This window comes from Aotus nancymaae, unplaced genomic scaffold, assembly GCF_030222135.1.
Source record: "Aotus nancymaae isolate 86718 unplaced genomic scaffold, 86718_ANA_hifiasm-v0.15.2.pri h1tg000057l, whole genome shotgun sequence".
NCBI classification, from domain to species: Eukaryota; Metazoa; Chordata; class Mammalia; order Primates; family Aotidae; genus Aotus; species Aotus nancymaae.
This window is the reverse complement of record NW_026988471.1, coordinates 18,647,972-18,792,150: the sequence shown is the minus strand read 5'-3', so window position 1 is coordinate 18,792,150 and position 144,179 is coordinate 18,647,972. Positions and strand designations below refer to the sequence as shown.

At 38.7% G+C, this 144,179-nt stretch overlaps 3 protein-coding genes and 1 pseudogene across 5 annotated transcripts; 3 read left to right on the top strand and 1 right to left on the bottom strand.

The window, feature by feature from the left end:
• Nucleotides 1–25,726: 25,726 nt before the first annotated feature.
• MATN3 (matrilin 3) lies at nucleotides 25,727–46,825 on the top strand. The gene is made up of 9 exons (XM_064363873.1): nucleotides 25,727–25,952; nucleotides 31,596–32,162; nucleotides 34,586–34,711; nucleotides 35,783–35,908; nucleotides 37,291–37,416; nucleotides 38,366–38,491; nucleotides 41,429–41,554; nucleotides 44,542–44,652; nucleotides 45,776–46,825. Exons 1-9 carry the CDS (start codon nucleotides 25,727–25,729, stop codon nucleotides 45,829–45,831), a joined length of 1,590 nt encoding a protein of 529 aa, XP_064219943.1. The 3' UTR covers nucleotides 45,832–46,825.
• A 1,978-nt stretch (nucleotides 46,826–48,803) lies between these two features.
• WDR35 (WD repeat domain 35) lies at nucleotides 48,804–114,259 on the top strand. Of its 2 annotated transcripts, XM_012475096.2 has the most exons (28): nucleotides 48,804–48,909; nucleotides 49,612–49,729; nucleotides 56,303–56,374; nucleotides 58,066–58,158; nucleotides 59,972–60,100; nucleotides 63,165–63,298; nucleotides 64,187–64,352; nucleotides 65,088–65,233; nucleotides 69,089–69,214; nucleotides 72,122–72,307; nucleotides 76,030–76,062; nucleotides 77,996–78,056; nucleotides 84,114–84,258; nucleotides 86,433–86,502; nucleotides 89,507–89,560; nucleotides 91,114–91,223; nucleotides 91,694–91,904; nucleotides 96,737–96,817; nucleotides 100,486–100,622; nucleotides 100,937–101,140; nucleotides 102,510–102,656; nucleotides 103,062–103,194; nucleotides 105,102–105,212; nucleotides 106,177–106,341; nucleotides 107,195–107,335; nucleotides 108,050–108,206; nucleotides 112,716–112,959; nucleotides 113,282–114,259. In XM_012475096.2, the coding sequence occupies exons 1-28, from the start codon at nucleotides 48,886–48,888 to the stop codon at nucleotides 113,430–113,432; spliced, it is 3,549 nt and encodes a 1,182-aa protein (XP_012330519.2). In that variant the 5' UTR covers nucleotides 48,804–48,885; the 3' UTR covers nucleotides 113,433–114,259. The 2 variants fall into 2 exon arrangements, with proteins under 2 accessions (XP_012330519.2, XP_012330520.2); XM_012475097.3 differs by lacking the exon at nucleotides 76,030–76,062.
• A 5,658-nt stretch (nucleotides 114,260–119,917) lies between these two features.
• LOC105710570 (SRA stem-loop-interacting RNA-binding protein, mitochondrial-like) lies at nucleotides 119,918–126,178 on the bottom strand (annotated as a pseudogene).
• A 211-nt stretch (nucleotides 126,179–126,389) lies between these two features.
• TTC32 (tetratricopeptide repeat domain 32) lies at nucleotides 126,390–130,531 on the top strand. 2 transcript variants are annotated; one of them, XM_064364257.1, is made up of 3 exons: nucleotides 126,390–126,670; nucleotides 129,283–129,449; nucleotides 130,186–130,531. In XM_064364257.1, the coding sequence occupies exons 1-3, from the start codon at nucleotides 126,519–126,521 to the stop codon at nucleotides 130,320–130,322; spliced, it is 456 nt and encodes a 151-aa protein (XP_064220327.1). In that variant the 5' UTR covers nucleotides 126,390–126,518; the 3' UTR covers nucleotides 130,323–130,531. The 2 variants fall into 2 exon arrangements, with proteins under 2 accessions (XP_064220327.1, XP_064220328.1); XM_064364258.1 differs by lacking the exon at nucleotides 126,390–126,670 and adding an exon at nucleotides 126,926–127,343.
• The last annotated feature ends 13,648 nt before the right edge of the window (nucleotides 130,532–144,179 follow it).

Here is a 144,179-nt window from a genome sequence, read left to right as displayed (position 1 = left end):
AGCAGGGTTTCACCATGTTGTCCAGGATGGTCTTGATCTCTTGACCTCGTGATCTGCCCGCCTCTGCCTCCCAAAGTGCTGGAGTTACAGGCGTGAGCCACCGCACCTGGCATTTTCCTAATCCATTAATGCAAACTATTTAAGTTTATGGGGAAGATACTTCTTGAATCACAGGACAGAAATTAATATTGGTGGTTTGAAAAATGAATGCTGTAGCAATTTTTTTTATGTCTTTTTTTTTTCCTTTCCAACTTTTTAGGTTCAGAGGGTACATGTGCACGTTTGTTACATGGGAAAATTGTGTATTGCAGGGATTTTGTCTGTGTTTTGTCATCCAGGTCATGAGCACAGTACCTGAGAGCTAGTTTTTTGATCCTCACCCTCTACTCTCAGATAGGCCCTGGTGTCTATTGCTGCCTTCTTTGTGTCCATGTGTACATAATGTTTAGTTCCCACTTATAAGTGAGAACATGTGGTATTTGGATTTCTGTTCCTACATGAATTCGCTTAGGATAATGACCTCCAGCTCCATCCATGCCCCTGCAGAGGACATGATCTTGTTCTTTTTTATGACTGTGTAGTTTTCCATAGTGTATGTGTACCACATTTTCTTTATCCAGTCCACCATTGATGAGTAGGTTGGTTCCCTGCCTTTGCTATTGTGAATAGTGCTGTGATGAACATATGTATATGTATGCATGTGTCTTTATGGGAGAATGGTTTATATTCCTTTAGGTATATACCTGGTAATGGAATTGCTGGGTTAAATGGTAGAATGGTAGTTCTGTTTTAAGTTTGAGAAGTCCCTATGCTGCTTTCTACAGTGGTCAAACTAATTTACATGCCCACCAACAGTGTCTAAGTGTTCCCTTTTCTCTGCAACCTTGTCAGCATCTATTTCTTTTTAATAATAGCTGTTCTGACTGGGATGAGATGCATTTCTCTGATGATTTGCATTTCTCTAATGGTTAGTGATGTTGAACGTTTTTCATTTGCTTGTTGGCACTGTGTATGTCTTTTGAGAAATGTCTGCTCATGTCCTTTGCCATTTTTTTTTTTTTTTTTTTTTTTGAGATAGGGTCTCACTCTCTTGCCCAGGCTGGAGTGCAGTGGCGTGATCTCAGCTCATTGCAACCTCTGCCTCCTGAGTTCAAAGGATTTTCATACCTCAGGCTCCCAAGTAGCTGGGACTACGGGTGCGTGCCACCACGCCTGGCTAATTTTCATATTTTTAGTAGAAAGAGGGGTTTACTGTGTTGGCCCGGCTGGTCTCAAACTCCTGACCTCAGGTTATCCACCCACCTAAGCCTCCCAAAGTGCTGGGATTACAGGTGTGAGCCACCATGCCTGGCCTCCTTTGCCCACTTTTAATGTTTTTGTTGTTTTATTCTTTCTTTAAGTTCCTTGTGGATTCTGAATATTAGACCTTTGCCAAATGCATAGTTTGCAAATGTTTTATCCCATTCTACAGGTTGTCTGGTTACTCTGTTGATAGTTTCTTTTGTTGAGCAGAGAAGCAGTTTAATTAGGTCCTGTTTGTCAATTTTTGTTTTTGTTGCAGTTGCTTTTGGTGTCTTCCTCATGAAATCTTTCTCAGGGCCTACATCCAAAATGGTATTTCTTAGGTGTCCTTCTAGGGGTTGTTTGTGTTTTGATTTTTAGTTTTAGGTTTTACATGTAAGTCTTAATATGGTTTGGATTTGTATCCCCGCCTGAATCTCATGTTGAATTGTAATCCCCGACGTTGGAGGTGGTGCCTGACGGGAAGTGATCGGATCATGGGGGCAGTTTCTCGCGGTTTAACACCATCCATCTTGGTGCTGTTCTTGTGATAGTGAGTGAGTTATTTCAAGAGCTGTGTATGTAGCACCTCCCCCTTCTCTCTCGCTTCTGCTCCTGCGGTGTAGGTAGGCTGTCTGGCTCTCCCTTTGCCTTCTGCCACGATTGAAAGCTCCCTGATGCCTCCCCAGAAGCTGATGCTGCCATGCTTCCTATACAGCCTATGGAGTGTGAGCCAATTAATACTCTCTTCTTTATAAATTATTCAGTTTCAGCTATTTTTTATAGCAGTATGAGAACAGACTAATATTAAGTCTTTAATCCATCTTGAATTATTTTTATATATGGTGAAGGTGTCCAGTTCTAATCTGCATTTAGCTAGCCAGTTATCCCAACACTATATATATATTGAATAGAGAGTCCTTTCCCCATTACTTGTGTTTGCCAACTTTATTGCAGATCAGATGGCTGTAGGTATGCAGTTTTATTTCTGGGCTAGTTTTATCCATCTGTCTGTTTTTGTACCAGTACCATGCTGTTTTGATTACTGTAGTCTTACAGTTTAACTTGAAGTTGGATAGCATGATGCCTCCAGCTTTGTTCTTGCTTAGGATTTCCTTGGCTATCTGGGCTCTTTGTTGGTTCCATATGAATTTTAAAATAGTTTTTTCTAATTCTGTGAAAATGTCATTGGTAGTTTAATAGGAATAACATTGAATCTGTAAATTGCTTTGGGCAGCATGGCCATTTTGACAATAATTGATTCTTCCTATCTGTGAGCATGGAATATTTTTCCATTTGTTTATGTTGTCTCTGATTTCTGTCAGCCGCGTTTTGCAATTCTCATTATAGAGATCTTTCACCTTCCTGGATAGCTGTATTCCTAGCTATTTAAGTCTTTTGTGACTATTGTGAATGGGATTGCTTGCTTGATTTGACTCTCAGCTTCGATGTTATTGTTGTATAGAAATGCTACTGATTTTTGTATATTGATTTTATATCCTGCGACTGCTGAAGTTTATCAGATCTAGGAGCCCTGAGGCAGAGACTATGGGGTTTTCTAGGTTTAGAACCACATTTTCTGTGAAAAGAAATAATTTGACCATTTCTAGGTTTAGAACCACATTTTCTGTGAAAAGAAATAATTTGACTATTTGGATGCTTTTATTTTTTTCTCTTGCCTGATTGTTCTCACTTGGACTGCCAGTACTGTGTTGAGTAGAAGTGATGATAGTCAGCATCCTTGTCTTGTTCTAGTTCTTAAGCAGAATGCTTCCAGCTTTTGCCAATTCAGTGTGATGTTGGCTGTGGATTTGTCATAGATAATTCTTACTGTTTTCAAGTATGTTTCTTTGATGCCTCATGGTGTTTTAAGGGTTTTTGCCATGAAGTGATGTTGAATTTTATTGAAAACCTTTTCTGTGTCTATTGAGATGATCATATGTTTTTGTTTTTAGTTCTCTTTACTTGATGAATCACATGTACTGATTTCTGTATATTGAACAAACCTCACATCCCAGGAATAAAGCCTAATTGATTGACTTTTTGATGTGCTGCTGGGTTTGGTTTGCTAGTTGAGAGCTTTTGCATTTATGTTCATCAGGGATGTCTGTCTGAAATTTTCTTTTTTTGTTGTGTCTCTGCCAGGTTTTGGTATGAGAATGATGCTGGCATGATAGGATGAGTTAGGGAGGAATTCCCAAGTTTTTGGAATAGTTTATGTAGGATTGGTACCATCTCTCTATGACTAGTAGAATTTCGCCATGAATCTGTCTGGGACTTTTTCTGGTTGGTAGGGTTTTTATTATTATTACTGATTCAATTTCAGAACTCACGCTGGATGTAGTGGCTCACACCTGTAATCTCAGCACTTTGGGAGGCCAAGGCGGATGGGTCGCTTGAGGCTAGGAGTTCAAGACCTGCCTGGACAATATGGCAAAACCCCATCACTACCAAAAATACAAAAATTAGCTGGGTGTGGTGGTGCAAGTCTGTAATTACTTGGGAGGCTGAGGCATGAGAATTGTTTGAACCTGGAGGTGGAGGTTGCAGTGAGCCAAGATTGTGCCACTGACTCCAGCCTGAGTGGCAGAGTGAGACTCTTATCTCAAAAACAAAACCTCATTTTTGTTTTTTCCATGGTTTCAGTTTCTTCAATTTTGGGAGATTGTATATTTCCAGTAATTTATCCATTTCTTTTTCTTTCTTTCTTTTTTTTTTTTTTTTTTTAGATGGAGTCTTGCTCTATTGCCCATGCTGGAGTGCAGTGGTGCAATCTTAGCTCACTGCAACCTCCACCTCCTGGGTTCAAGTGATTCTCCTGCCTCAGCCTCCCGAGTAGCTAGGATTACAGGCGTGTGCCACCACACCCAGCTAATTTTTATTTTTATTTTTAGTAGAAATGGGGTTTCACCATGTTGGCCAGGCTGGTCTTGAGATCCTGACCTCAGGTGATCCTCCTACCTCAGCCACCCAGAGTGCTGGGATTACAGGCGTGAGCCACTGCGCCTGGCCTATCTATTTCTTCTAGGTTCTAGTTTGTGTGCATTGGGGTGTTCGTAACAGTCTTTGAGGATTTTTGTATTTCTGTGGGATCAGTTGTAATGTTCCCTTTGTTATTTTTTATTGTGTTTACTTGGATCTTCTCTCTCTTTCTTTATTAGTCTAGCTAGTGGCCTATTGATCGTATGCTTTCAAAGAATCAACTTTTGATTTTATTTATTTTTACTTACTTTTTTTAGAGACAGGTCTTGCAATGTTGCCCAGGCTGGTCTCAAACTCCTGGGCTCAAGGGATTCTCCTGCCTTGGTGTCTCAAAGTGTTGGAATTACAGTCGTGAGCCACTGTGCCTGGCCTTGTTGCTCTTTTGTGTGGTTTCTCACATCTCAGTTTTGTTCAACTCAGTTTTGATTTTATTTCTTCTGTTAGCTTGGGTTGGTTTGCTCTTATTTTTGTAGTTCCTCTAGGTGATGTTGGGTTGTTAACTTGAGACCTTTCCAACTTTTTGAAGTGGGCGTTTAGCACTGTAAACTTTCCTCTTTTTTTTTTTTTTTTTTTTTTTTTTGAGACGGAGTTTCACTCTTGTGAAACTGGAGGCTGGAGTGCAATGGCGCGATCTCGGCTCACCGCCACCTCCGCCTCCTGGGTTCAGGCAATTCTTCTGCCTCAGCCTCCTGAGTAGCTGGGATTACAGGCACGCACCACCATGCCCAGCTAATTTTTTGTATTTTTAGTAGAGACGGGGTTTCACCATGTTGACCAGGATGGTCTCGATCTCTTGACCTCGTGATCCACCCACCTCAGCCTCCCAAAGTGCTGCGATTACAGGCGTGAGCCACCGCGCCCGGCTAACTTTTCTCTTGATACTGCTTTAGCTGTGTCTCAGAAACTCTGGTATGTTATATCTTTGTTTTCATTAGTTTCAAAGAATTTCTTGATTTCTGCCTTAATTTCATTGCTTATCCAAATGTCATTCAAGAGCAGGTTTTTTAATTTCCCTGAAACTCTATGGTTTTGATAGACCGTCTTAGTATTGATTTCAATTATTTTTGTGCTGTGGCACAAGAGTGTCATTGGTATGATTTCATTATTTTTTAATTTGTTGAGAATTGCTTATGGCCTAGCATGTGGTCAATATTAAAATATGTTCCATGTTCAGATGAGAAAAATGTGTATTCTGTTGCTGGTTGCAGTGTTCTGAGGATATCTGTTAGCTTCATTTTAAGTGTCAAACATAGGTCCTGAATATCTGTTAGTTTTCTGCCTTGATCCGTCTAATACTGTCAATGGGGGTGCTGGAATCTCTCACTATTGTTGTATAGTTATCTGAGTCTTCACAGGCTTCTAAGAACTTGTTTTATGCATCTAGGCGCTACAGTCAGTGTTGGATGCATATGTATTCAGGATAATTAAATCTTCTTGTTGAATTGAACCCTTTATCATTATGTAATAGCCTTCTTTGTTCTTTTTCATCATTGTTGGTTTAAAATCTGTTTTGTCTGAAATTAGAATACCAACCCTTGCTTTTTTGTGTTTTCTATTTGCTTTGCAGATTTTTCTCTATCTCTTTACTTTGAGCCTATGGGTATCACTGCATGTGAAATGGGTCTGTTGACAACAGCATACAATTGGGTCTTATTTCTTCATCCAACTTGCCACTCTGTGCCTTTTAAGTGGGGTGTTTAGCCTGTTCCAGCTTAATACCGATATTTGCATGCTGTCATGTTGTTAGCTGGTTGTTATGTAGATGCGATTGTATAGTTACTTTATAGTGTCAATGATCTATGTACTTAAGTGTGTTTTTGTGGTGGCTGGTAACGGTCTTTCATTTCAATGTTTAGCACTGTCCTAAGGACTTCTTGTAAGAGTTTGGGGACAGCAAATTCCTTTAGCATTTGCTTGTCTGAAAAGGATTTTATTTCTTTTTTGATTATGAAGCTTAGTTTGGCTGGATAAGAAATTCTTGGTTGGAATTTCTTTTCTTTAAGAATGCCGAATATAGGTCCCCAGTCTCTTCTGGCTTGTAGGATTTATGCTGAAAGGTCTGCTGTTAACCTGATGCAGCTAACCTGCCCCTTCTCTCTAGTTGCCTTTAATTTTTTTTTGTTTTTTAGACAGAGTTTTGCTTTTGTTGCCCAGGCTGGAGTGTAATGATGTGATCTTGGCTCACTGCAACCTCCACCTCCTGGGTTCAAGTGGTTCTCCTGCCTCAGCCTCCTGGGTAGCTGGAAATACAGGTGACTGCCACCACACCAGTCTAATCTAATTTTTGTATTTTTAGTAGAGATGGGGTTTCACTATGTTGGTCAGGCTGGTCTCAAACTCCTGATGTTGTTATCTGCCCGCTGCAGCCTCCCAAAGTGTTGGGATTACAGGTGTGAGCCATGGCGCCTGGCTACTATTTTATCTTTCACATTGTCCTTGGAGAATCTGCTGACTAGGTATTTTGGGGATGGTTGTCTTGTATATATCTCACAGGGGTTCTCTGAATTTCCTGAATTTGAATGTCAACCTCTCTAGCAAAGTTGGGAAATTTTTTTGAACAGTATCCTCAAATATGTTTTCCAAGTTACTTGCACTCTCCTTCTCTTTCAGGGATGCCAGTGAGGCATAGGTTTGGTCTCCTTACATAATTCCATATTTCTCAAAGGTCTTGTTTATTCTTTTTTCTTTTTTGTCTTACTGAGTTGATTCACAGAACTAGTCTCATGCTCTGATATTCTTTCCTCAGCTTGGTCTATTATGCTGTTACTACCATTGTATTGTGAAATTCTTGTAAGTTTTTCATCTCTTTGATATCATATCAGATCACTTTGGTTCTTTTTTTTCATATCAGATCACTTTGGTTCTTTCTTACAATGGCTATTTTGTCTCTCAGTTCTTATATCATTTTACTGTTAGATTCCTTGGATTGGGTTTTCAACTTTCTCCCTGAATCTTGATCTTCATTGCCATTCAGATTCTGGATTCTATGTGTGCTGTTTCAGCCATTTCAGTTGGTTAAGAACCATTGGTGGAGAGCTAGTGCAGTTGTCTGTAGGTAAGAAGACACTCTGGCTTTTTGAGTTATCAGAGTTCTTGTGCTAGTTTTTTCTCATCTGTTTAGGCTGTTTCTTTAATCTTTGAAATTGCTGTCCTTTGGATAAGACTTTTTGGTTTTATATTCTTTCATCACCTTGAGGGTTTTACTGTGGATACATTGGGTTCAGGTGACTAGCTTTATTCTGGAAGACTTTAGGAGGTCAGGGCTCAGCTCAGCCCTCCTGGGCTGCATGCTCTAACCTTGTGGGGCTGGGACCAGGACCTGGCCTCTTGAGGTTAAGCACCTGCTATGCTGTAGATGCTGAGGTGATCCCGACCTGCTGGCAGTAACACTTATGGGAGATGCTGGCACAAGTGCGCTGTCGAGGTGGTGGCAGGGGCCCACTCGTGTGCACACTGGTAAAGCAGTGTGGGGAGGCTGTGGGCAGAGGCACACTGTCACACTGGTAGGGGGAGGCTGCAGGTGAGTGTGCACCAGCAGGGGCCGTCCACAGAAAGTCTTCAACAGTTAGACAGGGTCTGTCAGCAAAGGAGCTATTGCAGCGGCCACTGGGAATGCCCTGGTTGGGCATCTGGGGCTGTGCTGCAAGTGGTCACAGCCACATAGGAACTCCAGGAGAGGCCAGAAGATGGGGCATTCAGACTGACCCCATCCCATGGGCAAGACAGCCCTGTTGTGTCTGGGTCTGATAGTCAATAAAGGTCAAAGTCATCTAGAGATGTGTGGCAAGACTTGGGGCATGGGCATCCCTGGCTGTGCTCCACTGCAGCCGTTCTCATGCTGAACCCTCTGGGCTCCACTCAGGCTGGAGTCCTGTCCCTGCCATCTCTCCAAGCAGCTCTCCCTGCCAGCTCAAATGTCTGTGGGGTTCATGGGGTCTCCTGCAGCTAGGATTCCAGAGGTCAGTGGTGAGAGTGGGTCACACCTTGCCTATTTAACACATTGTCCCCAGGAGCCTCTAGAGGCCAGGAACAAGTGCTGGTGCTTGGCAACCCCATGCAGGCTTCCCAGCTTCCTCCCTGTTTCAGCCCAGGGTCTGCATTCTGCCTCCATCCACTCTCAGTGCTTTACTTCAGAAGATCTGCTTAAGTGTGCCGGTCTTCTTGATGGTCTTGTCTCTTGGTGGGACATGCTCTTCCTGACTGCGTCTAGTTGGACATCTTCACTCTTCTCTGCAAGCTATGTTTATATGTTGTGATCATTAGGTAATGAGCTCATCAAGGATAATTCACAGGAGGATTGCTTGAGCCCAGGAGTTTGAGGCTACAGTTAGCTGCAGCCTGGGTGACAGAGTGAAACCCTGTCTCTAAAAACAAATAATTAAAATTGTATCAGTTGATGTCAAGAGAAAAGGCAAATAAGCAGAGGTCTAGTGAATAAGCCTAGAGATCTGATGTACAGCATAAATCTATAGATAAAATTATATACTGAAAATTTGCTGAAAGTAGATTAGGTACTCTTACCACCAAAAATGGTAAATATTAATAGATTAATTTGCTTAACTATAATCATTTGACCAAGTATATGTGTATCAAAACAGTATTTTGTATACCTTAAATATATAGAATTTTAAAAGACGGAAAAGGGGGCAAAAAGAAAGCAGAAGCAAACTACAGCTTGTAGGCATCGCAATTTCAATTTTGTCCTGAAAATATTCTGCCTTGCATCTTGCTAAGAATGGCTGTGGTGGCTTTATACACACCCTGAAAGCACATGGATATACTTTATACATCTTTCAAAGGGTGAGCAGAATTGTTTGGGTGCAAACTCACCTTGTGGACACCTACCACCTCCACCACCACCAAAATAAGGAAGAGTAAGCTTTATGTTTAGAAAATAAGTGTAATTATATCTGGGAGTACATTCAGTTTCCAGTAGTGGAAGATGTTTTACTTCGAAATATTTTAGAACATTTCAGAATCAAGGATGATTTATCTGGGCTAGGTGTCGCTTTTTTCTTTATTTAAAAAAAAAGAAAAGTCTCAGATCCATCCAGTTTTCTTTGTTATTGTTTATTCTATTTTTTTTCTGTTAAAGACCATGCTACACCATATTTAGAATTAACCAAACCTGCTATTAGTTCTTTGGTAGTGGTGAGATTACATAAAATATTTGAATACAGCAGGACCATAGCTTAATTAGCCCAATGTTAGGCCATCATGGCCTCTAATCACTACTTCATTTGAAGCAGTCTTTTTTTTTTTTTTTTTTTTTAGATGGAGTCTTGGTCTGTCACCCAGGCTGGAGTGTAGTGGTGTGATCTCGGCTCACTGTAACCTCTGCCTCCTGGGTTCAAGCAACTCTTCTGCCTCAGCCTCCCAAGTAGCTGGGACTACAGGCATGTGCCACCACACCTGGCTAATTTTTTGTATTTCTAGTACAGATGAGGCTTCACCATGTTGGCCATGCTGGTCTTGAACTCCTGATCTCAGGTGATCCACTCTCCTCAGCCTACCAAAGTGCTGGGATTACATGTGTGAGCCACCATGCCCAGCCTAAAGCAGTCTTTTCTTTTGGAAAAGGACACAGCTTGATATAGTTTGCCTGTGTCCCCACCCAAATCTCATCTTGAATTGTAGTTTGTGTAACCCCACATGCTGTGGGAGAGACCTGGTGGGAGGTAATTGAATCATGGGGCAGTTCATGCTATTCTCATGATAGTGAGTTCTCATGAGATCTGATAGTTTTATAAGGGGCTTTCCCCCTTTTGTGCTCATTCTTCTCCTTCCTGCTGCCATATGAAGAAGGACATGTTTGCTTCCTCTTCCACCATGATTGTAAGTTTCCTGAGGCCTCCCCAGCCATGCTGAACTGTGAGTCACTTCTTTCTTTTATAAATTACCCAGTCTCAGGTGTGTCTCTATTAGAAGTGTGAGAATAAAGTAATAGAGGAAATTGGTACCAGAACTAAATTGGTACTAGGAGTGGGGTTGTACCCTGTAAAGTCACAGGGGTAGAGCTGCCCAAGGCTGTGGGAGCCAACCTCTTGGATTAGCATAACCTGGATGTGAGACATTTTGGATCTTTAAGGTTTAAGTGCTTTACTGGATTTTGGACTGGCATGGGGCCTGTAGCCCCTTCATTTTGGCCAATTGCTCCCATTTGGAATGGGTGTATTTACCAAATGTTTGTACCCCCATTGTGTCTAGGAAGTAACTGACTTGCTTTTGACTTTACAGGCTCCTAGGCAGAAAGGACTTGTCTCAGATGAGACTTTGGACTGTGGATTTTTGAGTTAATTCTGAGATGAGTTAAGGCTTTGGGGGCTGTTGAGAAGGCATGATTGGTTTTGAAATATGAGGACATAAGATTTAGGAGGGTTCATTGGTGGAATGATAGGGTTTGGCTGTGTCCCCACCCAAATCTCATCTTGAATTCTAGCTCCTATAATCCTCACGTGTTGTGGGAGGGACCCAGTGGAAGATAATTGAATCATGAGTGGTTTTTTTTTCCCCTTGTTGTTGTTGTGATTGTGAATAAGTCTCACAAGATCTGATGGTTTCATAAATGGAAGTTCCCCTGCACACACTCTCTTATGTGTTACCCAGTTCCAAAGTCAATTCCACATTTTCAGGTCTCCTTAAAGCAGTGCCCCATTCCCAGTATCAATTTACTGTATTAGTTCATTTTCATACTGCTGGGAAGAAATACCTGAGACTGGGCAATTTATAAAGAAAAAGAGGTTTAATGGATTCACAGTTCCACATGGCTGGGGAAGCCTCACAATCATGGCAGAAGACAAAGGAGGAGCAAAGGCATGTCTTACATGGTGGCAGGCAAGACAATGTGTAAGGTGCCTAGCACAATGGCAGATGTAGTAAGTACTCCAACAAAAAATTTATATACATTGAAATATTTAAGAAACACATTACTTAAAATCAGTTTTTAGTAAATTAGATAAATTCTGTAAATTGGCCATTGTCTCCTTTGGCAGATGGGCTTTCAATGAGTTACTTTTTGGAGAATGATTTTTCTTTTTTTTTTTTTTTTCCAAGACAAGATCCTGCTCTATCATTTAGGCTGGAGTGCAGCGGCATGATCTTAGCTCAGTGCAAAACCTCCACCTCCTGGGCTCAAGGGATCTTCCTGCTTCAGTGCCCTGAATAGCTGGGACAATAGGCGTATGCCACCACACCTGGCTAATTTTTATGTATTTTTTGTAGAGATGGGGTTTCACCGTGTTGCGCATGCTGGTCTTGAACTCCTGGCCTTAAGTGATCTGCCTGCCTTGGCTTCCCAAAGTGCTGGGAATACAGGTATGAGCCACAGCACCCAGCCTGGAGAATGATTTTTTTTTTTTAATGCATTGGCCTGCTTCCTCTCCTCTCCACTCCTCTAGTACCTAGGATGCAACTCTACTACAGCTCGTGTGTTCCTGTGTCCCTGTTAAGGAACAAGTTGGAGATGAGGACCTCTTACTCTTATTTCCATCTACATTTGGCACAGTGACCCACAAAAAGCTGAGGGGAAGGGAAATAAATGTTTTCTAAATGAAATAATTTGTTGGCCAGGCATGGTGGCTCACACCTGTAATCTCAGCACTTTGGGAGACAGAGGTGGGTGGATCACCTGAGGTCAGGAGTTCGAGACCAGCCTGGCCAACATGGCGAAACCCCCATCATCTGTACTGAAAATACAAAAGTTAGCCAGGTGTTGTGGTGCACACCAGTAATCTGAGCTGCTTTGGAGGCTGAGGCAGGAGAATTGCTTGAACCCGAGAGGCAGAGGCTGCGGTGAGCTGAAATCTTGCCATTGCACTCCAGCCCAGGCAAAAGAGTGGGATTGTAACTCAAAAAAAAAAAAAAAAAAAAAAGAATTTGTCTCCACCCCACAAATTTTACACTGCTAATAGATCATTTTCAATATAATTGGGAATATACCAGTACACATACTACACTTAACATTTAAAGTTTCTTGCAATAGGAAACCAAGAGATCTTTCACTGGTAAATTGTACGTTTTCTTCTCTGTTTGGTGATGTGCTACTCCCTCTGTTTTTCTGTCTGTGACTAATTTGTTCACAGTTGTTGTGGAATTAGCTTTGTTCTGAGCCTAATTGTTCCACTATCCCTTAATAGGCAAAGGATAGATGTGCTATTTTCAGGACTCCTGCTTTCAAAGAAGGAATGTGTTATAAATAAGCCCAAGAGTTGACTGAAAGAAAAAGCTGTACCTTTGCTTTTCTGAGGTTGCTTTGTTTTTCTGTAAATGCCATGACTTTAGGTATGAGAAAATAATTTAGAAACAAGATGAGTGTTGCCAAATAATCTGGAATTCCAAGCACACAGAGAGGCAACACTGGGATGGCAGAATGAGCACAGGGTTTGGCATCAGAAAGCTGAAATTCAATTCCTGTCTTCACCCAGCTATTACATTCTGACCCTGGGAAACTTAACGAGGATCTGAGCTTCAGTTTTTATAAAATCAGAAAGATGCAAATAACTGACTTCTGTACTTCTTGGAGTTGTCCTTAGGATCAAGTGAGGTAACAGACCTGGAAGGGTTGACAGACCATAAATCACTGTGCAAATATTATCATGAGGGTGTGTGAGAGCAAGGAATGGCTGGAGGAAGGGCTGGAGAGGGAGAAGAAAAGTATTTGACCTGGAAACCAGAAAAAGAGTAACTTTGTTTCTTGTCTGTTAGAAAGGAGCTTTGTACAGTAGTCCCCCCTTATCTATGGGGGATATACTCTAAGAACCCCAGTGGATGCCCAAAACCATGGATAGCACAGAACCCTCTATATACTGTGTTTTTTTCCTATCCATACATGCCTATGATAAAGTTTAATTTATAGAGATGAAAAGCAATAGCTAATAAGAAAATACAATTACAACAATTTAATAAAAGTTATGTGACTGTGTTTTCTCTCCCTCTCTCTCTCAAAACATCTTATCTTACTGTACTCACCTTTCTTCTTCTGATCTGTCAATCTGATCACCAAGATGACTACGAAGTGCCCAACAGGCAGGTAACACATGCAGTGTGGACGCACTGGAAAAAGGAATGAGTCACCTCCAGGCCAGTACAGAGCAGAACAGTGTAAGAGTTATCATGCTATTAAGAATGGCATACATTTTAAAACTTATTAATTTTTTTTTAACCTATGAATTATTTACTTCTGGAATTTTCCATGTAGTGTTTTTGGACTGTAGTCACCCACAGATGACTGAAACCTTGGAAAGCAAAACCACAGATAAGCAGGGACTAGTGTATCTGTCATCATTTGATTAGGTTGCATCAGGGAACTTGATTTATATTCCTGGCCCTCCCACCAATTATGTGAATTCAGTAAGTAATTCAGATTGCAAATGAGATTGCAGATTCCTTCTTCCTCTGACCTTCTGTGACTCTCACTTTTGGTTAAACAGCTAACTATCTTTTATTAATCATTATCATTATTATTATTTTTTAGAGACAGGGTCTTGGTCTGTCACCCAGAGCACTGAAGTGCAGTGGTGCAATTATAGCTCACTGTAGCCTCACTTTCTTGGCCTCAAGAATTCTCCCTTCTTGGTCTCCCAAAGTGCTGAGATTACAGGTGTGAGCCACCACATCCAGCTGGTTAATGATCTTTTAAAGATAAAATTAGAAAGACAATTTTAAAAACTGCATAGGTACCCTCTTAGCATTTTTGGTGCTCTTCATTCCTTTCTGTAGATCCACATTTCCATCTGGTATAATTTTTCTTCTGCCAAAAAGGCTTTCTTTAATATTTTTTACAGTGTGATTCTGCTGATGATAAGTTATTTTGGGTTTTGTATATCTAAAAATATTTTTACCTTTGTTTTTTAAAAGCTATTTTCCCTGGATATAGAATTCTAAGTGGACAGGTTTTTTCTTTTTTTTTTTTTTTCCTTTCAGTACTTTAAAGATGTTGCTTCACTGTCTTCTTGAACACACTGTTTCTAATGAGAAATTTACTGTCATGCTAGACTCTTCCTCTATATGGAACATTTTTTTTCTTCGGGTAATGGAAAATTTCTCTTATAGCCCTGATATTGAACAATTTGTTTATGAAGTTCCTTGATGTTGGCTTTTTGTTTTTTTATGTTTCTTGTGTTTGAGGTTCATTGAGATTCTTAAATCTGTAGTTTATAGATTTCATCATGTTTGGAAAAATTTCAGTCATTATTTTTTCAAATATGTCCTCTGTTCTCTCTTCTCCCTCCTTTAGGAATTCTGGCTGGCTGGAAAAGGGAAGACAAGTTTCCTACAGTGAGCATATTTGAGATAGGCCTTAGAGTTGGATAGGACTTGAACTGGTTGAGATGTCAATCAAAGACTTGGCAACTTATTTAACATGAAAGGATCAAGAGAGGAAGGAGGTCATCAAGATTTCTTTCAGGCCTGTCTGGCGAGAATAGTGGAAGAAATGAGGAATAAAGGAGAGTGAGCTTTTTTAAAAAAGAGGAAGATGAGTTCATTCTTGGTAATGCTTGAGCTTGAGGTACTTTTGCGACCTTTGGATACAGGAATCCAAAAGCAGAGTTACAAATGTAGTTTTATTGCTCAGGAGTAGGGTTGGGACAAGAGACACAGATCTGGAAATTAGCAATGTAGAGGTAGAAGCTGAAACCACACTGCTAGTTGAGACTCCTAACATAGATGGTACACAGGTATCAAAGAAGACCTAGTCATTCAGCATTCCATTTCTAGTAATTTCTTCTAGGGAAATAATAGTAAGTCACAATGATTCACAAAAAGAGATTCAGTGAAGCACAGCTTGCAATTAAAAACAAGTAGAAACTAAATGTCTCACAGTGAGAAATTGGTTAAGTAGACGGAATATACAAGGAAATACAGTACAGCCATTAAAAATGATGTATTTGAGGAATATAACAGAAAAATGCTCACTATATGTTAAGTACAGAAAGCAAGTTATATATGCTACAACATATAGCATGGTCTCATTTTTAATAAAAATGTAAGAATATATAAGCAGAGACAAAAGGGATAATACCACATAGCTCATCTTTGGGTGCTAGTCTATGGATGGTCTTTCCATTCTTACTTTTGCTTATCTGCATTTTCTACATTCTATACAGTAAAGCATATATGACTTTTATCCTAAGATAAAAATTTACCTTTTTAAAAGCTGATTTAGAAAAAAGCCTGTGGACTTTCACACTGTGTAGAGCGTGGAAAGAAGTAAAGGAAGTGGCAAATGAGAGAGACAGTGTAGAATCAGGACTATGGGACAACCTGAGATGAAGGGGCTAACACTGGAGCTCCTGCCAAAAACAAGGTGGTCTAAACTCTACCAAGAGGCCTCTGGGCTTGGTGATCTGAGCCATTATGCGCCTAGGAGAGCACTTTCCCCAGGATGGTGCAGAGGAGGCAGGAAGAGCACTTTCCCCAGGATGGTACAGGGGAGGCAGGAATAAATGGGTTAGGAAGTGACAGCTGTTGAGAAGTGTGGTGTGGAGAGAAGGAGGAGGGGGGATAGTCACTCCCTGGCCCCAGATGTCTTGTGACCACAGATCCAGATGCTCAGCAAGTCCCATTTATAACAAAGACACAGCACCACTGAGCAGTTTCCTTGCTGGGTGGCCATTTCCTTGCACCTGCGCTTACTGCAGATACGGGCCCATTGCCAAGATATTTGAACCAGATACTGCAAACTGCAGGACACAAACTCCCTCAGCATGGCCGTTGCCTCTTGATACGGTTTGGCTGTGTCCCCACACAAATCTTACCTTAAACTGTAATATTCCCCACATGTCAAGGGCTGGCCAGGTGGAGATAACTGAATCATGGGAGCAGTTTCCCCCATACTGTTCTCATGGTAGTGAACAAATCTGATGAGATGTGATGGTTTTACAAATGGGAGTTCCCTTGCACAAGCTCTCTTGCCTGCTGCTATGTAAGATGTGTCTTTGTTTCTCCTTTGCCTTCCACCATGATTGTGAGGGTTCCCCAGCCATGTGGAACTGTGAGTCCATTAAATCTCTTTCCTTTATAAATTACCCAGTCTCAGATATGTCTTTATTAGCAGCATGAGAACAGACTAATACAGTAAATTGGTACTGGTAAATTGCTACTGGTATTGTTATTGGTAAATTGCTGCTCTAAAGATACCCAAAAATGTGGAAACAACTTTGGAACTGGGTAACAGGCAGAGGTTGGAACGGTTTGGATGACTCAGAGGAAGACAGAAAAATGTGGTAAAGTTTGGAACTTCCTAGAGACTTGTTGAATGGCTCTGACAAAAGTGCTCATAGTGATACGGACAATAAAGTCCAGGCTGAGGTGATCTCAGATGGAGATGAGGAACTTACTGGGAACTGTAGCTAAAGTGATTCTTGCTATGTTTTATCAGAGAGACTGGCAGCATTATGCCCCTGTCCTAGAGATTTTTGAAACTTCTAACTTGAAAGAGATGATTTAGGGCATCTGATGGAAGAAATTTCTAAGCAGCAAAGTGTCGAAGAGGTGACTCAGGTGCTGTTAAAAGTATTTCATTTTATGTATTCACAAAGATATGTTTTGGAATATGAACTTATGTTTAAAAGGTTAGCAGAGCATAAAAGTTCAGAAAATGTGCAGCCTGATGATGCAATACAAAAGAAAAACCCATTTTCTGAGGAGAAATTCAAGCCACTGCAGAAATTTGCATAAGTGATGAGGAGCCAAATGTTAATTGCCAATGGGAAAAATATATCCAAGGCATGTTGGAGATCTTCCTGGCAGCCCCTTACACCACAGGCCCAGAGGCCTAGGAGGAAAAGATGGTTTTGTGGGCCCAGCCCAGGGGGCTTCTTTGTGTAGTTTCAGTACTTGGTGCCCTGCATCCCAGCCACGGCTAAAACGGGCCAACATAGAGCTCAGGCCATTGCTTCAGAGGGTTCAAGACCCAAGCCTTGGTGGCTTCCATGTGGTGTTGAGCCTGCAAGTGCACAGAAATCAAGAATTGAGGTTTGGGAACCTCCACCTAGATTTCAGAGAATGTATGGAAATGCCTGGATGTCCAGACAAAAGTTGCTGCAGGGGCAGAGCCTCATGGAAAATTTCTTCTAGGGCAGCGTGGAAGGGAAATGTGGGGTAGGAGCCCCCACATAGAGTCCCCACTGGGGCACTGCCTAGTGGAGCTGTGAGAAGAGGGCCACTGTCCTCCAGACCCCAGAATGGTAGATCCACCAACAGCTTGTACTATGCACCTGGAAAAATTGCAGACGCTCAGTGCCAGCCTGTGAGAGCAGCCAAGAGGGGGGCTGTACACTGCAAAGCCACATGGGCAGAGCTGCTCAAGACCATGGGAACCCACCTCTGGCATCAGTGTGACCTGGAATGTGAAACACAGGGTGAAAGGAGATCATTTTGGAGCTTTCAGATTTGACTGCCCCCCCCACCAGGATTTCAGACTTGCACGGGGCCTATAGCCCCTTCATTTTGGTCTATTTCTCCCATTTGGCATGGGTGTATTTACCCATTGTCTTTACCACCCTTGTATCTAGGAAGTAACTAAGTTGCTTTTGATTTTACAGGCTCATAGGCTGAAGGGCCTTGCCTTATCTCAGATGAGACTTTGGACTATGGACTTTTGAGTTAATGCTAAAATTAGTTAAGACTTTAAGGGACTGTTGGGAAGGCATGATTGCTTTTAGAATGTGAGGACATGAGATTTGGGAAGGGCCAGGGGCAGAATGATATGGTTTGGCTGTGTCTCCACCCAAATCTCACCTTAAATTGTAATAACCCCCATGTGTCGAGGTTGGGGCAGGCAGAGATAGTTGAGTTATGGGGATGGTTTCCCTCATACTGTTCCTGTGATAGTGAATTAGTTTCATGAGATCTGATGGTTTTATAAATGGGAGTTTCCCTGCACAAGCTCTCTTGTCTGCCATAATGTAAGATGTGTCTTTGCTTCTCCTTTGCTTTCTGCCATGATTGTAAGGGCTCCCTAGCCATGTGGAACTGTGAGTCCATTAAACATCTTTCCTTTATAAGTTACCCAGTCTCAGGTATGTCTTTATTAGCAGCATGAGAACAAACTAATACACCTCTAGAAACTGGAAATTCCTGGGCCCAGAACCCAGCCATTTGAATCAGCACATAGAGGGTGGGGGCCCAGGAATCTATCTTTGATAAGGCCTCCCCGGTGATTCTGACAGTCCCGTTGCAGGACCTCTGCATCAGGGCATGGGCACTACGGGCCTCCTTCCCCTTTGTATCCTTTGCACCCAGGGGTGGAGTAGACCGAACCTGTGAGAGAGATGAAAAAGCTTCCATTGGAAGTTTCTGTAAGTTAGCACAACTGCATGTTTTGTCATAAATCAGTAAGTCCAGGATGTGGAAAAAATATACCTTGGGATCCATGGCCTTGCATGTATCCTGGGAGCTTTTAGAGCCAGGCTCTGCACAACCTGAAGTCAAGAAAGCATGACTCCTGGGAGTGACAATTTGTTGGAAGAGGATTTCAACCATGCTTCCCATCTGGCTGAGCTGAGAGCTAGCACAGTTTCCCTACTTGCTGGATACCAAGCGACAAGCCTCACTCCACCAAGTCCATCTACCTATGAAGCTGAAAAGCTGTTAGAAAGTGGTTAGGGCGTGAGTAGCCTCTTGAGGAGAAGTGAACCTGGAATCAGAGAGGAGGGGTTTATGTTGAATCTCCTAAGAGACGGGCCCTCTGAGGACACCCATCTATCCCCATCATAAGCAATGTCTAAAAAATTGTGCCAGATCCTGTTACAGTTTCCAAAGATTTGCTATTTCTCCATTAAAAAGTTAATATTTCCCAACCACTACCATCGGGCTTGGCCATGTGACTTGCTTCAGCCAATAACTGAAGTGAGTGAAATTGATTTGCCACCTTCTTGCAGATGCATGATTCCACCATCTTTTTTCCTTCCTTTGCCTCAAGACCAGCACGTACCAGATTGGGCCTGCTCCTATGTCTGGTGCCAGAATGAAGAAGACATGGAAGAGAGCTGCAGCCAACCTATGAAGGACATACAACAGAGCAAGAAACGAAGGTTCTTTGTCATAAGAACATGAGATGTGGGGCCATTGGTTACCATAGCATAACCTAGCCAAAGTTGACTAATAAATAGTTTTTTAGAATGATAAAAAACATTATAACAATATTAAAGTGATTTTTTTTTATAGAAAAGCAACTCTGAATTTACTTTCTAGCCTTGGTCAAATAGTTTAATTTTCACAGATGCTCACATGCCAATGTGCCGAAACAGACACTGCACTTTAGGCTGCATCTCTCCCGAACTCCTTCCCTAGAAGGAGCCTGGTGCTGGAGGAGGATCTCTCTTCACTGCTAGAGAAGGCCAAGGAAGAGATGGTCTGGGGAGCCAGTGCCCAGCACAGGGCAGTCTGTTGCCAGTCAGTGAAGTGAAACAGAGCAAAGCCTTTCCTCGCCATCACTTGATTCCTGGAAAAAGCAGTGCCAGGCTTTTTCTTTTCCTACAAACAGTCTATCATGCCTGTTGACTACCCTGCCAAGGAAAGGCTGAATATCAGCTCTGTTCTATGATCTCCTGTTTCCTGAAGTCTCAGTCCTAATGCAGGTTGTGAACCTGCATGTGGGAAGGTAGAATTTCGGGGAATTCAGTAGCGAACAATGCAAGCATTGCCTCTGCCCTCCTGGAGTCTAGTGGGGTCTGATAGAATAAATGCATTTAATGCATATTAAATAATTACAAAATGAGTAAGGCCCACTGAAGCAACAAACTGGACACAGTAATGGAGTGAAAGGGCAGAGGCAGTAGAAAATAATCTATTTAATACAGGGGTTTTCAAACATTAGTGAATCATGAATTCTATTTAGATGTTTTTAGCCAGATTTTTAAGAAAATGGAATAGAAATGAATGGAGTTGAATAAAATAGGAATCATTAGAGTGCATCACATGTGTTGTCAATATTGCTTTATAAAACTCATTTCTGTTGTATATATGTATTATATACTTGTGCAGTAACTGGCTCATAATGTAAAATGTAGTCATTATAGTGAATCATGGTAAAAATAAATTTGAAAAACCTAATTTACAATGCAGCCTCAGAGAAGACAATTCTGGGGATGACATAGTGAACTGACTGGTTTGAGATTTTATTTTTATTAACTAGTGAAACTTAATGCTCATGCTTCTAAAATGAAACAATAAAAATTAAAACCAATCTTTTATTAAGGGCAGCAAAAGTGTTATGAGTGGCTCTTTTTTTTTTTTGGAGTGGGAATTCTAGCAGAGTGGCTCTTTTCAAATATTGATTCCACTATTTTGAATAGAAACATGTCTTAAGTTGTAAATGTTAATGTTAGTTAATAATAGTAGATCATTAACAGTCCTCTTTAGAACTTCCTGGCAATGATGAAATGTACTTGCTATATTTCAGAAATAGTTCCTTTATTTTTATTTTTGTTTTTTTAGAGCAAGCCAAACTTTGCCTTCAACCTCATTTCATTTTGCAAGCTACTCTTATATAGCTAAGAATTTGGTATTAAAAATAGGCAGAGGCCTTAAAACACACAGTTTAGATTTACTTTCCATGTTTTCTTTCATGCGTATTCACAGAAATATTGACCGATTGATTGATTAGACACAGTCTCACTCTGTCGCCCAGAGTGAAATGCACTGGTGCAATCATGGCTTACTGTAGCCTCAACCTCCTGAGCTGAAGCAATCCTCCTACCTCAGTCTCCTGAGTAGAATTGGGACCACAGGTGTATGCCACCACACCCAGCTAATTTAACAACAAATTTTTTCGTAAAGACGGAGTCTCACTGTGTTGCCCAGGCTGGTCTTGAACTCCCTGGGCTCAAGCAATCCTCTCACCTCCCAAAGTGCTGGGATTACAGGCATGAGCTACCACACCTAGTCTAGAAATATGAATTTGATAAAATAAATATTAGTGGGTAGTACCAATCTATGATTTGTACTATCTTGATCCCTGTGGCAATTAAAAAACAAAGATGGCAATATGACTTGTAGGCCATTGAACACATTCATTTTTCATAATTACTTGGTTTTTTCAAGGGTTGGTTGCAAGAAACATAAGCAGGTAAAGAGTTCTATACTTTGGGAAAAGACTTCCAATTTGGGATTGAGAGGGTTTTGGAAACAAAACAAAGTTTTGCTCCAAGTACATGGTCTGTCATTTTCTTGATCAGATTTAAGAAGCCCTGGACATCTTTTGACAACATTTTCTCCAATGCATCCGTGGAATCAAAGACCTTTTCAATTTGTTTGGGGGTATATTTTTTGGTCTAAAGTTGGAAAATATGTCTTCTTTCAACAGAACAGTGGATGTCTGCACATGTATTTTTTTCAACGTTTATACCTACAAGTCTATGCACATTCAAGACATTGGCAACAGTGATGTCACCACAGTGGGGTACAGGTGGTTGGGACAGTTCCTTTACATTGTGCACCAGTAGCATATGCCACAGGTTAGCTGTCAACTCCCATTCCAATCCATGTTTTCTTTTGCCTTCTTCAGTGTGGATCAAAAAAGCTAAAAAATGTACCTTCCAAGACTCCCTTGTGGCCAGGCGTGGGCATGCGATGTTAACAGAAAATCTCTGTCCTTCGGTCTTTGGCCTTCCCCCTGCCCTTATCCTGGAATGCCAACGTGATACTTGGAGGTCCAGCAGCCTTGAGAACAAAATTCACACATTAAGGGCAGCAAAGCAGGAGAAAACTGGTTCCTCAAGTAGCTTTCAAGTTTTGTTTTACTTTGAAATCCTAGTTGTGAGAAAAATAATTCTCCCAACACATTGAATGTTTTTGCTTATAAGAAGTGATGCAAAGTTGAAAGTGATCCTAACATTTGGTTGGTTTTTTTTTTTTGCTTTTCAAAGTTTAGACCAAGTGCATGTATTACCTATTTTAAACATAATAACATTCTAAAAACAATGTAAAGTTTATATATAAATCTTTATTAATTGCATTTTTTTTAAGTTTTTGAATAGTTAAAAAAACCTTCGTTTGGCTCTTTTATGACCTAAATCTTTAGGTTATCAAAAAATTATTTTAATCTTTATCTTGACAAGGTAGTAGAAGATAATATGCAGTGGTAGAGAAATGTAGCTTTTACACCTGAAGCGAAGTTCCCACCTGGGCCAGCAGCCAGTTGAGTTGGTGACATGCAAGAAAGCCCTGCCGCCACCTGAATCCCTCTGTCAGAAGAGCCACCTTTGTTTTATAATCTTTGGGTGTCAGATGTAAGACAACCGCCCTGGAGTGTGAACTCTGGAGATACAAACTTATCAGACAATTTCTATGTCATTCAAGATGGCATAACTTTCATATACCAGCATCTGAAACTGTCTTGAGTTACTGACGAGTAATGTGTAGGAACATTCACTTGGGCGCTGAGATTTTTATTTTGAGCTGTTTGAAACAGTGCCCCCCAGTGGTATGCAATAGGAAAAAAATCATAAGACTAAATATCATTGTTAATTGCAAACAGAACCCATTCCTGCTAGAATGAGCCGAAAAAGAGGCTAAGCGTAGTGGCTCACATGTGTAATCCCAGCACTTTGGCAAGCTGAGGTGGGAGGATCGCTTGAGCCCAGGAGTTGCAGATCAGCCTGGGCAACATAATTAGATCCTGTATCTACAAATAATAAAAATAATAATAAATAGTTGGGCGTGGTGGTGCACACCTGTGGTCCCAGCTACTTGGGAGGCTGAGGAAGGAAGATTGCTTGAGCCTGGAGGATTCCTTGAGCCCAGAAGATTGAGATTGCAGTGAGTTCTGATGGCACCACTGCACTCCAGCCTGGGTGACAGAATGAGACCCGATTTATAATAACAATAATAATAATAAAGAATAAATAGAAAAAGTATACATTAAGGACAGTATTTGCCCCACTACCAGCTCAAAGTGCAAATGGAAAAGCCAACCATTCCTCGAGAAACGCCACTGCCCAGTTGAAGCGGATTTCCAAATGTTATAATCAATATGTGTTGACTATGAATGCAAATAGTGCCCCTGTGAAATTGTGCAATGTACACCTCCACCACCCACATGTAGCCCTGGACATTAAGTGGTTCAAGTTATTTCTGGAAAGGTGTAAGAATCAAGCTTGGAAGCCACACAGTTATCAGTCATTCCCAAAATTATATTGCAGGTTTGCTCTATGGGAGACCTAGAGTCACTGCTGCTTGGCACAGACACTACATATGACCAATGAAGTCTGGGCCACTTACGTACATCCTGGCTGCAAGAGATGCTGGGGAAGCAAGTTCTTGGAGTCAACTTGGGGAGGTGCTGACTCATGAAGTTGGAGATTCCTAACTTTGGGAAGGTATTTGTGATGGTGAATTTTAATGTGTTGATTTGACTGGGCTAATGGATGTCCAGCTAGCTGTTAAACATTATTTCTGGGTGTGTCTGTGAGGATGTTTCTAGAAGAGACTGGCATTTGAATCAGTAGGCTGAGCAAAGACTATCGTCTTCACCAATGTGAGTGGAGTGGGCATCATCCAATCTGTTGCCGGCCTGAATAGAGCAAAAAGACAGAGGAAGGACAAATGTGTTTTCTGCTTGAGCTAGGCCAACCAGCTTCTCCTGTCCTTGGACCTCAGCCCTCCTGGTTCTTGGGTCTCTGGACTCAGACTGGGACTTAAGTCATTGGCTCCCCTGCTCTTGGGCCTTCAGGCTTGGACTGGATTACACCATTGGCTTTCCTGGGCCCCCAGATTACAGACAGCAGATGGTCGGACTTCTCAGCCTTCATAATCGCATGAGCCAATCTCTCATAATCTCCATCTCTCCCCCCACCCTCTCTCTATATGTATGTATATATAAAATCTATTGGTTTTGTTCCTCTCAAGAACCTTGACTAATGCAGGGTTCAAAGGCTTTGGGGAGCATCCTAAAGCAAGACAAATGACAAATGTCCACCAGAGCTTGCAAATACTGTGTTTACCAGTCTCTTCTCTTCTTGGCATAGCTTCTTTCAAATTTCTTAGTTTCTTCTTCCCATTATTACAAACTTCTCGTTTCTCCTAAGGTCCTTCTAAATTGGTGAGTTCTCACTGAGAGTTGAGTGACAGTTTCCCTCAGCGTGACTATCACTGCCCAGTGCCACTGATACATGATACAACTCCCCATCCCCACTTCCCCCCAGCTCCTGGTAACATCATTCTTTCTGTCTCTATGAATTGACTACTCTAGATTCCCCATGTAAATGGAATCATATGTCTTTTTGTGAATAGCTTATCTCACTTAACATATCCTTAAGGTTCATCCATGTTGTAGCATGTGCCAAAATTTCCTCCCTTCTAAGGCTGAATAGTCTTCCATTGTACATAGAAAACTGCATTTTGCTTTTCCATTTATACAAAGAGAGACACTCGGGTTGCTGCCGCCTCTTGGCTATTGTGTATAATGTTGCTACCAACATGGGGTACAAATGTGAGAAGTGAGGTTTAGGATCCTGCCTGGAGGATGGCTTGTAGAGGGGAAGTAATGAAATAGGACGATCAGATGAGCTCACTGTCATGCTTTAAGACGGCTCAAATGTCTCCTGGTTTTAGAAGTCTTCCTGGACTCCGCAGGCAGTCAGTGTCTCTTTCCTAAATCCACCACGTTCCCATAGGCAGGCACTGCATTTATGCATATCTCTGTCCCATAGACAGTGAGCCCCTTGGGAGTCCCCTGGCAGCCTCCAGCCCTGCACCACGGTAACCTTTCCGGAGAGGAAATGGGGTCTAGGGAGAGCCTTTGAAGCCTGTGTTGGTGCAGGCCGTCCTTCCAGCTAACCCGGCTCTCTGGGGAATGTGTGTTTGACTTTCTTTTCCTGGTAATATAAGTTCAGATGTCTGTGGATATTTGAAGCTCGGATGAAAGCGTTTCTATTCATGCCCCTAGAATCTGTGAGACCTTTTCTTTCTTTTTTTTTAAACCAAGAGCCCACAGCAAAACTTGGGTTACTCGGCTGAGGAAAGGAATGTAGACGAGGAGCAGGGTTTCACCTTCAGCCCCAGGCGGGCGAAGCAGGGGCGGAAGGGAAGGCAGAGTCCAGGGCTCCCCATCCCAGGCCTGGGGTGCAGGCCCTTCTGGGGTGGGCGAGAGAGCGGAGGGCAGGGCAGGCTGCGGCCGCGGATGGGTGGCCCCCGCCCCGGTGTGACTGGGAGGGCGGAGGCTGCGACGGCAGCCGAGCCCACCCAGCTGCAGCCGGCTCCGGGCGCAGGGCAGGGGCAGGAGGTGACCACCGCGCCGCTGGCCGCCTCGCCCGGACATTCCGTTTCTGCCGCTGGAATGCGCGGACAAGGCTCCTTGTTGGCCTTGGGCGGGGTTCCCCGGGCCCGCCTGGCGCTCGAGGCCCCGGGGCGGGCGTGGCGTGGCGGGGCGGGCGGGGCCCGAGGCCGCGGGACCTTTAAATCGGCGCCTTGCGCGGGCTCCCGGTCCCCGACGGACACCGCCAGGCCCGCCGAGCCCACCATGCCGCGCCCGGCCCCCGCGCACCGCCTCCAGGGGCTCCTCCTGCTGCTCTGGCCGCTGCTTCTGCTGCCGCCCCCCACCGCCCCCGACCCCGTGGCCCGCCCGGGCTTCCGGAGGCTGGGGACCCGCGGCCCCGGGGGCAGCCCTGGACGCCGCCCCTCTCCCGCGGCTCCTGACGGCGCGCCCTCTTCAGAGGCCAGCGAGTCCGGCCGCGCCCGCGGCGCAGGTACAGGCTGGCGGCGGGAGGGACGCGTGAGCATCTGAGGAGGAGGAGAGGCCCCGGGCATCCCCCAAGCGCTCGGCTGCCGGCCTCAGGCAGACCGTGGAGCGGGAGAAAGACGCCCCTCCCCGGCTGAATCCTGTAGGGGAAGCTGAGGTTCAGAGAAGGGAAGGGAGATGCCCAACATCACTCGTGTCCAGGCTAGAAATGTGGGTCTCCTGAAGCTCTAACTCATGCAGCCTCCCCTGTGATTTGGCTAGGAGCACAGGGCAGCTGGGGAGCGCAGGGGGCTGCTGCCCAGCTCCGTCCCAATCCTGACCTCAGCAAACCCTTCCTGAGATTCTGCTGTTAGTTCTCTTTGAATCCCTCCGTCTCCAACCAATATCAGGGTGTGATCCTTCCTCCCCTCCCACAGCCCTCAGGCTGCCTCACACTGGAAGTAAGCGATGGGGGTCCCTATGAATTGACTACTCTAGATTCCCCATGTAAATGGAATCATACGTCTTTTTGTGACTAGCTTATCTCACTTAACATAATATCCTCAAGGTTCATCCATGTTGTAGCATGTGCCAAAATTTCCTCCCTTTTAAGGCTGAATAGTCTTCCATTGTACATAGATAACTGCATTTTGCTTTTCCATTTATACAAAGAGAGACACTCGGGTTGCTGCCGCCTCTTGGCTATTGTGCAGGTTACCCCCAGGACCAAGACACTCTGGGTCTTTGGCGAACAATTCTCTTTTTGGTCGGTGATTGATTCCTGAACCAGAGCAAAGCTTCTAGTGCTGGGAAGTGGGCAGGTCGTCTGACACAGCCCCTGACAGCACATGCCGGGAAACTGAGGAGTATCAATTTCAAGGAACTCTGTGAATCAGTGTCAGAACCCATCGTAAAATTGACGGCTCTGAAATCCCAAGCAACGCTCTTTCCACTGCCCCAGCCTACCAACCTCTTAATATGGTTTGTGTAAGATTGTATCTTTATTTCCAAAAACCCCAGCTCCAGTCTTGCTAAAGAGAGTCTGTGCCAGACCATTTCTGGGTATGCAGTCTCATCTGGCCAGCCAGGCTGCATGCCTCAGGCTGATCTGCATTGTCTGACCCCTTCTGCATCTTTCTGGATAAGCTGAGAAGGAGCTCAAGGGACTCTTTCCTGACTCGAATACTCAGCTCCAGTATTTGAAGTGGCAGATTTGAAATGGCAAAAGCGTTGCTGCTGAGGCAGGAGGTGCCAGGGTCCACAGGGTTAGATCCAGCTGGTAGCTGGTTGCTCCAGGTGGGGAATTGAGGGAAAGCCTTTCTTCTAGAAGTTAACCTTGCTCTAGTCCTGACCAGCCTCCCTCTGGGATGGGACTGGAAGAGGAAGGAGAGATTCAGCACCAGGTGGCCATGTTCCCCTAAGCTGCACTGGTCTTTTATGACCTGGTGTCTGAACCTGATCATGAATGGTAATATCTTAATAAATGCCAGATTCCACCCTTTTCCAAATTCTCTCCTTTTAGCAACCAGAAATTGCTAAGCTTTGCTGTGGGCTTTTATTTCTAGCAGGACTATAAGGACTCGACAGTATTGTGAGTCTGATAACATTTTAGGAGATTCAGATTCTCTGTTCTTGGGAATCACATTGCTGTTATCCAGTAAATGGGAGTGAGATTCAAAAACAACTAATGATCGATGCCGAATGAGTACCAATCAGGAAGGAACCAGATGTTCACAGAATTTTCTGCCACCCTGATCAAACCTCAGGTATTAGTTTTCTATGGCCACTGTAACAAATCACTATGAATTTTGTGGCTTAAAACAACACACATTTATTATCTGAGAGTTCTGTGAGTCAGAAGTCTGACACTGGTCTCAGTAGGGTAAAATTAAGGCGTCAGCAGGGCTGTGTTCTCGGGAGCCTCTAGGGGAGAATCCATTTCCCTTCCCTTCCCAGTCCGTGAAGGCTGCCGAGTTCCTTGGCTTATGGCCCTTTTACTCCATCTTCAGAGCCAGCTAAAGCAGGTTGAGGCGTTTTCACATTGAGTTACTCACATTTCTTTCCTCTGCTTCCCTCTTCTACTTCATAATTACATTGACTGACTAAATAATCCAGGATAACCTCTCACGTGGAGGTCTTTAACTTAATCACACCTGCAAAGTCTCTGCCCTTCGCCACATAAAAGTAGCATGTTTCTGGAATTAGGACATATATCTTTTGGGGGGGCATAATTCTGCATATCACACCCTAAATAGAGGATTTGGTGTGAATAACCAAGTGGAGAAGGAAGGAATCATACATGTCTAGTTATAAGAACATAGCCATGATATTTATAAGGACACCATTTGGGCGTTGGTGAAAGAACTGTCAATTACAGAATTCATATCTTCATGTTGCCACCCCGCCTTTCTTTTTCTAATTATACAAAAATACTCTGACCCATCTCCAGGAAGGATTTTCAACATAATTCTTCTTCTTAGTTCTAGATCTATAGGACTTTCCAGGATGAAGTAAAATTCTGGAGGTTTTTTTTTTTTGAAGAGATTTATTCTGAGCCAAATATGAGTGACCATGGTTTGTGACACAGCCCTCAAGAGGACCCGAGAACATGTGCCCAAGGTGGTCAGGGTGCAGCTTGGTTTTATACAATTTAAGGAGGCATGAGACATCAATCAAATATGTTTAAGAAATACATTGGTTTGGTCCAGAAAGGTAGGACAACTCAAAGCTGGTGGTGGTGGGGCTTCCAGGCTATAAAAAAATTTAAACATTTTCTGGTTGATGGTTGAGTTGTCTAAAGACCTGGGATCCATAGAAAGGAAATGTTCAGGTTAAGATAAAAGATTGTAGAGACCAAGGTTCTTTTGAAGTCTTATAGTAGCTAATCTTAGAGACAATTGATGACAAGTGTTTGCTATTCAGATCTTTTTTCTTTTTTTTAACTTTAAATTCTGGGATACACGTGCAGAAACTGCAGGTTTGTTACATAGGTATACATGTGCTGTGGTGTTTTGCTGCACCCATCAACCCATCATCTGGGTTTTAAGCCTCGCATGCATTAGGTATTTGTCCTAATGCGCTCCCTCCCCTTGACCCCCATCCCCGGACAGGTCCTGGTGTGTGATATTCCCCTCCCTGTGTCCATGTGTTCTCATTGTTCAGTTCCCATGTATGAGTGAGAACATGCGGTGTCTGGTTTTCTGTTCCTGTGTTAGTTTGCTCAGAATGATGGCTTCCAGCTTCATCCATGTCCCAAAGGACATGAACTCATGCTTTTTTATGGCTGCTGGAGTTTTGTTTTTTTTTTTTTTAAATAAAGAAAGAACTTTAATTAATTCCTTTTTTTTTTTTTTTTTTTGCTTTTAGAGACAGGATCTCATTCTATTGACCAGGCTGGGGTGCAGTAGTGTGATTGTGGCTCACTTCAGCCTTGACTCTCTGGCTTTAAGTGATCCTCCCGCCTCAGCCCCCTAAGTAGCTGGAACTACAGGTGCCTGCCACCATGCATGGCTAATTTTTAAAATTTTTTTAGAGATGAGGTCTCCCTGTGTTGCCCAGGCTGGTCTAGAACTCCTGAGCTCAAGTGATCCTTCTCCCTCGGCCTCTCAAAGTATTGGGATTACAGGCGTGAGCCACTGTGCCTGGCTTTAATTTCTTTTGACTTAACTAAATACATGACATACAGCATATTTCAGGGCGGTGGCTCAAAGTCAACATGCAGGATGTTTACTAAGTACATGAGAGAATATTGATTTCTGTGGAGGAAAATGTTGTCTCAGAGAGAAGTGACTGGGATTCAGTAGCAAGCCCCCAGGGGCTGGGAGTCTGGAAGCCGGGAGTCCAATCCATGCTCTACCACTTTCTAGTTTCACACCTCCTTGAACCTCAGGTTTCTCACCTGTAAAATGCGTATAAAAACGACCTCTGCACCTCCAGCTTCACAGGGTTGATGTGTTGGTACCTTGTGATTCCTAAAGCGTTACCGAAAGGAAAAACTTTATTTTTCTTAAATACCTCCAAACAACAGGCTAAAAATAAGAAGATAATTTTCTGCTTTTAAAAGAAAACTAGACAGAGACATAAGGTAGGTTGTTCTAGGTAAGGCTTTTTTTCTATAAACTGCTTAGTCTAGGCATTAATTTTGAATCTACCTTTTTTCCTACTCACTAAGTGAATTACCTTCTTAATCAACTTCTGCCTTCTTCTTGGGAAAGAAAAGAGCCCTGAGTGACACCTCATGCCTCAGGACCTCACTTCCATTCAGGCTGCATGTGTGTAATGCCTGTATGCATGTGCATATGTGTTGGGTAAGAAGGGGAAAAAAAGGCTTGAAAAAGAAGTTTAGGGCTGGGCACAGTGGCTCACACCTGTAATTCCAGCACTGTGGGAGGCCAGAGTGGGTGGATCACCTGAGGTCAGGAGTTAAAGACCAGCCTGGCCATCATGGCGAAAGCCTGTCTCTACTAAAAATACAAAAATTAGCTGGATGTGGTGGCGTGTGCCTGTAATCCCAGCCACTCAGGAGGCTGAGGCAGGAGAATTGCTTGAACTCGGGAGACAGAGGTTGCAGTGAGCCGAGATTGCACCACTGCACTCCAGCCTGGGCGACAGAGCGAGATTCCGTCTCAAAAAAAAGGAAAAAGAAGTTTAATGATTGACTTTTTTCTCATCTCACCCTGAATTGTGGATTTGATTTTTGTATTGAGGAGAGAGGGTGTGCAAACTGGTTGGGAGAAACAGGAAAGAATGGGAAAGAATAGTTCAACGCTAAAATGTACTGTAATACTATAGTATGTCAGGTACTTTTGTGTAGAAAAGAGATAAGTTCTTTAAAGGTGGGGAATCTGGTTTATTCATTTTTATAGCTCCAGGGCTTTATACACGTAGGCCCTCAAAAAATGTTTTTGGTGAATGAATAAGTGAAAGAGAGATGACCAAGAGAGTTTGATGGCATAGTAGGGTAGATACCAGATCACAATCCCTGCTTCTTACAAGTTGGAAGTGGACTAAACAGATTCAAGATTAAGTTGGCATCCCTCTTTCTACTTTTAATTAGCTCAGGGCTCTAGTGGGCCCCCAAATTCACTAAACAGAAATGATGGCCAGATAGAGGGAAGATTCAGGGATTCTGGAGCAGTTTTCACCCCCTTAGAAATGTAGTACAAGAAAGGGGCCACCAGAAGAGCCCCTGAGTGCCTTGCCTCAGACTGCCATTGCCTGAGGCCTGGGCACAGTGGTTTGCAGTGAGACTGTCCCTGAGGGCCCAAAACCTTTTACATGGTTCAGGGGTACATTGTCCAATTGTCTCCAGATAGCCAAGGTGCTTAAGAAATGTCTAGAATCCATTAATTCCCAGCAATCTTGAGGGCCCTTAGGAGCAAAAGCTTAAGCAGAGGGATGAGGTTCTAAGTGAAATTTCAAGGTTCAGCCAGCCTGCAGGTGAGGTATTTGGGGAAACTTCACATCTCTAGGTGAATTCTCACTAGAGAGTTCTGAAGTCCTTGGTGATTTCAATACTGAAAGGGAAGATGGTCTTGGAGAAGGTCACAGGCGTGGTGATGTTGGGGTCAGGAGATGCTGCCTTGCCTGGCCTCCTGGATCCCGGAGTTCTCTGGAAGTGAGGATTATTGCATTTCTAATTGTAGTCTGATCATTGCTTGGTCTTTTGCAGGTGTTTGCAAGAGCAGGCCCTTGGACCTGGTGTTTATCATTGATAGTTCTCGTAGCGTACGGCCCCTGGAATTCACCAAAGTGAAAACTTTCGTCTCCCGGATAATCGACACTCTGGACATCGGGCCGGCCGACACGCGGGTGGCAGTAGTGAACTATGCTAGCACTGTGAAGATTGAGTTCCAACTCCAGGCCTACACAGATAAGCAGTCCCTGAAGCAGGCTGTGGGTCGAATCACACCCTTGTCAACAGGCACCATGTCAGGCCTGGCCATCCAGACAGCAATGGATGAAGCCTTCACATTGGAGGCAGGTGCTCGAGGGCCCTCCTCTAACGTTCCTAAGGTGGCCATTATTGTCACAGATGGGAGGCCCCAGGACCAGGTGAATGACGTGGCGGCTCGGGCCCGAGCATCTGGTATTGAGCTCTATGCTGTGGGCGTGGACCGGGCAGACATGGAGTCCCTCAAGATGATGGCCAGTGAGCCCCTAGAGGAGCATGTTTTCTATGTGGAGACCTATGGGGTCATTGAGAAACTGTCCTCTAGATTCCAGGAAACCTTTTGTGGTAAGTTGGTCAGTCTTTGCTTCCAACTAGAAAGGATGTTATATTCAGACATATACCCAGAGAAAATAGTTTTATTTTCTTTTTTGGTGGAAATTTAATGATAAACTTAAATATATCCAGTGTGTGTGTGTATGTGTGTGCACGCGCATGCGTGCGTGCATGCACATGTGACCAACCTAAGCACACTATGTTGGTTTAGGAATATAGAGCTGTATTATATGGAACTTGGTTTCCTCATAAAATCTTCATGTTTGCATTAGAACTGTGAAGGTCTGCAAACATCCAGGATAAATGACCCCGCTGTTCCCTGTAAGGGTAAGGAAAAACAAAACTCTCCTGCCCTCTCTGCCCCACCACTACATTTTTTCCCCCTGATCCATATTTTTTTAGTTTTACCATCTCTAGATCTAACAGAACTCTGTTTGTTCTCCTGTAGAAGGCAGGGAGCAGCATCTGTCCCTGGAAGAGTCAGCAGGCCTCTATTCCAACGTCACCGTCAGCCCGAGCGCACAGTTAGTGAACGCTCTTGTTTTCAGATTGGGCTCTTTATCTGATTACTCTTTGTTGAACAACAGGATTCAGGGACCAGGCAGATTAGGGTTGCAGCACACTTGAAGGAAAGCAAAATGATCTTAAGAAATCATTCTGTTACTCTGCTACTCCCTCCATCCTTTAGGATGGAATTTGAATAAGAATATGCTAATTTTATTGGAATTTTTAGCATAAATTGATCAAATCTAGGAATACAGATCCATTTAATGCTGGAGTTTATTTTTACTCACTGGCCAGAATTATGATTTGTGGGACTCATGATTTATTTTTTATCATCTGGAAATAATCTTTTGATGCCTGTATGTGAATATCCAAGCGGTTGTCGACAAATTTCTAGTTCAGGCGGATTTTTAAACAGAGATACCTTTTTGCAATATAATTTGTTCCACGCATGCATTTGTTGATCTCTGACGGTACAAAGATAAAGGTAATCCCTCCCTACCATCAAGTAACATTCTGGGGGTGGGAGTGAAACAAACAAATGAGCCAATAATTAATTACAATTGTAAATTTCAAAGAGACTTTTTATCTAAGTTAATGCGAAACCCAGCCATCAACAGTTTGTCAGGAAAAGGGGGATGAAGTCTTGGTCTGGGCAAAGTTTGGCCTCATTGCAGTCAAAGTTGGCTGGGATCCCCTTGTCTTTCCTGTCCCAGGACACTAGGCTTTCACAAGCCATCACTGGCTTTGGTAGCATCTACTTGGCATTCATTGGCTTCCAAAAAGAAAGTGGCCTTCTTTCTCCCAGGAAATCACCCTCCCACTCCATGCTTGTGGGTGAGAGCTTTTCCATCAACATGCTGGTCTGTGGCAAAGTTGGGTTTCAAAGCTAGCACCTGGGGTTGGGCTTCGAAGGCTATAAAGTAACAAGTGGTGAGTGGCAATCTTTTCCTTCTGGTACAAAAGATCTGCTTGTTCTGGGAGAAAAATGTCCTCTCTATGGAAAAAAGACTGAGGGGCAGCTTGTTGTAGTCAACTGCTTGGAAAGATCATTGCATGAAAAGGCCCTTCTTGGGAAAATATTAGCCTTGTCCTGTTGCCAAGGGCAGTGGAGGCTGGGTTACCTGCCATAGGAGGGCCAGCCTCCTCCAACAGCCCTCCTTGGTTTCTCAGAAATGACTTACTTCATTGATTCATCTTTCAAAACAGGACACTAGGAAAAAAATATCCAATGAGATATAAATCGCTCCAGGAGCAAAAAGATGGAGATGTAGTTTAGCTAATGTCATCTCATTTATTTTGATCTTCCTTTTCTTTTTACCTGTTTGTATTAGCATATGAGTTCATTATGGATTTAGCCTATGGATGAGTTCACCCATCTTACATATTCAGAAAACGGTTACCCGAATTGCCCTCTGCCATATGTACCACTGCCCACCTGTGAGTTCGTTCTAGGCTTAGACCTATGCTTGTGTGAGAATTCTGTTTATACATAGGCTATAGAACTCTTGGAAATCAGATTCTGGCTACAGTGGGACGACTAGCTCGTAGCACTTCTGGCTGTGCATTATTGTTCTCCCATTTCTTGTGGTGGGAAAGCACAAATTTTTTCTTTATAGGGAGGTGGATAAGCCAAAAAAAACATCAATTGCCTGGCCTGTGTAAGTGTTTGGCTTCAGTTCCAAATTTCAAATTCCCTTTCTCCTTTGAGAAAGTCTATATAGCAAGAAGTGTACTTTTAAATTAGTAACATTTCTAGTTTAAGAGTAGCATTGCTAATAAGCCAGAGGCAGAAAACAGTCAATTTTTATAGTGAAGTAAAGATAGTCTGGGAAAGGAACCTGGAGAGCAATGTCTATTTGACCTGGGAGAAAGCATCTGAGATGCTTCCTGAGTGTCAGTGCTGACCGTTGTAAACTTCCTCTGCACAGCGCTGGACCCCTGTGTGCTTGGAACACATCAGTGCCAGCACGTCTGCATCAGCGATGGGGAAGGCAAGCACCACTGCGAGTGTAGCCAAGGATACACCTTGAATGCTGACAAGAAAACGTGTTCAGGTGAGGCCTGCGTAGGGGGCCGTGACTGAATCAAATTACTGGGGAACCTATGCTCCAGGTGTTGGACTGGCCTTGTACTTTGACTCTCTGACCCCTTTTTACTTAACTGCCTTTTGCCTGGTTTACTGTTGTTCATCAGCAGTTTTCCCTGAAAAGGAGCTTAGGGAGGAAAGGGAAATGATACATAAATCAGCTTATTTCCATACCTTTTAAGTTTTAAATAAAATCATAGGAGAAAAGGCTACTAAGAAAGAGGTCCAGGCTGAGTGCGGTAGCTCATGCCTATAATTCCCGCATTTGGAGAGGCTGAGATGGTAGGACAGTTTGAGGTCTAATTCAAGATTAGGTTGGACAACACAGCAAGACCCCCATCTCTACAAAAATTAATTTAAAAAAATTAGCCAGGCGTGATAGTGCACGCCTGTAGTCCCAGCTACTTGGGAGGCTGAGGCAGGAGGATTATTTGAGACCAGGAGGTCAAGGCTGCAGTGAGCTATGATAATGCCACTGCATGACAGAGGGAGACCCTGTCTCATAAAAAGCAAAAACAAAAAAGAAAGGGGGAAAAGAAAAGGTCCAAGATTCTTAGTCCTTTTGAGGATTTGGAATTTTTCCTGGATTTTATTTAATTACACACAAGCTACCCTCTTCCTCTCTATAGTCATAGATGCTCATGGAATCTAGAAGAAGTAGGAAAGTTAGAGGGGCACTCGCTGGTCTGGGACATAGATACGTACATGGAGTCAATGAGGAATGGGAATTAGATGTTTTTTTTAATCCTAGAAAAAAGTTTTTGGGAGAAAGAAAACTTAGAGATAATTTAATTTTATAGATAATGAAATTGAGATGGACAGAAAGGAGAAAACTTACCCATGTCACAGGGTCTGTCAGTGAAAAAGCCAAGACCAAAGGGTTGGTTCCCAACTCCCAGCCACCCCTCCCTTGTTTTATTAGCGCGCTCTCTCTCTGTCTGTGTGTGTGCATGTGTGTGTATAAATGGCATGGCCCATAATTATTTATTGCTGCCATGCTTTGCATGCATTTACATTTGTCTCAATCATCTTTTGATAGCTCTTGATAAGTGTGCTCTTAACACCCATGGATGTGAGCACGTCTGTGTGAATGACAGAAGTGGCTCTTATCATTGTGAGTGCTATGAAGGTTATACCTTGAATGAAGACAGGAAAACTTGTTCAGGTAAGTGAGGGAGAATCTTTCCTATTGCTGCTTAGCTATCTGCCTACCTACCCAGTGATGGAAGGGCAGGTCACACTGACTGGGAAGTAGGTGTGGTTTCCTCTTTTGGTACCTTGAGCTTTTCCCATTTCTAAGTCTTATCCAAAACGTTAGAAATGGTAACATGTATGTATCTCTGCCCAAACATATAAATGTGTTGCTCATTTCCTTCTCTGTGCCCAGCCCGAACAGTCCTTCCCAAATGCTACAGACAATTTAGTAGGTTGAATCACATAACAACACACAAGGTACTTGTTGCTTACAAAGGGAAAGACAGTAACTTTATAGTGGAGAAATTGGCAGACATCACCTTAACCAAGTGATCAAAGTTCACATCATCAGTGATGACACATAGTGACATTATGGGCATTACCGGACATGCTGGGCTCAATACTGTGGACACAACAGCACACCTGTAGTATTCTTGCTAAAAATTCAGGATCATGAGGAAACATTAGAAAAACCCAACCTGAGAGACGTTCTAAGTTCTCAAACTAGTTTTCCAGTGCTTTTCAGAAGTGTGAAAGTCATAAAAGACAAAGAGCGACTTAGGAAGTGTCCCAGATTGGAGGACATGTGAAACTTCATGTAATGTGGAATTCTGGATTGGGTCCTGGACCAGAAAAAGGGCATTAATGGCAACATTTGAATAAAGTCTGTAGATTTGTAAGTCATAGTATATCAATGTTAATTTCTAGTTTGATAATCATACTATGGTTATGTAAATTACTGTTTGGGGAAACAGGGTGAAGTACAGGAATTTTTGCACTGTTTTTGCAACTTTTTATAAATCTGAAATTATCTCAAAAGTTTAAAAATAAAAAATAGTTAAAAAATAGATCAGTACAGAGGAAAGTGCATTGAATGAAAATTTGTGTCTTGAGTTCTTATGCTGCTCTGAATCAATTGGTCTCCCTTGGGCTCCTTTCTCTCATTTTGAAAACAGGAGAGGGTTGAACTATAATTTCTTCAAACTCTATTTCTATGTCTTTCTGAATCCAGTATAATTAGTCACACAACTGTTGGTATCCCTCTGAGTTGGGATAAGTATAGTAAGCCTAAAAGGAATGCTTTAGAAAGTATTTATGAGATACTTAGGTTGTAAAAACTCAATACTGATGATTTTGAGAAGAAATTGGGGAAGGTCAGAGAATAATTATTATATATGCAGGATTTTATTTAACTCAGTTAACTTCTAGTTAGAAAAAGCAGCGCCAATGGCTTTGAATAGTTTCCGGTAAGTTTTCCTCATATGTTTCTAGCTGCAAATAAGGTTTCTATCCATGGGTAATAAAAGACTCTTCCACCTTTTATTTCTTTTCTCCTGAATTTTTGTTTCACAGCTCAAGACAAATGTGCTTTGGGTACCCATGGGTGTCAGCACATTTGTGTGAATGACAGAACAGGGTCCTATCACTGTGAATGCTATGAGGGCTACACTCTGAATGCAGATAAAAAAACATGTTCAGGTAAGATCCATTCAAAAAATTCTTTCATACTTGGGTCTTTTACAGTGAAACCAACTTGCAACTCATCAGCAAAGAGGTTCTTAAAGGTAACTTAAGGAATCAAGGTTCAGACATGCTACCACACTTTTAGATGAAGGTACACATTGCTCAGAGGGTGGTGAGCTCACTGGAGCAAACATAGATTACTTCAGAAAATTACTGGGAAATGGGTAGGGAGTGGGGTGTGTGAGAAAAGCTAATTAAAGGGTCCTTATCCAGGAAAATTTTGTAGTTCTGTACACTGAGCACTTTTAAGCAAAGAGGAAATTTTGATGGAAGTCAGTTGGACAGCAACTATTTGGTGTGATAGGATGAACTGATCTTTTTCCAGTTAAAACTTGGCCTGGAAGTTTTCTGTAGTGTTAATCTTAAAGCTGGATGATTTTAGTAAAGAAGACTTTGTGAATGCCTGAATTAGACCCACACAGATCTTCCAGTAAGTTTGAGGCCAGTCACTCCCTGGCAGTTTCTAGATGATCAATCATTAGTGAAACTAAGCCTTATACGTTGCCCAATGAGCCCATGCCAGTGCTGTTAATCCTCATTAATTTGATTTAAACTTACTGGCAGGACAGAGCGGCATTTATAAATGTAAAAAAACTTCTGAGAGAAATTCCAAGCTCTCAAGGTGGCATTTAGCTTTGGCATACAGAATGTGTTTTAGATTTGATGTATATTTTCCTCTCCCTTGAAGAGATATAGACTTCAAGATAAACAAAGGGAAATGGCATGTCACTAAGCTCCCCCCTCCTTTTTTTTTTTTTTTTTTTTTAAAGAAAAGGAAACCAATAAAAAGTACTAGGCACCTACTTTGTTCCCAGTATGGCACTAAGCATTGTGAGCATATAAAGAAGCGTCCTAAGTTTCTGCCTCTGAGTAACTTAAGGCTGGGCGAATTTTTGTTTCACAGCTCAAGACAAATGTGCTTTGGGTACCCATGGGTGTCAGCACATTTGTGTGAATGACAGAACAGGTTCCTATCACTGTGAATGCTATGAGGGCTACACTCTGAATGCAGATAAAAAAACATGTTCAGGTAAGATCCACTCAACAAGTTCTTTCATACTTGGGTCTTTTACAGTGAAACCAACTTGCAACTCACCAGCAGACAGCCAGCTCCTTCTGAAAGCAGAGACTGAGCCAGGGAGAGGACTGATGGACACTAAAGGCTATAGAGGCTGGGGAGGCAGGCATCTGTGAAGGGCTGGTGTTGGGTCTTGAAGGATACTGAAGGTTTCAGTTGAGAGAAGAGCAAAGTGGCACTGGCAGGGGACTGGCTTGAGCTGATTTATCTGTTCAGGGCAGGATGACTAAGAAAGTTGGGTGGAGAGGATTCACCTATGGCTGCACTTCTCAAACTAGTGGCAGGTGTCCCAGTTGGTACCTTAAGCTGCCAGGAACATTGAAGACCTGGGCAAACAAACCAAAAACAGATTTCCATTCAGACTAACAGATAGTATGGAATAAAGTGAAGCAATTTATTTTTAAAAAACATAGATCAAAGAAAATTTTCAATTAAGGCAGACAATACTCCCAGATGCCAGCAGCCCATATTCTTCAATGCCTACTGTAGGCCATGCAGGATTCTAGACATTTTAGCTACAATAATGCCACTTAATACTCACAGCAGCTTTAGGAGGAAACTGATTAAGTAACTTGCCCATGGTTACTCGGCTAGTAAGTAGCAGAGCCAGGGTTTGAACCCAGGTACTTGCTGTGGTGGTTACATAGGCTCTTAACCCCTAAGCCATACTGTCTTAGCATACAAAGCACAGGACAGCAAAGAGGAATAAAAGAGAAAGATATACGAGTGGGAAAGTTAGTATATATTTGTTTTTTTCTTCTCTTTGTTGAGACAGGGTCTCACTCTGTCACCCAGGCGGGAGTGCAGTGGTGGGATCTTGGCTTCACTGCACCCTCTACCTCCCAGGCTCAAGTGATTCTCCCACCTCAGCCTCCTGAGTAGCTAGGACTTCAGGCACATGCCACCACACCTGGCTAATTTTTGTATTTTTTGTAGAGATGGGGTTTTGACATTTTGCCCAGGCTTGTTTCAAACTCTTGAAGTCAAGCAATCTACCTGCCTTGGCTTCCCAAAGTGCTGGGATTACAGGTGCGAGCCACTGTGCCTGGCCTATTTATATATTTTAAAGTAATAGTGAATGGCTAGGCATAGTTGCTCATGCCTATAATCCCAGCACTTTGGGAGGCTGAGGTGGGTGGATCACAAGGTCAAGAGATCGATACCATTGTGGCCAACATGGTGAAATCCTGTCTCTACTAAAAATACAAAAATTAGCTGGGTGTGGTGGTGTGTACCTGTAGTCCCAGCTACTCAGGAGGCTGAGGCAGGAGAGCAGGAGAATTGCTTCAACCTGGGAGGTGGAGATTGCCGTTAGCCAAGATTGCGCCACTACACTCCAGCCTGGCAACAGAGTGAGACTCCATCTCAAAAAAAAAAAAAAAGGGATAGTGAATTCTGCTATAAAGGTGGGAAACATACCATGGAGCAGATCCCTTCTAATGGTCTGCTTTTCCCTTGCTAGTGGTAGGAAGGCTCGTAAATTAAATGTAGAGCCCTAGATCAGGGCCAGGGGCTGGAAGCATGTCCATTTGTTACCTGTAGAGTGGGTACTAAGGTGGAATGAGGGGGAAAAAAAATGAAACACCCTGCTATAAGGCATTTTGCTGAGAACAAATCTAAATTGTAGCACTGAAAAGGAATAGCCATGTTAAGGTTGGAAAGGCACTTTATGTATAGATTATATGGTGCCATGCATTTCACACAATGCTATTCTATAGGCACTAGTGAGCCACGAAAGTTCTGCACATGAAATGACATTTAAGAGGAAAATTAGAGGGAAATAAAGAACTATTTTGGTTCCTGCAATGGCAGAGGAGGAACCTGTGTCTTCCAGGAAGCCTTTCTGGGTTTTAAAGGAGAATTGCTGTTTTAGTTGTCCTAGGCCAGTCTGAACATGGGACAAGCATGGCAATTTGCTCTGCTCTCCACTCAAACCTGGGCAAACTGTGTTTGTCCCTGAAATGTTATTGTTTGTGACAGATAGTAAGTACTTTGCTCTCTAAGCATACACATCATAATTACTAACGCGGTATTATTTTCCCATCTGTACTTGTGTGTGTGCGTGTGTGTTTCCAGGTCAGTGTTTTCTGTTCCACTTTGTAAGCTATGAAGGCAGGCACTTGGTCAATATAGAGCTTTTGGTGCAGCATCAAACTTAGCTCCGTTTGTGATTAGGTCCCTAAAACATTATTTTTGGTGATGATGATGATGATGATCCATGAGAGCTGGGGATGCTGGAAGCATTCATTCGTGGTCGTCGGGAAAGGCTGGAAGTAAGTTCTGGAATAGAGTCAAGACTCAGTGCTGCCCAGTGCTGTGGGTAGAAAAAAAGAAAAGATATCTGTGAGAGATAAAAAGGAAAGGAGTGTGTGTGCTGTGAGGCCAAAGGGATGAGAGGTATGGGAAGAGAAAACAGGCTTGCTCCTGCAGCATGGGGCCTGCTGCTGACTACTGATGGGTTGATTGTTAGCACTTGTGGGGACCAAATGGAAGCTTCTTCTCTCAGATGTTTGTGTTTACTTTTTTTTTTTTTTTTTTTTTTTTGAGACAGAGTTTCGCTCTTGTTACCCAGGCTGGAGTGCAATGGCGCGATCTCGACTCACCGCAACCTCCGCCTCCTGGGTTCAGGCAATTCTCCTGCCTCAGCCTCCCGAGTAGCTGGGATTACAGGCACGCGCCACCGTGCCCAGCTAATTTTTTTGTATTTTTAGTAGAGACGGGGTTTCACCATGTTGACCAGGATGGTCTCGATCTCTTGACCTTGTGATCCACCCGCCTCGGCCTCCCAAAGTGCTGGGATTACAGGCGTGAGCCACCGCGCCCGGCCGTGTTTACTTTTCTATTTAATTAACGTGTGAATATTTTCTTTCCTGCACCACTTGCGGTCAGTCCGTGACAGGTGTGCCCTAGGCTCTCATGGTTGCCAGCACATTTGTGTGAGTGATGGGGCCACATCCTACCACTGTGATTGTTATCCTGGCTACACCTTGAATGAGGACAAGAAAACATGCTCAGGTGAGGACCAGCCCTTTAAGGCGATTTCCTTTGGTTTGAGAATTTTTCAGGAGCAAGCTTTTTTCTTTCTGTCTAAGGCACAGTTGTGATTCTTTCTCCTTGTCAGAATTCTCCAGTATTCTCCACTGGTCTACAGAATAAAACAGTGATACTCCACCAGGCAGCCTACCCTCCATGATCTCTTTGTCTTCTCTCTCTCTTTTTCACATTTTTCTTTCTAATTAAACTTTCTGCCTAAGTCTGGATTTTTTTTTTTTATTGTGGTAAAATATACATAAAATTTACCATTTCAATTATTTTCAAGTGTAGAGTTCATTGGCATTAAGTACATTTACATTGTTGTGCAACAATCACCACTATCCATCTCCAGAATTTTTTTTATCATCTCAAACCAAAACTCTACCCATGAAACAATAACTGCCCATCACTCCCACCCCCTAGCCTGTGGGAACTACTTGTCTCATCCTGGCTTTTAAAACTTCTCTCCTCTATTTGCCCCTGGATTCACTGCTTCTGCCCGCGTCCTACGGTCCAGCCACAGTAGGCTGTTTGATGGTCCAGGAGCATGCCCTGCACTCACTTGTTTCCACTCTCCCCTCAATGCTTTTGCTTGTCAGAATCCAAGAACCACATTCTTGGTAACATTTGGTTTTGTTGAATTAAATTTTTGCCAATGTAGTGGATTTTTTTCATTTCCCAGTTACTAATGAGGTGAGGCATCTCTTTCTATGCTTATTGGTTGCTGAGTTCCATATTTGGAAATGCTATTTATGTCCTTTTTGTATTTTTCAATTGGGTTATTTGTATTTTTCTTATTGAGTCATAGGAACTATTCACATTATAAGTTATTTTTTGTTTTTACTTATTGTAAATATCTTCTATTATTTTGCTTTTTAAATGATGTCTGTTTAACAGTATTCATAATGTTTTAAGTCTTAAGTTGGGTAGTAGGGTACTAAGACAATTTAATAAGGGAAAGAATAGTCTTTTTCACAAATGATGCTGGGGCACTGGATAGCTACGTTGTATTGAATCTAGAGATCCACTTGGGGAGTACTGCCATTTTAAGAGTCTTTCATTCCATTAATGTGGTGTGTCCTTTTTTTTTTTTTTTTAGGTCTTCTTTAATTTCTTTCAAAATTATTTTATAGTGTTCAGTGTACAAGTCTAGGACTTTAAAAAATATTTATTCCTAACTATCTTATTCTTTCTGGTGCTATTATAAGCACCATTTCTCCATTTCTCAATTTTCAATTTTGCTACAACCCAGGTCTACAATTTTCTATGAAGTGTTTTAATTGGAATATCCCACTGAGCCCATGCCCTCATAGAACTTAGAGTCTATCAGGCAAGACAGACACTGAACAAGTGTTATAAGAACTCATCTTATGGGTACAGGGATGATGGACATGTAGTTGATATTCAGTAGATAATTCCTGGTTTATTGACTGATTAACTAAGATGGGATTTGGGCTGGCTGTCCCTAAAAGGTTCAATAGGATTTAGACAGGTGGATAGAGGATAGATTGCATTTAATGCATTTGTGATCTCCCATCCCTACCTTGGATCTTTGTAAAATGTTAGAGTAAAAATATTGCAGCAAAGGACCATTTCCTGTCCTCAGGTAATAGCATTACTCCATAGGAAAATGATACACCAGTCTTCAGACCTGGGAAGTTACTCTTATTTTTATCCACAACTTTAGGAGGAGCCCTGAATAGGAATAGCTGCCTCACTGAATTACAGAAAGAAATAGGAGTTACTTTTATCACCTCTCATATTTGATTAAATGTCAATACAAACCTGAATTTTTAGTTCCAAAGTATTTATTGGTAAGAACTAAGACTCTCACTTCAAACCATTCAATAGAATAACAGTCCTCTACAGGAAATCAGGACTTAACCTAGTTTTTATCTTTTTTTTTGTTTTGTTTTTTTGAGATGGAGTTTCACTCTGTCATCCAGGTTGGAGTGCAGTGGTGCTATCTTAGCTCACTGCAACCTCTTCCTCCAGAGTTCAAGCAATTCTCCTGCCTTAGCCGACCAAGTGGATAGGATTACAGGTGCATGACACCATGCCCGGCTAATTTTTGTATTTTCGGTAGAGACAGGGTTTCCGCTATGTTGTCCATGCTGGTCTCAAACTCCTGACCTCAAGCAATCCACCCATCTCGGCCTCCCAGAGTATTGGAATTACAGGCGTGAGCCACTGCGCCCGAGGCTTGTTTTCATCTTTGATATATTTTGGCCACACAAATAGAGGACTATTGTCCTAGTTTTATTTATTTACTTTTAATAGACAGGGTTTTACTGTTACCCAGGCTGGAGTGCAGTGGTATAATCGTGACTCACTGCAGCCTTGAACTCCTGGGCTCAAGTGATCCTCCCGTCTCAGCCTTTCAAGTAGCTGGGATTACAGGTGTGTGCCACTATGCCTGGCTAACTATTTTACTTTTTTGTAGAGACAGAGCCTTGCTTTGTTGCCCAGGGTGGTCTCAAACTTGGCCTCAAGCAATCCTTCTGCCTTAGCCTCCAAAAGTGCTGTCATTATAGGAATAAGCCTCTGTACCAGGCCCATTTTCATTTCTTAATTACATAGCATCACATGAACACTGTCTTATCTCTATATCCTTGCCGCCCCCAACATCAACCATGTTTTTCTAAATTTACTTAATATCATGAATAATTTCTGGCAATCACAAAAGTACAGGAAAGAACATCATGAACCCTCATTTAAGCATCACTTAGCTTGACAATTATAAACATTTTTGCCAATGTCTCCTAAGGTAAATTTTTCTGTCATAATAAATAATTTCTCATCTTTTTGTTATTTTCTCATCTTTTTGTTTGTTCATATATTCCTTTACCTCTTGGAAAATGCACTTTGGTAAGTCTTAATGGTGGAAATATTTGTGGATTTCCTGATTTGTTATGATTCCTAGATAGCTATTCCTACATAGTATATTTGTGTACTGTCATTGTCTTCAGTGATTGAGGAAGCACGAAGACTCGTTTCCACTGAAGATGCTTGTGGATGTGAAGCTACATTGGCATTCCAAGATAAGGTCAGCTCGTATCTTCAGAGACTGAACACTAAACATATCCTTTCTGGAAGGTTTTATGCTTCTGCCTGGAGCCAACCTAGGTACTACAGTTGAGCCAAACACTTTAAGACATTCCACAGGCAAGTGACTGGTTTGTTAAGGTTTAATATGAGCAGTAGTAATATACAACTTAAGAAACTTTAGAGTTCTTTTCTCATGGCTTAATAGACTGTTTCACTCATTCAATATTTACACATAAAAGCTGCCTATTTCGTTCCCTAGTGCTTTTCCATAACTGTATATGCTCCTAATGATGCTCTTACATAACAGATGGAACATTTATGCTAATGATTCCTTAATATGGCTTAGTTCAGAATCTGTACATGTACAAAGCAAGTCAGCTGATGAATGGGGTGTGATATCTCAGATTACACACAGTTGTACACTTTGACTAGCCAAGTGGTCAAAAAGCAGATTTTAAAATGTAACACGATACAACCTCAGAAACATTCAAAATCAGTTCTTTCTCCAAAGGAGTAACTCTGAAAAGTTTATCAGAACACTTCAAGTTAACAACTCTGTTCCTATGTACCTCAGAGGAGTGGAATTCAGATTGTGGTAATCTAGGCATATGCAGAGACTTTTAAGGGAGGTACAGATAGTTTCAAAGAATAAATTTACAAATCTTTCACTTGCTTAAGACGCTACTTGGAGTCAGTTGGCATTTTCTTTTCTCATCTCTCATTTCAGCATCACCGTTCTCCTAACTTTACATAAGAAAGGCATACTTCTCACTTACCCTAGATCTACTCAGGTGCATTTCTTAGAAAAGTAGACTCTTGAGAGAGCCAAACAAAGGGACAATCCAAAAATCCCTTTAACCAAGACTTCATAAACATTGCTTCTCCCATCCCTCCCATGAAGATGCCGCTCCAATTAAATTTTGTATGAACAAAAACATCTGAAGACCACTGCTGTGGTCTACTTTTATTGTGATCTCTGAAGAATAGGATTTTTGACTTTTGGATTGAATTCAACTTTTGGTGAGAAAACAGTTTTGCTCTTTTTTTCACTTATCACAGGACATAATTATTTTATCTTGTGTTGAAGTGTTTGAAAGTGTGTTTATATTTTCTAACATGTAAAAATAAATGGTATTGGCCTTAACAACTTGCCACTTGATAACATTTTGGAGAAGTTGAAAGTGAATGAATATGGACAAATACATCGTTAAATTGCTCCAATTTCTCACCTGGAAATGTGGACAGCTTGGTATACTTAATATTCATACATTCTTTTGCACACCTGTTATTGCCAATGTTCCTGCTAATAATTTGCCATAACCTGTATTAATGCTTGACTATTACTGGATAAATTGTATGAAGATCTTCTCGAGAATCAGCATCATTTTTTCAAGGAAATAAATATGCAGATCCTTATTAAGAGCAAACTTTAATGTCTCTAACTTATGACTGTGAAATGGTTGGTAGGAAATAGAATGAAAAGTTTAATGTTTCTTTATCTACTAATTGAGCCATTTAATTTTTAAATGTTTATATTAGTCAGATAACCATATTCACGATGGAAACTTTAGGTCTAGTTTCTTTTGATAATATTTATAATATAAATCAATCTTATTACTGAGAGTGCAAATTGTACAAGGTATTTACACGTACAGCTTCATATAACTACAATGAATATAATTTTGAACTGTTTAACACTTTTTGTTTTTTGCTTATTTTGTTGATTATTGAAGATGTGATCAATAGATTGTAATACACATATCTAAAAATAGTTAACATAGATCAAGTGAACATTATATTGCCATTTTTAATTCATTCTGGTCTTTAGAAGAAATGTACTTATAAAGAGCACTTGTTGGGAATTTAGGGTGTTCAACTTTTTACCAAGTACAAAAAACCCTAAATTTACTTTATTATTTTGCTTTAGGATCCAACTAATAAAGTTATATATTTATAAAATTACTGTAAGTCGACAAAATCTAATGTTGTCTTTTTAATGTCAGTGATCCACTCGCCACAGCTTCCCAAAGTGCTGGGATTACAGGTGTGAAAGCCTAACTTTTTTTTACTTATATATTTGATACATATAATTTTTTGGCTTTGAAACTTGCAACTTTTGGAACAAAACAGTCCTTTAAATTTTGCACTGCTCAATTCTTTTTTTGGTTTGTATTGTCTTTAATATAATAAAAGTTATTACCTTTACATATTATCGTCTGTTTTTTGATGACTCATCAATTTTGTCTATTAAACATATTTCCTTAAATTATACAGAATTAACAATTATTTTGATATTCAACGGTTTCTTATCAAAAGACAGAAATTTGATACTCTTCCTATAGTTTAATCTCACACTCTTGAGGCTAAAAGTGTAAGTTCAGGTTCAACAGAAAGGCTTTAATATAAAATTATCTAAATTTAGTTAAATAATGATGAACTTTACATTAATACAAGCTCCTGAAAAGCACATATAACCTACAGATGTAAATATAAAATATAAACTTTAAAGAACAAAAATGAAATACACAAAGGAAATATATAAAACATATATTGTTACTTTTCAAAAATTTTGAAAGGGCATGACATAGAGTTACAGTAGTATTTTCCATAATCGTTTGAGCCCAAAATCAGTACATACATATTAATATACCACAGAGAAATGGTGGTATAAAGGAATAAATGGGAGTTCATATGCAAGAAGGGAAGATATTTAAAGAGAGGTGAGTTTCACTTAGCTTCAACTAATCATGTCTTGACCAGCTTATTGGAAACTCCTGGATTAGATAATACTAATTTGTCCCATGCGTCCAGTATAGGGAGCCTATGGGCAGAGGCCAATGTATCTTAAACAGATACACAGACAATGGAAAACAAAGGTATTATCTGAATGGGATTGAGCTAAGTTTGGAAAGAATTCCTTAGGGAGACTAATTTGTGCTGGTTGGCTAAGCACAACTGGCCTGTTAAGAGGTTAGGACCATCACAGAATATATAAAGTAGCTTGTGAAGCAGAGCCTGATGGAATTTTGCCCCGCAGAAAGCACATTGGCTTACTTAAGGTGGGGGCTCCCTTGTGAAAACATTTAGGATTGAAGGAAGATCTGATTTTGGATGGAGTTTAGATTCTCTAGGAAAGGCACTAGGGACTATTGTCAGTTCTGTAATAGATTGTGCTGGGTGAGGCAAATCACCCAGGTCAAAGGATTGGAGCATTTTTTTTTTTTTTTTTTTGGTCGGAGATGGGAAAAGATCCAAGTGGGGAAATTAACTACTGATGCATAAATTACATGCTAGATTATGGTAAAAGAGAAAACCAGAAATAAATAAAAACATGGTTGAGACCAAATAATTTCATGAGAGTGGTTCTACTTGGATTTCTGCCGTATGCCTTAGATTTTGAGGCTTTCTAACTCTCAGGCATTCAAAAAGGACAAAGGAGAACGAAGAAAGAAATAAGGTAAGAAAAATAAGAGAATATGTAACAGTCGACTCTAGATGAGAAAACACCAAACGCTCAAATATTGTAAAACAGTAGGCTATGCCCAATAGCAATTGTACGCTATAATTACCTAAAGTTTATACAAATTCCTTTTAAAAGGACCCTCGGGGTTGCGGTAATAGCTTAAACTGTCAAAAAACGTCAAAACAAGCAGAATAAACAAAATCTCCTATTCCTAAATTGCTCCAGAGGGTTCTCGAATCCCCAAAGACACAGAGGTTTGCAAGATCTCAATACGCACATTTGCACTTTCATCTGGCCCATAGCGCCAGCCTATCAAATACAGTACATGGCTTTTCTCTTTCAAGAATGCTGGAACTTTGGGGCTTAGAAAATATTAAATCATTTGCCCTTATTCGAACGGGCAACTTTCCGCCTAGGTTTATAGTACTGACACCTGAGACGCGGCTCCATCGCGACCATCAGAGGTGTATGGCCGGAAGTAGGGCGGCCAGGGACCATGAGACAGGGCGCAGAGGGCGAGCGCACGGCTAGCAGTGACAGGTCGCGACCCAGCTTCTCGCGGAGAGCAGAAAGGCACAGAAATCTGGGGACGGGACGAGACAACCCCAGCTACCGCCCTGCGCCCCGCACAAAAAAAAAAAAAAAAAAAAAAAACCAAACCCAAACGACGTCCGCGCAGGCGCACTACGCCGGTGCCCGGTGCGAAGGCGTTACCGGAAGTGTCCCGCGGCACCCCGGAGGCGTAGAAGCATTACTTGTCGCTGGCCTTAGCGGCCACCGTGACCCTCTAGGAGGTCCCACGATGTTCTTCTACCTGACCAAGAAAGTGAGTTTCCCGAGGGGTGTCCTCGTTTCTCCGCTATTCCAGCAGCCTGCGGCGATTCCCGCTGCCTTCCCAAGAAGCCCTGCGGCTTCACCGGGTCCCTATCGCGGCTTCGCCATCCCGCTGCCATCCTTCCCGCCGGGTCCAGCCTCCGACCTCCTCCTGCGGTTCCCAGAGCCCCGGACCAGTCCTTGGCTGAGCCTGCAGCCCGGTCGCAGCACTCTCCCTGCCCCTGGCTAGGTCCTTTTGGGTGGCTCCAGGATAAATCGAGAGGTGGTACCCCAACTTTCCCCTTCTTTTTGTTGCTGATCACGTGATTTATAAACTCTTTGGATCACTTCACGAGCCTTTGGGGAGGAGAAAAGAAGTAACAATAGGATAGCCTAAGTATTGTGTGTGTAAAAAGGAAGAGATACTGGTGGTATTTATACCCTGTCCCTGCCCTCCCTTTTAAAAATCCATCCGGTGACTCTAGCGTTGTTTTTCTCCACAGTCATTAACCTTCTCTTTTGTGCACTTCTTTTCCTCTTTCCCAAATGGTAGAACCCGGGTCAGTCCAGGGGACCATGCTCATTTTCACAACAGCTCACTTTTATTTCTGCAAGGCCGTCCGTTTTTCTTCTTGGAAGATTTTCTTCAGCCTTCTGTAGACTTACTTCCCAACTCCTTTGCAAGTTGTTAGTCTGGCTGTGATTGCTTTTACAGATAGCCATTCCCAATAACGTGAAGCTGAAGTGTATCTCCTGGAACAAGGAACAAGGGTTCATAGCATGCGGTGGTGAAGATGGATTATTGAAGGTTTTGAAATTAGAGACACAGACAGGTAAATGAATGCAAGCGCACATATTTGAAATTGGTAGAAAATTGCCTAGTGTTATTTGTTCAGTGCGATTTACTTATGGTATCTGTCAATGTGCAATTCCGATTATTTTAAAGGGAAAACCACCTAAACATTTTACGGTATTTTCCTGGAGTATGTTTGCAATAAAATTCAGATAATGTTGAATGTAAACATCAGATGGTTTTTGCTGAGTTATTAATGGAAAATGAAAAATAATGAAGAATGAAAATAAGTCACTGTGTTATGCTATGTCTAATTGGTGTACTATATTAGTAGGAGTCTAATAAAAATCTTGTGAGTCAACATTTCAGTAAGAAAATCCGGCAGATTGGCTGGGCACTGTGGCTCATGCCTGTAATCCCAGAACTTTGGGAGGTTGAGGTTGGGCGGATCACGAGGTCAGGTGTTTGAGATCAGCCTGACCAACATGGTGAAACCACATCTCTACTAAAAATACATAAAATTAGCTGGGCGTGGTGGTGGGCGTCTGTAATCCCAGCTACTCCGGAGACTGAGACAGGAGAATCACTTGAGCAGAGATCGCGCCACTGCACTCCAATCTGAGTAACAAAGCGAGATTCCGTCTCAAAAAAAAAAAAAAGAAAAGAAAATTTGGCAGATTATTTACACATCTATGTCATCCTTTCTGCTTATCAGATGCATTAGTGATTATTCACCTAGTGTCCAAAAACAGAAAATCGGATATATTTTACATTTTTATTAGTAGGTCTCTTGTCTATGCAGCTTGATTTCTTTCTTTACCTAGTGCTCTGGAATCACAGCAAACAGCTTCCCACTTCTTTAGCCTCCCTACTGCTGCGGTAGATTGAAGATCTAGATAGGGTAATTGGAGTTAAATCTCAGCTCTGCCACAGGACTACTGAATGACTTTCAACGAGTAGCTGAGGATTTTACTTTTTGTTTACTCTTCCTTAAAATGAAAATGTAGGGGGTTAAACTGAATTACATTTTTGGATTCCTTACAACATTGCTTCTCAAACTGTGTTAGGTGTAAGAATCACTGGATGAGGTTGTTAAGATGGATTTCATGCTCTATCCCCCAACAAAAGACCCTGGATGAGACCTGAGAATTTCCATTTTTAGTGATGCTGAGTTGCTGGTCCTCAGACCCCACTTTGAATAGCATTACCTTACAGCTGTGAATGTTATATGAGTAATAAATACTTATTGACGGTTTTCCATGTACTTGGATGTTTAACCTTTACAATCTTATTTGACTTCACAATAAAGATCTTGAGCAGTAGGTGTTCTAGGTGAGAAAATTGAGGCTCTGAGCAGTTAATAATTGTACTAGGTCACACAGCCAGTAAGTGGCAGAGCAAGGATGTGGAACTAAGTTTGTCTCACATTCAAATCCTTGTTTTTAACCACTACACAAAGGGCTAGTGGACAGCCTAAGTAAAGAAGATAGTAATTTTTTTGCTGTGGTAGGTTAGTTTTGTGAAATAAAAGGCAGATTTGGAAGATAAATACTTAAGTACCAATTCAAGTTTGGCTTATGCTGTTTTATAGTTCAAATGTCAGTGCTTTAGTTTTTAAAACTGTGTTAAAAGAAGGTTTCTTAAATGTATATATATATGTGTGTGTGTGTCTGTATATACGTACTTTTGCTTACAGTATGTAGCAAGTTTTAAAATATATTAAGAGATGCATTCATTTTGTTTAATGTTGAAGACTTTTTTTAAAAAAACATACTTCTTTTTCTACTCTGTCCTTTTGATGAGCTGTGGCTAGAGTATTCTTTGAAATTAGTGAGCAAGATGGGAAATCGATTCTTGGGATGTTTGGAAAATGGAGTAAAGTATTTGTTTTGGAACTTAATAATGATTATGAATTGTGCTGAAAGAGACAAATATGAGAAATGTGACTGGGAGATTCTAACAAGATCAATATATTGTATTTAATACAAATAGTAGTGATTCAGCAGATCCTGCCAGTAACGATCATAGATATTGCATGACTGCTTCATCTCAAGCACTGTGTTGTGCTAAAGATGCAACATTTTAAGTATAATGTTTTGTAGCTTGGCTACAGCAGTATAGTACAGCAATCCTCTACATCAATAAATCATCTTCTATGGCACCATTTTAAATGTCTATTTAGTATTTCATTATATTGATGTTAATATATTGTACTTTGCTTAACCAATTCTAGTACTGGACATTTAGATGTCCCTGCATTTTTACTATTAAAGCAACTGTATCTTTGTATCCAAATCTTTGCATAAATTGTTAAGACTTTCTAGGATAAATCTCTAGAGATGGCATTCACTGGATCAAAGAGTCTGTACATTTATACAGGTTTCTATTATGTGTAGACAGATTACCCTCCAGAAAGTTTGTACCAAGTTGCATTTCCAGTTTTCAGTCCCTTGCTTTAGAAGGAAAGGAACTAGAACCAGCAGTCCATCTTTTTATACCAGGTTTACTTCTCTCACAGGCCAGCTTCTAGTGTTTTGCTGGAGCTTGTCTCCCCTCACCTCCTCAGGTTACCTCTCTGCTAATTTATCCTCTCTTTCTCCTTTCAATATCAGTCCTCTCTCTTTTTCTGTCCCTCACCAGTGACTTTCATGTTCTAAGTCTAATGGACAGCTTTTATTGACTCATCAGGATTTGACTTGAAACATTATTTTTCAAGACAGGAGAATTCAACATGTTTAAGTTACTGTTATATGTAGACATACTACTTTTCTCTCCTCCTTCTCTGGTCAGTCCTCAGTCGCTTTGCTAGACTTCCCTCTTCTATTAGAATTCCCGAGAACTTGCTTCTGGGCTCTCTAGTCACTTGCTTTCTGTATTTATCCTTTCATTCTCTTGCCCTTAAATGTCATCTGTGGTTTGGGGTGAAGAGCCCCACATTTATATCTCCAGTCCAGTCCTGATTTTTCAGACTTGGGTGTCTCCACTGGAGTCTTTCACGGGCATCTCATACTTAAACTGTTCAAAACTGAACTCTCGATGTTCTTCCAAATCTCTTCTTTCAGTTCTTTCCATTTCAGTAAAATGTCTCAATTTCATGCATTTGCTCAAGCTGGAAATCTTCTCTTTTCCTCCCTTAACAGCATCTGCATCAGCAATCCTGTTGCCTTTGTCTTGAAAGCATATCTTGAACCCATCCTTTCCTTTATCTCCCCTGCTCCCCCTATAGCTCCAGCTACCATCATCCCTCACCTGGTCTATTGTGAGAATCAGTTTTTCTCCTTCCCTGGGTTGGAGCTGCTTGTGGTAGGGATTGAGGATGATGACCCTGGGTTGGAGCTGCTTGTGGTAGGGATTGAGGGTGATGACCCTGGGTTGGAGCTGCTTGTGTTAGGGATTGAGGGTGATGACCCTGGGTTGGAGCTGCTTGTGTAGGGACTGAGGGTGATGACCCTGGGTTGGAGTTGCTTGTGGTAGGCATTGAGGCTGATGACCCTGGGTTGGAGCTGCTTGTGGTAGGGATTGGGGGTGATGACCCTGGTTTGGAGCTGCTTATGGTAGGAATTGAGGGTGATGACCCTGGGTTGGAGCTGCTTGTGGTAGGGACTGAGGGTGATGACCCTGGGTTGGAGCTGTTTATGGTAGGCATTGAGGGTGATGACCCTGGGTTGGAGCTGCTTGTGGTAGGGATTGAGGGTGATGACCCGGGGTTGGAGCTGCTTGTGGTAGGGATTGAGGGTGATGACCCTGGGTTGGAGCTGCTTGTGGTAGGGTTTGAGGGTGATGACCCTGGGTTGGAGCTGCTTGTGCAGGGACTGAGGGTGATGACCCTGGGTTGGAGCTGCTTGTGGTAGGGATTGAGGGTGATGACCCTGGGTTGGAGCTGCTTGTGATAGGGTTTGAGGGTGATGTCCCTGACTAGGATTGAGGTGGCATTTCTTGCTTTTCCTGCTACGACTGCCAAGGCCTCCATCCTCTCATCCTCATGAGAATAGAGAGCCCTGGAAGCACACATTTGCAACAGAAAAAAAGTACTTAGGGCCATGCAAGCCAGCTGTAGCTGTCTGCTCAGTTCTCCAGGACCCATAGGCAGTGACATTGCCTCAATCTTCCAGTATGCCCAGGACAACAAGATTGACCAGAATCTCAGGTAAGGTGTCCATAGCCATACCCAGGGATGCCTCCATAGTCCTTTGCAGTCAGTCATTCACACAGAGAAGCAAGGGAACCAGGTGACCCTGCCAGAGAGTCTGGCGAATATGGTACCATCTCCTCAGAATTGTATTATCCTTATGTGTTGCAAAACAGTCTTCTTTATATTTTGATTCTGGGTTTCAAACTTATTGTGCAGCACATAACAGGAATTTCTCTTGATATTGGGCTGCTGACAACTTCTATGAATGCAAACAAAAGCATTGTCAGTCATGCTTTTCTAAGAGAAAGGCCCTTAGAGATTTAGTGTGCTTGGTTACTGGTGATTAGCAGGCTCTTCTGTTCTTCTATATCATACCTTTTACTTTCAGTCGCTTCATTACATCTTAATCTTTTAAAAGCCTTCTTTGGACTTTTTGATGTTCTTCGGGTTATTGGAATAGCTGATTTCATTCTGAAATTCCTTTACATGAATTTAAAATGCTTTATATTTTGGTATCCTCTTTCAACAGGCCTTTTAAATCCAAGGGTTACTGGTATGTGCTTTTGGAAGATTTATGGCAGTATTACCAGATTTTTGTTCACGTACCAGCTTGGTTTCATTACCTTATTGGCTATCTGGAGTCTAGTAATGTAACGAATGGAATCTTGGGATATTATTGCTGACTTTACTCTACATCATTTAAAACTTTTAGCTTTTTTATAGACATCTGAGAACTTTCAGGTGGGTTTTGTGAATATTTTGTACATGATCAAGTTATGGAGTTGCTGCCAGCAAGAGACCTTTTCAGATGTGTATGATATTTGTTCAGTACATCAAACTGAATTTCAGGGCCTGTTCTTAACTGTCAGCATGTATTTTGTCAAGAGTGCCCTACCTTATGGTCCAACAGAGAGAAAACATGGGTGGTCCATCTAAATCGCATATCCCCGTTTCACTTAGTTAGGTTATAGTGACACCAGTGTGTGTGTGTGTGTGTGTATATATATATATATATATATATATATATATGTGCATCAGAATGGATTTTTCAATGCTAGAAGTTAAGAAAATTGTTTCGACCAAATATTTTAGAATATTATAATAAAGTGTGTTGTAAAATTTTTAAAAGATTAAATGAATGAAAGAACCCTATGTTTAAAAAAATCATGTTCAGCCTAACGTGTGTGTTGGCAACATTTAATCTTAATTGTTTGACAGATGATTGCATTGTTAAATTGTACATGTGTACTCTTGGGTTAACAAAACAACAACTGGGTAATTAAAACTAGTGATTTTAGAGGAAATGAGGTATTTTTTCCTGACTGTTTTCAGAATAAAGAATATTTTTCATAATATTTTAAGATACTTGCTATGTGAAAGTAGAATTTTCTTTAGCATCGGTATAATTCCCATTCTCACAATTCTTAAAATCTTCATAAAATTTGTATTTTAAATGAAAGTTTTGAATGCTGTGTTTTATGTGTAACAGATTTCTAAGCAAAGATTAATTTGTTGAGATGACATTTTAATATTATCCTCTGTAGGATGATTTTTTAAGATGTCTTTAGAGATTGTCATTACACTTTCGATAAAATCTAAAATTCTTATTGTTTTCTACAAATACTTCATCATTTTTCCTGTGCCTATCACTCCAGCCCTGTTTAATGCAATTTTCTCCCCTGTTCATCCACATAGGCCTTCTTAGAGTTTGTCAAGGGTTCTAAGCGTCTACTTCAGAGCCTTTGCATTGCTGTGTCCTAGCCTGAACTACTCCCCTTCTTTCTCTGCCTTTCCTGGCTATCTCCAGTTTACCAGCTCAGCTTAGGTATCAGGTCTTCTGAAAGCCTTCCCTGGCTCTCTGTCAATCTATAATTAAGTCACTTCTGTTACTGTTTCTTATTATGCCTTCATGTTCCCAGTTTGTAGTTATATTTATGGGGGTGTGAGTGTGTATTTAATATTGGTCCTTCAGACTGTAAGCTCTGAGGAGAAAGGGGAAATGACTGTTTTGTTCGTCATTTTATACATAGAACCTTTTATAATAAACATTTCACATTCAATAAACATTTGTTGAATGAATGAATAAATGAGTGAATACAAGATTCTGTGTAATCTAGTAAAAACTCATTTTCAAATTCTATGCTGTTTTGATCCCTTGTAAGCTGTAGAGTTTTCAGTCTGTGGTTCATAAATATTTCTATTTGTGGTCTTTTGGAAAGGAATAAGAAGCAGTGATGATTATTAATATATTTAATGTATGAGTAAACAATATTCATTTATATATTTTGCTTTATTTTACGAGAATATTTTTGCAAGAGGTATATGTTATTGTTCATATTTGTACCATGAGAAAAATAAATCAGAATGAGGTATACTTAAAAAAATGATTAATACTGCCCAAGAATACAAAAAAAAAGTCAAAGTCTTATACTATGTCACTTTTATATATTTAACATAGTAGTTTGTTTTGTTTTGTTTCAGATGATGTAAAATTGAGGGGTCTTGCGGCCCCCAGTAACCTTTCTATGAGTGAGAATCTTGAAGGTCATAGTGGTGAGTCATGCAATTTCTTTTAAGGCATGTTTGAGTGGTATTTAGGCATTTAGAAAGTATCTGCTTAATGCAGAAATGTCAACATTTTAAATAATGGTAATATTTAAAGTACAGATGCTCTTTGACTTACAATGGGGATATGTTCCAATAAACCCATGTAAGCTGAAAATGCGTTTAATACACCTAACCTACTGAACATCATAGCTTGGCCTAGCTTACCTTTAATGTGCCCAGAAAACACTAGTCTGCAGTTGGGCAAAATCATCTGACATAAAGCATATTTTATAATAAAATGTTTACTATCTCATGTAATTTATTGAATTCTGTACTGAAAGTGAAAAACAGAAAGGTTGTGTGGGCACTTGAAGTGCGGTTTCTACTGAATGTGCATTGCATTCCCACCACCAAAAAATCATTTAAGTAGTGCCATTGTAAGTTGGGAGCTGTTTGTAATCATTTCTGTTGAGACTTAAGTAATATAACTTAGAGTCATTCAACTTTTACATGAGTAAACAACATCTTAAATAAATCTAGGAGAAAGTAGCTGTTATTTTATATATTGAAAATACTCCTGTCTATGAGTGTTTTATATGCATAATAATCCTTTTTAGACTCTGTCCTATGATTCCAGATTAAAGGAGACTGAAGAGACTGGGCATAGTGGCTCTATAGTTCAAGCAGTTTAGGAGGCCAAGGTGGGAGGATTGCCTGAGGCTAGGATTTTGGAACCACCCTAGGCAACATAATGAGACCCTGTTTCTACAAAAAATAAAAAAAATTAACCAGGCGTGGTGCTGTGTGCCTGTAGTCCCAGGTACTTGGGAGGCTGAGATGGGAGCATCCCTCGAGCCTAGGAGTTTGAGGCTGCAGTGAGCCATGGTTGTGCCACTGCATTCCTGCCTTGGTGACACTGCAAGATCCTGTCTCAGGGGAAAAAAAAAAAGACTAAAGATTGAAGACACATAACAACTAAATGCACTGTATAATCCTAGATTGGATCTTGGAATGAGAAAAACAAGTGTCTATAAAGAACATTATTTGGACAATAGATAAAATTTGAATATGGACTGTGAGTTAGATAATAATAGTGTATTAGTGTTAAACTTCCTAATTTGTAATATGATTTTGAAAGAGAATGTCTTTATTCTTAGGAAATGTACACTAAAGTATTTAGGGATTAAAAAATTAAAAGTCATCAATTATTCATGTACCCTAGAGGTTTAGGATATGTTTAAGAGTGTTTTACTAATAGAATGGAAAACAGGGGTGAAGGGTTGGCAGAAGAGAGATTATAGGGCATATCTACCAAAAAGGATTAATAAAAATCCCTTAAACAAGTACTTAGTATGGTGTCCTTTGGACATCATTGTTTTTGGGAGTCAGGCCAATTGGGTAAACCATGCTTGTATTTGTTTCTGTCATCAGATATGTGGTAGTTCTTGTAGCTAGCCATGATAGATGTCTTCACTGGCATGAAATAAGGATAGATATGAAAAATAGTATTATGCATTGTTATAGAAAAGTAGTGATATCAATAACTGCATCCTATGAATATTTTTGAGGAATATTAAAGACTAGTTGGCTGTACAGGAACCATATTGATTTTAACTTGATCTTGGTGTTTATATAAAAATATAAATTTGAAATTATTTATAACCTTTAAGTTTCTAAATTGTTTTATAATGTTCTAGGTTCTGTTCAAGTTGTAACATGGAATGAACAGTATCAGAAGTTGACTACCAGTGATGAAAATGGGCTTATCATTGTGTGGCTGTTTTATAAAGGTATACTATACTAGGAGAGCTTATTTACTTTTTCACAAGTTGGCATTTGGATCACAGTATTTGGACGGGTAAATAACGTCTCCAAAATAGACCCCTCTTACTTAACGACAGGAGTGCATCCTGACTGCACAGTGATGATGTTTCTGGACTTACTGCTGCCTACTTTTCAATTTTTTTTTTTTTAACTTTAACCCTGTATTAGGAAAGTGAATTAGCTGACTGTTGGCTATCTCCAAAATGAACTTAGACTCTTAGCAGAAGAATAGCTTCTACTTGAGATAGCTCTTTTTATCCCCCCAGATTTCCAGTAAGATTTACTTCCTAGGTAGTTCCAGTTTATAATTACATTTATGTGTGTGTGAGTGTATATTTAATATTGGTCCCTCAGTAGACTGTAAGCTCTGAGGGGAAAGGGGAAATGACTATTTAGTTCATCATTTTATATGTAGAACCTTTTATAATGCATAGCACAGTATACACGTTGAATAAACATTTGTTGAATGAATGAATAAGTGACTGGCTGGAGTTAGTAGATAAAAACACATTTAGTAAGAAGTCAAAGGCAATAATTCATTTCTTGCATGGGCCAGTTAGCTTCCTTTCTTTTATGGATACAGATTTTATCTCAACTGATTACTGGTTCACAATTTGTGCCTCTTATCTGCAAGGGAGAGGGAGAATAAAAGAAGGATTAACTTAGATATACCACTTTTACCAGAAAAACATCTCATCATACATGTTCTCCTGTGGCCTGTAGTCATCATCTTCAAAAGGGAAGCGTACCTTAGTTCATGTGTGCTGTTTTGAAAAGTTCATGTGTGCTGTTTTAAATGGCAGGGCATACCACTGAAAAAGTCTTCATTAAAGATATGCTATAATACTTTAATTTTTTTTAAAGTGTGTCTGTGTTTGTGTGTGTGTAGGGGATAGACTGTTAAAGTTCAGTGGACTGGAGTAAACTTTGTCTGTTTCCAAGGTAGGTCTTCAGGTCTTCTCTGGGTCTCAGTCTTGATTCTGTTACCCTGTGCTGCCCAGTTATTCCAAATTATGTGATTATTTGCTTGGCTGCAGGTCAGAGTTCCCTATGTCAGTATGTATATAAAAAAGCCTTTAAAAAAACAAAAACAAAACAACCTACTTTTTTTTGCCTCTAATTTGGTTGTGCTACAAGACAAGTTACATGTCATTCCTAAAAAAAATAACAAGAATATTTTTGTCATTCAGCATTAGAGATGTGGTAGCACTAATGTAATATAAACTGATTACTAGTTTTTCAAGCAGGCTTAGAATTTTACCTAATATGCTGTGGATTTTTTGCCCTCATTCTCTTTATGATGATAACTAATATGCTGTATTTAATATGCTTGTAGTTAATCACTGGAGAGTTTATATGTACATGTAAAGTTATTGTTACTTGGGGTTTTTTTCTTGGTTATGATCTGAACCATATTGTTCAAGTGGAAAAAGTTAGGTTTTCAGAAAGATCAGTAGTTTTGGCTCCGCAAAAGCAAATGAAGTTTATTTTTTAATTGACAGGAAGAAAGAGACAGGGAAAGAAAGAAAGAAGAAACAAAGGATGGGCATTTAGTATGTTTTCTAGGATAATCTTTGAAGCAATGATTAGTTAAGCCCAAGTTAATTTTTCATTTTGTTTTTGTTGGATTTGGAAGTTTTATAGTTTAATGTCTCAGGTTGTAGAAAACTTTGCAGTTATTTATCCCATGGTGTACCTTATGGAATGCTTTTAATTTTTAACTACTGTTTAATAGATGTGAAAGTTTTGACTTGTAATTTTTTAAATTTGTGAAAACAGGCTCTTGGTTTGAGGAGATGATCAACAATCGAAATAAATCAGTTGTTCGCAGTATGAGCTGGAATGCTGATGGACAGAAGATCTGCATTGTATACGAAGATGGGGCTGTGATAGTTGGTTCAGTGGATGGTAATGCATTGGTCGGACATAGACTTAAGATCGATATCTGGCTGACAATTTTCTTTAGCAATTTAAGTTAATTATCAAATGTTAGCATTCTGATTGAAAAATAGACATAAAAGGGGAAAACATTTGGTATCCAATTCAATGACACTCAAGAACTGTTCTTTGGTTTTAACCATCTGTTTTTATATATATTCAAGGAAAGTCTATTTTTTGATTTCCTACAGTGGCACTGAAAAAAGTGAATTAACTTTCCAGCATTATTTTAAACATATCTGCCTCATTATGTAATTTGTCTTTATATTGGTTAGTCTGTATACATATGTAGACTTTAGTTTCAAAAAGTCTGTGGTCACTTTTAGTAGAACTGAACATGTCATTGTTGGTTGTAGTTTATAGCCTTAAAAACCCATATTTTTCAAATTCTAGTAATAGATAAAACTGGGTCTTCTGAGAGTCTGTACCTTTGTTTTAATTTGAAACTCTGTAGAGAAATAACTTATTTTAAAATCATTTTCATCTCGGTGTGTGTGTGTGTGTGTGTGTGTGTGTGTGTGTGTGTGTAACTTCACATAGTCAACAAATGTTTCTGAGAGCCTATTTAGCAACAGGTATCATTTTATGAACTAAGGGTACAGCAATGACCAGACCCTAGATCAGGAGAGATGCGTAAGTAACCAAGAAATTACAGTCCTGTGATAAGCGCTAAGTTGGGGAAAACACAGGAGCATGTAGAAGTGCCACCTAATGCAGACTTGGAAGGAACAGGAAAGGCTTCCTGGAGGAAATGATGCTGATGCTAAGGCAGTAGCCACAAGGTAGGTTGGTGTGTAGAACATCTCAGCCCTAAGAAATAGCATTTGAGGAGGTCCAGAGGAGTTGCACTTAGCTATGTCTGGGCTATTGAAAAATGTGAATATCAGTAGGGTATAATACTAAAGGTGAAGAGTGGTATGTAATGAATCGAGAGAGAGAAATAGAGGCCAGATCATGCAGATTATAAATTATATTAAGGCATTTAGACTTAAGTCTAACAGCACTTGGGAGGCCAATGAAAAGTTTTAAGAATGGGAATAAGGTGATAAGATTGTTTAGAAACATCTCTGTACTATATATAAAGAATAGAGAAAGGAAAGAAAGATAATGGGCAGCTGTATCAGGAAATTGCTCTGGCAATTCAGAGGAGAGATGATGGTGGATGGCAGCCATCCAGGTAATGACAAAGGGGTTGGAAATAAGTAGATTTTAGACATACTTGGGAGGCAGAATAGATAGGTTTGGGGATGAGAGGATAGAAGTCCCCAGGGCAGTATCCAGATTTTTAGCTTGGGCAGCTGGATGGATGGTAATGCCTTTCATTGAAATAATGTGGAGAAAGAATTTTCTTAAGGGAAGATTCCGCTGTTGGATATGCTGATTTTGTCATGCCATAGCCCATTCCAGTAAATATATCCAGACCATAGTTAGACATACATATCTGCAGCTCAAAAATACCTGTACTGAACACAAAATTTTGGAAACCACCAGGATATGCTTGGTAATTTAAACCTTTGGAATAGTTGAACAAAACTAAGGGCCATCTGTAGAGTTAAGAATCAGCAACATTTAGGTTGGGCACGGTGGCTTATGCCTGTAACCCCAGCACTTTGGGAGGCCAAGGTGGGAGGATTGCTTGAGCTCAGGAGGTTGAGACCAGCCTGGACAACATAGCAAGACCTTGTCTCTGCTAAAAATAAAAAAATAAAAAACCAAATTATTATCTGAGTGTGGTAGCACACTCCTCTAGTCCCAATCACCTGGGATGCCAAAGTGGGAGGATTGCTTGAGCCTGGGAGGTCAAGGCTGTAGTGAGCCATGATCTTACCACTACACTCTAGCCTGGGCAACAGAGTGAGACCCTGTCTCAGGGGAAAAAAAAGTCAGCAACCTTTAAGGGATGGGCAGAAGAAGGATGTTGAAAAATAGAAGTCTTGCAGATAAAGGAGTATATGGGCTAATGGAAGCCAAAAGAGTGTCAAGAAGGAGGGACTGGTAAAAAAAAATGTATCAGTTGGCTTTAGCAGCAGGCCATCAGTGACCTCCATGAGGGCAGTTTCTTTCTTTCTGTTTTAAACAACAGATGTTTATTTTCTCAGAGTTCTGGACTCTAGAGGTACAAGATCAAGATGTCAACAGGTTTGGTTTCTTCTTTTATGTATTATTTTTATAGGTTTGGGGGTACAAGTGCAGGTTTGTTATGTGGATATATTGAATATTGGTGAGGTCTGGATCTGGACTATTAGTATATAACCATGATCCAGATAGTGTATGTTGTAGGCAGTTTCAGTGGAGTTGTGGGGCAGAAGCCAGATTGGGACGTGTTAAGGGTTGAGTGGGAGTTGAAGTGGAGACTGTAGGTGTGAAGAACTCTTTCATGAAGTTTGGTTGGGAAAGGAAGGGTAGAAACAGATAGGGAACTTGGGGTTAAGAAAAGTGTTTATTTTGTTTTATTTTATTTGAGGTGGTGGTTTCAAAGAGAAATAGATCTGTGTGTTTAAATCCACACAAGAAAGAGTGAAGAATTTAATGAGAAAGAGAAAATGAGAGTAGTCATTAAAGTGAGATCTTTGCAAAGCTAGGAAGGGGTTAGATCAGATAATACATAGAGGAATTAGCCTTAGATAGGGATCTGACTGGAGAAATACCTCTTTTGGATTAGAGGGCAAAGCAGAAAGTGTAAGCGTGGATTCAGTTATGTTCTGAATGGTTGAAGATAGAAAATGAAAAATTTGGTTTTTGGGTGCTTTTATTTTCTTTCCAAAGTAGAAGATGGGTTCAACTGCTAATTGGGAGTGAGATCCAGTGTCAGAGTTTAGAAGAAAGGGGAGAAAATTTGAAAGAATTGCTATTTCAATGTCTCTTTAGGTATTTGGCACATATAGGTGCTCAGTAAATGTTTATTGACCTAATAAATTGAATGAATGCATGAATGCTGTGAAGAATTTGAGAGATCTTTAGGAAAACAAAGATTTCAAAAGCAGTTGTTGGAGGGTCATGACCTTGAACAACTTTTAATAATGTTTTGTTTTAGGCAATCGTATTTGGGGAAAAGACCTGAAGGGTATACAGCTGTGCCATGTAACATGGTCTGCAGACAGTAAAGTCTTACTCTTTGGACTGGCAAATGGGGAAATACACATTTATGACAATCACGGGAATTTTATAGTAAGTCTGTGTATTCATCAGTCTTGTTTATACAATTTTGTATGATTATTGTACATATCATTCACGTTTGTATACACATTTATTTGTTACGATGCTTTGTATAATTAAAGTCTTCAATTCAGATTTTTTCTTTTCCCAATCATCTAAAATTTTTAAAATTAAAGTCTTGGTTTTCTCAAGGCAAATTATTGTAACACGTTAGAGAGTAGCTTTTAGTTCCAGTTTTGTTGGTAGGTAGAAAGGACAAGATGTCAGTGCATTGAAGCGGAGGGATAACGAGTAGGACAATGTGTATAAGTTTTTTAAGTGTCTTCTGGTATCTCAAGCCAAAGTTTACATTTAGATACCAAAGATATTTTTGTAGCAAGCTACAAAAATGGTTGTTTGTAAAAAGAATGAAAGACTTAAATTGTAAGAGAAAAATCAATCCCTCGAAAGAAGGTAAAATAGAATAGGCTCAGGCAGCATAATCTGCAGAAAAATTCTGGCTTTGCAAGGTTTAGCTATAATAGATCTGTGATCTACTGATGGGACAGTTCTGTTTTTTAGCAAGGGCTAGGACACTAAGTAAATCCACTCACTGGTGGAAGAAAAACATTGAACTTTTGTATGACATTTTGCTGTTTTCAAAGTACTTTCATATACTTGTTATTTGAGTCTCATAAAAACTCAGTGTTTTTTTAATCCTCATTTTTAACATGTGGGCAAAATGGAGATTTAGTTGATTTGCCCAAGGCCTGTACACCAGTAGGTGATTAAGTTTTTATTTGCAACCTGATTTTTAGATTGTGTTTTCAGTGTTCTTCCTACAATACTCTATTTAGAGTATTGTAGCTATACTGCTCTGTTTTGAAATGTAAAATATTAAACCTAACCAATTTTATTTAGATAAAAATGAAACTGAGTTGTTTGGTGAATGTCACTGGAGCTATCAGCATTGCTGGGATTCATTGGTACCATGGTACAGAAGGCTACGTGGAGCCTGATTGCCCTTGCCTTGCTGTTTGCTTCGACAATGGAAGATGCCAAATAATGAGACATGAGAATGACCAAAGTAAGGAATTTTTCTGTTTTAAAAAATTTTTTAATTTCTAATTTTTTTTTTTTTGAGATGGAGTCTTGCTCTGTTGCCCAGGCTGGAGTGCAGTGGTGCAATCTCGGCTCACTGCAACCTCTGCCTCCTGGGTTCAAGTGATTCTTTTGCCTCAGCCTCCCGAGTAGCTGGGACTATAGGTGCATGCCACCACGCCTGGCTATTTTTCTGTATTTTTAGTAGAGACCGGGTTGCACCATGTTATCCAGGATGGTCTCGCCTTGGCCTCCCAAAGTGCTGGGATTTCAGGCGTGACCCACCGTGCCTGGCCTTAATTTATAATTGTTAACTTTTTTTTGGTGACACGGTCTCACTCTGTTGCCGAGGCTGGAGTACAGTGGCACAATCTTGGCTCACTGCAGCCTTGGCTTCCTGGGCTTGAGGGATCCTCCCATCTCAGCCTCCTGAAAAGCTGGGACCACAAGTATGCACCACCACCCCTGGCTAATTTTTTATTTTTCACAGAGACGGGGTTTCACCATGTTGCCCAGGCTGATCTTGAACTCCTGGACTCAGGTGATCCGCCCGCCTCAGCCTCCTAAAGTGTTGGGATTATAGGCGTGAGCCACTGTACCCAGCCATGTTTTTTTTTAAATGTGGAAAGTTTTAAAAATATTTAAAAATTGTTGTAAGATTATAAAGTTCTCTAGGCTAAGTATTTTCCCACAGTCACCTCGTTTTTCTCTTTTTGACTAGATCCCGTTTTGATTGACACTGGCATGTACGTAGTAGGCATCCAGTGGAACCACATGGGCAGCGTATTAGCTGTGGCAGGCTCCCAGAAGGTGGCCATGCAGGACAAAGATGTGAACGTTGTGCAGTTTTACACTCCGTTTGGTGAGGTAAATGAGTTCAAATTGGATCTTCTTTCTTTCTATTTAAATGTGCAGTGAGTAGTAAGGTAGGGGAAAAAAGAACATGGTGTAAATTTGTCATATTTTCTTTTAGGGACATTTTATCTTTGTAGTATAAATCTTTGTTGTTTTTTATTATGGAATTTTATAATCTTATAATTATAAAATAAAAGTTACAATTTTATACATTCAGAAAACCAGAAATTTGACATAAGAAATCACCATGAAGTTGTTACTTTGAGTATTTTTTCTGTGATCTGAATAGGTGTCTCTTTTCATAGCCAGCTTTTGAGTAGTATTTAGTTTAATATACTTGTTTCAGATGAGTTTTTCTGATTTTTAATGTGATATTTTAAATGTGTATAGATATTAAACATACATATCTATCTATCTTTCCTCCAAACTTCTAATACTTTTAATTTGTTGCAAACTAATAAATTATTTGAAGAAAATTTAGTAATTATTCTTGGGTGATGCTACATTAAAATACAAGGATTGTTTTCATAAATGTACATACAGATATTATCTTTCTCTGTAGTATTTTTAATAAATTTAATTTTAAAAGATAATTTTCAGAAGTAGCATTGGAAAATGTCAAGTAGGAGAATTAACATATTGTGAATTTTAAAGAATTTAGAAAGTGAGAGCTTATTAATAACTAAGCTTAATACATTTTGAATATCTTATTTTCTAACTCAGTATTATATTTTGTCCCTTTTGGATACCCTGTTGGCTTTTATAAATTCACCACAGACTAGGAGGAGAATACAGCCATCTTTAACTACAAACCAGCCAGGATGTGGCAGCAGCAAGGGAAGAAAACCTACTTTTAATAAGCCTTCACTACGTGCCAGGCACTGTGCAGGCATTTCCTCATTGTAATCTCCTTTAATCTTTACAACAGCACCATGACGTATTACCTTTATTTCTGAAAATAAGTAAACTGTGTCTCAGAGGCTAAATAACTTCTCTACGTCAAACTACACTAGATATTTAGTGAGTTTTTTTTTTGCCACATAAAAGCTTGTACCAGTTGTTTTAATATTATTATTTTTATGTATTTTAATAATTCCTATTAGGATAAGAAATGATATGTCTGATGCTTTTGAATCAGTATTTGAAACTTACCTGGTAGAATATACTGTAGAAAGTAGGTGCTCTCTCTATACACTGTCAACCAGCAATATTTCTGGTAGATGTAAAAGTGAAGCAAAAAAAGGCATAGTTTTCAAGGTTCCTAAATAATTAAAAATCTGCATTCTAATTATTTCTATATTTAGAGCCTCCTTCTTAATTCATGTTCTTTATTGGTTATTTTTGTTGGTTGCCATTTCCTTATTTATCATAATGTTTTATCTGCTTATTTTTGTTAGTTCAGCCTTCCCCAAGTAGAAAAACATGGGTTCTAAAGTCTGTTTGTTTATCTTGCAAAACGATGTGTTAAGTGTTAAACTGAAAACTGTAAGTGGGTTTTGGTCCAGCTGTAACTAAAAGTATCTAGCATAATTCCTCAGGGCATAGTAGTCAGTATTTTTTGAGTGAGTGAATATATGGGGAATTTTTCTTTGGATCTATGTTACTGTTAAGGTAGGAAAGATAACTTGGGTGGAAGTGATCTAACAATTTAAAATTAATGATTTAAACTTAAGAAAACCTCAGAGAAGAATATGCTTTTAAATTCTGAGGACCAGGGGCTCCTGATTTTTGCACTGTGGTTTTAGCCATGGTAGGAGATAACAGAGCACAGGGTTTGTAGTCAAGTTGACCTGGCATTGAATTCATTTCCCACATGTAGTTTGACATTGAGAAGTTATTTAGCCTCTGAGACACAGTTTACTTATTTTCAGAAATAAAGATAATATGTCATGGTGCTGTTGTAAAGATTAAAGGAGATTACAATGAGGAAATGCCTGCACAGTGCCTGGCATGTAGTGAAGGCTTACTAAAAGTTGGTTTTCTTTTGTTGCTGCTGCCACATCCTGGCTGGTTTGTAGTTAAAGATGGCTGTATTCTCCTCTTCCTATGGATGAGTCGATTCCAAGAGTACTGTAGGGAGCTTGCTGGTTCCCCTTTAATTTTATACAGGTAGCAAGACAGATAGATCAGACCCTCCTGGGTTAAAACTTTGGTGTTTTTTTTTTCTTCCATTGGTTTCCTTGGCAAAATGTAGCTCAATACATTTGTCTTACTCTGTTATGTGCTGCTATAACAGAACACCACAGACTGCATAGTTTATAATGAACAGAAACTTACTGGCTCACAGTTGTGGAGGACGAGAAGTCCAGTATTGAGCTGCTGACATCTGGTGAGGGCTTTCCTGTGCATCGCTGCATGGTGGAAGGAAGAAGGGCAAAGAGAGTGCAATAGAGAGACAAGAGGGGACCAAATTCCCCTTCTTATAATGGCAGTAGTCCCAGTCATGAGGGTCCTCATGCCCTGATCACTGCATAAAGGTCCCATCTCTTAATATTGTCAAAATGGCAATTACATTTCAACATGAGTTCTGTAGGGGACAGACATTCAAACTATAATAACATTAAACTTGACCCAAAAGGATATCTGCTTAAGAACAAGGGATACCAGCAAAGTTCATTGAGATTTTTGAGATTATACCATTCTGTCAAATAAAAGGCATAGATTAAAAATGTTTGGTTGTTTTATAGCCAGATTAAAAAAGTATTTGCTTTCATTTATTCCCTTGTTAATTCAGTCATAAAAAGTACTATCTTAGTATATGAAACAATTAATTTGAATATATATTTATTGAAGACACTTATTGAATATCAGTTTATCAAATAATCTATTAATGGAAAGGCAAATAAATGTGAATATGATGCAGCTAGTACAATTAAGGAGCTCATTCTCTAATTTTCTGGAACCATGGAGTGGAGGAAGAAGGCAGGACTCATTGAGGAAGCAGGATTTGAACTGTATCTTGATGGATGAATAGGAGTGCGCCAGAAGGACAAGAGCCAGTAAGGATAGGGGAGCTGTGAAGAAAGGATTCAGGCAGAAGGGATAATGTATAGGCTGAAGCTGTGGAGATACAGTAGTTCCTTCATGAGCCGGCACACAGCAGTTATGGCTAAATAGTGGGGTATTAAGCCACGTAATATGGTTTTGGACTAGATGGGAAAAGGCATTGTATGCCTTGCTGAAGAATGTGATGGTGGGGAGTTACTGATCTTTAAAAATTATTAAACCTTTAAAAAAGCAGGATGGGTTATGATCAGATCTGTATTCCAGAAAGATAATTGTGACAGAGACTGAATTGGGAGGGCAGAGGGTGAGAATCAGGAAACAGATGAAAGGTAAGAATTGAAGTTAGGAAACTATTACCACAGTTTGATCCATTAAAAAGGTAATTGTAGAGAGTGGAAAGGAGTAAAAGCAATAGGACTTGGTGACTAGTTGGTTGTGAGGAGATGAAAGAGAAAGACCAGACTTTATGATTGAATTTACTAATACAATATTTCATTGATTCTAAGAAATACAATGCTTTGCAACTCTAAAATGAGGAGGCATCTTATAATCAAAGTTGCTCTATTTTAATTAGCGATGTGTTTTTTTCCTTTCCTTAGTTGTACATAAAAATAAAAATGCATGTTTCAGTCTATGTCATTTTGGATTTGATGAAATTTGCCATTGAATTCTTTGGATATAGTTTGTAAATTTTTCTTATATGTATGTTTTTCATTATAAAAATTCAAGGAAACTGATTTTAAAGTGAGTAGTAACTTTTCACAAAATGTTTATACCACTTTTGATCTCTATGAAGTGATTGGTGGTAATTTGTATTTGAGTTAATTGTTATACTTTAGGTTAAAGATAACTTTTTTTCAGCATCTGGGTACTTTGAAAGTTCCTGGAAAGGAAATATCTGCACTATCTTGGGAAGGAGGTGGATTGAGAATTGCACTAGCTGTTGATTCCTTTATATATTTTGCAAACATTCGACCTAATTATAAGGTAAGTATTAAAAGCAGTTGTAAAATAGTGTTTTTTTACTAAATAATTTTGCTATAGCTCAATGTATATTCAAAGCTATCTTATTTTAGAAGCTAGCAGAAAGGAAGCCTTTTTGTGTGGAGACCTTAGAACTAGTAAACTTTTCTAGAATACTATATCGAGTTAGTAAAATCACTCCATTACTCAAGGTCTTAGCCAGAAACAGATGGTACACTCAAAGGAGTAATTGAAGATAGATTGATAAAAGGCTTATTACAGAGACACGGGCAGGGTTAAAGGGAACAGCAAGGGATGATAAAAAGCAGCACCCAAAGATTAGCATCAGTGAGAAGCCATCAGCAGCCCTGGGCCTGAAGGGGCAAGACAAGGGAGTAAGGCTCCTGGAACCCACAGGAGCTGTGGCTGTGCAAGAGGGGCTGCTCTGCAGGAGCCCAGACCCTGCCAACCAGCCAGGCAGAGAGGGATTTGGGGAATGAATCTTCCAGCTCACCTCTCCACTTGCTGATGTTTTCTATTGGCCAAACCCAACTGGGAGCCAGATGACAAGGTAGCCCAGGTGATGGAGTTCATGGAAACTGGGCTCCAAGGCTCACAGCAGGCTAGAGAAGGGCAGATAATGGATTAGAAGGAAAAAATGAGAATAAGCAACATTAATATATAATCAGTATTTTATCTTGAATTTAACGTTTGATCTAAAACAAGCTCTGAAATACAAGATTGATCTGGTAAACTCTTTTTTATAAAAAATATTATATATTTAATTTTTAAAAGGTAAAGGACCTTAGAGAAATGGCTGATTCTAGGACTAGGGCAGGGAAAATACAAGGTAAGCATGAAACAGTTTATAGTCCCAGCGAGTAAGGAAGTTCTCAGATAACAAAAGGATGGGGGAATGTCAAAAGGACATGGCTGAAATAGCCTCCCAATGGCCAAAGCTGGAGGACTTTGAAGAATAAACTAAATGATGTAGTATTTTATTGTGACCTAAATTATAAATGCCCAAGAGTTGTTGCTGATATTAATGGATTATTTGAATAAATAAATAAATGGGAGAGAAGAAACAAATCTTCCTTACAGAATTATTCCAGTTTACTTAGGTATTGCCTTCTCCAGGGGGTGGAACATAGCACCCTGTTCCTTTGGCTTGAGTGTGGCTGCACTTAGTTTCCAAAGAGTAGAGTATGGAGAGGGGGGGAAAAATAAAGTAGCTTTATATTGGAGAAACTTGGCAATCATACCTTGGACAAGTGATAAAGGTTAATATCATCAGGAATGTCATGTGGATATCACATACTCCCTGATGTGGCATGATAAAAAAGTACACTTCACTTCTGTGCTGGTCTTCCTAAAAACCTGCAGTCCAATCTAAGCATGAGAAAAACATTAGACAACTCAAATCGAGGGACAATCTACAAAATACCTGACCAGTACTCCTCAAAACTGTCCAGATCATTGAAAACAAGGAGACTGAGAAATTGTCATACCCCAGAGGAGCCTAAGAAGACATGATTAAATCTAAGTATCCCAAATGGGATTCTGGAATAGTAAAAGGACATTTGGGAAAAGTGAATGAAATCTAAATGAAGTATGATGTTTACTAAATAGTCATAGTAATATAGTTAATAGTGATGATGATTTCCTAGTTATGACAAGTGTACCATGGTAATGTAAAATGTTAACAATAAGGGAAATAGATGAGGGGTGTATGGGAACTCTATGTTATCTTTGCAACTTTTCTGTACATCTAAAACTATTTTAAAGTAAAAAATTTATTTTAGAAAGTAATCAGGATATAAAAAGCTAAACATGGCTTAGCTTTTTATGTGTTTGGTAAACACAATCATAATATCAACACAATATTTTTTATTCAAAATTAAATATAAACATGTTAGGTGAGTTAGAGGGGAAAGCTGTAAGTGTATAAGTTCCATAATCGATAGATAATGGGATATGGAAATAAATACCAGAGCAGTTGCAGTTAAAGGAGTTCTACGACCATTCCAGAGAGGAAATTTGGCAGGGGGTTCTGCATTTTGTTTTTGTTTGTTTTATATAAGCCAGATAGGATTATTTGACCATATACTATGTAAATATGTTACTCTGATAAAAACAAATATAAAAAATATGGATGGGGTTAAAAAGGCAAAGTGACTATTTTTGAATTCCTACTTGGGGATCCAGAATTGAAACTTTGACAGGGATCATGCTACCTGTTGTCCTCTCTTCAGTAGCTATTATTGATTATTGAAAATTTTTACCATTGAAGCTTAAATCTTACCAATTAAAATAGGGAAAATTAGGCCAGGCATGGTGGCTCACGCCTGTAAGCCCAGCACTTTGGGAGGCCAAGTCGGGCAGATCATGAGATCAGGAGTTTGAGACCAGCCCGGCCAATGTGGTGAAACCCCATCTCTACTAAAAATACAAAAATTAGCCGGGTGTGGTGGTGTGTGCCTGTCGTCTCAGCTACTCAGGAGACTGGGCAGAAGAATCGCTGAACCTGGGAGGCGGAAGTTGCAGTGAGCTGAGATTGCGCCCCTGCACTCTTGCCTGGGTGACAGAGTGAGACTCCGTTTCAAAAAATAAAAAAAAAAAAAAAATAATAATAATAATAATAAAATAAAATGAGGAAAGTTAGACCAACTAAATTTATATTTGCAATATATTTTCTTTGTTTTATGCATATCTTTATTATTTTTAGATATTTTTTATTTTACTGAGAAAAAGATATTAAGCTGAAGATTGAGTCCTGTCTTCTATTTCTGAAGAATATATTTTGTCAGCAGTGATAAACCATATATCTGCAATATTTCTAGAGTAAATAATAAAATAAGATTTTCCTTCCCAATGCTGAATATTTCTTCTGCTTTTCTATCTTCTTCCCTTTCCTCCTTCCTTTCCTCCTAGTGGGGTTATTGCTCAAATACTGTAGTTTATGCGTATACCAAACCTGATCGTCCAGAGTACTGTGTTGTCTTCTGGGATACGAAGAACAATGAAAAGTATGTTAAATATGTGAAGGGTCTCATTTCTATTACTACCTGTGGCGATTTCTGCATTTTGGCTACAAAAGCTGATGAAAATCATCCTCAGGTAGGTGTTTCTTGATATTTTAAGATATAGATGGGTTAACTGCTTGGCAAAATTGGGTTATAGTTATCTACCTTCTTAAGCATGGGCTTTACACTGGCAAGTACAGCAAGACAGTGGATCTGTTGGCCCTATCGGTCTAGACCAATTTTAGAAAACTCCGTGACTCCATTGATGCTGCATCCCTGACTTTTTTTTCTTCAAGCAGCTAATCACATGGCAGTTTATATTGACTGGTTCAATACTGAAGCTTTTTGTCTCTGAAATATATTTACAATATCACAATCTTTATTCAAGTTGAAATTTTATAAGCAAAAATGAATACCCAGATATCTACTCTGCATAAATGCTGAAGAAACTATGCAGCAATGAACACTTAAAACAGTTTGGGTAGCTTTTGACATTGAGAAATCTACTTTTATTTGGAGTTAATTGCTTTAAAAATTAATATAGTATAACAAATAATACAAATATGTCTTTTTAAAAAGTATACTGACAACTTAAATATTTGCAGAAGTATGCAAATATTTCTGAGAAGGACTACCCATGAAAAAGTATAGAGTTTTTTGTTAAAGGTGACTCTTTGAACAGCCATGTTTGGTGGTATTCACTCTGAAACTTGCTAAAACAACAGTAAAGACATTTTTTAAGAAGTCATAAGCCCATAGGGACCAGAAAGGGAAAGGAAATGGCAGCAAAATTTTGTAGATTAGAGAGTAGGTGGATTAGTGGTAATTACCTTAGCAGACCTAAGAAAGCTGAATCATAAGCCATTCAGGGAGAAAACAGAGGCAACTGGCTTATATTATGGAATCCCAAGAGCCACAGGACTTGGGGGTACCTGGTGGAAGAAAGAAACAAACATAAAAGCAATTTGGAAGTACCAGTGATTATGCAGAAAAGAGAAAACTTTTTTTTAAAAAGCCTAGGAAGAAGGAGATCCCACTCCCCTATACTGAGTCCACAGGCAGCTGCCCTTCCGCCACCTAGAACGACTGGGGTTTACTCTCCAGAGAGGATCAAAGAGTCGCTGCACTGAAGAGCATCAAGCAGAGCTGAGAGTGGGGGATCTCTGCTGAAAATAGGACAATTAGTGTTAAAAGTTTACTACTCAATGTTACGCCAGTCTTTTCCCACTTGGTTCCCGGAACACTGGCAGCCAAGCATTGAGCTTTGAGGTGGGAGTTTGGAAATTTTCTCAGGAGAATTCCACCTGTTCAAGAGAAAAGCCCTCTAAAGATACTGAGATTGGGAGCCCCCAAGGAAGTAGCCCTGCCCATCACCTTGCAGTAAAGACGCCAGTCAGTGAGGCTTACTTATAGACAACTCTGTTCCAAACAGCTTTCAGTGTCTGACACTTAAATATAAGCAGTTAGACACGGTTGCCAGACATTTGAGGAAGGTATCTAAACACAAGTAGAAAAGAAATTGGAAGAAGTAGAGACTATGCAGGAAGGACACTTCTAAAAAATATTATTTCGAAAGAACCATCAATATTGCCTTCAGAGAGTTAAGAGATACTACATCCAAAAATAAGGAAAGGATACTACAGAAGAGGAAGTTTCTAAAAATGAAAAATGTGATGACTACAATGAAAACTGGCTGGAGGATTAGAAGATAAAATGAAGGAAAACACCTGTAAAGTGAAGCAGAAGGACAAGGAAATGGAAAGTAGGAGTGAAAAGATAAAATTAGAGGACCAGTAAGGGAAGCTTAGCATTTCTTTCTTTCTTTTTTTTTTTTTTTTTTTGAGACAGAGTTTTGTTCTGTCGCCAGGCGCCAGGCTGGAGTGCAGTGGCGTGATCTTGCCTCACTGCAGTCTCCACCTCCTGGGTTCACACAATTCTCCTGCCTCAGCCTCTCAAGTAGCTGGGACTACAGGCACGTGCCACCACGCCTAGCTAATTTTTGTGTTTTTTAGTAGAGATGGGATTTCACCATGTTGGCCAGGATGGTCTCGATCTCTTGACATTGTGATCCGCCTGTCTCAGCCTCCCAATATGCTGGGATTACAGGTGTGAGCCACTGCACCCAGCCAGCATTTCAATAATATTTCTAAAAAGAGTGAATAGGCAAAATATAGGGGAATAAATACGAAAAAAAATTCAAGAAAAATTTCCTTGAAGGTCTGGATTGGAAGTGCCTAGTTCATTGAATAAAAATATTTCCACATCAAGACACATCATTGTGGAATTTCAGAACATTGGGGAGAAAACAGTCTTACAAGTTTTAGAGAGGAAAAATAGATTTCGTAACATCAGGGATCATAAGTGGTATTCTATTTGTCAACAGCAGTGCTTTGGAAAATTGCCTCAAAATTTGGAGGGAAAATGGTTTTCCATTTACAATTCCATGGCTTAAGTCAACTACTAATTAGATATGAGGGTATTCCAGCACTTTGGGAGGCCAAGATGTGCAGATCACCTGAGGTCAGGAGTTTGAGACTAGCCTGGCCAACATGGCAAAACTCTGTCTCTGCTAAAAATACAAAAATTAGCCAGGTGTGGTGGTGGGTGCTTGTAATCCCAGCTACTCGGGAGGCTGAGGCAGGAGAATCACTTGAACCCTGGAGGCAGAGGTTTCAGTGAGCTGAGATGCGCCACTGCACTCCAGCCTGGGCGACAGAGCAAGACTCTGTCTCAATAAATAAATACATAAATAAGAGGGTAAGAAAACAGACATTATTACATGTGTAAGTCACTAAAAATTTCCCTTCCAAGCTTCCCTATCTTAGGAAGTAACTTCACGAAATAGTCTAACAAAATGAGGAATAAACCAAGAAAGCAGAATAAACAGGAGAGTGGGACACCAATGGGGAAGAGTGTGCCAGCTGACCGTGGCGCAGTGTGTCCAGTGAGTCAGATGAGGGAAGGTCAGAAGGCTCCAAGAGAACTTCAAGGGGATGATATTAATAGACTACCTGATATATTTGAGCCCTTGCAGCAAGATACATGTAATTCAAGGATAATTGGGGATTTGTGTTAGTAATAAGCCCATAGATGACTAAGCAGAGAGAAAAAATACAATTATCAACTACAGAGAAAGCAGAATATGCTTGAAAAGAAAATAAATCATGATATACTTGATGACTGAATTGTGAATAGCATTTATATAGTCAAAATGATGTAATCATCCTTTTTTTTTAAATTTAAAACCTTTTAATTGAAGTATAATAAACATACTCAACCCTAAATTCTGTTCTGACAAAATTGTATTAAAAATAGAAAGAGAAACGGATGGAAATGTGCCCCTGTGTGGTAGCGGTGGGTGGGAAAAATGAATGAGAGAAAGCTAAACACTTGTCATTTGTAGAGGGAGACAATAGCTAATACACTAAATTGAAATAAAACAAGTAGCAGTATAAACACGTTACTTAGATTTGTGGAAGTAATAGCAAAAGGATCGGTTAAAGGGAGCCGGAATGGGAACTTAGGGGAACTGCCATTTTTTAGTAAGAAGCCTTGTGGTTCTATTTGATTTTTGAAACTACTAGCATGTATAACTAAGTAGAATAGTATTCTTAGTACAAGATACAGGAACAGTAAGAAAAATGAAATGATCACTTTAGAACAATGGGATGTAAAATGTGCATTATGCTTATTTTCCTAATATTAATCATTGATGATTATTTGTATATAAGCCATTTTCATTAGGTTGGATCATGTCTTTTTTTAATTAACTGAATTTTTCTGAATTTCTCATGTCATTTATATATTGCTTCAAAGGAGGAGAACGAGATGGAGACTTTTGGTGCAACGGTAACAAATGAAATTAGCTCTTACATAGCTGATCATAGGATAAAAATGAGTTTTGATGTTATAGCTGATCAGAAACTTTAGAAATATGAGGGGACTTCAGAAGGTTCATGGAAAAATGGACTTAGGAGATAAAAATAAAAATAGAAACTTTATTTTTCAACATAAGCTCCATCAAGATCAAGACATTTTTGTAAGCAATGATACCAGACATTTAGTCCATCCCTAAAGAACCGAGGGTCTTAGGAATTTAACCATATCAATGCATTTACATTATTAACTAAGGAAAAATGGGTACCCTTTAAGGATTTTTTAAGATTAGGAAACAAAAGGAAAGCTGGAGCCAAATCAGAACTGTAAAGTAGATGCCTAATGATTTCCCATTGAAACTCTTGCAAAATTACCGTTGTTTGATGCCTGGAATGAGCAGGAGCATTGTCATGGTGGAGAGAGACTCTGAAGAAGTTTTCCCAGACATTTTTCTACTAAAGCTTTGGCTAACTTTCTCAAGACATTCTCATAATAAGTGGATGTTACTGTCCTTTGGCCCTCCAAAAAGTCAACAAACAAAATGCCTTGAGCATCCCCCAAAACTGTCACCCTGACATTTGCTCTTGGCCAGTCTGCTTTTGCTTTGACTGGACCACTTCTACCACTTGGTAACCATTGCTTTGATCGTGCTTTGCATTCAGGATCATACAGGTAAAGCCATGTTTCATCTCCTGTTGCAGTTTTTGAAGAAATGCCTCAGGTTCTTGATTCCTCCATTTGAAATTTCTGTTGACTGCTCTGCTCCTGTGTGCAGCTGATCTGGGTGCAATGGATTTGACACCAATTGAGTGGAAAGTTGGCTTAACTTAAAATTCTCAGTCAGAATTGTCTGAGTTGAACCAGTTGAGATGTGTATGGTGTTGACTACTTTTTCTGCCGTTAATTGCTAGTCCTTTTCAATTAGGGCAGAAACAAGATGAGATTAATTTTTTCCTTGCAAATTGACATGGATGGCTTGCTGTTGCAGGTTTCATCATTACTTTGTCTTGTTCCTTCTTTTTTTTTTTTTGAGACGGAGTTTCGCTCTTGTTACCCAGGCTGGAGCGCAATGGCGCGATCTCGGCTCACCGCAACCTCCGCCTCCTGGGTTCAGGCAATTCTCCTGCCTCAGCCTCCTGAGTAGCTGGGATTACAGGCACGCACCACCATGCCCAGCTAATTTTTTGTATTAGTAGAGACGGGGTTTCACCATGTTGGTCAGGATGGTCTCGATCTCTTGACCTCGTGATCCACCCACCTCGGCCTCCCAAAGCTTGTTCCTTCTTAAAGTGAGTTGTCTATTTGTAAACTGCTGATTTCTTTGGGTCATTGTCTCCATAAACTTTTCATAAAGCATTGATGATTTCACCATTCTTCCACCCAAACTGTACCATAAATTTGATGTTTTTTCTTCCTTTAATTTTAGCAGAATTAGTATCACTTTGACAGGGCTTTTTGTTCAAACTGCTACCATCTCCTTCTTAGTGCTTCAAACTAGATCTTGTTCAGACATCTTTTAACAAGTTAGTACACATTTATTTTGATGCCAAAAATTTTAAATCCATTCATAATTTTTTCATAATACACATTTTCCATAAACTTTTTGAAGGCCCCTTGTATAAATGATGAAAAGAAGCCAGAGTACTGTGTTTCTTGTGTCTTCTTAAAAACCACAGTGTTCCATTACGTTGAGAAACCAGCCTTGGTTTAGTATTAATTTATCTTTCTTTACATTTAATTCTGTAAATTGTCTCTTTTCTTCTGCTATTTTTGTACCTAACAATTTCATCAGTTGTTTTTTAGTTAGCAATACTTGAAAAAGAGATAAGCATGATATATATTAAGCATATTTTCTTTATTATTCATAATCAGGAGTTCTGATCCTTTTTGTTTTATTTGTTCACAGTTTGTACTAGTTCTTTGTAATTCTATTGGTACACCCTTGGATCCCAAATACATTGATATTGGTAAGAAAATATTAATATTTATTTCTTTTCCAATCAGGTTTTATTTGTAACACAAATTTAAAAACCTAACATTGGTATTATTAATTAGAATGGTGTTTTATAAAAGGAGGATGACCATACTTCCTACTTTGTCAGATACAGTACTAGTTTATATCTGTTACCATGGTAGAATTCTTAATACCCCATTTTACTCTAAAAAGCATCCTGGTTAAGACAATAAGTTATAAAGTTACTCTATCTAAAATCCACTATAATTTCACAACTGCTATAGTACCATCATTTGCTTTAAATGGGAAATATAATTGTGTAGGAATTGGTATGCAGTGTAATGATTAGTATGTAATAAACTGAGGATTATAGAAAGAATTTTGCCATTAAACCACTTTTATTATTAATAAACTGCTTGTAAATACCTCTCTTCCATAAAAACACTTTAGCTGCTTGTAAAAGTGAGTTTGTCCTTTCCAGATTTTTCTAATGAAATTAGTATTAATAAGAAAAGTTAAAAAAATTCCTGATTTTTTGTTTTCAAAGGACATTTGTTACTTTAGATTTACCATTCCCTGTACCCAATAACTATGAAAGTAACCCATTAAAAATTCCAAATCTTATTCTAAGTAGATTATTAAAAATTATTAACAAGTATTTTGTTGCCATTTCACTGTAACTTCTAAAAGTAGTGATTTTCTTTTAATGTGTATGGTAGTATATTGGATATAGTATTGAAAAAATTACTAAATCTAAGAAATTAAAAACTCATTGCATTATTTGCTGACCCTGAGAACCTGAGAACTTGTCCTTTTTTTTTTTTGTTCAGACTGGACATTTAGTCTAAGGAATTAAATATTAGTGTCTGTTGCCTTTTGAGTGTTTGCATTTTGCTAAGCTCTTTGGGTGATGAAAGCAAATATGAGAAATAATGACCTCAAAGACTTTATGCTCTATGGCTTAGGGTCTTGGTAACTTACTTACTTAGATATATTGACACATTTCAACTTCATGTCTTACATTCATTGCTACATAGGTATGTTTATATGTTTTATATATGTATATGTTTATATGCACATATACATACATTAGTGTTCCTTGTTAAAAAGCTTAGCTTAGAATTACTATAAACTCTCATCACATAAATATCGCTTGTTTATTAGAAGCATAACAGTCTTTAAGAGGTAAATTTTGTCAGTCTTCAGATGATATGCTTTTTCTTTTAATATGCAAAGTTTTAACATAGAATCATAATGGTAATAGGGTTAATCTCAAAGTAATTTCTATCACAAGTAGACTGTTTTTAAAAACAAAGCTAAATGTAAATCCTTCCTCTTCATAAAATGGCAAATACTTGAGGGCATGATTATTTGTATTTTGGAGTCTCAAAAAATTTTTTTTTGTAGTCTCGCTGGCTGAGATTTTAACAAACAGTTCTTTCATTGGCCTGCAGCGAACACAGCCAAAGACTCAACATTTTTGTTTCATACATATCCTGTAAAATTCCTTCTTAAAGTTTCTATGTCAAATTTTTACAAGGACTGGAGGCTAAAACAAAAAAAAATTATACGAGTGACGCTGTTCTAGAATTTATTATTTTTGTTTTGCTACCTACTCTTCCTCTTTACAATTTCTGTAGAAACTTTAAAAAAGAACTTTATAGATTATTATATAAGTGTAGTTTATGAGACTCTGTTGTACTCTACACGTGAGTTAGCTATCCTTTTTTGGTGCTTTTTTGTTGAGCACTCATAATACCTTTGGTGTACTTCCATCCAAAGTACTTCTTACCCTGCACTGTGCTTAATTTTCTCATCTGTGTTCCCCACTAGACTTTGAGCTTCTTAAAGATTTATGTCAAATTAACTTCTGTATCCCCGTGACGTAACACTGCTTGGCCCGTAATAAATGTTTATTGAATGCATGGAAATTATTTATTTTCTATCATGTAAAAAATGATGATTCATTTATTTAGCAAACCATCAATGAATATATACTGTTTTAGGTACTGTACTGGTCACTGGGAATAATAAATTATGACATTTCCTGTGGGATTTCTAAACAAGTAATTGAAACCTAGTTCATCTACTGAACAGTAATTTATTGCTTCCCTACTGCGTACTTGGTATTGCTCTAGGTGCTAGGTAAATGGATATTGGTGCATAAGGATGTCAGGAACACTTTTCTACTTAGAGAAGGTTTCATTTGAGCTGAGTTTTGAAAGATAAGTATTTCTTTAGGTGATATTTTAAGGAAAGAAAATGGCATTTGCAGAGGAATGAAGGCATGGAAAGTAGCCATCAAGTCCCAGTTTACCTGTGCTGCAGCCATTTTAGTGGGAGCAGCTTTCTAATGATGGTATCTAACATGTGCACTGGCTTTCCATATGTTCCAGAGAAAGTTAATTTGATGAAAACATTTCAGTGAAATTTCAGTTTACCAGCACTTGAAAGGGCTGTGAAATGAATACATGGGAAAGTGGGTGAACATTATAGATGTAGGCATTTATTTCAGGCCTTAGCATTAAAATATTACAAGCAGGTTTTATTTATATGTGAATTCCAAGATTGTTTTAAATTATTTTACATCCTGGTTTGGCTAGTAATGACTGCCTATTAGCGTTACAAAGTTCGGTTAATGAAAGCATAATTATTTTCTTAAAAAATTTTTTTCCAAACTGGGTATGGTGGCTCATACCTGTAATCCGAGCACTTTGGAAGGCTGAGGTGCATAGATTACCTGAGGTCAGAAGTTCAAGACCAGCCTGGCCAAAATGGCAAAACCCCACATCTACTAAAATTACAAAAATTAGCTGGACATGGTGGCATGCATCTGTAATCCCAGCTACTCAGGAGGCTGAGGTATGAGAATTGCTTGAACCCAGGAGGCAGAGGTTGCAGTGAGCCAAGATTGTGCCATTGTACGCCAGCCTGGGTGACACAGCAAGACTCCAACTCAAAAAAAAAAAAAAATTCCAATAACCTTTCTTTGTTTTTTTAATTTCTATATTTTTTTCTTTCAAATATTGAATAGTTGAAAAGGGCATAGAGGGCTTTCATCTTGACTGTGTTCTTTTCCTAAAACATTCTATCTATTAAAATTTTGTTTTGCTTTTCCTAGAAGCTTAGTCTGGATGGAATGAATCTTAATAAAGATCCAGTAAAATATATATAGATAGGATTATCTACCTATATGAATTTGCTGAAATTACCACCTTACTGACTGAAAATAACATATTTTTCAAATATATTTGTCTTTTTTGTAGTAACTGAAAATTTATATATGGTTTTATTATAAAAACCTATGTAAATGATAAAAGTAAAAATAATAGCAACCATGTCTAATACTTCTTAATCCTTAGAGTGTCAGTCTGTTCTAGTAATTAAGAGCAGTTTCTGGAGCCAGATTACCAGATTTGTGTCCAGCTCTGCTACTTTCTAGCTGTGTGATATGGGCAAAGTCACATGCCTCAGTGTCTGTATCTGCTAAATTGGAATAATAATGCCTACCTTATAGGGCTGTTATGCATTAATATATGTTATATATTTAGAATACTGCCTGTCATGTATTTAAAAAAATCAATAAATACTGTCCTTTAAATTGTTACTAAGCATTTACTCTATGCCAGGCTCTGTGCTATGCTTTATATTTGTTATCTCTCTTAAACTTTAAAACAGCTCTGTAGGGTTGGCATTGTTAGTGTCCTCAACTTACAGTAAGTAAACTGAGGTTCACAGAGAACAAAATAATTTATTCAAGGCCACGGAATTAGCAAGTGCCTGTCATTTGAATCCAAGAAGTCTGACTCTTACCTTGAACCACTAACATTATAATTTTGAAGTAATCAGGCTAATGATAAACTCTTGGGAGTATTTGGGATCTATCAAAAAGAAAGGAACATGAGTGTAATGTATAATTGTAGATAAACATTGGTTGGAAGAATATTTTATATACTTAGGAAAAAATAATATTTTATTAGAAAGCAGTTAAGGTATACCTGTGTAACAAACCTGCATGTTCTGCACATGTACCCCAGAACTTAAAGCATAATAATAAAAAAGCAGTTAAGGTTTGCAAACTTGCTTCAAATCACATTAAGGGCGTAATAGTTACCAGCATTAGAGTATCTATGGTGGAATTTACTAAACATTTAACAAATATCTTAAGATTTAGTGAAGACCAGGTTAGGGAAAGAAGAGCGAAGCCTGACCTGGCAGGAGCGCACCCTGGAGGCTTTGCTGTCATTCTCCATGTCTGGCTTTCAGCGAAGTGTTCCTTCCAAGAAAGGCTTTGAGCTCCCTCCAGAGGTTGATAATAGTACACATTTTGAATGAAAAAGTCTTGATGGTTACAGTGAAAAAAGTAAAAACAAAAATTGCTCAGTTGGACTGAGTTATTTAGCATATAAAAATTATTGAATTTGAATCCCTGAGTTGTTAACACACTCAATTAACATCATACCATCAGACTAGTTTCTAATTCTTCGTTGGTTTCTAAGTCTCTTATTGCCTCAAATCTCCTCTGTCTGCACTCTGGCAAGAACTCTATAAATGGTACCTCCTAATAATGTTATTTCTTTACTCTGGCCATATTAATGATTACATTGCATAGTATTTATAATAGAAAAATTAAGTTTTACACTGTTTTGATTGTTCATGAATTTAGAAAACGGGTAGTATAATTGTTTATGAAGGAGTTTTTTGCTTTTATGTATTTTGTATGAATGTTTAATTTTATGTTGTTTATTTTGAGTTTTTTGACCTTGGGCAATTTGTTTTACTTCTTTAAACCTCTGTTTATTTATCCATAAGACGGATTCGATGAGACTCTCTACTTCATAAAAGGAATACAGTATACAGTAAGAGCTCAATTAAATGTTCTCTAAGAAATGGGACAGATAAAAATAATTATTTGTTTAGGAGAATATATTTCCAATGCATATTAGAAATAATAAAAAGTATTTGTTTAGAAGAACATATTCTTTAGGAAGGGACTTGGGAGATTTTTCTTTTCTAAATTAGAGTAGAAATGTAAGATGTGAGATGAGAAGAAAGGATAAAGGCCTGAACCAAGTAATAATTGGTAATGAACATGGGAAGAAGAAGTGGGATTTTGTTTATCCATTTTTCAATTAATGTATGTTTGGGTTCTTTCTACTTTTGATTATGATAAATAATGTTATCAACATCAGCATTGGAGTTTTTGTGTGGACATGTTTTTATTTCTCTTGGGTACATACCTACGAGTGGAATTGCTGAGGCATATGATAACTCTATATTTAACATTTTGAGGAATTGCTGAAATGTTTTCCAAAGTGGACACACCATATTATATTCCCAGATTTCTCCAAATCCTTGTCAACACTTGTTATTGTCTGACTGTTTGATTCTAGCCATCCTAGTGGGGGTAAGGTGGCACCTCATTATGGTTTTGATTTGCACTTCCCTGATGACTAATGATATTGACCATCTTTTTCATGTGCTTATTGGCCATTTGTGTATCTTCATTGTAGAAATGTCTATTCATATCCATTGCTCACTTTTAAATTGGGCTAATAGTCATTATTATTGAGTTGTAAGAGTTCTTTATATTTTCTAGATATAATTTTTTTTCAGATACATGATTTGCAAATATTTTATCCCATTCTGTGGGTTGTCTTTTTACTTTCTTGATAGTGTCCTTTGAATCACAAATGTTTTTAATTTTGATGAACTCCAACTTACCTAATTTTTCTTTTGTCATTTGTGTTTTTGGTGTCATATATAAAAAGCCAATTATTGCCTGACCAAAGGTCACAAAGGTGTACTCCCAAGTTTTCTTTTAAGTGTTTATGGTTTTAGCCCTTGAATTTCAGTCTTTGATCCAATTTGAGTTAGTATTTTTGTATGATTCTACAAGCTTTTGATTCTTTTCTGATTTCAGAGACCATATGTGGGTATTTTGAAACTACATGGGGGTATATTGTCTATAAAATGAGGGGTTGAACTCAGTGATTACTAAAGTCCTTTGTAGCACAAATATTCTGTGATTCTGTGTAACTGTAAATTATCTTAATGTTATTTTTAACAGTACCACTATTTGTTGCAATGAACAAAACCCATGTGATAGCAGCCTCGAAAGAAGCATTTTATACTTGGCAATATCATGTGGCAAAGAAGCTCACGGCAGTGGAAATTAATCAGATCACATGGTCTCGAAAAGAAGGGAGAGAAAGGTATGTCATTTGATACATACTTTTTAGTAACTCAACCATATCACATTTAAGTCAGACATAGTAATCGTAAATTGTCTTGCTTGGTAACTATAAAGTGTCTTGATTAGTAGAAAGGTTTTTTTTTCAATTAATTTATCTTTAAAATTTATCTGTTTAAATTTATTAAAATAAAAGAGAGGTAGCATGGTGTAATTTAAAAAACTCTTAGAGATAAAGATTGGGAGGCTGTGTTTTTATTAGGAAATGGCTGTCCTCACTCACCCTTCCCACTAGATTAGGGTTAATATGCTACACTAAAATATGATTATTCACTTGAGAGCCAAGGATCTAACTAAGGCTTTATTCCTATACCTTAGTGGTATAGGTCTTCCCAAGAGGGTGGGTGTGATTCTAATATCAGTGACTAGAAGAAAGGCAGGCCTTTAGACACACATATGGAAGAAGTCTTTAGGTGGGGTGAACTGGGGACTCAGCTGCTTCTTCTTGCCCTGGATTCCAAGGAGTCTGGAGTTGGAATTACTTTACCTCTAGTAAGTGGGGTAAAAAGGGCTCTGCCATATAGAGAGGTTAGGAGCCAGAATAGAGGGATTCCCCACAGTAAGTCTCAAAGTAACGCTGTAAGTTATGTTGTCTCCGTTAGTGATACCCCATGTTTGCTGTTCTTCTGTTGTTACTCTAAGCCTGTAAGTAAAGCATTTTGTTGAATGTTTTAACCTAAGGATTCTTAATGGGGACATAGCCTGTGTTGGCAGAAGTGAGTGGCAGAGTCATGACAGAAATGCTAGGTTACTTTTTCAAATCATTATCCTCCCTCACACCCTTGAGCTCTTAATGCAGACTCCCCTTGCCTTCCCTTTAAGATTCACTCATATACTAAGATAGGACATGGATCCCCAGTAAAAGTATTTTGGGTATGTGAATTCATGTGGAGGCAGGAAAAAAACATTGAAAAATGTTTTATCTTGTGTTCTCAGTGGTGCTGGAAGACCAAGTGTAAAGAATCTTTGGCCTCTTTGAGGACAGCACGTGGTAGTTCTCGTGCTAGTAGAACTTACCGTGGCAGCAATAATAAGCAGAGGCCCGCAATCTTGTGGGAGAAGGTAGATCTTAGGACAAAGTTGGGGCAAAAAGTTTAGCCTCTCCAGAGTGTCTTCTTGTAGCTGCTTAAGAGATTCTGACTTTTGTTAAATCAAGAAGGCAGCATTTCCTTATATTTCTATCTGGAGGATGTGTACTAGTTTGAATAACTTTGGGCAGATTCCCCCCTAGGACTCAGTTTCCTCATCTCTAAAGTACAGTTGATGATGGTGATAACCGCTAACATTTACTGGGTACTTCTTATGTACCAGACACTTTCATAAATCTAATCAGTGCTCATTATTCTTGTTTTGCAAAGAAGAAACAGACACATGAGCTTAAATTATTTGCCAAAGGTTACCAGTGAAAGCTAACTCATGTGTACACATAAACATACAGTGTGAAATAATAGACACTGGAGACTCAGAAGGGTGGGAAGGAAGTGGGGAGTAAGGAATGAGAAATTAATGTGTACACTTGGGTCATGGTTGCACTAAAAGCGCAGATATCACCACCACTCAAAATATCAATATAACAGAACTGTACTTTTGTACTCCTTAAATTTATTTAAAAAATAATAATACAGGGAAGGTTACTAGAGAGATAGTGGAAGTGATACCTCTTCCCAATACAGGAAAGGGCAGGAAAGACTTCTTTACTTTAGAGCAGAAGTTCCATTAATTAAAACCTCCTAAATCCACTTGTTTTACTTTTATTAAACACATGATAGAAGAGAAATTACAGAGAAACAACAGAGAAAGTTGGTGATTTAGATGTTACTCTTCACTGACATTTAGATGGAGAGTAAGGTAAAATATCTCTCTGGTCTTAAAGAAATTCATCAGGAACATATGATTCAATGTTCAGATATGTTTTTGGTTCAGCTTTCAGGAACATATCATTCATATAACTAGTAAATACCTGGTAGATAGTTTTTATCTTCATTAAGGTTTAACTATGTTGAGAACTCTAAAATAATCAGGATTTTTATATTAAATAACAGTATTAATAGATGTCATCCAATCATTTATTCTAGAGATTATGAAATAGTATAAACTATACTGAAACTTTCTTTGAAATTCTGATCTTTTTTGCAGAATTTATCATGTTGATGATACCCCTTCTGGATCAATGGATGGTGTGCTTGATTACAGTAAAACCATTCAAGTAGGTGATTTTACTTTTTTCAGAAAATGTTAACATCTGTAGATTTGAAAAGACTGTAATTTTGTTTTGAAACCTGAAAAATAATTTGTTTCCAGTGAATAGGATATTATTTTAGTAATTCTTTAAAAAAATTCTCTTCTGAAAACCTTTTCCTATATCTTAAAATCTCTTAAACTAAAATAAAGGTGGTAGGTGGTGATAAGTAGCTAATAGACTACTTAGAAAAGCATAATATCTAAAAATATTAGAAAACATAACTCCTCCTCCCCTCCTCACACCTTCCCATCTGACTGTCTCTTTATCTATCAGTTGACCATTGAGTGGTCTGTCACCCCTGGCATATTAGTGAGTGCACATATTTTGCAGATAATATAGTTAATTGTTCCTTTATGAAAACGTGCTTTTGTTTACAAACGAATATAATTTTATATTGCAGTAGTTTTGGACATGATTTTCTCTGAGTATTTAAAGCAGTGCCTGTTGTTTATAAAACTGTTGTCTGATTTCTTACCTGATGCTCAAAACTCTGTAAGTCAAGCAGCGTGTCATCTTCTCTCTTATAGGTTAGAAAACTGGTAGAGAAGTTCACTGATTTACTCAGGATCATAAAATAATTAAGTAACAAAGCAAAGGTTCAAGCTTAATTTTTTTGACAGCAGATCTAGTGATGTAGCTACTGGAACATGCCAGAGTTTGTCTAGTCATCTACATATCCATCCATTTTTTTCAATAAGTATTTTTTGAATTTCTATTATGTGTGAGACATTGGAATAGATTCTGGGAATCTACTGGTGAATAAGAAACAGTTGCTTTTATTAGGGAACATTTAGGAAATTGATTCATCATCTACCAGCTTTTTCCCTGTACCCTCACATAAATTAAATTAGATGCCATCTTAAAAACGACAGAAGTTTCTATTGTCAGTCACATATCTTCTTCCAACTACTGTCTTCTCTCTTTGTCCTTTCATAGCTGAGTTTTTTGAAAGACTATTCTGTATTCATCTTTCTCCTACTGCTCATTCCATCTGCATTTCATTGCATTCTGGTTTCCAGAGGACTTTGAATTGCCAAGTCCGATAGGTCTTTTTCTGTCTTTATATTATTTGATCTACACATTGCATTTAATATTTTTAATGACCACCTTTTTCTTCTTGGCTTTCATGAAACCACACTCCTGGCTTTATCTATAGCTGACTTTTCCGTCTCAGTCTTCAAGGGTTCATCTATGCATCTCTTTTTGTGGTATTCCCTAATGTCTAACCCTAAATTACCTACTTTTTAAAAAACCTATTAATACACTCTTCTTAGTGTTCTTATTGAAATCTAACCCTTTAACCATATGCCATTGACTTTAATATGTATAGTTTCAACATTGAGTTTTTTTGATTTCTGAATAAATATTTCTTGCCATCTAAGCACCCCAAGTTTAATCTGTCTGAGACTGAATTCAGCTTCCCTCCCAATTCCTTTCTCCATATATATTCTGTATATCAGTGGTTGGCTTCACCACCTATGCAAGAATCATGAGAACTCATTTTCTCTTGCTTCCCGTGTCTAATAAATCACCAAGTCCTCTTGATTCTGTCTCCTAAATTTCTCTCAAACTGGCTTTCCTCTTTCCATCCCTGTATCGGTTATTAGTTTCTGCCTAGATTACTTTAATAATTTTCATCCAGCACTGCCCAATAGAACTTCATGTGATAATGAAAATACTGTATATCTTTGTTATCCAGTGTGGTAGACACTAGCCATATGTGACTACTGAGTACTTAAAATGTGGCTAGTTTAACTGAAGAACTGAATTTTAAATTGTATTTCACTTTCATTAATTGAAGTTTACATTTAAATGGTGACATGAAGCTACTGGCTACCATATTGAACAGTACAGAATAGTCTCTCTACTTTCATTTTTCCCCATCCCCACTATGGCAATCCATTTATCATACTTCTGGCCACTGGAACCTTTCTAAAATATAAATCTAATCATATTACATATAGTTCCTCCCCTCCCCAATTATAAACTTTCTGTAAGTTCCCATATTTTTCAGAATAAAGTATAAATAGCCACAACCACTCCGCCTCCCTGGCCCTCTTCTCTTCCCCAGCACATTCCTCAGATACCAGCTGTGGCAAACAACTTGAAATTTCCTGATTGTATCATGCTGGCTTAAAAAAAATTATTAAAAAACATTTTATCTTGAAATGGTTGTAGGTTAATAGAAAATTGCAAAAAGAGTCCCTTCACTCAGCTTTCTTCAGTGGTGACGTCTTACATAAGTGTAGTAGAGTATCAAAACCAGGAAAATGACATTGCAGTACTGTAACTAGACTATGAGCTTATTCAGTTTTCAGCAGTTTTTACATGTGCTAATAGATATGTGTATAGGTTTATCTAATTTTATCACCATAAGGGATCTTATCTCATTCTTAATTTCCTCACCCACTCTCCAGCCCCATCCTTGCCCCCTGGCAACCACTAATGTGTTCTCCATCTCTGTAGTGTTGTCACTTTGAGAATGTTTTATGAATAGAATCATATAGTATGTCACCTTTTGAGATTGCCTTTTTTTCACTAAGTGTAATGCCCTAGAGAATTGTCCAGGCTGTTGGAGTGCCATGCCTTCTTACATTTCCTCAATTTAGTATGTGCTGGACCTTCTGCTGTCTGTTTCTCTTATAGGCCTGAGCTCAGGTTTTTGCCTATTTTGGTGTAAGTGCTCTCATAACCTCTGTTTCTACCTCTTCTTTTATCATACTATCCTGAAATGAGGTGTTTAGTTCACTGTCTTCTCCAGTAGACTTTTGAGTAATCTCTGAGGGTAAAGATTTCATCTGAGTATCTCTAGTGCTTAGTTCATTGGTTGGCACATAGTAGGTGCTCAGTAAATAAATGTTGGTTAAATTAATAAATATTGACTGCTTAGTGAATTACATATACTACTTTGTACCAGATTATTCAATAAATATTTGTTGAGTAGTAATGATTGATTAATTTATTTTAGGGCACAAGGGATCCAATTTGTGCCATAACTGCATCAGATAAGATATTGATTGTGGTAAGTTTTGCAAAAACTTATTTTATGACTAATAATTGTTTAAATTATAAAAATATGGTAGTAGCCAGGTGTGGTGCCCCATGTCTGTAATCACAGTTACAGGAGGCTGAAGCAGGAGGATCACTTGAGGCCAGGAGTTGGAGACTAGACTGGGAACATAGCAAGACTCTGTCTCTAAAAAAAAAAAAAAAAAAATTACAGTAAAGCAATGGATGGGTTCTGGATTTGAGTATCATCTTGTGGGCACCCCAAGTTTTACTATACCCTGAATATAAGTTCAGTCAAAGAAATAAGAAAGTTTAAAGCTCTCCTCACAGATTATTAACCGTTTGCAAAAAACAGCTATTTATGAAAGCAGTAGAGTGATGACCAGCCGAGAAGACAGAGTACACACTTACGGTTTCTAACACTGGCTGGAATGAGCCCTACGGAAGACTGATGGATGAGGGGCAGATTGCATGGTGGTAGTTGGTCTTAGAAAGTTTCCTTCTTTGTGTAGCCTGATATTTTATGTTGGAGAAAGTGCTTTGGCTCAGCTACTTTCATAACACTTAGAATGATGAGGTAGCATGTTTGCCAGCCAGTAAAACATAGAGAAGCCTATGGCAAATTTCAGTTGAATCTTTCAAATAGAATCAATGGCATAGTGTCTTTTCTTGAGCTCTGAGATGTGAAAATATTAATTTTAGAAATAAATGTTTACTTTAATACAGTAATCCTGCTGAGGTTATTGCATTTGAATTATGTAAACAAAACCTTAATAATACATATTCCAGTTCTAGTTACATTCCTCAGCCATAAGCTAATTTTATGGGGCGGGGGAATGTCAAGAGCATAGTATTTCTATAGTATTCCCTCCTTTCTGATAAGCCCTCATGAGACTCATGCTGCAAAAGCAGTGGTTCTCTGATTAAAAAGAGGAGAGTTTAAGATCAGCCCTGTGGAGCCTTCTACTTTGTCCCACTGCCATGGCCTGAGGCAGCCAAGGGTTTGAAACCCACAGTGCTCTCATGGCATTGTACTTACTGTTGATCTGTCAACCTTAGGATTTGCCCTGAGTTGTGTAGAAAATTATATGCTGCTTTATTTTTTAAACATATTTAAATTAATACTCATGGTATCACTGCATTCAGATCATCTTTTCTTTGCTAAAAAGTATGAGATGGATGGCTACAGCTATTTCATATGATCTTCTGTTGATTTTTCATATACATATGTAATTTAACTCAACAATTACTTTATGTTTAATTTTTAATGTGCCCTGAATATTAACCTAGACAACGGATTTAAATAACTTTAGATTTTTTTCCTTGTGATGTAAGAATTTGTGTATTACCAAAGTGCTAGGTTTCTGACTCCTTTTTTGAACATTACATGAAAAAAAATTAGAATACTTTCAGCTATTTGAAAAAGGTTTAATTAGTAAGAACATGATTCATTATCAGAATTGAGAATTTGCTGTGGTATTAAATGTATAGAATATAGAAAGATAGTTGTAGTTTAATATTATTATGATAAACATATGCTTAAGTAATCAAAAGTAATTTCCATAGGGTCGTGAATCTGGCACCATTCAAAGATACAGTCTACCTAATGTTGGTTTGATTCAAAAATATTCCCTTAATTGTCGGGCCTACCAGTTATCCTTGAATTGCAACTCTAGGTAAGCCTGAAAACTCTGCTCATGTAGATGTTAGACAGAAATTATCAGTTGGGATTGTTAGACTTATATGTAATAAATGTAAAGATGAGTGTGTCTATATGAACTTGCCTTAAAATTTAGTATGGTTTTATTTCATACTGCATTTGGCTTAAATGTCTTTAATTGGGCATATGGAAGTGCTAGTATAATTTTTTACTCTTAAAACTTAAAAGTTAAAAGCATTGAGGCTATGTTATATTTCATACTAGTTGGTTTCATCTCTTTGGATACATTTTCCTCAGAAGAGAGCAAAATGAAGAGTAGTCCATATCTTGTATCAAATTTATTTTAAAAAATTTAAGCCATTTCTACTAAATTCCAGGTTTCTGGTAATCTGATTTTGAAGAAGAATGGCTATAGGTAATTATTCTCATGATTGCCGATAGTAATTTTACAGTTTTTTTCCTTTTCTCCAATTGCATTATTTTTAGCCGTCTTGCTATCATAGACATCTCAGGAGTTCTAACTTTCTTTGACTTGGATGCTCGAGTAACGGACAGTACAGGACAGCAAGTAGTCGGCGAGTTGTTAAAATTGGAACGAAAAGATGTTTGGGATATGAAGTGGGCCAAAGATAATCCTGATTTGTTTGCAATGATGGAGAAGACAAGAATGTATGTTTTCAGAAACTTGGATCCTGAGGTAAAAACAAGAAATGAGTGTTAACAGTCTATAAATAATAAGCCAAATATAAAAACCTGGATGATTCCCCTTTTTTTTTTGTTTAAGACATTTGTTGAACAGGAGTGCCAACATGGCTGCATGAGTTTCTGAAAATAAATAGAAACATTTCTGTGGATTTAAAAAATATTTGGTCTTATGTGAGAAAAGGCTTACCTTTTAAATATTCTCTACTTTCTCTGAAAGGTACTTCCTAGGCATTTATTTATCTGTTCTTTTTAAAAGATGGAACCATGGTCACTAGTCTTTTTTTTCCTTGTCAAACTTAAGAAAATCAGTGTCTTATTTACCAGAATTTCTTAAAACAACCTAATCAAAAAAATATATAGTTTTCAAATTGCCTTACCCATTCATTCTTTTCTGTCTCTTGGTTCACTTTATTCTGTGCTTACTTTGTCTTATTTCTATTTATGTTTACCATACCACTCACAAATCTGCGTTCTTTCTTAACCCAGCGATACTTACAAATATGCAGGTACAGGCAGTGGTGAGTCTCTCTTTTGGGTATGAGGAAGCCCCCTTTGTATGCTCTGGATTTTCCTGTCACTTAGTCAACTCCAGCCACCTGTCAGCTGTTGTATTTAGGAAATACAAAATAAGTTGAGTGGTAACCTAATCAAAACATCATTAGGAAGATAAACCTTTTAAATGACTTTTGAATTAGTAATGCATTTTCAATTTGGAATTTTCTGTACTCCTCCTGTACTCTAATCTTGTAAATAATAAGGAATAAGTTAATAAATGCTTCTTATCATTCATTTCCATTTGTTTGCATGTATAGCTTCCTTCTTGGAAGGAATTGCATGCTTGGGCCCCTGAGCTGCCAAAGGGCTTCTGGAGTAGTTTATTTAATGGTAAACTGTTTGCCCCTTTAATATCCTAAATTATTTTTACATTTTCCCATTTGAGCCCTACTCAGGAATTTTGGATTGGCAAATGCCCTGATGTAAAGTGCTCTCAAAGGCTCTGTTAAAGCTTTTACAAGTCGCCGGGCCTGGTGGCTCACGCCTGTAATCCAAGCACTTTGGAGGCCAAGGCGGGTGGGTCACCTGAGGTCAGGAGTTCAAAACCAGCCTGCCCAACATGGTGGAAAAAAAAAAAAAAAACCTTTTAACCTTTTACAAGCCTTAGGATCTTTGTGATTCTTTGACCCTGAGAAATGGTTCAAAGGAAAGGAGTTCAGATTCAGGGCTGCTGCATTTGACCTATAAGCATGGGCTTCTTTCAAAGGTCCAAGGGAAATTTAATTTTTGCCACAAAACAATTGTGAGAATTTGACAGGTTATCACAGGATAACCTTGAGGATGGGGGTAGAATACTTTTTGAATGTTAGAATCGTTTTCTGTGCTTAGCCCCGCTCATACTAACTCACAAATCATATGCCTGGAGAAGTGAGAATGTTTGTTATATCTGGCTGCTCATAATGTGAATATAGCACACACGATCAGTCTGGTACCAAGTGAAATCTTTGCCTGGTGAAAAGAGTTTCTTAAGTAGTTTTAATAGAATAGCCTTTTAAAAAACAGACTATTTTTTAATTTGAATTTGTTTTCTGGTTTGGCATGTAGTTCAATTTCTGTTAGATTTAGAGCTAGATGGATTTCTTACAACCTTCCTGCTGTCTGGATTTCTTTATAAATGATGCTGTTCTGTTCTTTTCATTCACGAGGACACTGGCTCGGTGTGGTCACAGCTGGTTTAGCTACTCTGCTCATTTGCTCTTCTAGCTGCTTATTGATCATGTAAGAACATGATCTCTTCAAAACAGAGAAGATCTGTCTGTTTTACTGGATCTTCTGAGCTGTATTTAATAGTATGTTCCTTCAGGACATAGTATTCTGTATTATTATTTAGGAGATAAGTTAGTGTTTGACAGCTAATAACAGAATATATTTTTCTCTATTTGAGTGTTGTTAAGAAGTCTAGATTCATACCTTTATTTAAGTTGTAAGTCTTCAGATTATTTGAGAGAAAAGATGCCATCTGTGTGCAAAGTTTTAATTAACTGATAAAGCACGTTTCCTTCGAGAATTAGGAGATGAATATTTAATGTTGATATTTATCTCCAGTGACCCTCTGAAGGTGCTGATTGCACTCTTGTTCTTTTTCTTGGCTCTTCCTTCTCATTGGCACTGCAATTTCATATTCATGTTTCTTTCATATCTCATAATTTCATCAACCAGACTCTCATTTTTGTGTATTGGCTTATTTTCCAAACAAGGGGCTTCCAAATTTTTGAATATATGCTCTTATATATACATATTTATTTATAAATTATTTACATGACCAGCCATATTAATATATTATGAATCATGCCCCAAAATAGAAATTTTAAAAGAATGAGAAAAATAGATTTTACCAGATGACATAACTTAATTTTTATATGTCATGCTAATTGCTGTGGTTCATTCTACCATTAGCTAGTGTATCAGCATAATGCACATTAGAGCAAGGTTTTGTTAACTTAGTGGATAAAAGTCTCATGTTTCAAATATTCTACTTGATGATTTTGACCTTTTAGCTGACTTTTGGTCAGACTTGATAGGATTGTCATTGTTTTCACACTGTAATGTGACTGACACAAGGTTTGGTGCTGGGGTAAGAGAGGTGTCAGTTCTGTCTTTCCTTGTTTGCTTGTGCTTGCATTATAATATTACTTTCCATCTACAAGTTCTTCGCAAGAAGCTTTTGAAGCCACTTGTCCAATTTGTGAGGGTTAGCTAAAATTAGGTAATATAATCCCTAAACTCACTTAGGTATATGCAAACGTCAGTATGTCACAATATGCTAAAATTGTAGGACAAATAAGGGTACTTCAGGATACTCATTATATTGTACATGTTATGAGGCCTTCTGACTTGTGTGCTGAATAAGGGTGCCAATATTTCTTGATATAGTATAGATTATTAAAGCTTTGGATACTTTTTTGATAAAAAGAAGTATCTTGCATACTGCTTAGGTGAGTGTACCCTGCTCGTCTGAACTTCATATTTAAATGAAGTGCATAGATGGATAGCTAATGAATTTTGGAAACTAAAGAAAATTGGTTAATCCAAGCAGAAGGTGAATTTTAAAAAGATGAATTACATAAATCTGTATATTTACTTATGTACTAATAATCAGATTTTTTTTTTAACTCTTGGTTTTTTGATCTCTCTCTCCATCTTTCTCTCTTTTGTTTTGGTAGTATTTCTTTTTCCATAGATCATCTTTTATGAATTTATCTTTTGATTATCTTGTTTTGTTGCACTGTCTAGCCAAAAATAAAAACAAATTTTAATGATACGCGTGTTTATACAAATATATTTGGTTTACATATAGTATCAAAATAATCAAGGTATACAAAAGGTCCCTATATTCTATAAGAAATATCTTACTACATACGCTTTCTTTTTGAATTCAATTTTGTTTTGATTCTTTGGTTTTTGCTCTTTAAGAGCAAATAATATGCTTTAAGCATATTATTTACCTTTATGTAATATAACACTTTTTAAAGGCAATAAAAGGGTTTTATGAAATTTCCTTATATGACTTGACTATTTTGTTCAACAATTTGCACTTTTTAAAAGAAAAACCACTTTTTTATTGTAATTTTTTTTACAGATGGGGTTTCACTGTGTTGGCCAGGCTGGTCGCAAACTCTAGGCCTCAAATGTTCCTCTTGCTTCAGCCTCCCAAAGTGCTGAGATTAAAGGCCTGAGCCATCAGGCCTGCCCTGAAAAACATTTTAAAACCCTCTAAACTCTCATAGTAGATATACAAGAACCTCATGCTTAAACATACTGACGTCAAACTAAATATGATTGTTTTTAACCTCTTGTTTTAATCTTTTTGATATCTTCTTTTCATTATAATTTCTGAATTATATGTGAAGGACCAACTTTCAGCATTATAAATCTGAAATGTTATTTCATTTGGATTTTGGTTACTTTCTACTTTATGATATATGTACACACACATAGTTATAAAAATTGCAATCTTATACTATTTCTATTACCAGACATTATTCTAATTTTTTTATAGTATTCTTAGAGGTATTAAGTATATCGGCAGTTTATTTATTTTTGTCTATATAATATTGATACCATTTTTTTCTACTGAAGATCTAGGGAAACTACTTTACTTTATAATATGCATATCCTATTCTTTATTTCAACAAGCCTGTATAACACTAGGATAAGAGACAGACATATAACAGTCTCATGCACTTTCATATTGGCAAATAAATCTTCATATGTAAGAAATATATCAGGAATGCATTCTGGCTCATGTTACAGAGGAGAGACTGTTCAGTGTGGCATGGGATTTCTTCGACAGATGGGCTTACATACAAATATAACGTTTATCAGTTTTATGAAGAATTAACTTTAATATTGAATTACATGAACTAGAATTTTCAAGCTATTATATAAGACTTTTTTATTAATTGAGAAAATTGAACTGAATATTAGATGCTATTAGATAATTAATATTAATTATGTAAGGTGTGATCATAGTAATGTGGCCATGTAAGAGAAAATTATTATGTTTTAAAGATATGTACTGAAGTATTTAGGGGTGAGATATCATGCTGTTCATAATTTACTGTATTTACTTTACAATACTTCAGCCAAGAAATTAAATGAAGCATATTTACCAAAATGTTAATTATTTAGGTTATGGGTATATGGGTGTTAATGACATTCTCTCTTCTGTTTACCTGAAAACTATGATAATAAAATTTAAAAGCATGATTTGTTAAAAGAGAGGAAATGTTGCATAATGAAACATAACATTTGCTTTTGTCTTTAAAGGAACCCATTCAGACCTCTGGATATATTTGTAATTTTGAGGATTTAGAAATTAAATCTGTTCTTTTGGATGAGATATTAAAGGTAATTCCTAAAAAGTTACATTTCTGTTGCTAGCTTGACTGGGGATTATGTATTTCTGGACGGGGCCGTGTAAAAATCCTTTAAAAAAGGATTTTTAAATAATCATTTTTTAAAAAATGGGGTTTTGCCCCAGTGTATGGCCTGATTAACAGTGTGGAGCCAGGGGTTCCTTTCCTGTAAAATGATGATAAAAATGTATGAGTCTCAGTTATTGCCTTTATAAGATATGGATAATAATAATACTTATAGGATTGTTATTATATAAGACAATATGTGAAAAGCAATTCACACAATGCTATAACATAGCCAAGTGAGAGCTAAAAAAAAAAAGAGTGCTAATTGTTGTCATTGTTTTTGCAGTAATAACAAAGAGGTACTAAAGAAATATTTAAAGAGTTTAGCCGTTTTCTAGTTCTAAGATACTGAGTAACTTTTTTTTTTCTTTTTGTTTGAGATGGAATTTCCTCTTGTTGCCCAGGCTGGAGTGCAATGGTGCGACCTTGGCTCACTGCAACCTCTACCTCCCAGATTCAAGTGATTCTCCTGCCTCAGCCTCTCGAGTAGCTGGGATTACAGGCAGGCACCACCATGCCCAGCTAATTTTGTATTTTTAGTAGAGACAGGTTTTCTCCATGTTGGTCAAGCTGGTCTAGAACACCCGACCTCAGGTGATCTGCCTGTCTCAGTCTCCCAGTGTGCTGGGATTACAGGTGTGAGCCACCGCGTCAGGCCAGTAACATATTTTTAGAGACCTATCTTTCCATTTTTTCCCAGGTTTTGTAAATAATCCTTTTTTAAAAAAAAAAAAATTCAAGACATGATTTTGAATCCCTGCATTGGCCTTTGCTGACCATCCTCTGAGAATTTTTTTTCTTTAAGAATATACTGAGAAAGTTTTAACTTCATTTTAGCCAAAGCATTAACTTTTTCTATGTAATATAGATAGTTTTTGAATTGAGACCGTAGATTTAAAATTTCCAGCAGTTAGTTGCAATTTGGAATAGGTTTTCGTATTTGGGTTTGATATGTAAATTATGGCTCTTTTATTGTGAACCAGTTTCATTTTTCTGTATTATAATCACCATGTGACAACAGGTGGGCCCCCACCCAAAATTTGGTTTGGATGTAAAGCTTAGTGATACCATAGACACACCAAGAATGTATTTTTCACAATGAGGCTTTTAGGAGAGAGAAGGGCAGCCTTCCCAAGTTGTCTGAAATAGCTCCAGAGCATTTCAGAGGGAAAGGAGACTGGCTTGAGGGTGGTGTTGTTGTTGTTTAGTAGTTAGGGCGTGGGCCTGGGGTGAGGATTTTAATGGGTAGGGGCTTATGTGGTTTGAAACTCACTGGCCCCAAAGGAAGGAGCATCTGGGCTTTCTCATCAGCTTGGCCATGTGAGGTAGAGGGGAAGAGGGAGGGGTGAAGTTTAAAAGCTGTCAGCAGCCAACCATCAAAAATGGGGTCTGGGCTCTTATTACCTAGGATTATGTAACCTCCAGATTTGACTATTTGACTTTTCTGGATAGCACTTTTATTGTCCCTGTTTAAGGTATACGACTTGTAAAACTAATGAACTTATTTCATTGCCTGTTTAACTTGAATACAGTACCACCAGATAATATTTTTTCTTTTTTCTCACATGTGAAGAATGATGATTTTTTTTTTTTTTTTTTAAGCAAGGTCTGTCTTTATTGCCAAGGCTGGAGTGCAGTGGTGCCATTGTGGCTCACTGTAGCCTCTGCCTCCCGGGCTCAAGTGATCCTCCCACCTCAGCCTCCTGAGTAGCTGGGATCCCAGGTGCAGGCCACCATGCTTGGCTAATTTTTTGTATTTTTTTGTAGAGATGGAGTTTCGCCATGCTGCCTGAGGCTGGTCTTGAACACTCGGGCTGAAGCAAAACTCTTGCCTCACCCTCCCAAAATGCTCGGATTGCAGGTGTGAGCCACCATGCCCAGCCAGAAGATGTTTTTCTGCTTGTCTTCTTTCCCAAAAAATTTAGAGAAAGAAGACATTATTATTTATTTTTGAAGATGTGGTTTTTCCAGTGCCCTGTAAAAAAACGGTCATAAGTCAGTCATAAGTGGGTAGAATCAAACTGAGGTGATTGAATTATCTTGTCTGTTTTTATATATATTTAATGGTTTGATAGACAGTGAGCTTCTTGAATCCCTAACATCTAGCAAGGGTCTGATAGAGAGTTGGTTTTCAGAAAGTGTTGGTTAAATCAGTTTTTTAAAATAGCTACTTTACTGCTTTAAAAAAGTGGCAGAATTATATAGAATTCAAGCAGTACAGGAAAGTACTGAAAAAAGTTAAAAAGAAAAACCCTAAATTCCACCACTCAGACGTTTTAGTCACTACGGTTAAACATCAGAACATTATTCCTTATAGCTGTAAGTTACATATGGAAATATGGATTTGATGGAGTTAGATGGATGAACAGAAGTAATTTTATAAAAATGGAATCATTGTACAATCCATTTTTTTGGTGTTAATTTAATTAGATAACCTGAAAGTGAGTTTAAAGGAATTCTAGAGTTTTAGATAATATTTTTCCACTACAAACAATACCATTTTCCTGAGTTGAGAAGAATTATGAAAAACCAAGAAGTTATTAGTTTAAACTATATTTTAATTTTTAAAAGTATTGTCTTTCCACTCTAAAAGATAACATTCTTACATTTGTCTTTCTCCTTTTGTTAACTATATTATTTTTACATTGTCAAGATTTAGAACATTTTAATTTTGTCTAGTAATCCTTATTTTCAGTTGTTTAGTCTTAATATATTTAAAGACTTAACATATTTAAATATTAAGACTAAACAACTGAAAATAAGAATTCAAAGTTATTACCAGGCTTTTTACTACATTTTCTCTGTACATAGTTCTTTATTTTGATTAATCTTTTAGTTGGCTAGATTTCATCATTAGTAGTGTTTTTCAAGAAAGGCCGATAATTTCCGATTGCCAGAAGCTCTAGAATGCTTGAAAATGCCTGTGGCGGTGTTGCTCTAATTGATGATTATATTGAATTCTATGAAGTTTTTTAGGTAAAGAAGACTCTCAATGGTAAAATGATTTAATCAAAGTTCATCTATTCATTAATTCAGCAACTGTTAATTAAGAGCCAATAAGACACAGTTCTTGGCCTCAGGTAGAGGAGTTGAAGAGACAGGTAAGTAATTCAGCAGCCAGAAAAGAGTTGGGAGTGCTGTGATTCAGTCAGCATGGTATACCTGTTCAAAATTTTGCAGGAGAGCATTAGGTCATTTCTGAGATGATAACTATTGAATACTGTGAATAGTACAGCTAGGCATTGTGCTGAACGTTTGACATATGTTATCCCATTTAAGGTGAAAACCCAATTTGAGCAGAGGGAAACAGGGATGCGTAACTGTGAGGGACCCCTTCTGCCATTTTCCTCTGTCCCCCTTTCCTTATAGGCCGCCTGATTGCCTCAGGAGGGACTTTACTTGTGGGTTTTGGGTGTTTTCCAAATAACTCAAAAGACCCAAACGTGAGGATTTATCTTCCTTATTTTGCTCACAATATGATGCAGTTTTTTTTTCTTGTTTTGTTTCGTTCTGGTTTTAATTATAAAAAAGAAACACATACTCTAAAGGCAAGTATTTGAATTTTTTTGTTGTTGTTTTCATCTTTACTTTTAGGATCCAGAACGTCCAAACAAGGATTACCTAGTTAACTTTGAGATTCGGTCTCTGCGAGATAGCCGAGCACTGATTGAGAAGGTTGGAATTGAAGATGCATCTCAATTCATAGAGGACAATCCACACCCCCGACTTTGGTATTTATAAAAAGCAAACTCTCCCATGATGTCAGGTGTAGGTTTTTAAAGTCCTAGCTCTGTGTCTCTGCTCCCCTGCTACCCTCCTAATGGGAATAGACTTCCATTCCTGCTCTTCTTTTTAAAATATAGAAATTCATTTTAGATTTGGAAGTCCTCAAAATAAGCAGAATATTATTTGAAAAATGTTTGCATGAGTTACTTTTCACTGTGTTTCTCTAGAAACAAAAGACATCATAATTGAATTGTGATTCAAGACTAGTTTATCAGTAATTTGCAACATACATTTGTGTTTTTGTTCTTTTAAAATAAAGGCGCCTACTAGCTGAAGCAGCTCTTCAGAAACTGGACCTACACACCGCAGAGCAAGCATTCGTGCACTGCAAAGATTACCAAGGCATTAAGTTTGTGAAGCACTTGGGCAAACTACCGAGTGAGTCAATGAGACAGACTGAGGTTGCTGGCTACTTTGGCAGGTTTGAAGAGGCTGAAAAAATGTATCTTGAGATGGACAGAAGGTAAGTTACGAAGGTACAGGCATCCCTGCGTACTCGATCAGTTCATAATTTTATTTTTTACAAATGGGGAATATAAATAAATTGGGTGTATCATACAGTTTCTTTTAGAAACTAATTTTAAGTTTGGATTACAACCTAGATATTCTACATGCCCCTCATTAATTTGTGTTTCATAGTCTGGAGGCAGTTTTCTTCTCTGTTTTTACATCTAATAATGGCTGACTATGGGAGATTTTTTTTTTTTCATTTGGTGGGAAGAAATGATAGAACAACAGAGACTGCGAGCTTTTATATTTATGTCATAGCTCATCATTCCAGTTCTTTCTTTCTTTGTTTGTTTAGGACATTATTTAATTTTCTGTTGTCAAGAGGCATAAAATAAAAATCAGAAGTAGTTAGGGATTGAGTTTAGTTCTTTATATTTCATTTTTAATTTATATAAAATAATGTATGAATTTCATAAATATTTCTTCTTTTAAATTAAAGAACTGTAAGTCCTGTATCCCTGGCCAGGAATCAAACCCAGGCAGCAGCTATAAAAGCAGAGAATCTTAGCCACTGAACCACAAGGTGGAGAGTCTGTCTGAACTTCATTTCAGCTGTAAACATTGTATCTCATTTTTATTAATGTTATTTATACTTCCAGATCTCTAACAACTTAAGTTCTGAAAAGAAATATAAAACCACATGTATTTACGCTGTTTTGTTTTGAAATAAACCTGATCATGTCTAAGAAATTGCTGAAAAGAAATGATTGTTATTTAAATCATAATTTTGCTAAATAAGTCGGAAGTCTAGGAAAGTAAAGGCACAACATTGTTTGCTTTTCCCTATTCTGGTATCTTAGTCCATTTGGGCTGCTATAACAAGATACCTGAGATTGGATAATTTATAAAGAACAGAAATATTTTTCTCACTGTTCTAGAGACTAGGAAGTCTAAGATTAAGGCTTCAACAGGTTTTAGTGTCTGTTGAGGCCCTGTTTCACTTCCAAGATGGTGCTTTGAATGCTATGCCTTTACAAGGTAGAAAGTGAAATGGCAAAAGGGGCAAACTCTCTGAAGACTCTTTTATAAGGGCATTAATCAACCCGTAAGGGCAGATATAATGACTTCCCCAAAACCCTACCTCTTAATACTACCGCAATGGAGATTAAGTCTTAACATGAATTTTGGAGGGGAAACACATTCAAGCCATAACCTCCAGGTGCTCCTCATTTCCTCTTACCTAGTGAGGCTGTTTCTAAAATGTTTGGAGAGTCACATTGTCCACTGCTCTGTAGTCTGAGCACCTAGAACTGTATCTAGCACATAGTAGTCTCTTGGTAAATATTTGTCAGAGATGAATGAATGAATGCCTTTGTTTGTAGGGATCTTGCTCTTGGCCTCCGGCTGAAACTGGGGGATTGGTTTAGAGTACTCCAGCTCCTGAAAACTGGATCTGGTGATGCAGATGACAGTCTCCTGGAACAAGCCAACAATGCCATTGGAGACTACTTTGCTGATCGACAGAAGTGGTATGTAACTCACCTGGAGCACCTCCAGCATTCATGCAACACTTTGTAGCCGCCTGAGTACTGCTTATTGCTGGGGAAATAGAGACCATCTTCTTGAATTCTAAAATTCAGATAGCTCTAGATTCATCTTGGAAAGCCAGAGATCCTGTGAAGTTATGAGATGAGCACTATAAAAATTTCGAGTGTATAAACACAAAACTTGTACTTAGCTCCAGGCAGCTTTCTACTGTTGGAGACTATAGTCTATAATTCTAAGATGTTTTATGATTTATTTCTGAACAAAGTTTAAAAAGTATTTTTCTTTATTATATGTTATTTTCAGAAATCATTGGCTTTTATTCTTTTCATTTTGAAGTATACTTAGTTATGTCAGTTTTAAAAGGTTTTCCTTTTTTCTTTCTGCAGGTTGAATGCTGTACAATATTATGTACAAGGGCGGAACCAGGAACGCTTAGCTGAATGTTACTATATGTTAGAGGATTATGAGGGATTAGAGAACCTTGCCATTTCACTTCCAGAAAACCACAAGTTACTTCCAGTAGGTATTGTAAAGTTTAGCTTTTGGAATTGTTAGGTTACTTTATAAAATTTTATGTTATCGTCAGGAAATACCTTCTGCAATAAAGAAAATTAAAAATCTGTAATTTTATAGTTTCTTAGACATGGAATGATGCTTTTATTTTAATTATAAAGCAATATATAAATAATATAGAATACTTGAAAATGGAGGGGAAAAGTCGGTCACATTCCTACTACTTTAACATGATCACAATCTCGTGTAGTCTGTTATGATTTATAAAATTGCTTTTTAAATGTTAACTGAATATGTGAAATATTTACAGATGAAATGATATGTTGTAGGGATTTGCCTCATAATAATCTGAAATTGTTTGAGATTTGCTATAACTTAAGTTTAAAAAGATAGCTCAGTTTTTATTATATTAACAATAAAGTATTTAAAGTTAAGAGAGAAAGCAAGAGTTCTCTTGCTTTCAAATGTTCTTCTAGAACCTCTTAATTGTTGAATACCATAAATATGTTTGTATTTTATTTGTTTACCATATAAATCACTGAGCTGTGCGATACTTGTAGAGCTAGCAGCTCTCAACTGCAGAGTCTGGACATATATCAGTTGTGAGTTCCACTTCAAAAATGTTGCCTATTAGTTAATAGATAAGTATAGAATTATGGTAATTCAGTTTTCCCTATTGTGAATTTGAGCAGTTATCTCTGTAATAATGGCATTTTCACTCACCTTTATTTTCAATCCTGTGGATTTTCTTGAGTAGGAAAGAAATTGAAATTATTTAGAACCCTGGGTATAGGGAAGAGTGTGTATGCTCCATTTGTTCTGTCTGTTAGATGTGTCTGATGAAGCCGAAAAACATTTTGCTGTAGGATATCCAGAAAAGTAATATTCCTGAGTAAATACTAAGTAATTTTAACTATAATAACAAATAATAAAATAATAAATTTTAGATTGAGTTATAGAGGAATGTTTAATAATATGGGAAGGTGTACATAATATTTAAGTAGGAAATACAGGATACAAAATTATGTATTGTATTACTGTGTACAACACAAACATATACATATATATTCATAGGACAAAGATGTTAAGAAATTACCCCAGAGTATTGATAGAGGTTTCTTATGAATGGTAAGATTATGAGTAATTTCACTTTTTTGTGTTTTGTAATTCTTTTTTACCATTAGAATGTATTCCCTTATAATCAGAAAAATATAAACATTGTTTTAAAAAAGATAGTTGATATAAAATATGCTTTCATACTTCCAAAAATATTGTAGAAGGGTTAGGGATGGAAAACCTCTGGCTAATTAGGTATTCTGAAAGGAAAAGAATGACCTTCTGAAAATGGATAGTGCCCCTGAACAAGTAAGAGTTGTTTTGTGGTGGTGGTGCTGGTGGTGGTGGTTCTTCCTCGCTGCCACCACTTTCTAAGGAAGCTCTGTTTTGGGTCTAGCTTCCTAAACTGATTAATGGCAGACTTCTCTTGGACATTTCTTTATAGAGGTATTTGACAGCTCTGTGAGATTTCCCTTAAGTCTCTAGTTAATGGTTAGCACTGAGTATACCACCAATTGACGTAAAGGTTTTTTTTCACCCACTAGTAGGGGATTTATTTTGGAGCTTGACATTTCTGTGTACTAGCTACTGAACTGAGAGAAGAAAGGAGTGCAGTGTTTTCAGGACCTGGTTAAAAATCAGATCCACAGCCTGAGCCAGTGAAGCTCTGGTTTTATAGAAGGTGATGCCTTAGTATCTGTTCAGATTTGTATCCTCTGCCCTTGCATCTGTTTACAGAAAACTCTGTAACTACCAGTAACTTTAATACTCATATGTCCCTATGGAGTTTTATTAAATTAAAATATAAGTAATTTCCTTGGTCTGTGAAATCTGATAGTATTGTTTTGTTTGTACAGGAAATAGCACAAATGTTTGTCAGAGTTGGAATGTGTGAACAAGCAGTGACTGCATTTTTGAAATGTGGTCAACCAAAGGCAGCGGTAGATACCTGCGTACATCTCAACCAAGTAGGAACTGAAACTTACTGTCCATGCGGCTTGTTGTCTTAGGAATTTTTAAGTCAAAGCAAAATTAAAGTCATCATAGTGATCTTTTCAAGATTATTGCCAATGTAAGGGTGGGAGAGCTTGACATGAATTTTATGAAAGAAGCTAGGCAGGTATTCTCTTAGTTGAGGACCAAGAAAGTTGCACTTACCTCTTAAAGTGCTACCATGAGGAGTGACCCACTCCTAACCAGCTCAGTCTGGGAGCATGAACAAACCTTGTGCTTTTAGTCTGGTAAGTTTTTATCTGGAAGTAATTTCATAATTTTCTGCATTTTATTAGGGTTGGGTTTTGTTTCCAAAGAAGGACCAGTTAATGGTCGGTCATTGCCTGAGGAAGGAATTGAGTTACTTTATCAATATTTATTTTGGCAAATCTATTTTCCTTTTCCTTTATAGAAAGCATACATTTGGTATTTTTAAGAGCTGAAATTAAACTAAAAATACAGTTATTTTAGAAACTATTGACTACCAATGTATTCTTTTAATATTTTCCTTAAAGTATTTTTTAAAACCCCATTTGCTTTATAAAAATAATTTTTAAATGTTAAATTTGATAGGATATTTTCACAACTGAAGTTGCATATCTTGTTTTACTATAAAATATAAACAAGTTTATCTTTTTCTTGCTTGAAGTTTTGCAAAATTAGAATTACAAGATTAGTATGATTATAAACTTTGAAACTTTCATTTTCACATGCATTTCTTAAGCAAATCAGAGTCTTAGAGATCATTTCATCATTTTGACAAATGCTTAGCTTATAGAACTTACGTTGCTGTGATTTTAAATGCTATTTTTAAAACATACCAGTTTTTAATTTTGAAGCAGTGTTTTTTATTATAAACTTAAAGCTTTATTGTGTGAATTTTATGATATATGTGACTGTAAATACTTGAGTGACTGAATAGTGTAATTTTTCTCTTAGTGGAACAAAGCTGTTGAATTGGCTAAAAATCATAGTATGAAAGAAATTGGATCTCTGTTAGCTAAGTATGCATCTCATTTATTGGAAAAGAATAAAACGCTTGATGCCATAGAGCTCTATCGGAAAGCCAATTACTTTTTTGATGCTGCTAAACTGATGTTTAAGGTAATGTAAAAACCTTGGTGAGTATTTGATTTGTTCCAGTCACCATTTTTAAAGAGCACATTCTCCATTTTCTTTGGAAACAAATACTTATTATAGCAAAACCACTCTGGTTTTATTACTACTGTATATGTTATTTTAGTATTATTTATTGCCTTTACAAAGCTGTTTATTAATATTAGCAGCTTACTAATACCTAAACAATTGTATGTTGAATACTGGGGTTAACAAAGAGTTAAAGAAATTGCTGAGACTAAGTACAAATTTCTACAATAGGGAATTAAATTTTGTTGATAATAGGGTTTTGAGTCTTTTTAAATGTACAAATTTTAAATATTACACTTTAATATTTATTTGGAGGGCAGATAATTAGTACAGTATTAATGTATACATATTTTGCATTCTATTTTATTCCCATTTGGTTTAATGAAAAAAAATTTTATCTCAAAATTATTTAAATAAATTTCAGCTTCTGAAGGATACACCGTGTTAACACCATTGTATCTTTGTGTATTTGGAACATTATTTTAAAAATCTCTGTGTTATGGAATATACCAGCTATTTCATTAGCACTTTCTTTATTTGGATTTATTTACTGGCACCTCTGTTTTCTAAGATTGATCTGAGTTCCAACTCCTAGGGCTAAATATTAAGGAAAGAACTAAATACTTACAAGTACTAATGAAAAGAAAATGAGTTTTAAAATATTTATCTTAAATAGGTGGTATTTATATTCCTTCTTACTGATTTTCCTCCCTTTTTAAGGAATCAAATTTGTTAGTTTTGGAAATGATTGTATTTGTACAAATAAAGATAAGAAGTAACTTCCTTCAATTTAAAAAAAAAATGTTTAAAGATTGCAGATGAAGAGGCAAAGAAAGGAACAAAACCTTTGCGTGTCAAGAAGCTGTATGTACTGTCAGCCTTACTTATAGAGCAACACCATGAACAGATGAAGAATGCCCAGCGAGGAAAAGCTAGAGGAAAAAATTCAGAGGTAAGGTGTAGCATGTTAAATAACATTAAACCATCAGAAGTATTTAAGAAAAAAAAAGGAAACTATCAAACTTCTCTTGTGGACAGGGCATTTCATTTGCATGTCTGCATTTGTTTTCTTAAATGATATGAATAAAAAGAATGACTGATTTAGAATTAGTATTCAATTTTGGAAATCTCTCCTTAGAAATATTGAAATTGTTTTTCTGTAATACTAATCTATAGTCTTTGCTTTAGTGTCTTATTTTTGTTAAAAAATTTTACTTACCTGGGAAATCCTTCTTTCTAATCAGTGAGTTTAAAAAACTTTATCCTAGATATATTATTTTAATGTGTAAATGAATTTCTTACTAACTTAAAATGTAATCAGTTATATTTTAAAGTTTAATTATACTAGTTTAACAAACTATGAATTACAATAAAAAATTAAGTCTGTTTTGGATGCAGTGGGTTGCTCCTGTAATCTCAGTGATGAGGGAGGCTTAGGTGGGAGGATCACTTGAGCCCATGAGTTTGAGACTGCAGTGAGGTATGACCATGCCACTGCATTCCAGCTTGGGTGGCAGAGTAATACGTCATCTTTTAAAAAGAAAGTAATCGTAGTTTTGTAATGATAAAATCTGCTCGTTTAGATACTTTAATGACTTGTTATTTGGGAGTTGGTACTGTGTGTGTGTTTGTGCTGACGGAAAGTGTGGGCTGACTTTACTTGTAGGCCACTTCTGCCTTGGCTGGTTTGCTGGAAGAAGAAGTTCTGTCTACAACAGATCGTTTCACAGATAATGCATGGAGAGGGGCTGAGGCTTACCACTTTTTCATACTTGCACAGAGGCAGCTCTATGATGGATATGTGGACACTGCACTGAAGACAGGTGGGCCTGTCACCTGATGTGTATAGTATGTTTGAATATTATAAATCAAGTATGAAGGGTCAGCTTCTTCAATTTGTCTTTATGTGGCCTTCAGTAACATTTTTTCTGAATGGATTTTTTTTTCATATGTTTGAGATTATGCTATATATAATTTGTCTTATGCATTCCCATTTTGAAGTTTTTGTTTGTTTGTTTTTTGAGACAGAGTCTCACTCTGTTGCCAAACTGAAGTGCAGTGGTGGGATCTCCACTCACTGCAGCCTCCACCTCCCCGGTTCAAGTGACTCTCCTGCTTCAGCCTCCTGAGTAGCTGGGGCTATAGGCACCGGTCACCGCACCCAGCTAATTTTTGAATTTTTAGTAGAGGCAGGGTTTCACCATGTTGGCCAGGATGGTCTCAATCTCTTGACCTCGTCATTCACCCCCCTCGGCCTCCCAAAGTGCTGGGATTACAGGCCTGAGCCACCGCACCTGGCTGAAGTTTTTTTTTTAATACAGAAAAAACACATACTTCACAGAAATGTCAGAAATTTGAGATAAGCAAAAAGAATGTGTATAGCATTCATATGGCTAGCCATTCAAAGTTAGGCACTTGACAGCCACATTCATAGTTTTTGGAGAAAAATATATGTACATGTATATATTTAATACACATATTAAGATAATTTTGTTTTTTACAGTTTTGGGCATATAGCAGCATACTTTTATGTACTTTTTGAAAACCATGTTTTAAAATATTTTCATATTTTACATATATATGTCTATAGCTTTCATCTTGTGTTTCATAAAAGTGATACTTATCTAATAATTTCAACCAAAACAGAAAAATATGAAAAAAAGTAAAATAATCTAATAATGTATAAAATAATCCTATCACTCAGAGATAATCATGGCTAAGTTTTAGGTAAACCTCCTTTTAGATGTTTCTGCATGCTGGCGTGTGCTTTTCCCCCTTAGCAGTGTATTGTAGCTCTTTCCTCGTCCTAAACACAGATCTGTGCAAACATTCTGCCTAATACTCCATGGTATTTGTGTACTGTTACTGATAGAAGATTATTTACATGTAGTATCAGGATCTCAATTTCTTAACAATAACAATATTCTAGAGTTTAGATATATGAACTCCAGAGAGCATAATTCTGATAATTATGTTATAAGCCAAAGCATATGGATTACTAAGTCATTACTTTCAGCTTGGTCATGGCAAGCACTGTCATGATCACCTCACCCTTCCTCTGTCACATTGGTGACATCATTCATTTGCTGCTCAGATCATCACCAAATGCACATCACACTCTAATCCTAATAGGTCATGAATCTGTTTTCCAATGGCATGATCTTAAAAAAAAAAAAAAAAAAAAAAAATTTAGAGAAATTCTTTTATTTGAATATTTCTGGAATTCTATAGGGATGATTTGGATTTTTAATTATTTTTATAAGAGCTCTTTAGAGGCCGGGCGCGGTGGCTCAAGCCTGTAATCCCAGCACTTTGGGAGGCCGAGGCGGGTGGATCACGAGGTCAAGAGATCGAGACCATCCTGGTCAACATGGTGAAACCCCGTCTCTACTAACACAAAAAATTAGCTGGGCATGGTGGCGCGTGCCTGTAATCCCAGCTACTCAGGAAGCTGAGGCAGGAGAATTGCCTGAACCCAGGAGGCGGAGGTTGTGGTGAGCCAAGATCGCGCCATTGCACTCCAGCCTGGGTAACGAGCGAAACTCCGTCTCAAAAAAAAAAAAAAAAAAAAAAAGAGCTCTTTAGAGACCATTTGTAATAATCCTCTTTCATATATATTGATTTTCCCTAGCATTTGTAAGTTATATTACTTAACCTTTCTAAGCTTCAGTTTCTCTTTGTGTAAAGAGAGGATAACAGTATCTTCCTCATGTGGTTATTTTAATGATTGAGAAGTTCACAAAAAGAAAACTCACTTATTATGCTGCCCGCTGCCTGGACTTTGTGAGCTCTCAATAAGTGGTAGCTGTGATGATGATATTAATAGAATATTTTTATATCATCATATCAGTCTTTTACTTTATATTTTTCTCTCAGGGGCCATGCTTAGGAATTCCTTTAAGTTTGTTAAATATTGTTTATTATAACAGTTAAGTTATCCTGAAACCATGTATTGAGTTTATTCTTTCTTAACAGATTTGAAATTCTACCTTCATGAAACTAAATTTATACATATTCTTAATCTCTTCCTATTTTCTATTCATGTATTTCTATGCCACTACTAGCTTCTTTACTTTTACATTTTAATATCTGGTATTTAAATGCACCTTCATTATTCCTTTTTAAAACATATTTTTTGAATGTTGTATTTGTTCATCTAGATCAACTTTACAGTCTTTTTGAGGGTTGGGGAGGTTTTAATGAAGTCCTATTGGATTGGGTTAGAATTGCATTAATATTAATAGTGGACTTATTTTTTTTTTTCTTTTTCTTTTTTTTTCTTTTTTTTTTTTTAGAAGGAGTCTTGCTCTGTCACCCAGGCTGGAATGCAATGATGCAATCTTGGCTCACTGCAACCTCCACCTCCTGGGTTCAAGCAATTCTCCTGCCTCAACCTCCCGAGTAGCTGGGATTACAGGCATCTGCCACCATCCCAGCTAATTTTTGTATTTTTAGTATAGATGGGGTTCACTGTGTTGGTCACGCTGGTCTCAAACTCTTGACCTCAGATGATCAACCCACCTAGGCCTCCCAAACTGCTGGGATTACAGGCATGAACCATTGCACCTGGCCTATTGGACTTGTTTCTGTGTTTATAAGTTTTCTCATTCAGAAGCATCATTGAAAATTGTTTGTTTTTTATTGATACATAATTGTACATATTTATGGGGTACATATGATATTTTCCTACATATAATGTGTAATGCTCGTCTCAGGGTAATTAGGATATCTGCCATCTCTATCACCTCAAGCATTTATGATTTCTTTGCTTTGGGAACATTATAAATCTCTTCTAGCTAGTTAGAAATATACAGTAAATTAATGTTAAATATAGTTAGCCTACTGTGCTATTGAACCCTAGAGCTTATTTCTGTATCCATTAAGCAACCTCTCATCATCACCCGTACCCTTCCCAGCCTCTGGTATCATCAGTCTATTCTACTTTTCATGAGGTCAACCTTTTTAGATCCCACATATGAGTGAGAACATGTGATATTTGTCAGAAACATCCATTTTAAAAATCACTTGTGTGTCTGTGTTTCTGAATATTTGTAGCTTTCTTCTTGCAGGCTCTAAACGTTTATTTTTCAGTTTATTCCTAGTTTTGTTGTCATTAACAATGAGGTTGTAAATTTTTTTTCCTAATTGATTATTAGTTATATATAAAATTATTTTTATTTTTATGTTTATTTTATAACTGATTTTCATTTAGTTTTAACTACTATCTGACATAAATTATACGCTATTTAAAATAGTTGTATTATATACAATTTATATACCATTTCTAGACTTAAAAGAACAATTAGATCTTTAACTTGAGATGCTTCACCTAGTGGTGAAGATCTCTATTTGCCCCCGTTTTTTTTTCCTCAGTGTTAAAATGATCTGAAACAATGTATCCCCTGTAAATTATTACCCTTGAACCTATTGTGTTTTGGATGTGAAATTCGAGGATATTGTTTATTGTAACTGAATGGTTACATTTTATATACATTTTTTCTACTAAACTTTGTTGTGAATACTTGACCCCAGAACCAGTTTATAGGATTCTGATTGTAAAACACAGGAATATATTGTTTTAAGCTTGTTTTATGAAATTTTTGATATACTGTAACAAAGTATTTTAAAGATTTTTAAGGTCTAGAGAAGAAAAAGATTCAAATTGGTTACAAATCTAATATAAAATCTATAGTGCATTTTAAAGAAAGATTGTATTTCCAGTATAATTGCAAAGAAGATATTGTAACTTGAATTATCCAAACTGACAACTTGGAGACTCATTTTGACTTTTTCTCAAAATCCTTGTGTTTCAGTGAGACAAACAACAAAAGCAATAATACAAAAGTAATATAATCTGTCCAAAGAAATACAAAGAAAAAACATACGGTTTTATACTGATTTGCTTTTTTTTTTTAACAAAAGGAAACATGGTATTATCTTACAGTTTATGAATAACATAGTATAATATTCATTTGCTTTTTCTGAAGCGCCATAGAAATTTCTGACATAATCGAAGAAAAGGTGGGTGTTTTGACACCAAAATTGTTCGTGTGTGTGTGTGTGTGTGTGTGTGTGTGTGTGTATTTCTGAGTTGGCACAGCCATGTGCAGCATTTGGTGGTGGCTCTTTTCACAGCATGAGCTGTTAGCCAGCTTCGCAGAACCTTGGATATCATGTAGCCTAGTTCTTCCTCCTAGTGCTCCCATCTCTCAGCACTGTTTGCTTTCAGTGCGTTAGTTCACGCAAGTTCAGTGAAAACACGTTAACTTAGAATCTTCCTTATGCATGTTCATAATTACTTTTAAAAACCCAAATTGCCCTCTTTTTCTTAGCTCTTCACCTGAAAGACTATGAAGATATCATCCCTGCTGTGGAGATCTACTCTCTGCTAGCACTCTGCGCATGCGCCAGCAGAGCCTTCGGGACTTGTTCAAAAGCTTTCATTAAACTTACTTCTTTAGAGACTCTCAGTTCAGAACAGAAACAGCAGTATGAAGACCTCGCTTTAGAAATCTTCACCAAATATACTCCAACAGACAACAGAAAATCTGAATTGGACGACAGCCTTATGGAAGGGTAGGCTAATTTTAATTAGTGGGTGTCATTCTGCCTTATTAGAGCTTGGATTTCTAGATGTACAATGTTTAATGTAGGAATTAAAGCACTAAATTTTGAAGCAACTTACATTAACATTATACCCTAGTTTCTTCTTACAGCTGTATTCATGCTTTATTTTTTCATTGTAAGAAAGGTTTTTCTTGAGAACACTTTTTGAAAGGACAGTATTTGACGTTAATCTTGAATTGTTTTGTTATTTTTTAAAATGTATTAAATAAATTAAGTTAGATTAATTAGAAGTTTTAAAGTGTAGTGAATTGATTCTTGTCTTATTTTACAGTGGAGAAGGGAAACTGCCAAGATGCGTTGCCACGGGAAGCCCGATCACTGAGAATCAGTTCTGGATGTGTAGTGTATGCAAGCATTGTGTCCTTGCTCAGGAAATAAGCCACTACAGCTTCTGCCCCTTATGCCACAGTCCAGTGGGATAAAGGAATGATGACCTGTATGTAACTGTAAAATATATGTAGCATACATACGTAGCAAGAACTGTCTATGTAATAAGGTTTATTTCTATGAGTTTCATATGAAAATCAGCCTCATTATTTATGGTTGAATTTTTGCACAAAATATATGTTAATGTAATATTTTTGTTACAGAAATACCACTGTGAAATAATAAGGCTGATTTTCATATAAAATGTATGAAAATCAACCATATTTTCTCTCTCCCTCTCTCTTTTGTCTGTCTTGTATTTGATTACATGATACCATGGGAATATTCCAAATAAATATTTTTTCTCACAGTGTCAAGGTAATTTAATTCATTAAAAGATCTTAAAGGGAGTGGGGAATGGGGGAAGCATGGGAGTGGGACAAAGTTGAATTTAGAGAATTTTTATAACATGCATTACGAGGAAGTTAATTGTAATAGTGAAATGAGCTCTCTCTGTAGCTGTATTTAATTAAATAAGCATCAAATGTCTTCTTTATTATATTTTCAGAAGCAAGATGATGGCATTTGAAGACTTTTTTTTTACAGTTTGAATTGTTTCCAATAGCCCTATTCTTCTATTTTAAAATCTATCCTTTTAGTCTCATTCAAGAGATGGCATTTGGAATTTACACTTTCATAAGATTGTGCAGAAAACTTTGCTCTATTTGTAATGAAAATAAACAAAAATATCAATTTTGTAGTTATAGCTTCTGTTGAAACATTGTTATTAAGCTGGACCCTTCATTTACACAAATATTGCTGAGGGAGTGATTCTTGATATGCACCTGTTTTCATTATTAAATTAAAAGATAAACAGTTGTGATCTGGAATGGATCATTTTTTATGTCTTTTATATAGCCAGTAATGTTCTTTGTTTATTTGTGATGAATTCCATTTTGTGCCTAAAGACCAGACCTTTGCACTATTTCATCAAGATTATTTTATTGAGGTTTGGCTTACGTTTAGTAGAGGCAATACATACAGTGAGATATGCAGCTTTGTTATTGCAGCCACAGTACACTTCTCAATCTGATTTGTTTTTGTCTTGTAAAGATAGAGACAAGTTCAGCATGTTGCAGATTGGGAACAGTGAGCTATGAGAAGAGATTTAGAGCCTAGATGAGCTTAGGATAGATAGTGGGCTCATGGGCCTAAGTAAAAAGAGAAGACCAGAAGTCTTTGAGGTCTCTGTCTCTATTCATGCACCTTGTGGAAAATTACCTTGGTGCATTGGTAGCCTCCATATAAACTACCTAGCAAGCTATACCAGAGGTCATGGAACAAAAAGCCTTACAAACCAAATAAAAATTCTCAAAATACATTGGTTTGTTGAACCAATTTGCAATACACAGTGAAGAATAAGGAGAAAGCAATGATAGATTAACACTGTTATTGTAGGGTGCCAGTGGGGTGGAAAGACTGTAACACCTGAATCCTCGTTATGTAATGTTTTTATGTCCTGATGCGCACTCTGTCATATGAGCTTTCCCCTAATACTGGGGTTACAAAGAGGATCAGAGTGGCCGTTTGAGCCAGAGGACTCAATCAGATGAAATGTGCCTGAGGCCAACAGTGTACACTTGCTCTATAGAAGGGTCTCAGGGGCAAGTACAGTTGGCCACAGCAATAGCTTGCCTGTTAGGCTTCTGAGCAGTTGTGAATTTTATTGTATTTCTTGGGTAAAATCAGGCCAGAATGAGTGTCACCAGTGGGTAATTGAATCAACTTCTCACACATATTGAGGCCTTTATATGTCTCATGTATACTTAGTGTGTCATGAATATTTGATACCTTTGTGGCTTTTCATGAATATTTGGTATCTCTTGCTCCGTTCATCTCTATCTGTGGTCACACATACATGCTCTATTAACTTTGTCTAATATGTCTCCTCTAAGTTACTAACATCTAAATTTAACCCAATGAATTCCATCTTTCTCATTTGTTTTCTTCTATGCCAGAAGGGGAAATTTCCCCAAATCAGAAAATCACATCCTAACAAAGAAGTCTGTCTAAGACAATACATCTCCTGTTGAAATTACTTCTTTCCGTGGGACTTTGTTTTTAGGGATGAGGCTATTTTCTGCTTCATCAAGGAAAGAGAAATGTTCAGGGTTGTAGGGATGACCACTTACTAGCTCTGCCTGTCCGAAAGGTTCGTGCAGGATGGCTTGGTCAAAGCTGCCAAAGCTGCAATTCTTGGTCCATGGTCTAATGCTTGAGTATCTCTTCTTTCCCTTTCCTATCTCAGGAATCAGCTGATAATTCATTTGATTGTCATGTCTCTTGCCGCTTACTGTGATGTGTTGGTTACACTTTCATTTGCTTTAATTCTAGAATCACCTGTTGACGCCTCAGACTTCACCTAACTTATCTTTTGGAAACTGTCTTTTGGAGCCTTCCCCTAATTTTCCCCTAATTCTGTGCTGCCTGAGCCCTAGAATTTTCCCACGAACTAATTATTCCAGATAGATCCTGAGTTGCTGGATCTCGCTGATATTTCAACAATAGTTGATATTTCTAGTTCAGTTGGATCCAGAAACCAGTATCTCTAAAAACAACCTCTCATACCTTGTGGACCTAATTATCATATATGTATATGTGTGTGTGTGTGTGTGTGTGTGTGTGCGCGCGCGCGTGCGCGCATATGTATACAGAAAAACACATCTGTTTTACTTTTGTAAAAGCTTATGCCTCTTTGGGATCTATATCTGTGAAAGTTTTAGTGATCTGCCATGATGTTTTGGGGACCTTTGTCTTGTATGTAAATGATACTAGAGAAAGAACCTGTATTATGAGTCGATCCAGGTGATTTTATTCGACATGAGGGAAATGTCAAGGTAACAACGCTGACAAACTCTCCCTTGATTAGGAGGACAAAGAAAAGCAAAACTGACCATAAAAAATAATTACCTGGTGAGAAGTTGCATAAACAGAATTAGGTAGTGTACTGAAGAAAGCATCATGAAACAGTTATGTTGTTCTTGCAAAAAACATGTACTGACTCCCTTTGAGTAATGCCAAGTTGTTTTTATTATAAAACTTGCCCTGAATTACATGTTTCAAAGTGGTGTGGTGGGTCAAAGTACTGAAATCATGGAACTGACTGATGCAGCTGTACAAATAAGCAGTGTACCTAACAAGCAACACAGCAACGTTAGCGTGCTATAATTCACAAATGCCAATTTCATATAAATTATAAAGTATATTTTGCTAAAATATACTTTGAAATTACTTTTCTGTATTCCAAGAGCTGAGATCTTAGATTTTATGTAGTGTTAAGTGAGTAAGTATGAAAATAATAAACACTGAAGAAAAAATAACTCGTGTTTATCCCATGTTTTCTTTATCTATAACTTATGGAGAACATGGTATTTGCTTTGTCTTCATTTAAGTGTTCTGATGGGGGTTGGTTAGGAGGGTATTGGGCTCCAGGGTGGAGAAGGGGAAAGGGATCAGGAGGTACGATAGATATACAATACCACTTTTGCAACCAAAACAAGGGGGAAAAACCCCATCAGTCTTCCAGAGGCACTAGGCAAATGTCAGATAATTGGAGGCTGTTGTGAACTACTCCTTAATGGTCATGCTGAGTTCTCATTTGGGAATGAAGGAAATTATGTCTTACTAGACCTATAAGAGAAAATAAAGAATATTAAATTTGATAATGTTGTAGCTCCAAGGTTTTCTACAGAGTTTCAAAATAAAAATAGCAATATTATGTTGCCTCTACTGTCTATTTTAAAGACCATTTTCTCAATTCATTTTTTTCTTTAAGAAAGTAATATTTATTTTTTTTTAGTATAAAACCGACAAATGTTCATGGTAGAAATTTCCAAAAATACATAATAGTATAGATGAGAAAGTAAAATTAGTCTTAATAATCTTTATAAATAAAAAAAACATATTTTAGTTGAATTTAAGAGAAGAAAAAAAACTGAAGTGACACTGAAGAAATTTGTATAATTGTGTCTTCATACCAAGTGCTATATTTGTTCTTAAGAGATTTCTTTAAAATTAAAAGATAAACATTAAAAGGCTTAGACCTATTATTTAACTACTCATTTATTGTTTGGCATAGTTTAAATTTCTAGTTAGTAAAATTGAGAGATTTAGAAAAAATGAGATGCTTCTACACACTACAATGGGTAAAACTGATAAGAGAAATGGTGGGCGTATAGAGCAGTGGAAACCCTCATATATTGCTGATGGAAATGCAAAACAGTACACTCACTTGGGAAAAGTTTGGACGTTTCCTCTAAATTTAAGTATACACTTAACATGGAACCCAGAAATCTCACTCTTAGGAATTTACCCAGAAGAAATCAAAACACATTTACACAAAGACTTGAATGCAAATGTACGTAAGTTTTATTTATGGTAGACAAAAACTGGAAAGAAGCCAAATATCTGTTAATATGTAAATATATAATATAAACAAATTGTGGGTTATCCACACAGTGAAATGCTACTCAGCAATAAAAAGGAATTAATTACTGACACAAGTAACAAGATAGATGAACCTCAAAAGCATTGTGCTACGTGCAAAAAGCCAGACATACAAGACAGCATACTGTATGATGTTATTTATATGAAATTCTAGAAAAGACAAAATCATAGTTATAGAAAGTAGTGCCTGAGATCAGGGAGTGGGGAGGTGATTGACTTCAAAGGTGTACAAAGGAGCTTGGTGGGATGATAGAAATGTTCTTTACCTTGGTTTTGGTGGTGATTACATGACTCCACATTTGTTAAAACTCATCAAATTGTTCACTTAACATTGGTAGTTTTATTTCTTAATAAGAGATTTCTATTTTAGTTGAATTTAATAGAAGAAAAACACATAAGACAGAGTAAATTACTGTATTAGATCATTATACTGAGAGTTATCAGCTCCTAAGATATTTCTCTAAAGTTAAGAAAATTAAATTATAACTTAAGCTGATTGAGGTCCACCCTTTCCACTCTGATGTGCAATTTATATGAAAAAAAATCAAGTCCATATATGTATGTAACACTTTCTCATTTCTTTTTCTATTCTATTGATCTGTTTGTCTTTCTTTGGTTCAAAGCAGAATGTCTCCATTATTATGGTTTTTAAAATAGGTCCTGCTATCTGGTACAAGTCCTGCTTTATTTTTCTTCTCAAAAATGTTTTGTCACTCAGTCCGTTGCACTTCTTTCTACATATACAACCATATAACCGGTGTTTAATGACTGCTTTTTTATAGATATTTCTCAATCTTCATATCTTTTATTTCTTTTAAGCATTTTATTGCACTGGCTAGGATACCCAATACAATGGTGAAAAATTAAAGTGATGATATTGGATATCCTTGTCTTATTGTTAATCTCAAAGGAAATTCTTCAATATTTTAATAAATCATTGCTTATTATATTTTCTGTAGATATTTTGTCAGGTTTTAGTAAGTGTGTCTTCTTGTCCTAGTTTGCTAAGGAGTTGAATTTTATTCCTTTTCTACATCTGTTGAGATTTTTCTTCAATTTGCTGATGTGGTGAGTTAAATACTACAAGCAAGAATGCTTTATAATGCTAAAAGCTGGTATTCACAATGAAAATGTAATATGTACAAGTATCTGTAGACATAGATATAACACCTAATATCTATGCTCATAGCAACTACCCTTATAAAGCAGAAACCACAGTGGATGCAACAAAACCAATGAATAGAAACACAGTAATAATGACTTCAGTGCAATGTTGATGTGACGATCTCTTATAGAAAACACACTTGCCACTTGATTTTTCCTTTTTATATTATGAAATACACATAAAATTTACTATCTTAACCATTTATAAATTTTTTTTTAAATTTAATGTTTTACAAGACATGGTCTAGCTCTGTTGCCCAGGCTGGAGTGCAGTGGCACAATCATAGCTCACTGCAGCCTCAAACTCCTGAGCACAGTAATCCTCCCACCTCAGCCTCCCAAAGGGCTGGGATTACAGACATGAGCCCCTGCACCTTGCCTATGTTAATCATTTTTAAGTGTATGGTTAAAGTAGTATTAACTACATTTATTAAGTACATTCATATTGTACATATTCCACCACTACCGCTACCCACCACCACCACGGCCACCACCCATCCATCCATCTCCAGAATTCTTTATCTTGCAAAACTGAAACTGTATGCTCATTGAACAATAACTTCCTATCCCCCTATGGCTGTCCCTGGCAACCACATTCTACTTTCTGTCTCTATGAATTTGACTACTCTAGGTACCTCATAAAAATGGTCAAAACTCCCACGCTGATCAGTAGTGGGATCACGCCTGTGAATAGCCACTGCACTCCAGCCTGGGCAACATAGTGAGACCCCGTCTCTTAAAAAAAAATGGAATCGTTTAGTCTTTTTGTGACTGGCTTAGTTCGCTTCATGTAATGTCCTCAAGGTGAACTTGATGAGACATTAGTTCACTTCATGTAATGTCCTCAAGGTGAGCTTCATCCATGTTGTAGCATGTGTCAGAATTTTTGTTCTTTTTAAGACTGAATAATATTCCATTGTATGAATATACCACATTTTGCTTATCATCTGTTAATGGACACTTGGGTTGCTTCCACCTTTTACCTATTGCGAACAATACTGCTATGAACCTGGATGTGTAAATATCTCTTTAAGACTATGCTGTCAGTTATTTTGGGTATATACTTAGAAGTGGACTTGCTGAATCATATAGTAATTTTATTCTTAGTATTCTGAAGAAGTGTCATGCTATGTGGTTGCACCATTTTACATTCTCAACAGTAGTGCACGAAGATTCCAACTTCTTCACATCCTCACCAACACTTACTACTTAATAGTTTCCATCCTACTGGAATGGTGTGAAGTGGTATTTGATTGTAGTTTTGATTTGCATTTCCCTAATTATTAGTGACATTGAGCATTTTTTCAAGTTCTTATTGGCCATATGTGTATCTTCTTTCCAGAAAATTCTATTCAAATCCTTTGTCTGTTTCTGCATTAGATTGTTTGGCTTTGTTGTTGTTGTTTTTAGAAGTTCTTTATATATTCTGGGTATTAATAGCTTATCAGATATGTGTCTTGTAAATATTTTATTTTATTCGGTGGGTTGCATTTTTACTCTGACGGTGTCTTTTGATGCACAAAGGTTTTTAAATTCTCATCAAGATCAATTTGTTTAGCTTTTTCTTCTGTTGCCTGTGCCGTTGGTGTCATATCCACAACATCATTGCCAAGTTCAGTGTTGTTAAGCTTTTGCTGTATATTTTTTTCTAAGAGTTTATAATTTTAGTTCTTACATTTAGGTCATGACTTATTTTGAGTTAATTTTTGTATACGGTGTAAGAGTCCAGCTTCATTCTTTTGCATGTGGATATCCAGCTTTCCTAGCACCATTTGTTTAAAAAACTGTCTTTATGCCAATAACACACTTGTAGTAAGTTTTGAAATCAGGAAGTGAGTTCTTCAACTTTGTTCTTTTGCCAAAATTGTTGTGGCTATTTGAGAGCCCTTGTAATTCCACCTAAATTTTAGGAGGGAGTTTTCTATTTCTGCAGAAACATCATTGGCATTCTGATAAGGATTCCATAGAATCTGAAGATTGATTTATATAACACTAACATCTAAACAATATTAAGTCTTCTAATCCATGAACATGAGATGTCTTTCTATTTATTTATGTCTTTAATTTCTTTTAGCAATGCTTTATAGTTTTTTTTCCAGTTATGTTAACTTTAATAGGCTGGCAGTCTCAAAAATCTTTCTCGTCATCAGATGTTTGCAAACCTTTTGGCCTTTGAGCTTGAACCTGGAGCTTTACTCCAACTGTAATATGATTTTCCTGTTCTAGTGTATTCTGAAGTTCTTCTTCTGAAGAAAACTGAACCCAACCGAAACCTCTGTGAAAGCCAGTCTCCTTGTCAAAAGGTACAATACAATTTCATATATGTCCAAACTGTGCAAAGTGTTCTCAGCTGACTGGACGCTTCAGTCTAAGAAATTTTTCTCACAAAAGCCACCGGCTGACTGATATTTCTACACAGCACCACAGCACCTCTTGCTGCTAAGGCCGCTATCTTTAGACACTGTTTTATAGTTTAAATTGTACAAATCTTTTACTTTCTTGGTTAATTCCTAAATATATATATTTTTGATGCTACTGTAGGTGGAACTGTTTTCTTTCTTTTCTCTCTCCTTCCTTCCTTGCTTTCTCTCTCTCTCTTTCCCCACCTTCCCTTCCCCCACCGCCCCCCCACCCGCTTCCCTCCCCTCTTCTTTACTTTGACTGAGTCTCTCTCTCTCACCTAGGCTGGAGTGCAGTGGTATCAGGTGTGATCTTGGCTCACTGCAGCCTCCACCTCCCAAGCTCAAGCGAGTCTCCTGCCTCAGCTTCCTGAGTAGCTGGGATTACAGGTGCCTGCCACCACACCTGGCTAATTTTTGTATTTTTAGTAGATACGGGGTTTTGCCATGTTGGCCAGGCAGGTCCTGAACTCCTGACCTCAAGTGATCCACCCAACTTGGCCTCCCAAAGTGCTGGGATTACAGGTGTGAGCCACCATGCCTGGCTGGAATTTTTTTTACTTTTGGGATAGCTTCATTGTTAGTATATAAAAATGCGACTAATTTTTGTGTGATTTCATATCCCCCTACCTTGCCAAATTCATTAGTTATAACTGTTTTTAAAATGGAATTTTTAGTGTTATCTGTATGTAAGAGCATATCATTTATGAACAGAGATAATTTTACCTCTTCCTTTCCGATGTGGATGACTTTTTAAAGATTATTTTCTTGCTTAATTACTCTGGCTAGAACTTCCAGTGCTATGTTGAATGGGAGTACAAAAGTGAGCATCCTTGCCTTGTTCCCGATTTTGTAGGATAAGCTTTCAGTTTTTCATTGTTGAGTATGACGTTCACTATGTGTTTTTTATATTATGTCTTTTATTATGCTGAGGTAGACTCCTTCTATTCCCCACTTGAGTGTTTTTGACATGAAAGGCTTTTGGATTTTTGTCAAATGCTTTCTCTACCTAAATGGCAGTGATCATAGTTTTTTTCCTCCATTCTGTTACTGTGCTGTATTACATTGATTTTTTTCCTCATCTGCCATTGGTTGATTTTCATGTGTTGAATTATCCTTGCATTCTAGGAATAAATTCCACTAGGTCATGGTGTATAATCCTTTTAATATGCTGCTGAATTCAATTTGCTACTATTTTGTTGAAGTTCTTGCATTAATGTCATAAACTATATTGATCTGCAGTTTTCTTCTAGTTTCTGTGTTTGGCTTTGGTGTCATAGCAGTGCTGGCTTTATAGACTGACTTAGCATTTTCTTTTTAAATGTTCTGGAAGAGTTTAAGAAGGACTGGTGTTGGTTCTTCCTTAAATATTTAGTAGAATTCGTCAGTGAAGCCAGGGTCCAGGGCTTTTGTCAAGAGGTTCTTTTTAAATTACTCATTGAATCTCCTTACAAGTTACAGGTTGATATAGTTTGTCTGTGTCCTCACCTAAATCTCATCTTGAATTGTAGCTCCCATAATTTCCACATGTTGCAGGAGGGAGCTGGTGAGAGATAACTGAATCATGGGGGGCAGTTTCCCCCATACTGTTCTCGTGGTAGTGAGTAAGTCTCACAAGATCTGATGGTTTTATAAGGGATTTCCCCTTTCACTTGGCTCTCATTCTGTCTTTCCTGCCACCAAGTAAGACGTGCCTTTTGCCTTCTGCCATGATTGATTGTGAGGCCTCCCCAGCCACATGGAACTATGAGTCCATTAAACCTCTTTTTTTTTTTTTTTTTTTTTTAAATAAATTTCCCAGTCTCAGGTATGTCTTTATAAGCAGTATGACAGCAGAATAATACACAGGTCTATTCAGATTTTCTATTTCTTCATGATATAATCTTGGTAGGTTTTTGGTTTCTAGGCATTCGTTCCTTTCATCTAGTTTGTCCAATTTTTTGGTATACAATTGTTCATAGTACTCTCTTAAATCCTCTTTACTTCTGCAGAATTGATAGTGATGTTCCTGTTTTCATTTCTGATCTTAGTAATCTGTCTTTTATCTTAGTCAATTTAGCTCAAGTTTTATTAATTTTTGTTAATCTTTTTGAAGAACTGATTTTGTTTTTGTTTTTTTTTCTATTCTGTTTTATCTATGTTTTAATCTTCTATTATTTTCTTCCTATGCTAGCTTTTTGTTTGCCACTTGTTTTTGATAGTTAATGTTAATAAAAGTATATATTTTTTCTAAATCTGTTAATATTCTGTTTTTTAAATATAATTTCCTTTGTAGTCCTGTTTTAAATACACCTGAAAACACTGAAACGGTTTCATTACACTTGCAAAGTTGCCATAGCACAAAAAAGATTAAGAATCTTACTCCTGTCTAGAACCTCCCCTTCCCAAATCCCCAACTTCCATTACATATTCTGCTATTTTCCTCTTAGATCACTGGTTTTTAGACACATAAATATCCCTGTTATTCCTTGAACAGAACAAAGCAAAACTTCTAGCCAGGTGCGGTGGCTCATGCCTGTAGTCCTAGCACTTTGGGAGACTGAGGTGGGCAGATGTCTTCAACCCAGGAGTTGGAGATTAGCCTGGGCAACATGGGGAAACCCATCTCTACAAAAAATACAAAAATTAGCACGGAGTGATTAATCTCAGGAGGCGGAGGTGGAAGAATCACTGAGCCCCGGAGGGAGGTTGAGGCTGCAGTGAGCCTGCGCCACTGCACTGCAGTCCGGGTGACAGAGTGAGACCCCGTCTCAAAAAACTTCCACTCAGGGCTTTTACACTTGCTGTTTCCTCTGCCTGTTTTTAGTATGGCTTGCTCCCTTACTTGCTTCAGGTTTTTACTTGGATGTCACTCTTCCTTTGAAGTCTCCATCCATCCGTTATGAATTAGAAACCATCTTTTCTCTATTCCCTGTACTGTTTTTTCTCCATAGCACTATTCACCATCTGGTGTGTGTGTGTGTGTTTTGGTGTATCTTTCTACTAGGCTAAGTTCATTTGTTCACTGTCATACTCCAAGGTTTTAAAATTGTGTGGCATATAGTATATGCTCAACAAATATTTGAGAAGAAAGTTCACATATGTTAAAGATGGCAACTGTTTTTGCAAGTTGCAAATTTCTTTCTGCCTTTTTATAGTTAATTCTATCAGATGCTTTATATATTTTTTTCCTTTCTTTTCTAGGCTCAGCAAAGCCAGCCTCTATTTAAGACTTTTCTTCTACTTTTTTTTCCCTTGGAGTCCATTTTTTACCTCCATTTAGGTACCCTCCTAATGCCCACCTTTTCTTTTTCTTTTGTTCATTGAGACGGAGTCTTGCTCTGTCTCCCAGGTTGGGGTGTACTGGAGCAATCTCGGCTCACTGCCAACCTCTGCCGCCCAGGTTCAAGCGATTCTCGTGCCTCAGCCTCCTGAATAGCTGTGATTACAGGCACCAGCCACCACGCCCAACTAATTTTTTGTATTTTTAGTAGAGACAGGGTTTCGCCATGTTGGCCAGGCTGTTCTCGAACTCCTGACCTCCGGTGATCCGCCCGCCTCGGCCTCCCCAAGTGCTGGAATTATAGGCATGACCCACTATGCCTGGCCATCCCCACCTTATCTGCCAAAAGGATGAACATCCCTGGCTTTATGTGGAATGGTGCATACTGCCACATCAGTGTTTGAGTCCTTCCCCAGAGGAGAGGGGAACCTTCCTCCATCTTTTTTTGCAACATCTCTTGTCTTTGCTTTTCTGTTGCTTCCCCCGAGAACACACTTGATTTTGTTCTATCCTATACTTCAGATTTGTTTTTTTTTTTTTTTTTTTTCATATTGAAAAGATGACATTGCCCCAAGAGGCAAATTGGGAACTGAAAAAACTTATTTTATTTAATCTTTTCATTCACCTAGAATGAATATATTATGTCAATTGGGAGCTGAAATGCTTAAATGTATTTTTCTCCAAATGGTTAACTAATCCTCCCAATAGCACTCATTTGAATAATCTGTTTTTTCCCCACGTTACATGTCTTTTACAAAATACAGTCTATTTGGGACATGTTTCTAGGCCTTTGTTCTGTTAAGCTATCCGTTTGCTTACACCAGTAGTCATACAATCTTTTAATTTCTACTACTGTGCTTTTATTTAACATTAATCCACTTTATTTGTATTTTTTCAGTGGTGGTAAATGGAAAACATTAAAAATCGAATGAAAGCAAAAAAAGCACACAATTTATGTCCTGTTAAGACTTCCACTTGCAAGTATCATGCTCCAAATATATTTTTTTCATCTTTAGTTTTCCTGCGGAAAGGGGCTCAAATACTTTGGGAAGTTAAAACAGAATTGAGGGCCCCCGAAAAGGCGCACGGCAGACATGTAGGGTAGCGTGGCTAGCAACTGTTCTTAATTTTAATTTGAATTAAACGTAATGTATTTAATTACTATTTGGGTTTCCCTTTGGCATAAATAGCCAGAGAATATAACATCAAAAATCCCAGACTGTCGGCACAATATACTACTGATCCTAACACAATTCTAGAGGGTCAAAAAGGTAGAGAAGTTTGGACCTTGGGACAAAGACCTCGTGGAACGTCGACTCAGCGTCTCAGGGTAGCCAAAGCCTACTCAGAACTCCCTAAACGCGGAGTTTTGCTAAGTGGGGACGCTGAAAGGCTAGGGAGAGACAGGAAGTCCTCAGGCGAATTCGCCATTCAGAAACAGAACCGTGGCTTCTTCCACCTCCAGCGTCATCGGCCCCCGATCCGCTGTAACAAACGGCTAGTGCCTCGCAGCATCAAACAATGGACTTGGAAATCAGTTTGCGACCACGCATCCACGCCTCTTCTGGTAAACGAGGCAGTGGGGTCCAACGGTACCAACGACAGAACCGTATCTCTCGGGGGTCACTGCAAACGCCCGCCTGCAGCGTAACAGTTATCTCGCGAGACGACGGGTCCCCAAAAGGCACAAACTTAGCGCCAAGGTTGGCTGTGAAGGTAGATTCCAGGGTGCGGAAGTGGCTTTGTGGTGCCACCTCTAACCGCTCAGAGGTCAATCCCCATTCTACACCGAAAACTAGGCCTTGCCTGCTATGGAAGAGCAGCAGGGGCAAGAGAGCCATGCAACCCTAGCACTCGCCCAGGCTCGTTTCAACAAGGGCGAGTACGTGGAGGCCGAAGCGCTATACTCCGCTTACATTCGCCAGTGCGCCTGCGTGTCCTCCAGCGGCGAGAGTCCTGGGAGGTAACTATCGCGAGACCTGGGGCCGCGGCGACCCCGGGGTTGAGGCGACGTTGGAGCCGTCTGGGCTTCCAGCTTTGGTGCTGGAGCTCACCGGCGACGTTTATCATACATAACCCAGCACTAGGACTGAACAGGCTGACGTTCGTTTTTCTAGAAAGGCCGAGGCGAGGCCTAGAACGAGGGCAGCGGAGAACAAGGGGAGGGAGCCCCCCCGCGAGGAGCCATCTGCCGGTACGGTGCGGAGAGCTTCCGGGAACCGAGCCGCCTACGCGGTCCTCGGGCGCGGGCCGCCCCCTCTCACCCCGCCGTCTCTTCTTCCACGTTCTGCACTGCCACCCAGAGACTTAGGATAGATCGGGATTTTCCATTTGTGATTTTAGCTGGCGGGAAATCTGCGACCTGGGAAGGGAAGCTGAACACTAAGGACTTGATTCTTAACCTGTTTGTTACACTCATATGGAATTAAACTAGAAAGATAAAATTGCCTTCTCATTTCAATAACACACCAGAATAATGAAGTTTCTGAACAGGCAATAAGATGATACCATCATCCTTTCCTCAGTGCACCTCCCCCATAAAAAAGATAGTAAACATAGAAAACGAAACTATTCATGTTTCAGGCTCTAAGAATTGACTTACCTAGTAGATTTCAGAAAGTATTCATCCGCACCAGGTATGCTGATGCTGTCTAGTTTTGTTATTCTTCCTTCTTTGCACATCTCAGCCTAAGAACACGAGTGTCTGTAGCAAATATAATAACTATACCTTACCAGCACAGGAAAGACAGTTGTCATAGCGCAGAAGGGAGTTCATCATACCTGAATTCCAGTCTTGGCACTGCCGCATGGCTAATGTCTCGGCCTCAGTTTCTCATCTGTAAAATAAACTTTCAATTTCCTGATAGCTCTAAAATTCTAGGAACTCATGGATTGAAACTGAATTCTGTCATTTCAGCTTTTTCCCTTCAATTTATCTTTTGGAGCTTACATTTATTTTTAAAGTATTAGGTCACTGAATCATTTTGAAACAATATTTGCGATTTTTGAATGCCTTTCACTTTGAATGGTTTGTGACATTTTCTTTTAATAAGTATAGCTTTAGTCATAACTCTAATTTCCAAAATATTATTTCTTTGCGAAAGTTAGCAAATCCTAAAAGTCCACATTTGGATTAGGTAACTTGAATGAATTCCATTATAAGAAATACTATCATTACAAAAATTTTAATATTACAAAAAAATTTCAGCTTCCACTGTTAGTCCATTTCTTTATAATATGAAACAAAATTTCCATATGAAAAATAGTCTTTTAGAATTTGATTTAATGAGATCTAATTCCGAATCTAACATTCTATGATTCTCTGAATATATTAATATATAAGTATTAAAAACTTATAACAATAATTTTGAAGCTTTGATTTAATGACCTAATGACTAAAACCTTACTGGCATTCTGAGATTTCGTTTTGTGTTTTTCTTCAAACTCTCTGTTGGGAGCAGTTCAACTATGGTCATTTCAGACATAGATGAAGGGGAGTGGTGCCCTCTTGTAATCTAGGTTTTAATAGGGGTACTTAGTGGCATCCAGAAGTATCCTTACACCCAGTCTCTATCACAGCTCATAGAATAGACATTTTCTAGAATTCCAGCAGTTCCTCTCCATCATTAGCAAACTTGGTTTGAAGAAGGCCCTTGGGCTGTGAGTGCCTCTCAGGGTAGCAGTAGTTACAATCCCTGTCTGAAATCTCAAGGATCAAGATATTAAGAAAAGTAGCTTTTATTTACACTAACTGCAGTCACAGGTATTTTTGAAGGACTATACTTTTTACTACGGGGTATTACAAAGAAGTGACAGATGAGTTCTGTTTGGTTCTAATTTGAGAACTGCTTTGGGAAAAAAGAAAGGGAAACAGAATCATTTCTGACTCAGAGCAGAGCCACTAATGTTCTCTGTGCAGACAAAGGTTCAGGGCAGCCAGGGTTTGTGACCTGTTGAGCTGGTGGTTGGTCAGAGCTACAGCCAGCCTGGCATTGGGGAGGATGCCAGCTGAGGCTGGAGGGAGGGCAACTCTGTCCCCAGAGATCACTTCCTGGGGATCGATCATAGCATGTTGAATTTTACCTAGCATTAACTTTAGTTCTTTATTGGTGGAAAATGATTTCAAATCTCATTGTTTTAAGATCACTTAAAAATTTGAGAATGAAATTGATTCACATTGTGACGTGGCCATAGGAAACTTGGGCTTTGGGCTGGCTTTTCCTCTTTGTTCAGCATTTATCTTACTTGTCTTCTTTGCCTTGCTGGTGAGTGCTTAGAAAATGAACAATCATTTTAATGTTATTTTCAGCAGAACAAGTTGGTAGTAAACACACTATAAAGTTAGTATGCTTTTCAGGTTGACATTGTAGTGGTTTAACCCTACAAAAGTAGATAACAGGGTTAAACAAAATTGATTTCATTTCTATTTGTACGTTTTTTTCTTCAGCTTGGTTTTTCAGTGTTGATGCTGCATGTTACAGGCTGTGAAGTTTGACAGTACCCAAAATAGAATGAAAGTGGAAATGAGAGGAATTTGGTAACACGTTGTTTTTAATGTGAACTTTTTGTTTAAAGCAAATGCAGCCCTGAGGATTTGGCTACTGCATATAACAACAGGGGGCAAATCAAGTACTTCAGGGTTGATTTTTATGAAGCCATGGATGACTACACATCTGCCATAGAAGTCCAACCCAATTTTGAAGTTCCATATTACAACAGAGGGTTGATACTGTATAGGCTGGGTAAGAATTTTTTTTCTTTTTGGCTTTTGTCATTGACTGTATTCTGTTATTTCAGAGCTCGCAAATGTTGTAAAACTAACATGGTAATCAAGTTTTAAAGTTATGTGAAATTTAGGTTTAGAGCTTGGAACAAAGGAAGCCTCCCTGAGTTTATTTTAGGCTTTTGATAGGCGTTATAGATTACAGCAGAGCACTGGGGTGGGAATTGGACCTGGGCACAGGAGTCGGGGTGACCCCATTATTTTGTGCTTGTGCATTCCCAGCTGCGAAATGAGGGCAATTCAGATGATCACCTGTGAAACTTTTCTGAGTTAAAATCTTCAAAGACATACAAGACAATAGAAAGTGAAGTTCAGATTCTTGGATTAAAGGGACCATAGGTACTCTTTCTCATTTAAAGTGTCAAAAAGAAAACTGGTTTTCTGTTTCTTAATTTTACTGCAATTATGTAAAACAGGCTATACAGTTTTGTTAAAATTTTAAGATGATTGCTAATATTTACCTGTTAAATCTCAATAAATAAACCCATAGCTAATTTTAGGTGTGTTATTCCCTAAGGGCACACAAAACACATCTCTATATTATCATTAAGATAAAAAAATTCCTTTACTAGAAGTGATTGAAGGCTCATAAATAAATATAAAATCAAAAGTATGTGTATCAATGCTTTGCCATGAATAATATATAGAAATACTCAGTTTCTTTTCTCTTTTCCATTTTTTGGGTTCTGGTACAGGATATTTTGATGATGCTTTGGAAGATTTCAAGAAGGTATTAGACTTAAATCCTGGATTTCAAGATGCTACTTTGAGCTTAAAACAGACTATTCTAGACAAAGAAGAAAAACAAAGAAGAAATGTTGAAAAAAATTGAAATTTTTAACTTAATTCCTTATATCTGCATCTAGTTATCAATAATTTAAAATAGATATTGAGCTATTTTGATTTATATTTAAGAAATTAATACATTAGCACTGAAAGTTAATATGTTTAAGGTAGTTAATTTCAGGTGTAATGGTTTTTTTATGAAGTGTAAATACCAATGTATATGTGTATATTATTAAATATTACAGTAAAAAGGAATGTGTGGTGTTTTCTTCAGTAAAACTATTTTTGTAATTTTTTTATTCTCAACTTTTTATTTTAAAAATGTTATACCTACAGAAAAGTTGAAAGTATAATGAAATACAAACTCTTCAATTAGATTCATTAGTTGTTAACATTGTGCCACATTTGCACAAAAAGTTATATAAATATATAACTTTTTGCTGAACCCTTTGAAAATAAGGTGCAGCGATCACAGTACTTCGCCTCTAAATATTTCAGCCTACATTTTCTGAAATTGAAGACATCCTCCTTTATAACCACAACACCATTATAATACCTAATAAAATAAGTAATTATGTAATGTCAGCCATTCCAGCCTGTATTCCAAAGTGTGTAGATTTTTATTTGATTTGGATCTAGAGCCAGTAAGTTTCATTGCATTTTTTTTTTAATGTCTCTCTCAGTTCTTTTAATCTAGTTAGTCCCTGTCCATTTTCTCCCCCTAGTATTGGCTTTGAGAGTAAGGCTATTTTATATGCTAGGCTACAGAGACCTAACATTTAGGCTTAAAAATAAACATGTCCTACAAGAGAATAATTTGAAAGAATTACACTTGATTTTCTCAAGTAATCATTGATAAAATGCTTTATGATTTAAATATTGAACATAATTTTCTGTCTCTGGATAATGACAATTATCATCAACATTTACTGACTACTATAAGCCAAGCACTGTCCAAACCTTTCTATAATTTAGTGATTGGGTAGGAATGTATAGAGAGGTGAGGAAATTACAAAAAGCACTTAGTAAATATAAAGCTTTAAAAAAAATCTCTTTTATTTGGGTGCTGCCAACAAACAATTAGGCCCTGATGAGGCTGTCAAAAACCGGGAAGAACTTGAAGGGAAAGCAAGCCGGAGCCAGCCATATGCCATCTACATGTTTTGGTTTTTATTGTTTGGTTTCCAGAGATTTACACCCTGCATCTCAGATCCCCAAACTAGTTTTTTGATTTTTTTTTTAAACTCTGCCTCCCAGGTTCAAGCAATTCTCCTGCCTCACTCCCAAACTAGTTTTTTACTGCTATCGAAAAGCTGTTCTGTGGTGGAAATTACCCTAATCAGGAGAAAGGAAAGTGTCTTTGCTTTGTGTCTCCAGAGTCATTTCTGTGGCCTCAGATGCAATCAGCAGCAGCAGCCTTAAAATATTTTTTATATGTTTGAGTGATCTCATGAAGCAGAAAAGTAATTGCCTTGTTTGAAGCTCTTAAGTAATATCTGGCAAAATACATGGAGAATTTGGGCTGTAGGTAAGTGAATATTAAGAGGAAATTAGGTTTGATGGCCTAGAAACAAAGTCTCTGTTTCTGGAATTATCCACATTTTCCAAAATGGTTTATCTTTCTATTTGTTGGAAATCTAAAAAAAAAAAAATTATAAAATTGCATGAAAATGTAGAAAAATCCCTTTTAGGAAAACTTTTTTTAAAAAAGCAAGTTCCCTAGGCCATGACACCCAGAGTAGCAAATGCTTAATGTTTAACTTTTATTTTTATTTTCTCTTGACTCATATTCTCTTTACTCCTGACTGGGATCAGATGGAATATGAAAAGGAAAAATTGTTTAAAATTTTCATGTGATTCGTTAGATTTTATTCAAAATTTCTTCATCCTTTATCATTAAAAAAAAAAGTTACTGAAGTTCTGAATCAGCACTTGCTGACTGGAGACCCAGGCACTCATTTTCTCTTGTCTTGTTACTGGAAATAACTAAAGAATAATTCATTTACCTTGTTGAGCTTTGAAACTTTAGGCATTATTCAGATTCTTAGTTTCTGATTGACCAAATAATACCTTTGATACTTACTTTGAAAGGTATTCATTATCATTCATAATTCCCCATCTCAGTATTTATTTCCTTTTTCTACTAGAAAAATATGTTTTCCAATTTTTTTCTCTATGAAAACAGAATTGTGGTTTGTTATTTCTCTTTCACAAAGTGAGGTAAGATAGGATAAAATGGATTTAAGTTACTTTTAAGTTTAGAAAAATGACTCCTAACAGTAGTTGAAAAGTGTGGAGCTATTTTTTTTTTTCTGAAATCTGGAACTGAATAAAATCCACGGATTGACTTTATGATAGCAAAGCAAATATCCAGGTCAGCTTTTAGTCATTATCTTTTTGCTCTTTTGCTCTGTCTCTTTGGTTTTCTGTTTTTCACTGGCTTGTCTATGCTCTCAATCCTAAATGTAGTCTTGGCTCCCTGCCATTTTGCAGGCCTTAAATCTCTCTCGATGGGCATGATATAGTTCAACCCTACCTACCACTCAGCGTTTACACTGAATCTCATCTCAATGTCCCCCTTTCTGCCAAGTCTAGCTCCCTTAAAAATTTAACTCAAAAGTAAAGTTTGTGTATAAACCGTAATAGCATGGATTTATTTTTCTTTTTTGAGACAGGGTCTCACTCTGTTGACCAGGCTGGATTGCAGTGGCATGATGACAGCTCACTGCAGCCTTGACCTCCCTGAGCTCAGGTGATCCTCCTACCTCAATCTCCTAAGTAGCTTGGACTATAGGCATGCGCCATCATGCCCAGCTAATTTTTGTATATTTTGTAGAGATGGGGTTTCATCACATTGCCTAGGCTGAGCATGAATGTTTACTATGCTAGTTTTTTGTTTTATTAAGATATAATTCACATATCATGTAGTTCACCCATTTAAACTGTACAGTTCAATGGTGTGAAGGTATATTCAGAGTGTCTGCACCATTTTTCAAGGTTTTTGGATATTCTGGTCTTGCATGCAAACTGCACTTAATAAAGTTATAACACAGAAAAACTTGTATGCAAATTAATGACTAAACATGAGAGTGCTTCAAAAACATAACAGCTCAGCTGGGCATGGTGGCTCATGCCTGTAATCCCAGCTACTTGGGAGGCTGAGGCAGAAGAATTGCTTGAACCTGAGAGGCAGAGGTTGCAGTCAGCCAAGATCGCACCACTGCACTCTAGCCTGGGTGGCAGAATGAGACTCCGTCTCAACAAACAAACAAAAAACACAACAGCTCATGCACAAAACAGATCTAAGAGTTTTAAAAGGTGCTGCTTCTGGATTCATCCAAATATGTGGCACAATTGTCTCATGTGTTGTTCTCTAACTACAAATGTGTTGAGTAAATCAGAGAGCTCATCTCTGCCTGAAACTGATGCTGAATTTATTTAGTGTTTAGTGTTAACACTTTGTTAAGCACAGCAATATGTTTAGGTTAACTAATACTCTGGTTTAGGTTAACATATCGCTGTGCTAAACAAATTGTTGACAAACGTGGTATAGCTTTTCAAGAGCATAGGGAAAAGCTGCCTGTTTGCTGTGTAAGCTAGGTGTGTAATTTTTAACAATTTCTGCATCAATTCACATTGGTGTTTTCTGTATTTCTCAAAAACGTGACAGTAAATTGTGAGAATAGAATGCCCATAATTTAAAATGGTGGTTGGTAAGAGAGGGAGAGGGAGATTTGTTAATTTCACATCTAACGTTAGGGGACCTCAAAGGACACCATTTCACTCTACAGAAAGGAAAGAAGGATGATAAGTATAGTTATTTCTGTTTTTGGAAAAACAAAGCAATTGATACAATTAAAACACATAGTTTATCCTTTTTAAAATCACAGGAAGGTAAAAAAAAAAACACATCATGTAGCAAGGCAAATTATAAAACAAGCAACCTATAAGGAAGCACTGAAACAGATTATGAATATGCATGTAATAGTAAGGAACACAACAGTGTAATCCCAGGTTTGTATGTGTCATCGCAAAATCACGCATATGGCAGTTCAGTGAAGGTCTCATTTTGCATAGAGGATGAAGCTAAGAAATTCAGTAACTTGTGCAAGGTTATGTCCAAAATCCATATAAATATTAAAAGCTGCAGTGGGTATCAATGTTTGTGCTGCTGGCATCAACTCACAGCAGATATGTAGACTTTTTTTTTTCTTTTTTTGGTCCTGATACAAAATTTAAATTGTTCATAAAATGTTTTAGTACCCAGCAGAGTGAGTATCAAAACAATGTTAAAGTACATTTTAATATAATGGAATATTATTACAATGCCCACATTGCTTGGTGGTCATTTTTCTCATTAAAAACAGGCACAAAAGATGATGAAAAGCAGATTAATTTTAAGAGCAAACTCCATTTGGAAACTAGAAAGCTGCAGCTGCCAATATGTAAATTTTTATCTTATGTCAAAAAAAGCATCCAATACTTAAGAATAAGGCAAAAGGATTTGCATGTCATTTCGGTATCATGCCAGCAGACCCACTCAGCGACTGTTTAATTCTCTCAGGGGGCAGTGTGTGTACCTTTCTTTGATTTTCTATTTACCCTTGATTAGGGCCCAGCCTCTGTGAGGTTACACCTAACTTGTAGATTTTTGTCCAGAGGAGATGCAATGAATTCTGTATGGTAGAAAAGATAACCCCAAAGGTTTTGACTTTATTGCCCTGAAGAACGTTAACCAGTTTTGTATTTAACCTAGCAACTTGATTCCCAAATTCTTTCTTCATGGGTCATAAGTACTCAGTTATTCTAATGCTCTTTTACCACTCTGGCGTTCTCTATTAATGAGTTAAACATTTCTCACGTTTCCATTCCGTATTTTTACAAGAACCAGGCTTAACTTTAAAAACATTTTGGCACTACTACTGAAGAAACAACAAAAAACGCTTGGTATGGTTTGGCTCTGTTCCCACCCAAAATCTCATCTTGAATTGTAATCCCCTTAATCCCCACGTGTCAAGGGAGCCACCAGGTGGAGGTAATTGAATCACAGGGCTGTTTCCCCCGTTCTGTTCTCGTGATAGTGAGTGAGTGCTCACGAGATCTGATGGTTTTCAAGTGTTGGCAAGTTCCTCCTTCCGTCATTCTTCCTACTGCCTTGTGAAGAAGGTGCCTTGCTTCCCCTTCCACCATGAATGTAAGTTCCCTGAGGCCTTCCCAGCCATGCTGAACTGAGTCAATTAAACCTCTTTCCCCTATAAATGACCCAGTCTTGGGCAGTTCTTTATAGCAGTGTGAAAACGGACTAATACAACCCTTAAGTAGAATTTATTATTACATAGTCACATTATTTCTAGCAGAAATAAGAGCAAAGAAGGACTGAAAAGTTTCAATTTTTTTCTATTGCCTATTTTTTTCTTTTTTTGAGACAGAGTCTCACTCTGTCAGCCAGGCTGGAGTGCAGTGGTGTGATCTTGGCTCACTGCAACCTCTGCCTTCCAGGTTCAAGGGATTCTCCTGCCTCAGCCTCCTGAGTAGCTGGGATTATAGGTGCACGCAACCACACCTGGCTAATTTTTATATTTTCTTTTCTTTTCTTTTTCTTTTTGAGACAGAGTCTTGCTCTATGGCCTGGCTGGAGTGCAGTGGCGTGATGCCGGCTCACTGCAACTTCCATTTTCCAGTTTCAAGCAATTCTCCTGCCTCAGCCTCCCGAGTAGCTGAGACTACAGGCACGCACCACCACGCCTGGCTAATTTTTTGTATTTTTAGTAGACACAGGGTTTCACCATGTTGGTCAGGCTGGTCTCCAACTCCTGACCTCATGATCCTCCCGCCTCTAAAGTGCTGGGATTACAGGCGTGAGCCACTGTACCTGGCCCGCCTATTTCTTTAAACTATTACAACAATTCTTGTTTGGATGTGTGGAAGCTTAATTGAGCTCTGGCTGAAGCAAAGTATAAGGAAGGCCATCACATTCAATTTAAACACGTAAAAAATACTCCTTTTAAATGTGGCAAAACCTGCAGAATATAAGGTAAAGAGCATTTCCTATCTATCCTTCTAGACCTTTTTCTTTGTACAAATACATGGGCACATGTATGCAGATACATGTACAGAATTATTGTATACATATTATTATTCAGTAACAACTTATTATTTTAAACATTTTTATGTGTAATAACTTAGAAGTCGTCTTCATTCTGCTTTGACACATAATTTTTAAAGCTGCATCAAAAATTCTTGCCAATTTCTTGTTATAAAATTAATACACAGCTGTGGTAATAAAACAGTACAGGAGGTATAAATGAAAAGTAGGACCGCCCCACCTTTCATGTTTTTCTCTAGAGCTAACCATTTTTAACCAGAAAAACTAGAAACAAAGGGTTAAAAGGCTTCCTTTCCTATTGCTGCTAGTCACATCTTGAAAGAGTTACTATTAGTTCTGTTCACCACCTGAGTGGTTCTTTTCCCTCTAGGCAATTCTGACTCCTGTGTACCAAGAATACCTTTGAATATATTCTTTTGGCATCACATTTATTTGAACCTATTTCCACTTTATTGGAAAGCTCTTTTTAAGATCTCAGAGTTGATGTTGTGCAAACTTACAGCATCCCAGACAGACCTTCTGCTTCTCTCCCATCGCAGCTATGGTGTCTGTAACTGTCCTGTATCTCAGGCCAGACTTGGTCCCAGTGCTCCCCAGCAGCAAACACCGTGGGTTCCTACCTCGAGATGAATCCCAATTCCAGAAGTTTTCATCTCATCCGCTACCACCCAAGGTGAAGACGTCAGCCCTTCTGTATTGTAAGTCTCTTGCTTTGTCAGTTTTACCTCCAAAGTCAGTTTCAACACAGCCACCAGAGTGAAGGTTTGAGAGCGCGCAGTGGCATCTCTCAGTGAGAAGCGGAGTCCTCATGAAGGCTCACGCTGAGGAACTTTCACGTGCTGTTTTCTCCCTGCCTTACCATGTGGCTTTATCCTGGCCCTTCTCTGACCACTCTTTTTAAAATAGCAAACCCTCATCATACTCATCTCATTTTTTTTTTCCTGTTTACTCACACCATGTTCTTATTTTATCTGTCTTTCCCCCACTGGAAGGCAAGCTCTGGGAGGGCAGGGATTTTTGTCTGTTTAATTTACAGTTGCATCCTCAGCACTATGGCCTGGCTTGCAGAAGGACCTTACATGTGTTGAATGGATAAATGAATTTGTTATCATAATCTGCTCAGTAACATGCTATTTAGAGCTTGCAGATTCATCACTGGCTAATAGGTATGGGGTGGATAAGTGTGACCCCTTCTCAGCTGACCTTGAGAATAGGGCCTGATTTATAGTTCAGCGTTGATTTTATTTAAAACGGGTCACTATTCTAGTTTAATTTAGAGAAAAAGTCCCCCTAAAAAACAAGGTCAAATTCAGCAGAGAATATAGCTTTATAAACTATAAAGGTATCTGTTAGGAGTTGAATTGGGTCCCCCAAAAAGATATGTTGGAGTTTCAGCAACCAGTACCTCAGAATGTGACCCTATTGGGAATAAAGTTATGACAGATCTAATTAGTTAAGATGCAGGTGGAGTAGGGTGGGTCCTTATAGATAGCTCATGTGACTGATGTCCCTACAAGAAAAAGGAAATTTGGACACAGACACTGGGGAGAACGGCTTCCGAAGACAGAGGTGGAGACTGGAGTGGTTCTGCCAAAAGCCAAGGAACACCCAGGGATGCCAGAGCCTGGAAAAAGAAAGCAAGGAAGGGTTTCCAGCTCCCCAGGGGTGAGGTCCATCCCCTAGAGGCTTCGGTGGGAGCACAGCCAACACCTTGATTTTGGACTTCTCAGTCTCCAGGACTGTGAGAGAATAAATTTCTGTTGTTATAAGCCACTCAGTTTGTAGTACCTTGTTGCAGCACTGCTGGGGAAACCCAACAAATATGAAGTTCATTTTCAAATGACAGGCCTTTTGCACATGAACGCTCATGTTCCTGCACCTACAAATGCAGCTCTATTGAAGAAAAGGTGAGACTTTTGTTAGAACAAACCTGAAAACAAAAGACTTAAGGCAGGGGAGGGGAAAGAGGGCGCTATTATTCCTTTATTTGATCATGACCCTCACTGGATCAGGAGAGGAACCCATGACTAAACACCGTACAGAACATGCTGGTTTGCTCTGGCTGCCTGCTGAGAAATTCATAACCACCCCATGTGGCTCCAAGACACTCGACGCTTGGAGAACTGAGGCTTCTCTGACTTGAGATTGGAAATGAAAAGTGGGAGTCACTTCATGCTGCCAAACAACAAACCATTACTAACAAGCCAGGTGAAAAAATAACCCGGTTGGCTGAGCAGGCAGGATTGGGAGCTGTCAGTCTGGGACTTGCAGAACAAGAATTATTTCCATTATGAAGACCAGCTGCCAGTAGACTTCCTGGAACTGCACCAGCCTCTTGCCTGGGGAGGGTGGGGTGGAGGCAGATGGAGCCAGGCGCCTGCATGCAAGGCCCAAGCCTCGGTCTGTCACTCATCTGTGGCAATGGCCAGTGTCCACTCCTCTGTACTTGCTATTCTCAGTCCCACCACCCTGCCTGTGCTCAAGTTTCTCTCCCAGAATACAGCCTTTTCCTCACTGATTTAAATCCTGCTCATTCTTCAGGGACCAGCCCAAGTCCTAATAACTACCATTAAACCTTCCCTACCAATATCAACCCAAACTCATCGCATTCTCTAAGTTCCGTTGCACTCTGGTCTAGATGGAGCACGCTTGCTACTGAACGGGGACCACAGATTGGCAGCATTGGCATCCCTGGGGAGCTTGTTAGAAATGCAGACCCCCAGCCCTGTATGGGATGGGCTGAATCAGAGCTTACATTTTACCGAGGCCCCGTGTGCACACTAAGGTATGGGGAGCACTGTCTGCAGCGCTGGTTCTCAGAGCATGGTCTATGGACCAGCAGCACCTAGGACCATGTTAGAAATGCAAAATTTGGGCCTTACCTCAAACTAAGTGAATCTAGCTCCCTGGGGGTGGGTCCCGCCATCTGTGTTTTAACAAGCCCCCTGGGGAGTCTGAGGCACACTCAAGTTTGAGAACCACTTCCATATCATCTGGCCCAGCATCTAATTCCAGGATGCTCTTCCATTTCATGTGTGTGTCTCCCTCTTCAAGACGTGGACCCTGAAGGCAGGAGCCATGTTGGTTGCTTGTCTCTCTGGCACTCAGAGTAGTTTCAACAGGGTGATTGACGTCCCAGGGTAACTGATCAGTTTTCCTTCCCCCTCTCTGCCCTATGCAAGAACAAGGGAGGCTGAAGAGAAGGAAAGAGGAGGAAAGGGCCAGTGGAAGATGACCCTTTTTGTTTTCCCAAGTCTCTGGAGGGTTTGAGTTTTCGTGGGAGGTTGGGGCGCATTATGCTGCTTCTCTCAAATTGGAGACCATTGTTACTATGTAATTTTATGTGGTGTCCTGATTTGATCCAGAATTGTCTCCAATAGTTTTATGTGGGTTTTCTCCCTGGAAAAAGTTTTTATTGAGATTGAGCAAATAAAGCAATGCTGGCTAACTGTTCCCTTTTCTGGATCGACATGTCTTTCATCTGGGCAAGCGGCGGTGGTCAGCTTCCCTGGCTTGCAGGACCAGCAAGGAAGATTTTCAGACGTGACTAATGTATAGGCTCTTTGGACTTCCTACTCATGAACTCTCATAAAACGCGCTTTGTTCCATCATCACCAATTAACGCAGCAGCAAGCAGTCCTGGGCTGGGGAGCAGCCAGTCCTCGCCTTTCGTGCACTTCCTCCTCAGGCTGGCTGTGAGCTTTCAGATCGCCAGACATAATTCCTTTTGAATTGCTTAATGGACATACAATTTTAATCAGTCAGAGGACACTTGAGTTGGAAGGAACTGGAGAGATCATCTACTCCTTTGTTTTACAGGTAAAGGTTCTGGCTTAAAGGTTATGCAGTTGGTTAACAGAATTATGACCCAATCCTGCCCTTCCAGTTCTCCATTTAAGAATAACAGTGACTTCCAGTTAGTCAAACATTCCCCAGTGTACACTTATTTTCATTAATCCTGACAGCAAACCTTAGACTTATCCCAAGATTCAATTCTGTGCCCAGGACCATCCTCCCAGATTGGAGTCCCATCGGCCCAGCCCTGTGACGAAATGTGCAAAGTCCCAGAAACCTGATTCAGAGAAGAATGCTGTGGACCCTGAAGTCATGCCCCTGAGGCAGACAGGACACCCCATGGCACAGCTAAGTTGCAGGGCACATGTCTCAAGCTGGAGCTGTGGGAATGAAAGCTGGCGTAAGATATTTTGGGAGAAGAGGCACAGACCTGATATGATTACATCTCCATCTATTCAAATGCTGCTTATAATCTGACTTACAATTATGGGAAGGAGGATGGTGATTTCACATAAAAGCCCAGGTACCGAGGACAGCAACCTACCTGGAACAGGGGTAGAGAAACTGGAGAACCTTCCAGCAAGGCGCCTGCCATTTCCATGTGTCCTCATTTAAGCCTCATGATTATTCTTTCAAGACTGTCATTGTTTCTATTTTACTAAAGGGACAATCAGGGAGTTAAGGTAGACTGGAGTCAAAGCTAGAGGGCTCCAGATTCTTTTTCTTGCCTCTAAGCTGCTTCTAGGGTGAACAACTTGCTGCAGTTGCCCAGGACTCAGTTTTGAAGCTGAAAGGCTGGCATCCTGGGAAGCCCCTCTGCTCAGGGCAAGCCTCGGTCCTCCCTCTTCTTGCCCTGGAGGGAATAGGAGTTCTTGACAGGCGCCATCCTGGCCTCGCAGGGCCCGAGTTCAGCCTGTTTTGCTCAGTTGATCGGCGCCTGGCACCAGGGCAGGGCTGGCTGCTTGGTTGGGGTGGAGGGGGGATGTGGCCCTCAGCCCCGGGCAGGCTGCTGATCTGCCAGCTGCTGTCACACCCCATTTTACTGTGAAACGCTGGTCGCCAACAGGAGAGTGCTGCCTGCCTGGTTCTACTCTAATTCACACCTACAAGAAGTGGAACGTGAGGGAGAAAACAGGAAGACAAGTGACTCAGCCGTCAGGGAAGCCAGTTCCCGCTGTTTCTGCCTTGGGCCAAATTTAGGTGCAAGGGTCAAAAACTTACTCAGAATTAGCTCAAGTCAAAGGGACATTAAGGATACGAGTCTCATGGAAACAGGAATGAGCTTCATGTCCAGGCAGTAGGAGAGTGTAGAGGGGCAGCTCGCCCACCAGTCCTCCCCAGCCAGCCTCCCAGGTTCCTGAGAGGCCTAGTAACCGGCACTGGGTTTTGAAACCAAACAGTAATGCAGACAGGCAGATCCAGTGGGGATGTTGGGCTTCTTTGGGAATAGGACTGGGTTGCAGGATGCAGCTTAGAGGGGACACTCCAACAATAGAGCCTCAGAATTCAGACATGATCCTGGATGTGGCAGGTACTGCCATGGGGGCAGGGGAGGGTGTGGGCGGCGGCTGCTGCTGCCCAGGTAAGGTTTATGGTAAGAAGGAGACAGAGCTGCACATACTCTGAAAGCAGGCACCCCCAGTTGTGTAAGGGGAGTGACCAAGGGGCTGAGCTATGCAGTTTTTTTTTTTTTTTTTTTTTAACTAACCTACAACCTCCCCTCCCCCAAGCAATCAGGGAAGTCACTGTCTCAGGGTGGCGCAAAGAGAGAGAGGGAAGAGGCAGAGAGATGGCAGGAATGTCATAGCTAGTAGAGGCCCACCCACATGGCAGGAGATAGGAGTTGGGGGAACAAGCATTTCTCCTCCTCCCCCTGTAGTTCCTGGCCCGGGACTCCAGCTGTCATAGCCTTGCTTCCTGGCTGACACCTGTACTACTGTGTGTTATGCCCTCGGCTTTTCTTGCTTATAGAGTTCTGATTTGCCCAGGTAGCTCCAGATTACAACTTCGTTACTGAAGTCTCACTCTCCTCAGAGGTGTCTTCTCTTCTCTGTATACTTACACCCATCAGATTGTACCAAGGGCCTTTTGCTTTTTAAAGCACTTCAAGTTCTAGTCCAGTGAGGACATGCAAATTCTATCTTATTGGGGGTCCCTTAAGGGCCTCTTCTGTCCTGCCTTTTGTTTGATGCTCTTGGTATTTCTAAAATCCTGATAATGAACTGGGGCCTGAGGTCCTCAATGGGGAGAAGCCAGCATATTGAAGCCTTTATGGCCCAGCAGGAGTCCCAGCTGGGACTCGGAGCCCTGGCTGTCTTCATCCCCAAGGCCAATGGATACATGCCCCCAACCCACTTCCCGGCCCTTACAGCTAACCAGTACCTGATGCTCAGCTAGGTTAGCAAGAGGGACCACCCGCTTTAACAGCAAGAAACTGCCCTTCTGAGACGGCTGCGTGGGCCAGGAAAGAGTGTGAGCTGAGTTGAGATCTCAGTCTATTACATCATGATCTGGAAAGGAGGCAGGCTCTGTAACTGGGCTCGAGGGAGCCATTCTCACGATCCTCCTTGGTGGCCGCTTCAGGACCTGGCCAGGAAGGGCCCCAAACAAGAGGCCTACATCTAAGGCCATCAGCGCGCACACTGGGGAAGAGTCATGCCAGAGTCTCTAAGTCAGACTGTGTTATTCTGTGGACTCCCAGCGTGAAGCATTTACCCGGGGGGTGGAGATGGTCACACAGATGTCACTGGAAGACTCGTGTGGAGATTCTTTGGGAATAGGACTGTGTTGCAGGATGCAGCTGGGTTTGACAAGTAGGACGAGACATAAGAAAGTGTAGGCTTTCTTATGAAAGGGAGGCTGCAGGCAGACGTGTTCCAGGTGCTCATTGAGAGCTCAGAATTCTGGGCAGCGCTTAGGGCTGTGGTGGTACCAGGGCAGTTTTCGCCTCTACTAGATGCCTCTAGGATGCAATAACCATTCTTGCTGCTAGCTTTCTTCCTTGCTAGTAATAGGTCTGCTGGTACTTGAGAAGCCAGGCAACATGGCTTAAGTCAGGTGTCTCATTTCACTAAGATTCCAACAGGCTTTCAAGGACCTCTGCGGCGGACTGCCAGGAGTTGTCCCTTGTTTTAGGAGGGGCAAGATCAGTGAAATAGAACATTTCCAACAGAACAGCGGGGCTGACATGTGCTGGGTTAAATGTACTTATTACACTGGGAATATGTTATCACATGTCATTCATGGAATGACTTACAGGTCATCTTGGATAGGACCAGCACAGTGGCCACCATGACCAGGAAGCAAGATGGCCAGCCAGGGCCACAGCCAGGACCGTCAGGCACTGTTCTTTAAGGAGGAGAAAGAGTTTCAGGGGCGGCAGGGGCTCACGTGACATGCTTCCCACAGTTCCCACTATGATCTTGATCTTCTGGCTTGTGGGCATATAAGTCCTGGAGTCACTGAAACCAGACCCAGATATTCAAGTGCTCTTTTCTGGCCTGAGTTCAAGGTGTGTATGGGGTGAGGGAGTCACTGAGGCACGAAGACTAAGAACTGGGTTCATCCGACCTTTATTCTAGGACTGTCTCCTAGAAGGGTAATCAGACTTGTTAAATGTTTCATAAAACGCCTGTAAATTATCATAGCCAGACACTAGGCAAGTGTGATGGGCAAGATCCAGGCGTTTTTGGCCAAAATTGCTTTTAGAACTCACCCAGCTCTGCAGGAAAGGCCTCTTCAAGAGTTCCTCAGGCTGAGATGTGGGCATGACGTGCAGAGTGCTATCCAGGGACTTCTGCGGGAGGGCGCCGTCTGGTCAGGACTTGGAGCTGCTTTCACAAGTTTGGTTTGTTTGGAGGGATGGAGGGGGAAAGTGCAGAGGACTTTGTGGGCAGGACCTCTGGGGCAGAGCTTCTCAGTGTTGCTACTGGACACGTGGCTAGGAGCCTGCTCTTACCTCCTCCTCTCTCCTCTGGACAGCACTGGCCTCCACAGTGCCCA

What these genes read in the sequence shown, in the direction of transcription:
- MATN3 (XM_064363873.1), top strand. Translation starts at nt 25,727, where the DNA reads ATGCCGCGCCCGGCCCCCGCGCACCGCCTCCAGGGGCTCCTCCTGCTG. An exon ending in AGATAAAAAAACATGTTCAG is followed by an intron (nt 38,492 to 41,428) that starts GTAAGATCCACT and finishes ACTTGCGGTCAG; the next exon opens with TCCGTGACAGGTGTGCCCTA. An exon ending in TCAGAGACTGAACACTAAAC is followed by an intron (nt 44,653 to 45,775) that starts ATATCCTTTCTG and finishes ACAACTTGCCAC; the next exon opens with TTGATAACATTTTGGAGAAG.
- WDR35 (XM_012475096.2), top strand. Translation starts at nt 48,886, where the DNA reads ATGTTCTTCTACCTGACCAAGAAA. An exon ending in CAGATAAGATATTGATTGTG is followed by an intron (nt 89,561 to 91,113) that starts GTAAGTTTTGCA and finishes TAATTTCCATAG; the next exon opens with GGTCGTGAATCTGGCACCAT. An exon ending in GGACACTGCACTGAAGACAG is followed by an intron (nt 108,207 to 112,715) that starts GTGGGCCTGTCA and finishes TCTTTTTCTTAG; the next exon opens with CTCTTCACCTGAAAGACTAT.
- TTC32 (XM_064364257.1), top strand. Translation starts at nt 126,519, where the DNA reads ATGGAAGAGCAGCAGGGGCAAGAGAGCCATGCAACCCTAGCACTCGCC. An exon ending in AGCGGCGAGAGTCCTGGGAG is followed by an intron (nt 126,671 to 129,282) that starts GTAACTATCGCG and finishes TTTTGTTTAAAG; the next exon opens with CAAATGCAGCCCTGAGGATT. An exon ending in GTTGATACTGTATAGGCTGG is followed by an intron (nt 129,450 to 130,185) that starts GTAAGAATTTTT and finishes GTTCTGGTACAG; the next exon opens with GATATTTTGATGATGCTTTG.